General features: G+C 37.9%; 1 protein-coding gene across 3 annotated transcripts; it reads left to right on the top strand.

Annotated features, from left to right (window-relative positions):
- Window positions 1-50,357: 50,357 nt before the first annotated feature.
- On the top strand, window positions 50,358-115,180 carry LOC149239535 (cyclin-U4-1-like). 3 transcript variants are annotated; one of them, XM_089373452.1, is made up of 4 exons: window positions 50,358-50,791; window positions 50,903-51,051; window positions 113,402-113,852; window positions 114,146-115,180. In XM_089373452.1, the coding sequence occupies exons 3-4, from the start codon at window positions 113,446-113,448 to the stop codon at window positions 114,423-114,425; spliced, it is 687 nt and encodes a 228-aa protein (XP_089229578.1). In that variant the 5' UTR covers window positions 50,358-50,791; window positions 50,903-51,051; window positions 113,402-113,445; the 3' UTR covers window positions 114,426-115,180. The 3 variants fall into 3 exon arrangements, 1 of the variants encoding a protein (XP_089229578.1); XR_016246455.1 differs by lacking the exons at window positions 113,402-113,852; window positions 114,146-115,180 and adding an exon at window positions 113,021-113,119 and having other exon boundaries at window positions 50,360-50,791; XR_016246454.1 differs by lacking the exons at window positions 113,402-113,852; window positions 114,146-115,180 and adding an exon at window positions 113,257-113,392 and having other exon boundaries at window positions 50,369-50,791.
- Window positions 115,181-144,179: the final 28,999 nt, after the last annotated feature.

Below are 144,179 nucleotides of genomic sequence, written 5' to 3'. Positions count from 1 at the left end.
AATAATTCCATAATCTACACTAGCTTGTAGATACCTCAAAACATTCTTCGCTGCATTCCAATGGCTTTCAAGTGGCTTAGACATAAATTGGCTTAACACGTTGATTGCATAAGTCAAATCAGGTCTAGTGGTAGTTAGGTAGGTCAGACTCCCAGCTAGCTGTCTGTAAAGTGTTGCATCCGCCGCTTTTGAGCCATCCTCACACTGCAATTTGATATTCTACTGCAATGGTACGGGTGCAGACTTGCTCTGATCCATTCTAAACTTCTCTAACAGGCCTTTGACATACTTTGCTTGAGACAAAAATGTTTGACCTAAATCTCTCCAGATCTCAAGACCTAAATAGTATCTGAGTTCATCGAGATGCTTCATCTCAAACATCTGTGACCTCTGCTACTTGATTTCATCAATTAGATATATAATATCACCTATAATTGTCAAATCATCTACATATAATGAAATCATCACTACGCACCCTTTTTCATCTTTCATGGTGTAAAGATTAGGTTCATTCTTACTTCTATTATAGACAGATTGTAGAAAAAATGAATCAATTTTCTCATATCATGACTTGGGAGCTTGTTTTAGTCCATAAAGTGCTTTCTTCAACCTACAGACTAATTGTTCTTTTCCCTTCTGGACAAACCCTTCCGGTTGCTCTAAATAAACCTCTTCTTTCAGTTCTCCATTCAGAAATGCAGACTTTACATCTAGTTGGTGCATCATCCAATGTTTCTTAGTAGCTAAGGCGATTAACATTCTGATGGTGTTCGATTTAGCTATAGGGGTGAAGGTTTCCTCATAATCTATCCCTTCTTTTTGTGTATACCCCTTTGCAACCAACCTAGCTTTCAGTTTTTCTATAGTTCCATCTACATTGATTTTCGGTTTATATAACCATTTGCAACCTATGACTTGTTTTCCTCTAGGGAGTTCTACCAATTCCCAAGTGTTGTTTCTGATTATTGAATCATATTCCTGTTCCATGGCTATTTTCCATTCATTATTTTCATTTGCTTCTTTATAACTAGATGGTTCAAAAACATTCATCATACTAGTTATAAATGCATTTTCCCTATATCTTGCAGGCATTTGAGCTTTCCTACCTGATCTCCTGAGTGGTGGGGTGGTGGTTTCAAACCTTATTTCTTCCTGCTGCTACTGCTGTTGTTGCTATTGTTGTTCATCCTCTGCCTTTGTTTGCTGCTGACCCTAATTGTTCTCTGCTTCTTCTTCTTCAAAGTACGGGATGTCCCATCCATCATAGTGCTCATCAGTTTCTTCACTATCCTGCTCATGGAATTTAACATCTCTACTAACAAAGATCTTGTGAGTAGAGGGATTAAATAATCTGTATGCTTTATATGACGAACAATACCCTATAAAAGTGCATCTGATGGCTTTTGAGTCTAATTTCTTTCTATCTTCCTTTGGTATGTGGGAAAATGCTTTACATCCAAATATTCTTAAGTGTTTTACTGCAAGCTTATATCCATACAAAGCTTCAAAAGGAGTTTTAAACTCAAGACTTCTTGTAGGACTCCTATTTTTTAAATAAACCGCAGTACTCACTGCTTCAGCCCAAAAACCATTTGAAAGATTCTTACCTTTCAGCATACTTCTCGCACATTCCACCAGAGTTCTGTTCTTCCTTTCTGTTACTCCATTCTGCTATGGAGTATGGGGTACTGTAAACTGCTGCAAAATTCCATGATCTTTACAATATCTTATCAGCTCATCTTTCCTATATTCTCCCCCTTGATCAGAACAGAGAATTTTTATCTGTTTCCCTGTTTGTCTTTCAATCATATTTTTAAACTGCTTAAAGTATTTGAATGTATGAATCTTCTTACTTAAGAAATACACCCAAGAAAACTTCGTACAATCATCAATAAACAGTAGGAAATACACTGCACCTCCTAATGATTTTGTCTGCATGGGACCACAAAGGTCTGTGTGCACTAACTCCAGTATATCCCTCTATTTCTTTTCTACTCTAACAGGGAATTCTTCTCTATGAATTCTTCCTAAAGTAAAGGCATCACAATCATTATTTACTTGCTTTAGCATAGGAAGGTCTCTTACCATTTCTTTCCCCTGTAGTAACAGCAAATCATTGTAATTGATGTGGCCGAATCTCTGGTGCTAAAGCTCTTCTGTAGTCAGGCTTGTTGCTGTCAATGCTCGAACCGGTGCAGTTCTCACATCCAACTTGTACAATCCTCTTGTTTGGATTCCTGTAGCAATTGTCTTCATTCCATCTAGCAGATCCTTAATGTAGCAGTTAGATTTTAAAAATTCAACTTTCAAATCTTGATCTATAATCATTGATACATAAATCAAGTTCTTTGTTATGCCAGGCACATACATTACATTGTAAATTTGTTTAATATTACCATCAGGTAGAATGACAAAAACTTTCCCACATCCTTTGATTTGATGACTTCTGTCATCTCCTAGGTAAATCTGTGTGCCTTCGTTGATCTCTTTAAAATCCTCCAGCCAGTGCTTGTTCCCTATCATGTGTGTTGACGCTCCTGAATCTACATACCAAATGTCTGCATCAACATTTTCATCACGATCTGCCATGAACAATCTCAAATTCTGCACCTGATCACTGTTCGCGAGATGACCTGCATGTCTCTTTGACTTCTGTTGTTCTTCATGATACTTCTTTTTCCTACATTCCCTGGCAATATGACCCAATTTTCCGCAATAAAAACATTTAGTTTCAGAGTAGTTTTTATTCGGGTGCATACCTTGAGTCAGATTTGGTCGTTTATGTGAACTTGCTCCGTTTTGTTGTTGTGGACCTCCTTTCCCTTTGTAGAAGTTTTTCCTCGCCACCAATGCAAGATCGACACTCTAGGGCTTCAGAGTCGATCTCCTCTCTTCTTCCTGCATCAGTATACCTGTCAGCTCTTCAAAGTGTAGGATCTTCTCTCTGGCATTGATCCCAATGATGAACATCTGATAATCATCATTGACACCATTCATTGTAATGGTCACAAGATCTGTATCGTCCATTGTATGACCAATATCTGATAATTTGTTTTTCAGATCCTTGATCCTTGCTACAAATGAAGCAATCATTTCATTCTCCTCCATCTTCATGGATAGAATCTTACTCTTGAGAAACAAAAGATGATTTGAATTTATGATCTCGTACAATTCCTTCAGAATTCCCCAGATATCGTTAGCTGACTTACCTTCTATGATGTGTGGTATAATGCAGTCTTTCACTGACATCTTTAACATTTTCCTTGCTCTGCTTTCTCGTTTCTCCCAATCTGGGATCGATGTTGATCCGGCCACAGGCCTCGGCTCATCCCCATTCACAATCTTCCAAGCACTCTGTGATTCTAACAGAGTTTGCATCTTAAACTTCCAATTTGCATAATTGGAACCATCGAACTTGTTATGTTTGTTCATGCATGCTTCAAATATGTTGTTATTCATCTTGGTGATTTAGAAGAAAAAATTCGACAGGTAAAAGATGTTAAATTTACCCCAGATCTGTGATAGAGACACATCATTGTTGTTCGATCTCGCAACACAAGCGCAAATCACCATGGCTTCCTTCTCAGCCTCTAGACAAACTCCTATTGTCAGCTATAGCCTTGTTCTTAGCTTCCCCACTCAGTTTCTCTAACAGCTAAAACCTTGTTCTTGGCTCCCTTTGCAATTTCTTTGATTTACATGATCGTCGCTGATATTTGCCCAATATCCAAGACTAGTCATTGAAAGACGCCCAATTTCAGAGACCGTCGTAGTATTTCTTCAATATTCCCCGACCATCACGGCGGTACACCTGAAAAGTGTGACGATCGAAATAAAAAATTCTAGAAGTGTAAGAGTGATCGTTGCGGCTATACACTCAAAACCTGCGATGATTTAATAGTGATCGTCGCGGCTGTCCACTCAAAACCTACGACGATTTCGGTTCAAAGAACCACCCACCAGCCAGCGTACAGGTTCCTTAGCCCTAACACTCTGATACCATGACAAAAATGGCAATGTTTGTATTAAAAAATAAAACCCACTGGTCAACTGTACGAAAGAGAGTCTGAACCAGGAGAGTCTGGCTCTGCAGAATGCTCTACATTGTTCATCAACATTACACATTAAATAGAATACACGGTTTTAGGGAAGTTAGAACAACATCCTAAAAAATAGAAACTAATTCCTATCCTGAGGTTACGTGAACCAATTCTACCTATTCTAGGATATTCTCCATTATCTTCAACATTATTGAGTTGAATCTCATTTGTAAGCTAGTTGCATTTTAATAAGACTAGTTTATTGTTGAGAAATCGTGTTCAAATTTTAATGTGAGTTAATCATTCCTAAGCATGTTAGTGCCCCTCGATCCAAATAATTTCCTCGCCTTTTTATTTATTATCCTAAATTTCTATTTCGTTTCCACTAAATTTCAGTTGTGTGTGTTTAATTTTTATTATGAAATTCGTTTACACATTCTAACCTTCACATCAAGACACTTCACCCTTCACACTTTGTATCAATTTAGCTTTCCCTTACTTTTTTTATGCCTCCAATCGCCCATCTATTCACAATGCATTCATTCATTTAGCCTTCTTTCATGTATACAATGGTTTGCACTTTGTTTAATGTTAAATATATTTCTGTGATACACATAAGTTTTTTATTATATAATTTTCATAGATTATATATATTCCATAGTGTTATGTAATGTGTTCCGTTGCAAGAGCTCTATAAAAGATATAAATTTCATTGTGTTATTTCATTCATATATATTGTTAAAAGCGTTACATGCTTTTCATGTTGATGTATTAATATAGATCATTTTTAATTGTATCACCTCGTTATATTGATGGGATCATATATTATGACCTATTATATGTATTATTTTGTTATATTACTATTAAGTTATGCTTTTGTTATATTACTATTAAGTTATACTTTTGTATATATTGTTTTATTAATTGATATATTTTATTATTATATTATTATTGAATATAGAAACACAATACATTTATTTTTAATTATGTTTTGATGCATTTTTTTGAGAAATAATCTCTAAAGTGTGTGTTTTAATTTCCAATAGGTTAGATAGCACCTAGGGTTAGTTCAATTGATCCAGTACCCATCACATAAACATCTCATTATGAGAGGTCATGTTGTAGTGGCTACAACCACCCTCCAAAATTTTGCCTATGCTTCGATTTTGGAGCCTTCCTTCTAAACCACAACAACTCATCTTGCACTGATCCAGGTACTTGTGCTTCGACTGAGCCTTATTCTTTTCATATTGGCTTGTGTTTGCTCACTTAGCTCATTTCAAACCCACAAGTCGATCTCCTGACTTGGTCCCTTGATAGTTTCGAGCTTGCCTTAGAGAACTGCGCAATTCTTGAGGGAAATTGGCCTTGCTCTTGACAATTATGCAGTCCTGACTATGAGTGAGCCTTGAGCTTAGGAAATGCACAATACTAAATGGCAGCCAACCTTGAGTTGGAAAACTGTGTAGACAGGAGAGGCAACCCAAAGCTACTTAGCCCAGAAATTGCACAGAACCCAATGTGCTAAGAAACTGCACAGTGCATGAGCTAGAGAGTTGCCCAATCCTTCCCAGCACTGTGCAATTTTTTCGAGCAATGCATAGCAGTTTTCCCGAGAAAAAAAAAATAGGGATCTATTTTTAGTGACCCAAAGGAGGCACTTGCATTATTTTTAGAAATTGCTGCCAAGTGTCACTTTTTCATCGATTTTAGGCATACACATCATAAACCCTAATTCGGCCAAATCTATTTTATTGACACTGCCACAGCTCATTTTCACACTCGATCTTGGAGCTCTAGCATTCCCAAAGAGATCAAGAAACCTTTGATGCGATCATTGTTGCTTTTCCGAGTGAGTTTTTCTTTTCTCGTCTTTTGCCGCTTTTTCTGTCACTTTTTGTTGTTTAGCTTGTGAGAGTGATGTTTCACTTGTTTCTTTGAATGACTGCTGGCGTTTTACCTTGTTTTAACTTGTAGAAGTGTTGTTTCAAGTTTTAGATTGCCTTTACCAAGTGTCACATGAGTTACCATGTTTTTGCACCAATGGTCGTCATTGTGATGACTCTCTTCACATGCTTCGTTTTCCTTCAGTTTAATTGATTCCTGCACTTGTTTCACATGAATGCATCAAAAATTAGTTATATATGCACTCATCATCGCACCATCCTTCAGATCTTCTTGATTTTCACTCTCCCTTTGGGCAGATCTGGGTCCCCTTGCCCGGATCTCACACTTCACTGCATGTACTACATAATCTGGGAGCTCGAGGCCTCTGCCTTGGCTTATGGAATTGTGCAGATCCTGTCCTGGGCTGGCTCCAATTATGCATTGTGCAGTTCTAGGAGCCAACCTCCCAGCTTGGCTATTGAGACTGCGCAATGTGCAGTCTCTCCTGGCCTTTGCCCAAACTGAACTATGCATTGCGCAGTTCTAGTCATCAAGCTTCCTGACTGACTATTGGGACTGTGCAATGTGCAATTCCCACAGTTAGCTAGTGACCTCTGTCAGCCAGAATTGTGCAATCCTTCCCATCATGAACCTGGTTTGCTGCTTGATCTAGTCTTGAATTTGATTTGCTTTTTAATTGACATTTGCTTGCCATGAGTGTCCTCTTTGTCCACAGGTACAACAGTTGTTGAGCATCTCTCCAGAAGTTACAGTTAACATGGCATCCAAGAGAGTTGCATCAAAGGAAACTGCCGAGAGAAGTACTGGGGAAGAAGTTGAGCAGATATCAATTGATCTACCAGTTTATGCAGATACTCAGTTGTTCATTGAGAAGGGTACAACACTGACTTGGCAGCAAATCAAAGACACTTTTGTAGAGGAATTCAAGGCAGACTTAGAGGACCGATAGGTTTATCTTGGCATCTAGCGGTCAGGGTTATACAAGGTTGCATGCAAGTACCCCTCCTTCCCATGTGAGACATCATTAGCTTGATTTTCTCACACACGGATGAGCAGACTATGACATTGAGCAATGCCAACAGGATAGATCTTGCCACCTTCAGGGTAGAGAACTTTCAGTAGATGTATCACTTTCCCAAGCCGATGAAGCGCATGGACTCACTTTTCTATGCCACCCATAGCTATGTGAACACTATAGACATCGTCAAGCGCTGGGTGAAAGAGTCGTTGAAGTTTAGATAGACACCCACTCATGTTTACAAGACGAAGTCCCTCAGCAAGGCTTACCAGTTCTTGATCATATTTTCCTACAAAATCTATGGTCAAGAGAACACAGAAACCTTTCCTGAAGGGTGGTTAGTCTTACTGGACTAGTTGGTGAGTGATGGGAGGTCATTCAACTAGTCGGATTTGTTAGCTCATCAGTTGAAGCTCCATGTGACTAAGGCTTGGAATTTGCCCAAGAATGAGCAGGCAAGATTTTACATGTATGCATACTTACTGGATGCAATCTATGCCCAGCAGCAGTTCCTTGGCATGAGCTGGACATGGACCCCAAAAGAGGTTTTCGTCAACATCTATTGCAAGTTGCTTTTTTACTATAGCTATTGAGGAGTGACGGCAAGGCTAATTGACCATTTTATCATCCCGTTGTGCAAGCTTATCTTTGAGTAGGATCCACCTTGCATGTCCCAAGAAGAAATGGAGGCGATAATTAACATTGCATATTTATATGCCTCACCAGGTGGCACCTTCATCAGAGTGTTTGGAAGAGAAAAGCCTTCGCATGTTCTACCAAGGTATGCCATTGATAAGCTGATCATGCAAGAGGTTTCATATCACCTCGCTACAGGGTTATCAATAGGACCGCATAAGAAGAAGGAGGCATCATGGCTCGCTCTTCCTTTGCAAATCAAATTATACGAGATTAAGAGCTTGAAAGATGCAGATGTCAAAGCTAAGGACATAGTGAAGTTTGAGTTTGGCACGAAAGACTTTAATTTGTATGATCCCCACGGTATTTGCAAGGACCATTGTGCGAGGGTGTACTTTCCATGGATCCATGGGACATTTCACTGGCCAGAGGAGGACCCTTGGAGGTATTTCTATAATTCCCCTAGACTCAATGAGTCGGTCAGCTTAGCAGGAAATTGGAAAGCTGCTCTGTAGACAGCAACAGCCCCAGAAGCAACAAAAACAGCAGCAATATGCAACAATCCAGTGCAGGATAAGGGAAAGAGGAAGATTATTGAGAACCCAAAGGAAGACAAAAGCTACAAGATGAGGGAAAATCTTATCCTAGAGAAGGAAGCTTTGGCAACGAAGAAAAGAGGGAGCAATGAATGAAGAGAGAAGAGCCAAGGAAGAGAGAAAAGCAGAGGTTGCAGGAAGACAAACTAAAGCTACAGGAGACGAAGAAGAAGTTGAAGGAAGAACATGAGTTGAGGAGGAGAGAAAGAGAAGAGAAGCAGAAGAAGGAAGAAGATCAAAGGCAAGGAGCAATGATAGAGAAAACAACACCCATATAGGTTGATGAGTCAGAACAACCAGTAGTTGAGGAAGAGGGTGAATAGATGCGGGATCGTTCGCTAAGCATATTAAGCAACTGATCGAAGTGACAGACATGGAGTTGGAGCAAGAGCCACAGAATGAAGACACTGACATAATGTTGAGAGCACCATAGATCATCTCTCAGTCTTCACCACCCCTAGTGTCAGAACTAGCCCTAAGCGAGCAAGGAGAAGTTCTCCTTCATGATGATCCGGTCATGGATGTGTACAATCTATCATTTGACGAGTTGCAGAAGAAGATTGTACAAGCGTGGAGGAAGAACTTTCTGGATGATCACGCATCACCTGCATTCATCAAGTAAAGGGTGATAGTGTCAGACACTAGGAAGCATCCAATCACCCTTGCCGAAGCCAGCTTGGCCTATGCAGAAGCAACAAGATCAAATGTTAAGTACCTGACAACCAAGAATAAAAAATTGGGAAAGAACTTGCAGGCTTACAGTGAAGAAGCAAAACGACTTTGAGCATCAACACAAAATGTAGTTTCCGCATTGGGGAAGATCAAGACAATGATACTTTTTGAAGTATCAACACTTTTCATACCATGTGGAAGCTCTATAATGGATTTTTCACTGTGCATAAAGCAGTTGTCAGTGTACATGTGATCCGAATGGAAAATGGCATCAACCCATGGTATTCATCCACCCATGTTATTCATCCACCCATGTAATTTATCCATGGTATTGTAAGTGGCATCCGCCCATGGTATTGTAAGTGACATCCACCCATGGTATTCATTCACCCATGGAATTGACCCGTGGTATTGTAATTGAAAAATACTATAAGTAACAAGTTGCATTTTGTAAAAGGACAGTTGGTCCGCCACAATGTAGCTTTTACAGTTATTCTCCATTTCAATAAAAAGTTTCTTTGTGTTTTTATTTAATAGGTATTCTCCTCTTTTTCTTGCGGCATTTCAGCTTTTCAGATCTTGGGGTTTTCTCCCCCACCAAGATCCATTTCAATCTTTTAGATCTTGGGGGCCTCCCCCCAAGATTCGGATCAGTGGTGTCAGAGCAAGTTATGATTCCATGGGAGTCAGAGTTTGATGCATATTTCAGTTTCAATTTTTGAAGAAATATTCAACAAACTTCAGGCATGTGCTACATCCTCCACAGAGCATTTTCTTGGGTCAAGCGGGAAGAATTTTTCTTTTTTCATTTTTTTGTAGGATTTTTTTTGGGCGGCGAGTTTGCAAATCAGATCTGAAATATTTGGTGTAAATTTTATGAAAAAAATAGAAGATCTGGATTCCTTGTGAAAAAATACCAAAATTCAAAAAAAATGAGTCAAATCGGAGTTTGGATGTGGGAGATATAACTGATTTAAAACCAACTATTTTTTTTCAGAATTTTTGTGATGGCAGAAAAGTTGCAGCACGAATATGAGATTCTATACTGTCCAGATAAGGATTTCCAACACATGGGAAGATGCAAAATGGTCCTTCTACTTCCAAAAACAAGTTATAATAAATATTCTGAGTTATATTGACCGAGTTATGTCCATTTTAATTCTGGAGTAGCATTCAGAGCAGGTTCCCTTTGGAGACGTGCCCTCCCACCCCGCTTTAGTAGGCACCTACTTCAGATTCATCAGTTTTAGCATAGCAGCATTCAGCTTGGGTTCTTTGGAGATGTGCCCTCCCACCCCAGGTTATGTAGGCACCTACTATTTCATCAACAACTAACATCATGGTTATGGGTCAACCGCAAAAAATCCTTGTCATCGAAGACCATTTGCTAGGCTGCACATTGTTAGTATCACAGTTGGTCACAAGCATTACAAGGTATCTCTATCCTCGGATCTTCGATTGTGACGGTTATGGGTCATCCACAAACCCACACTTCATCGAAGTCCATTTGCTAGGCCGCACACTGTCAGTATCATAGTTGGTCACAAGCATTACAAGGTATCTCTATCCTTGGATCTTCGTTCATTGTGGTTATGGGTTAACCACATAAAATCCTTCTCTTCAATGGCTCTTCATATTCAACAAAGGCTTCATGGGAGGGAACTTCACGCAATGGGGACCATTGCTTCTTAAGGAGGGAGGAATGATCCAAATGGAAAATGGCATCAACCCATGGTATTCATCCACCCATGTTATCCATCCACCCATGTAATTTACCCATGGTATTGTAAGTGGCATCCACCCATGGTATTGTAAGTGACATCCACCCATGGTATTCATTCACCCATGGTATTTTCCCGTGGTATTGTGACATCCACCCATGGTATTCATTCACCCATGGAATTGACCCGTGGTATTGTAACTGAAAAATACTATAAGTAGCAAGTCTCATTTTGTAAAAGGACAGTTGGTCCGCCACAATGTAGCTTTTACAGTTATTCTCCATTTCAATAAAAAGTTTCTTTGTGTTTTTACTTACTAAGTGTTCTCCTATTTTTCTTCTGGCATTTCAGCTTTTCAGATCTTGGGGTTCTCTCCCCCAATATCCATTTCAATCTTTTAGGTCTTGGGGCCTCCCCCCAAGATCCGGATCAACATGGCTTACAGTAATGGAGAAAAGAGTTTTTTCAAACTCTCAAGAACATACATGTTGTCATCGCCCATGTATAAGAGTGGAAAATGCGATACAAAGGGACCTCGATTGACTTAGCAAAGAAGATGAAGCCACAGGCCGAGATGGAGAAAGTGAAGGTCTAAATGTTGATCCAGAGCTACGAGCAGCTCGCCCCATTCATCGGCAGCATACAGCCTCATATGCACGGTTGTATAATAGTTTGGATGTCATGGTGAGAATGCACATGATCCCATCAATTGGTTCCCTGACCGATGTTAAACCCAAGAACCAAGTCTGGTTGGATATCAATGAATACTTGGAGCAGTTGAGACGAGAGGTTGTCAGAGAAGACTTGGAGTTGAGCACACACAACATGCAGAAGTACATCGGTGGTCCTATCACGGTCGAGACCATGTTGCATATGCTTCAGAACGAGTTGGATACAGGTTCCAAGACCATATACTCAGATGCCATGGAGGAAAGAGTATGCTTTCAAAAATACACCATCAAACAGTTTGGGGACACCATCACACAGTACCAAGCTTGGCATCAATATGTGACCGAGAAGCACCAAGTGGAGGTTGTCGAGTTGGTCTTTCCCCAAACTTCGAAATCATAGTGTTTTGTCTTGTTAGGTTGTCTCTAGCCTATTTTGTCTTACATGGGTACATGTGGAAATGTAATATTATTTGTAAATTTGTTGTAAGTGAAATTCATAGTGTTATTAGTGGAATGTGAAAAGTCATCATGTTATGTAATGAGTTACTTGTAAAGAAGTTGAAGAGTCATGAGGGGGGTCAAAGAATCACAAAGGGGAATGTTAAGGGTCACCCCACCCCTTTTTTATAAATAGAACCTCATAACTCATAGAACAAGGCTTTTGGGAGCCAATATTTTGGCTAGGCTTAGGCTTAGAAAAGGTTTGGGAGTATTGTGAAGAGCCTTGGCCTCTCCATAGCGTAGAGTGAGTATACTTCTTTGGAGGAGCAGGTGTTCTTGACTGTAATGTTCCACTATTGGGGCTAGTGTTCATCAATGGTGTATGTATGTATGGAACTTTCACTTATAATAATAATATCATAGCGAACATGCTTTCATGTATATGTTATTAATGTAGTTGGATTATTCTGGCTGTGTTAGCAATGTATGTTGTTTAGCTTATGCATTTGCTTGTGAAATAATTTGTATGCAATTTTGCGAATCTTGTTGAATGTGTGTTATTGGATTAATTCATCACTTTAATTTGTGGACTATTTTACATTTTAGCTTGTGATTTCATTCCACTTGTGTGTTCCTTTCAAGCTGTGTACTATTACATACTTCTAAGGGGCACATTTCTTTTTCCCCTTTGTGTGTTAGAACCTTCATGCATCACACTTGACTGTCCGCAAGGTCATACACTTCCTCTTACCAAAAGTTATCATACTTACCTCTGCGCGCTACCGCGGTCAAGGCATTACACTACACCCACTGTTGGGACTCCTACTCCAAACATGAGGTCTAGTTGGGACTTCATATTGAGGAGATCCCCTGAATGTTGGTGGGTCCAACACCATCAAGAGGTCACAAGGTTATTTTTCCTCGATGCCCTCAGGGTTGGGCTTCAAAAAGAGCTGGCAGGATTGATCCCTTCAAGTGGATCTACACGAGACCATTTCCATGGATGGTAGCGGTCACTGATCTCCGAAATCCGTGAACCATATCCAAAAAACAAAAAAAAATGTCAGTAGATTAGAATATCCACTATATGAATATCAATGGAGAATCAAGACAACAATAATCTACTCTTGCAAAGTTACATGGACATCTTTCTACGAAAGGATATAACTCAAAGTTTTTATTGCATTAATTGTCCTATGACTGAGTGACGAATTCTATAGTGTTAATTCTTAGTAGTTGAATTTGGAAATTTGCATGATTTGTTATTAGTTTCCAACATTAGACTAGGATAGATTAAGGCTTTAATCCTGCATTTCATGTGCTTGCATCTCTAATTTTATGATCCCAATTTGATAATTTAATGTTGACAATTTAAGCATATGTTTTTCCCAGTAGACTAAAACAAATTGAAGCCCAAAAGTAGAAAATGGGGAATATTTGCTCACACCTATATAAAATGTACGATTACTTGAAATAATGGTTACAATAGTATATAGGTAGCATTGGGTTGTTGGTCGTTAGAGTTTTGTTGAAAGATTTTCTCAACAATATTCTCCTTGTTTAGAACCTATTGGATCACATGAGCACTATTTATGTGGCATGTATCTGGGCTTTGTAGTTGAAGAATATGAATTGTTTTGAGTGAATCTTTTCACCATGTTTGTCCATCAAATTTCTAATTTGGTATCAGAACCTATATGGGCTTGACTCCCTCAAGGGAGAGCCCATGGAGATGAAATATATTTAAAGATCAAATCCATATTTGTATATAGATTAGTTAGTGTGTGAGTGTTTGTTTTCTAGTTGTTACAATGTTAGAATTTAATATTGTTCTTGTTGGGCGTGATTGGAAGGATCAACCAGAGTGTAGCAGGCGTGAACACTTTGTGAGGATAAAGCATGGAGCTGTAACAAAGTCTTGAAAGCTCGCAAAAGTGATTTCCTTTTTCACAAGATAGAAAAGGACATGAAACTCATGCTATGTTTACAACAAGGGGGCACGCACAGTTAGAATTAGAGGCGTACCAGGCAGCTAAGGAATGAACGTTAACTAGGATTCATGACCATCTGCAACATTAATCTGTAGATCTATAGCTGCAGAGTATTAATTTGAGTTTTTTTCCCCAGAGACGTGGACTGGCGTGGAGCTACATATTGTTTAGGCCGAGGACAATCACAACCTCTGCAATCAATTCAACCTGCTACAATCAAGCCAACACTAGTGAAAATAACTTTTCCACTAGATCCAGACTATGCTGGCAACGAAAATAAAGAAGTGGCATACAATTCATGTCAAACTATTGGCAAGACAATTACCCAACTGATGTCAAGGAACTTTGGATTGAAGTGTTTCGAGACTATGGGAGAGAACGTCCTTGAATTTTCCAAAGGCCAAACACATGTTGTCATGCCACGGCTTAGCAGACCTGTCATATTTCGACAAGAAGCAAAATGTCTTTGGGTGGATAGGTTTCAAGGCGTTGATTTATGCTGAACTTTACGCAGTTGGCAACGAAGAGGACACAGAGGAGAAAGCAGTTCTCAATCAAGAGGAGGAGGCTCAATGGCTTACCGTGATTCGAGGAAATCCATCCTCTTTGTTCACCAAATGGTTCACAATTGTCCTCCAAATCTCATGTTACTCACCTTCATTCACTTACGAGGATGTTGAGCCGAGACGCAGAGAAAAAGGTTTTCCATCCAATTATCCAGCAGAATGTGATCCCAAGAATAATAGATGGACGCCATGTTAAAGTTGTGTTGACAGTTTTACTGAAATATTTTACACTACTACATCTAGGCATGGAGGGTCATCAATTTGTTGGATGTTTTGTGACCACAGAATTCTAGGCTTCAACGATTGTTTTATTTTAGAGATATAGTAGTGGTGATATAAATTGTGTGTTAAACTAATTCATGAATATAAGAATACAATTTTACTAGTGGTTCTTGATGTTCTTCGGTGCTAAGAGAATGCATCACTAGATTAATTGTGTGAATCTATTATGTGTCGATGCATCTTGTTGTGATTCAGGCTTCAAGAGTATCAAATACACATTATGTTATGAGATCCATGTGTGTAGAAAGGTCATCTGAATAATTGGTTTTGTGATACAGTCCAATATCGAGATTGTCCTTCGAGAGATCAAGAAGCGTCAATTATACAAAGTTCATCAAAGATGGTTAGAGGTGGTTATGTCTTAAATGAGTTGAATGGGAAGCTCGAAGATTATGGTGGTGAAAAGAGCATTGCCTAGGAGACTTCATAGTGGGGATAAGTGTTGAGGAAGACCAGTAAGACAAATGTGACATGTGAACTGTAATTTTTCATTTTTGTATTAATCTTTGTAATGTAAGCATTAAAGGGGGGGCTTGGAATAATGCTTACAATAGTATATAGGTAGGATTGGGTTGTTGGTTGTTGGATTTTTGTTGAGATATTTTCTCAACAATGTTCTCCTTGTTTAGAACATGTTGGATCTCGTGAACACTATTTATGTGGCATGTATCTGGGCTTTGTAGTTGAAGAATAAAAATTGTTTTAAGTGAATCTGTGCACCATGTCTATCCATCAAATTTCTAATTCTATTGCTCTATTGAAATTAAAGAAGAATATTCAAAGAAAGATTTTTAGCATTGGTACTTATCCAAATGATGTGAAAATTTCACATTAATTTCAAGTTGGGAAATCAATTATTAGTTTTAAAATAAAGTATAATAAAAAAGAAAAACTTTTTTGACAAGAATCAATATGAAAATGGGGATTTATTAATAATTGAGGATTATAAATCCATATCTCAAGTTGAAGTTACAACAATATATCTTTAAAAAAATGACATAATTCTAAGCTCAATATGGATGGAAGCACTAGAAACATTCATCTTAAACATTAAGAAAATTTTTTGATATTCTCTCATAAGAAGAAGAAGATAAAATTACAAGATGTTATAATGAAATCAGCTCATTAGTGCCTTCATTAGAAGACTATAAGGACGTATCAGAAATGATCCTTCAAGATAAGCAAAGCCCAACACAAAAGTTGCATAATCTCCATTACAGAATAAAAAATTTAATACAAAGAGTTATAGAAAACATGAAAACATAACAATAAACAAAACTACCATCTAAAAACCACAAGAAGGAAAATGATAAATTTGGTGCTTAAAAAGAAAAGAAAACGATATGGAAATCACACTATGTGTTCCAAGGAGAGGTAGATATCAATTAATTCATGATAGTTTTCAAATTATATGTATCATTATCACTAGAATAAATTTCTATCAAACTTCAATCTATATTTTTTTTTCCCGAAAAATAATAAGTTTATAAGTTAACATTTATTTGCTTTCACGAAAGCAATAGGAAATATTTATTAATTCATTTTAATACCCTACAATTACTTTCAAAGCAACCTACACATTTCAACTACATGAAGAGGGGTCGCATTAATAACAAAGTAAGAAATAGAGAAATTGTGATGGTTTAGACTCTACCCCATTACATTAATTGCCATTAAAAATACTCATAATTATATCACCATTGATAATATGAAGGGAATTTTGTGGAGTTATGGGGTCCTTCAACGTTATCAGGGTGGACATAATTATCCTAGGTCATGCAAGCACATTGGGTTGGACAAAATTATCATGGGTCTATTAAATTGAAGAAAGGAACAAAAATTAAGAGACAAAATGGTGGCCATCATCAACCGTTGTAACACATTTCAAGGGAAATGGTTCTTACAAAGGCGGTGAAAAAGTTTCTAGAGAAATCACGTTCAATCCATATTGGCCACAATGGCATTCAACAAATACACATTACAAATAACAATATTCTCAAATTCAAAGTATTATGGAACCACCCATTCATTCTATGTGACCATTCATTGTTTATATATATATATATATAGAGAGAGAGAGAGAGAGAGAGAGAGAGAGCTTATTATATCCACTAAGGACGTGATGTTTCTCTGCCCTTTATGCGTCCACTTATTACATAGAAAATTAAAGTTTTACAATCATGGTATCTTTTGGAAAGAGTATTCATGAAAACAAATTGAAACCCAAAGATGGAAAATAGGGAAGGTTCCCTCACATATATACAAAATGTACCACTACTCTATTGAAATTTAAGAAGAATGTTCAGTGATTTTTTTTTACCATTGGTATTTATCCAAGTGATGAGAAAATTCACATTAATGTCAAGTTGAGAAACCAATTTCATTTTCAAATAAAATATAATCAAAAAGAAAAATGCTTTTGACAAGAAGCAATAAGAAACTAAGGACTTACAATTTATAATTAATGATTATAAATTCATATCGCATGTTGATGTTACAATGTTCCATCTAAACAAAATTCACATAATTCTAAATTCGACATGAATGGAATCACCATATTCCTTCATCTTAAAAAAACAAACAAACAAACATTTTTTACATTCTCCCATAAGAAGAAGAAGCTAACATTGCAGGATGTCATAATGAAATCATGCTCATTAGTACTCTCATTAGAATACCTAAAGGATGTATTAGAAGTGATATTTCAAGATAGCGATTACAAACTTTGCATAATCTCCATAAAGAATTTGAAAGGTTGTCACTAAAAAACATGGAGAGATAATTTTCTCACCTTAAGAATCAAAATCAAAGCTTGATCACACAAATTAAGAAATTAAAAAGTGAAAAAAAGTCACAACAAGAAACATTGAAGCAACTTAGTGGTAAAGAATCACTTATCAATAAAGAAACAATAATCGGTCTCATTGAAATAAAGAAGTTATAAGAGGTAAAAATTAAGACCTTGGAGAAAAGAACTAATATGGATCCAATTGACATAAAAAATAAGGAAGATGCATATATTAAAAGTTGATCAATTAATAAATCACAAAAAAAGCATCAATAGATGAAGGTTCCAAAACTACGCCTGAGACACAAGGATATGTTGTAATCATCCTAATTATAAAATTCATGATGTTATTCAACCAACTAAAATAATATTAAATCATAATGACGAGCTACGAGAAGATTATATTATATCAAAGAGAAGTTTTAGTGTGGAATCTTATCTTTCCCCAAATCATAAAAGTCATTGCCACATAGTTATGCAAAAAAACTTGAATTAGGATGGTCTTACCCTTTCATAATAAGATAATCATGCTTACTACTTTGTAACTCATATTTTCATGTTGTCAATCATCACAACATCAAAAATAAAGAATCATGAGAAAGAATTGCAAGTAAGAGTAAATACATAAACTTGTTCATAAGATGATTTGAGGGTAAAGCATTTTTTAAGGTATATATAATGTAATGGACATAAATATATTAAGAAAAACATCTGATAATAATAGTGATAACAATTGAAGTGATATATATATATATATATATATATCTATATATATATATATATATATATATATCTATATATATATATATATACCCTTAGCTTGAGGATTGTACCCTTAAATTTCATAAATATCAAATACATTCACACCATAAACAACATGAGAATATAGGGAAGAATCCATTAGATATGGTAATTTCATCAAATACTCCTTATTGAATAAATAACTTCATAATATATGTTTGCTACAAGGATCAACATCCAAAATATTTCAATATAATAATACTCATGTGTATTTGTACTTTCTCAGGAGTATTTCTAGGGGTCTTTGGCAACTACCCATTATTATTATATTATTCCCTCTTAACTACCTAGTGGGCGTCTTTATTACCAATTAACAACCAAGTGAGCTTATTCCATGATTATGACAACATTACATTCATTATCCCCGTAGGTACTTCCCTAAGTAACTCATATTACCATCCCTATGTACATTACCTTCCACCCCACTTTGCATGCTTCATCTCATAAACATGGGAAGAAACCATATAATATGACTTGTTGAGTAATATAGCTAGCTAGTAACATGCACATGCATCCATCTGTATTAGTGAAATGTGGACTTTGGGTCAAACCATGGCCTTTCCTCCTTGAACTTGATTTAGGTTGCTCAATGGGTTCCATGTTGTTGTGCTACTATGATATATCCACATATTGTTTTTATTCCTCCATGTGCATCCATACTGATTGCTTTTTAGTGTCATTTTAATCCATAATAAGTTCACTAATCCATCACTCTTGACTTGATGGGTGTTTTTTTTCGAGTGGTGTGGGTGGTGACGTACAATCAATGACCTTAGCTACTAGCTCTTCTTTATTTAGCTCTTCAACATGTGGTAATTTGTCAAGTAATTTAACTCCTTAGCTTCTTCTTCCTTTTTATGCCCTTCTCTTCTTGGGGTTTTTCCTTCATGTGCTTATGTAGACACTTCTTTTGATTCAACCATAGTTATTGTTTCTTCTTTCTTTGACTCTTCAATATGTGGTTCTTTTGAGGTATTTATCTTCGTAATTGCTTCTTCCTTGTTATACCTTTCATGGGGCTTTTCTTTATGTGATTTTGTAATCTCTTCTTTTCATTCAACCCAAACTCTTCATATAATGTGTTTATAAGTATTCCAATTAGTTTCCTTGCAAGGAATTCTTCAAGTGTTTTGTTGCATCCTTATTTAGTAAGAGAAATATCCTACAATATAATTTACTTTTTCTTGTGCCAAAGCTTCAAAAATGTCTTTTGCACATCAATATTAATGGTACCAATTGTGTAACAACCCCAAGTTAAAAGTTCATGTAATAAAGTTAATAAAGGAAAAATAAGACCACGAGAAAGGGACATGTATTCCAAGCTAAATGTTGGGCAAACCATCCTAACAGGTGTTCATTTGGTTTATTATGGATAAGGGAAATTAGCAAAGGCAATGGATAAGGCTTTGAAAAGGCAAAAAGGTATTTTTGGCACATTATTTATGAAAATAATGGAAATTAGGAGAAAAGGAAGGTGAAAGGTCACAGGTTGCATGTAAGGAGGAAATTGAAGGAAAATAGAGGCATTAATGGTAAAGAGGATTATGAGGATCAGTTGGTAGCTTTTGTTAGCCTTTTGTCAGTTTAGTGTTAGAATTTGTCTTAGAGAAGAGAAAGCACCAAGAGGAGAAAGAAAGTAAGCAAGCAAGGACAGGAAAGGAAAGGAAAGCAAAGCAAAGAAGGACAAGGAAAGAAAAGGAAGGCAAGGATCAAGCAACTTCAACGGGAATACTTGCAGGTAATAGGTTGCATGTATGATTTCCTAGTTGGTTTTGACATGCATGGTATATGCATGTTCGTATTTGGTTCTTTTGATATCATTGGCATGGATTTTGTTGGGATTCAACAATGGATTTTACCTTATCCTTGCCATTTCTGGATAGCCATGGTGTGATGTGATTATTCTCGTTTTTGAGCTTTGAATTGTCGAATGGTTTTGGAATCTGGGGTGAGGTGGTCTTAGGAAAATTCCCAAGGGCCTAGGAATCCCTTGACCGGTAATGGCAGGATACATGGTAAAGCCTGGGGGTGGAGACAAGAAAATTCTCAAGGACGGTGAAGAAATTTTGAGGCATCCAAGCTGGGTTCGTTTTTGTGATCTCGACATTGGTTTAGGTGTGATAACGGTATGGAGAGGATGGAGGTGGTTTAACCTATGGATTCCCTGGTTGTCTTTGGATTGGTTTATCCCATGAGATCCCACATTCATGCTTGGAATATGGCACAAGGGTGATTGGATGAAGACATATTTGGCTCAGCTAATTTATGGTCGGGTAAAACATGGAGGTCCCAAACCCAATTCGTATTTGCCTATGTTTAATAAAAGTTAAGTTTCTCTTGCTTTTGGTAAGGAAATGTACTAGTTATGATGTGGATTTAATGGTTTTTCTGTTATGGTTATTTATTCGGTTGTATGTTGGTTATAAGCATGGTTATATGACAGCTCTTAGTCATGGATCTGTTCATGTTTTTACTTGTAATTGAATAAACAATGAATGCAAGAACTAATTAATGATATGAGAGCTAATGTGAGAAGGTAGAGACCCTTCTTGTTAAACCTCAGTTAATTTTTCAGTCCCTTATGTTCAGATTTGCATTCATGACCTGTAGGTTGCATATCTACCAAGTGTTTTACAAAATGTCAGTCTCAATTGGGGATGGTTAGGTCAAGTCCTAGTACCAGTTTTGGTTTGTAAGCATGATCTTCATGTCTTTTATGAGTTTTGGAAGTTTCATGGGTTTATGGGCATAGGCTTAGCCCCATCCCTGGAAAGTAGCCTTAATTCCTGCAATCACTAGCACAACACTGGCAGAAAAAGGCCACAGTCGCACTGATGTAGGCCTATGGGAGTGAATGGGAAACCACAGTCACATGGAGGCCTTGGAAAGGGAGCGACTGGGAACCCATAGTCACATGGAGGCCTTGGCAAGGGAGCGAATGAGGCTCAAGGTGAGGGAAAAAGTGAGTTGTCTCAGGGGTTGGACACCTGAAGGGGTTGGGTTACTCTTGGAGGTCCTGTGGCACTTGAGGGAAGTCAATAAGGTCTTTAGTTGTCGACTCCATCTCCTTAAGGTCACATAGGAAGTTGAGTCATATCATAGTGACCCTCAACTCATATTTACCCTGGGCAAGTCGGTGAAAGTGGGTAAATATGGGAGGAGGCGTTACAGGGTGGTATCAGAGTGGATTACGCTCTTTGGGTCATATATGATACCATAGGGTGGTATCAGAGCATGGTTCAACACTTGGACTGGATGGGTTGGATGCATGTTGTTATGCATGCATTGTCATGGTTAAGGTTGTTATGCATGAGTTCATTGCATGTAGTTTATTTCATAATGATGCCATTGTTATGTTATGAGGCTAACATTTTTCCAAGATAGAGTAGGAGATGTAAATCATCAGAGCAAGGTTGAAACACTAGACTTTGAGGTAAGTTCAGATCACCATACAAGTATTGTATGTTTGGCATGCAAGTATGTTGGTTAATGATTCTTATAAGCATTAGGGTCGTGTACATGTCCTTCAATCTATGGTTGTTGTGGTTACATGTATGACAGAAGTTAGTCAATCAGTGTGATCATATGTACCTTTCTAAATTAGTCATGAAGGATAGTAACTTGTTGTTATATACATTGTGGTCATACACATGGTGGTTATGGTCATTCTACTTAGGATCTTGATGTTATATGTATCATGCTAATTTAGATTGGCCTATGCAGATGGTTAGGGTTATGACATTCATGTATGAGTCGATATGCTTGTGATATTGTGTCATAATAATCTAGACTGATTGTGCATATGTGATTGTTATGCATGAATGACAATTGTTTATGAGTTTATGATGTGAACATGTTAGCTAGTTACTGTTATGGATATCATGACCTTAATTATGTTTGGGTTGATATGTTGTGAAGTTATATCGTGCTAATATAGATTGATTGTGCAGATAAGATAGCCTCCCTTGAGATACATTAAGGTATGAGTTTGCTTATGTCGTCTACTTGGTGCTTGAATGCTTGATTATGTCATCTATTTGGTGTTTGAGTGTTTGGTGTCTATTATGTCATCTATCTGTTTGTTGAATGTTTGACTAGTTGCATGATATGAGTTTGTATCTATAAGATTGCATGAAGGAATGATCTTGTTTGAGATGTTTGCACTAACACATATGTGTTGAGAACAACTGATATGTACTTGAGTGTAAGTAGGTGATAGTTGTAGAATTATGTATTATGATTGATGAATGTGAGTTGATTGTGGATTATGACATGGTTGTTAGACTTGGTAAAGGTTGATTTCAAATTAATAGATATGATGTCTTGATCTTTGGAACATGTGGCTGACATGTGTGTTTAGTTACAAGGCAACATGCTTGGCACAACAAGGTAAGATAACTAGTATATTGTTATATTTATTTATACACTGACAATTATGTGTTTATGGCAGTATGATACAAGGAATTACATGGCAAAGAGACTGCCATGAAATCTTGGAGAAGGCTCAAGTTGAGATTTCCTTTGGAAGTATTGGGAAGCCATGGGGATTGAGTCATGGTGTTTGTTTCTAGTCTTGTGCTTTTGGTATTTTGTGATTTGTTGTGCTTGATTGTGGTTTTGTTTATGTCTAGTGTATGGCCATACCACTTTGTTTGTGGTGTCGTATTGCTATTGGTTTTCATGGGTTTCTTCTTGGTTGCTTTTGGTTCTTTCCTTTTATGTTTTGAGGGTCTTGGGGATTGGTTGGGGAAAGAGGAAAGTTAGTGGAGTTGGGGGAGAGATGATTGAAGTCCAACAGGTAATATAAGACCCAGATGAAGCTCGATGCATGTATAAGGGTAGCTAAAGGAAAGAGTATGACAGTCGGTTGGATTGGTGGGGTCCATTGGGGTAAATGGACGGTGGTAGGAAAGTCATGAGAAAGGTAACAAGAAAAGTAAGGTAAATGGATTTGAGGCGTCAGATTCCTTGGTTATGTTGGGAAATGTTGTTCTCAATGTTGTGCATGTTGTGCACAGATAAAGGGAGTTCTCTTAACCTAGACCTTACGATATTGGGTAATTGTGTTGTGACTATGATTATGATTGATGTTTATAGATGTATATATGTTTGTATGTATGTCATTGACTAGCGGGGTCATTAGGATTGTTTCGTGTTAGTGTTCACATGTGTGTGTATATATATATATATATATATATATATATATATATATATATATATATGTATATGTATATGTATATGTATGTATGTATGTATGTAGTTGTATGACTGGGTCGTCAGGGATTATGATTTCTTATGCTAATGATTATATATATGTATGTATGTATGCCATTTTTTTGACAGGGTCATCAGAGATCATGATTGTTTTATGCTGAGGTTTATATGTGTATATATATGTATGTATGTCGTTGTTTGACAAGGTCATTAAGGATCATTAATGTGGAGGAATGATTGCTTATGTAGGTGAATGACATGAAGAGGTTCCTGGTTTATGAGGATCAAGTGGGAAGAGTAGCCCTGATAGATCTATGAGGTCAATATCATGTGGATGTGAATTGATATTATATGCTTGTATTATGCCTATGTTTATGTTATGTACAGGTAATGTTGAGGGACACATCAGCAGAATGAAAGCAGTTTGATCCACGGCATGCTCAAACAAGCATGGATAAGACACTAGAAGTAAAGTTGCATGTAAGAGACAACGTGGTCTTAGCATATGCAGTATTGTGTACATATGATGTTGTGTGCATGTTGCATATATAGTGTTGTGTGCATGATTGCATATGTGGTGCTGGGTACCAATGGTGCTAAGTACATGTCGTACATGCAGTGCTATGTACAGATGGTGCTATGTACATGTTGTGAATGTGGTGCTATGTACATTTGGTGCAGTGTACATGTTGTATATGTGGTGCTATGTACATATGGTGTAGTGTATAGGTTGTACATGCGGTGTTGTGTACATATGGTGCGGTGTGTATGATTGTACATGTGGTGTTGCGTGCATGTGGTGTTGTGTACATGTTGTGCAGATGGTGTTGTGTACATGTGGTGTTATGTACATGTTGTACAATTGGTGTTGTGTACACGTTGTGCAGGTGGTGCGGTGTACATGTGGTGTTGTGCACACATTGTGTAGGTGGTGTTGTGTACATGTGGTGTTGTGTACACATTGTGCAGGTGGCGCTGTGTACAGGTGGTATTGTGTACATGTTGTACATGTGGTATTGTTGTACACGTGGTATTGTGTATATGTTGTACATGTTGTGTGTGTGTATTTGGTATGGTGTTACAGGTATTGTTTAGTCGTTGTATCGAGGCATGTGTATTCGTGGTATGGTACAGTGTGTACGTATATGTGTTGTGTTGTACAATGGGTGTAGTTGTATGTGTCGTGTTGTACGCCAGGTGTAGGTGTATGTGTTGTGTTGTACACCGGGTGTAGGTGTATGTGTTGTACACTGTGATGGGACATACCAGTATGGTATTGTCCGACCCTTGTTTTTTTTTATTGAGGGTTGAGACAGTTTAGTCTCTGGATTCCCTTGTTGTTATTATTGAGGGTTGAGGCAGTTTAGTCTCTGAATGCCCTTATTGTTGCTATTGAGGGTTGAGGCGGTTTAGTCTCTAGATTTCCTTGTTGTTGATATTAAGGGAGGAGGCTATTTAGTGTTTGGATTCCCTTTTTTCTTAAAGAATAGGCATTGGGTGCTTGTCGGGTTTGGCAACCGATTCAGTGTGTGTACTAGAAAGGACAAAGAACAAAGGCAGAAGCAAAAGAATCATTTGAAATATAAGTATCAAAATTTTATTTAAGTTTTTAGTTATGCATGTGATCTATGGTTACATGTGATTAATGACTAAGATTTATGATGGTTTTGGGTTGAGCTAACCGGATGTGATATGTTTATACATGATGATTTGATCAAAGAGCTAGTTTGACTTGTTGTGACAAGAAGTAAACAGAATTGCAAGTGTACCTTATTAATGGGCCACCAATGAGGTATGATTTGAATTTATTTCAATTCCTTTTTGTCTAATGGAAATTATGTGCTTGGTACAAGAAAGCATGGAAAATTCTGGTTGGGTGGTTGGAAATGGTTGTGAGAATTAGTAGCAACAACAAAAGGAATTGGAACAAGCAACAACATGTTAGGAAAGCACTTTAGGAGAAGGACCATTGTGGGACACTAGCACCCAATAGTGTCCATTAATTTCCATGAGATACTATGTCCGGTATGATGGTTTTGAGGCAGGTATATGCCTTGGTTGTTGACCTTCCAATGTGAGGAAGCCTTGCCAAGAGATGGATCGTTTGAGATAGGGGATGTCGGGGAACTTGGAAGATGAGTGACTGTACGAAAGGGGATGACCAAATTTCCCGAGGGACTATGTAGTAGAGAAGGGAAGGCTGAGTAATGGATTTTTTTGGTCATTAGCATTGTCAGATGGAATCAGGTGCACATTTGGAGTGTTCCTTCGAACAATGAGTTGGTAATTGTTAACTGAGAGGACAAGTGTCGCAAAATTGTAGCACTAGACATTAGATGTAGTTTTGACTTTGGCAGTGGATTATGGAATTCCTTGGAAGGCGGCGAATCTTGGTACAACTTTGAGGGAGGAGGTGTGGCCCTCTGGACTTCCTTGTTGCGGATTCACGCATCGTATCCTTTTATTTGTTGGTTGAGAAAATGTGCATATGTGTAATATGTGTATATTATCGTAAATACTATATCAAGCTAGATTTATAAAACTCCATAGACAGTATGATTATTTGTTGGTTGAAGAAAATGTGCATAAGTATATGCGGTTGTTGTTGTAAATACCACAATCAGTTGTGTTATAAAGCTCCAATACACTATATGATTTTCATGTATTCAACAGGTTGTTCATTGTAAATACTGCAATGAGCTAGGTTATAAAGATCCGAAGGCAGTATGTTTTTTCTTTTCAACAGTTTTGTTGGGTATAGGTTGTGAAAATTCTTAGACTCGAAGGAACCCCTACTGCATCAAATCTCAATCTACTTCACCTACTTGATTTTTAAATTACATTAATCAAGTTATTCTTCTGAATACTGAAGCAAATTACTTCTGCAACCTACACTAAATATTCATCTCATGAAATAGAAAACAGAGCAAAGAACAAGATACATATGACACACTTATTTTTGGACACAATAGTCCCCGGAAAAACCCAATCCTTGAAAACCAGTGCAGCAATTATGAGGGTTTATTATTATGTAGGAGAAATATCTGAATACAACTCTAGGATGCTCATTTAGCAATCCTTTATAAAGAAAATACTGGCGGAAAATCTACGTGAGTTTTACCTCTCTTCAACCAGCAGAATTACCGTTGATCTGACACAAGACTGGCTAACCCTGACTATTTCTGCACTGGCTTTGCATCTGCCCTACGTCACCTTCTCTGCCCTCTGCGTTAGCTCTCCCATTTGTTCTAGTAGTTTCAGTTGTTCCGACAGTTCCGGATTCTGCGTGAAAGGTAGCTTTCCTGTGTCTACTCTCCCAGTTACTGCGCTACCTCTGTGTCATCTCTCTCATTTGTTCTAGTAGTTCCCGACAGTTCTTGACAGTTTCGGTTGTTCTAGCATTTCTGGATTCTGTGTGACAAACATCTTTTCTGCGTTAGCTCTCCTGGCTACTGTGCTAACTCTCTGTCAATATTCTCCAGAAAGTCCTTCTTCCAGATTCTCACTGCCCCTCAGTTACAAGATCTCCCCAATTGATTTCCCTCCTGAGAACTTATCACCTCATAAAATCGATTTCCTCAATCTCTCTGTGTGTGTTTCCAAATGAACCCCAAGCCTCCATTTTATACTTTTCATGTTGAGTCTTCAATGACTGAGATTAAGTCTCTAATCAACGACTAAGATTAAAACTTGACTTGATCTGCCTTCTAGATGATTCTCACCCATATTTTGATTAATACCCATTAATATTTTAATTTCCCTAATTTTAGACTTAGGAACTCCATTAAAAATATTAATTATTTTAATAAAATACAATCTGAGTGGAATTTCACCGAACAATTTTTGGGTTCTTTAGAACTCATGTGCCTTAACCTCTCCATCAATTTTCAAGGCTAGAGCACTTCCGATGCTACCAAAATATAACACTCCCTCTTAGAGAGGAAAGTGCTCTAGCAGTAATGTCCATCTGCATGCTGTTTGTTTCTAAAGAACTTCATTTCTGCACAGTTGCTGCCACCAACATTGTGCTATTGTTGCTACTATATTGCTGGCCATTACACTACCACTGCCACTGCTGCATATGTACTACAACTCCCTCTCAACCGTTGCATCTACTATACTGCTAGCACTGCCATTGCTAACACTGCATTTGTATAACAACTCAGCTTTTTGAGAGAAGAAACTAGAAAACATCCAAAATTAGCTGAACTTAACTGTGTTCAACATAATACAATGAATGTTGGAATCTGACTATTGTTGATTCTGACCCTCTGAATCTTCTGCACTGTTGCTGAGTCTTACAATGTGTCAACTGCATTGTTGCCAACCTTTCTCTGCGTTGATCAGTCTTTGGTTCCAAGCTATTGCATTTGTCCTCCAAACACTCCACTGCATCATCTGACACTAAGTCCATCTCGCTACTGCTGAATCTTAGACTCTCGTAGCAAGGAATTGATCCAAGAGGTGGACTCCTCAAGGATCATGCCCATATGTAGATCTTTCGAACTACATCTCTAAATATCCCCATCTCCCTCGTGGAGATGCTTGGACACTCATGGAAAACTCATCCTCATCAATCTTTTCTGTAGCAGCCTTAGGATCATGTTTCTCATCCTTATCCTTTTTCTTCAAAGGACATTGGGATGCATAGTGGCCCATATCGCCACAATTGAAACATTTCACCTTCAAAATGTCCTTCTTTTGCTTCGGCTTCTGCTATCCCTTCAATGCTAGAGTTGTGTTTTCCTCCTCTTCCTTGGTCTTTGTACCACTCCCACTGTTGCCACTTAGGTTGACCTTCACTGGGTCCCTCCTTAACTCCTCATGTTGAAGAGTTGCCCACATCTCCTCCCATGAAGGTATTTTTTCTCTACCCATTATGCTTTGGATGAAAACTTACCATTCATCCAAGACTCCATTCAGCGCTATCCTCACCATCGCGATTGTTTGAGTAGGTGAACCCACTATATAACATTGGTCTCTAGTGTCCTAAAGGCACTGAAGATAGAGGTTCACCCCTTCTCCTTTCTTCATCAAAGTCCGTTGCAACTTCTGCTCCAAATACATCTTCTGTTGTTTGGAAGAGCCTTCATACAGAGACGACAAGGCTTCCCACATCTCCTGGGTTGTATCCTTGCCCTGTAAGTGTGAGACCACATGATCTCGAACTCCATCGAGAATGAGCCTCTTTTCCTTCCCTTGCTCGGCCTTGTACTTCTTCTTTTGATTGTTTTCAACAGGAAAAACTACAACACTTTTGACGTAGGCCTCAAGATCATATTCCTCCAGAGCAACTAAGATTATGGTTTTCCATATGACATAGTTGGAGGCTTCTTCCAACTTGTCATAATCTCTGAACCCATGTGATGCCATCTCACCCAACTGTCGAATTTACTCCTCTAGTCACTCCTTAGCACAGTGACCCAACGAGTGAGAAATTTGAACTTTCTGGCGAAAGTTCTCTGAGGAGAAAATTCCCCTTCTACATGTCTTCAGTCTTTTCTAGTGAATTTCTGCCCTGGCAGAAACTGCACCCTTTAAGCACTTCGTTAAGGCTCTTCATCACTCCTTCTGTCTCTATAAACTCACGCACTGGAAATCGTACCTCTCTGTCGTCTCACTCAGAGAGAGATTTCCTTGGATCTGCTTCCCCACAAGGACTGCACAATCCTTTCAAGGGGATTTGAATTGCTACCAAGAGTAGCTTTCGACCTCACCTCTCAACACTTGATCTTCTCTTCCTGTTTCAAAATCAATGCTCTCATACCATGTGAAAATTCCTAGACTCGAAGGAACCCCTACTGCAGCAAATCTGAATCTACTTCACCTACTTGATTTTTAAATTACATTCATCAAGTTATTCTTCTGAATACTGAAGCAAATTACTTTTGCGGCCTACACTAAATATTTGATCTCATGAAATAGAAAACATAGCAAAGAACAAGATACATAGGATACACTTATTTTTTGACACAATAGTCCCCAGAAAAACCTAATGCGGGAAATTTGGCGCAACAGGTCTTACGGTTTGTTATTATGCAGGAGAAATATCTGAATACAACTCTAGGATGCTCATCTAGCAATCATTTGCATAGAAAATACTGATGAAAAATCTGAGTGAGTTTTACCTCACTTCACCCGACAAAATTCGGCTGATCCGACACAAGACTAGCTAACCCCGACTATTTCTGCGTTGGCTTTGCGTCAGCTCTCCCGGCTGTTCCGGTATTTATGGATTCTGTGTGACAGGAATATTTTATGTGTCATCTCTCCCGGCTACTGCGCTTCCTCTACGTCATCTCTCTTGGTTGTTCCGGCAGTTCCCGACAGTTTCGGTTGTTCCGACAGTTTTGGATTCTGCATGGCATGCAACTTTTCTATGTCAGCTCTCCCGACTACTGTGCTGCCTCTCTGTAAGCTCTCTCTGCCTCTATGTCAGTATTATCTAGAAATTCCTTCTTCCGAATTCTCACTGCCCCTTAGTTGCAAGATCTCCCCAATTGATTTCCCTCTCAAGAACTTCTCACCTCAAAAAATCGATTTCCTCAATTTCTTTGTGCGTGTTTCCAAATGAACCCCAAGCCTCCGTTTTATACTTTTCCTATTGAGTCTTCAATGACTGAGATTAAGTGTCTAATCAACGGCTAATATTAAAACATGACTTGATCCGCCTTCTAGATCATTCTCACCCATATTTTGATTAATACCCATTAATATTTTAATTTCCCTAAGTTTGGACTTAGGAACTCCATTAAAATTATTTATTATTTTAATAAAATATAATCCGAGTGGAATTTCACCGAACAGTTTTTGGGTTCTTTAGAACTCATGTGCCTTAACCTCTCCACCAATTTTCAAGGCTATATCACTTCTGATGCTACCAAAAACTAATATAGGTGTGGTTTAACACTAATGATGGTGTTCCCCTAAGCGGGAGGGGTCTAAAACAACCTGGGTTAAAATTTCATGTAATATAGTTAATAAAGGCAAAATAAGACCACAGGAAAGGGACACTTATTCCAAGATGAATGTTGGGCAAAACATCCTAGCAGGTCTTCATTTGGATTATTATGGCTAAGGGAAATTGGAAAAGGCAATGGCTAAGGCTTTGAAAAGGCAAAAAGGTATTTTTGACACATTATTTATGAAAATAATGGAAATTAGGAGAAAAGGAAGGGGAATGGTCACAGGTTTCATGTGAGGAGGAAATTGAAGGAAAATGGAGGAAAGTGAAGAAAATAGAGGCATCAATGATAAAGAGGATTATGAGGATCAGTTGGTAGCATTTGTCAGCGTTTTGTTAGTTAAGTGTTAGAATTTGTCTGAGAGAGGAGAAAGAAAGTAAACAAACAAGGAAAGGAAAGGAAAAGCGAGGAAAGGAAAGGAAAGCAAAGAAGGACAAGGAAAGAAAAGGAAGGCAAGGATCAAGCAGTTTTAGCGGGAATACTTGCATATAACAAGTTGCATGTATAATTTCCTAGCTAATTTTGACATGCATGGTATATGCATGTTGGTATTTGGTTCTTTTGTTGTCATTAGCATGGATTTTTTCGGCATTCGACAATGGATTTTAGCCTAGCCTTTCTATTTATGGATAGTTAGGGTGTGATGGGATTGTTCTCAGTTTTGAGCTTTGGATTGTCCGATGGTTTTGGAATCTGGGGTGAGGTAGTCTCATAAAATTTCCCAAAGGCCTAGGAATCCCTTCACCGGTAATGGCAGGATACACGATAAAGCCCGAGGGTGGAGACAAGAAAATTCCTCAAGGATGGTGAATAAATTATGAGGCATCCAAGCTCGGTTCAATTTTGTGATCTCGACACTGGTTTAGGTGTGATCATGATATAGAGAGAGTGGATGTGGTTTAACCTCTGGATTCCCTTGGTTGTCTTTGGATTGGTTTATCCCATGAGATCCCACATTCATACTTGGAATATGGCATGAGGGTGATTGGTTGAAGAGAGATTTGGCTCAGCCAATCTATGGTTAGGTGGAACGTGGAAGTCCCGAACCCAGTCGGTATTTTCCTATGTTTAATAAAAGCTAAGTTTATCTTGCTTTTGGTAATGAAATGTACTAGTTATTATGTGGCTTTAATGGTTGTTCTCTTATGGTTATTTATCTGGTTGTATGTTGGTTATAAGCATGGTTATATGATAGTTCTCAGTCATGGCTCTATTCATGTTTTTACTTGTAACTGAATAAATAATGAATGTAAGACCTAATTGATGATATGACAGATAATGTGAGAAGGTAGAGACCCTTCTTGTTAAACCTCAGTTAATTTTTCAGTCCCTTATGTTTAGACTTGCATTCATGACCTGTAGGTTGCATATCTACCAAGTGTTTGACAAAATGTCAGTCCCGGTTGGGGATGGTCAGGTCAAGTCCTGGTACCAGTTTTGGTTTGTAAGCATGGTATTCATGTATTTTATGAGTTTTGAAAGTTTCATGGATTTCTGGGCAGAGGCTTAGCCCCAACCCTAGAAAGTAGCCTTAATTCTCACAGTCACTCACACAAGACTGGCAGAAAAGGCCATAGTCGCACTGATGCAAGCCTATGAGAGCGACTGGGATCCCATAGTTGCATGGAGGCCTTGGCAAGGGAGCGATTGGGGCTCAAGGTCAGGGGAAAAGTGAGTTGTCTCAAGGGTTGGACACCTAGAGGGGTTGGGTTACTCCTGGAGGTCCTGTGGCACTTGAGGGAAGTTAGTAAGGTCTTTAGTTGTCGACTCCATCTCCTTAAGGTCATATAGGAGGTTGAGTCATATCATAGTGACCCTCAACTCATGTTTACCCTGGGCAAGCCAGTGAAAGTGGGTAAATGTGAGAGGAGGCATTACAAATTGTGCCCATCCAAGGATTTCTCAATATAATATGCACATCATGCATGTCTACAACATGAAAACCTGAATGTGACATATATTTTACCATAGTAATCTCCAAATCCTTAAAAGTTTGATTATTCTCACGCTCAACTTGTGTGCTTTGAATATGTTTTGAGAAAACTTGCAATCTTTTAGTCAACTTAACATTGATGAAATTAGTTTGCAACCATAATTTATAGAAACAATAACATTTTCCTATTGAATACATCCATGAACCTGTAATAGGAAGTTTGTTCATCAAAACAAATGCTTGATGCTCCTTTTATCCTTTTACTCAACATGAGACCACTTGTCTAAAATAAAATTTCATATTATTTATTTAAAAATGCCAAACTCTACAATGTATGTGCATCATCTATTAAATAAAGAAGGGGACAAATTTTCCAAATCTTTGTCGATGATGACTTCATCTCTTTTATGTATACTTCAATACTAGGACCATCTAAAATACACACTCCTTGTGAAAACATAAAAATAGAAATATGGTTTGAGAAATAAGTTACTTTTCAATAGAGTTTCTTTATGTGGCCAAGGTTGGAGGCGGCTAAAGTAAAACTATCATAACTTCTATGATATTTCTATGATTATGATTATAACCATAATTATAAAATGCCATGGCCACTTTATAACCATTAACACTAGTTCAACTAAAAATTAGGAACTCTATCAAAAGACATATGATAAGTATATCACAAGGTCATCACTAGAAAAATCCTAATTTCTTTTAAATCAGTCACAACTCCACTTCCTAACTCTGATTTGGATGTTTTTTTATTTTAATTTAATTTTATTTATTAAATCTAGTGGTTTTTTCATAGGAACTCAAATTTACAATTGATCCCTTCAAATTGTAGACAAAACGTTTCAAAACTAGATCTAAATGCTTCCATCGTCTTTTTCCCTTGAAAAATCTGTAAAAAGAAAGAAAATTATTTCATTCTTTAGCCTAAGAAAGAACTCTAGTACCACTTTGTAGTAAACCTTGATGGATTTAGGAGAGAATATAACCTTAACTTCATTAAAAAACTTTTAAACTTTAGAAATATAAAATGTGGTAAACTTTGATAGATATAGGAGATAATATAGTCATTAAATTAATAAATTAACCTTTAAACTTCAAAAATATCAAATGCATTCAGTTGTGGTTCTTCGTGGGCCTCCCTCCTTCCATCACAATTGTATTACCATAGATGCTCAAATCCCCTCTATAAATTATCACAGTTTGTTTCCACGCAATAATAGACACAAGAATGTAGAAAGAACCCTTAAGTAGAGTAACACCAACAAATATTCCTTATAGAAGGAATAAATCCACAAACTATGCTCGCTATAAGAATCAACATCCAACATATCTCAACACAATGATACTCGTGTATTGATACTTTCTCGTGAAAATTCTTAGGGGTCTATGCCAACTACCACGTATTATTATATTTTATCCTCTTAACAACATACTGGGCCTATTTATTATCCATTAATTTCTAAGTGGGCTTATTCCACGATCATAGTCATATTATATTCATCATCCCCTTACATACCTCCCTAAGTACTACATATTATCCTCTCTAAGTACATTCTATGGACATAAATATATAAATAAACATCTAATAAGACAAAATAATAATAACAACAACAACAACAATTGAAGTGACACATTTTAACTAAAGGACATCACCTAACTAAGGGACATGACCCATCAATGTTATTGCCTCGTCAACACATATAACTAACAATTGCCCCTAAAGGTGCAAAAATACACCGAAGGAATAGAAAATTTGGGAAGATCATCTTGAAAAACAAAATCATTAAATATGAAATCTCTTATTTTTTAGTAGAATAACGAGTTATTTGGATAGTTTCAAAGTGAAAGTTCCACCATGCTTCTATATTATGTATTTAAATGAGAGTCAAACCTAGGATGGCGGCAAGTAAAAATGGGTTACAAACCCTTTCTACTCGTGATATTTTCACTAGACGGAGGAGGAAGAAATTGAGACATTGGGATTTTGTGGGATGAACAATGTTTTCCTAACCCAACCACCTTCTGTATAATTACACCTATCAATCTTGGCTTAGGTGTGCTAAATAAATTATTAAAAACCTAACCCTTATTATTCATGAGGCCTTCGTACCACCTAAGTGATGGGCCCTATTTCCCATTTTATGATAATACAATACTTATATATAATTTATTTATTTGATTATATGAATATATTTTCACATAATTTTAAGGGTCATTTTAATTAATTATTAATACTATTATTAGATATTTGATTAAATTTATATATAAAAAGTTAATAAAAAATATTATTTATAAATATAAAAATGTGAAAAAACATTTATTTTATAAATTAAAATAAAAGTGAATTAATTTTAAATATAATGTGGTAGGCAAATATACAGTGAGATTCAATTTCCACGCATATAGTAGGCAAAGATTACACATTGTTTCAAAAAACCATGGCACAACCACCTATTGCTTCCCATGCTCTCCTCTGAGTCCAGTTGTTGCCAAGTAATGCCATGCAGGTTGGATGTAAACCCAGGTGGCAGCCATGCATACTGGTTGTTTGGAAACTATGCAAAAGGACATTTCATTTGTTATAACCACACTTCAATTAAATATCCCTGAAATCAACCATGGTAAACAACACATTAATTATGTATATGTTATGGAAAGTATCCACTTCTCGCGAAGATGGGAAGGGCATATTGAATACCATAGCATTAACTTTCAAGTCTAAGGTAGTTTCTGAAAATGAGAGGACGCTCGCATATGTCAATGAGAGTTGAAGCTTTTCGAACTTTGCGAAGGAATTCACCAACAAGTTTTTTTCTTCTTGAAATGGATTTGAATGATAACCTTTTTATTAGCCTCACTCGCCTCAACCTCAGAAGTCAGCCCTCTTGCAAAAAATTTCTCTAAGGTGAGGCAATTATTCATCTTAGAAGAGGAGTAAATGGGAGAATAGCAAATTTCTTTGCCCATGTCTTGATCATCGACATAGAGTTCTTTCTTGTTAATATATAGAACTGAATGCAGAGTCTTTTCTTGACGCTTTTCTTCGAGTGCGTTGATCCTATCTTGCAGCGATTGCACATACTTGGTGTATTCCCTGAGTATTGAGGTATTGTCCGTCTAGATTAATTCATCCAATGAGAACCTAATTTCCTAAAGAAACTAGGATAGCAAGTGATCCTTAAAAAATGATGAATAATGCAAAAAAAATTGTATTCCTTGAAAAAAATTGATGGTTAAAATGAGATTAATGTATTTTTTTTTTTTTTAATAATAGGATGAATATTTTGAGTCTATAAATTTACCTACGAAAAATATCATCAACCATGAGGGAGGTTCGAATGGCCTCAAGGAAGAAAGGTCTAACCATTGAAGAGGTAAGGGTTCATTTATTTCCTTTCAATTTATTGTGTGGGTCACTTGTTTGGTTTATCGGGATTATTACCCAATGTTTCATTCGTGCCATTGATTGCAGGGTTAGGCTCTTGCTAGAGGATCGAATGAGCCAAAGGAAGCAAAACGGCCTCTCAGGCTCGAAAAATCTGAAATAACCTTTCCTCCACTGCCAGCTCCTGTGAGGGCAAAAGATTCTACACTTACATAACCTTCATCGTAGCTGCCAATGCATATTATGTATTTGGCATCATTGGTTCCAGCGATGGCCAAAAAATAGACCTCGCTCACTGCCTCCTTCGCCTTCTTCGCTAATATAATGCACAAAACTGGAAGTATATAATCTGCTCATTAATTTATCTATTTTCTTAGGCATAATCCCCCCTTGAATCTATATGTTTGATATATCTCTCTCGTTTACTCATCCATGATTGACGTTAATATGAACTGATCATTTTCATTGTCAAGACTTTGTTACATTAATGAGATTATCCCCTCTTCAATTTACTATGATTCTTTGAACTTGTGTCCGTGTGAGAGTGGGAATATCTACCATAGGCGCGGGTCTCTTCAATTAAGATGGTACGCAATTTCACACAACTCTGCAGTTACTAATCACAACTCCTCATTTGGTCTCTAGATTTAGCAATTTTGACTAATGGCAGAATTAATTAAATATTGCCTGCCTGCCTATTGAATTGTTCCAGGAATTATAATTATGGAACGACGAGGTAGGACATTAGGTTCAACGGGATTAAAAACTCAGAGTTGGTGCCACAAGACGCAACCATCTCCTTCAAGACAATCGTAGGGTTCTGGATGGAGAACTTACACTCTAGCATAACCCCTAGGGAGGGCTTCACTGCCACAATCAGAGACAAAAAAATATGGAGCATTATCTCCACTCACTTGAGGAGCACGTTCTTGCAACCACAGAAAAATATTGCAAGGTTTCCAAAGAATTCAAGTCACAGGAACTTGCGCAATGAAATTCATGGCACGCACAACCTGAGCCGCGGGTGGTCCATGAAACGGACAATGGATATGACGCACAACCCGAGTCATAGGTGGTCCATGAGATAGACAATGGATATGAGTAAACATGGAAACCACTCGCCAAATAAATGTGAAACGACAACTGCGGGTGGTCCATGAGACGAACAATGGAGATGACGCACAACCCGAGCCATAGGTGATCCATGAGACAGGCGATGGAGATGACTAATCGTGGAATCGCTCGCCAAATAAATGTGAAACGAAAACTAAACATAAAATTATTGGCAACTTCACAAAACCATTTCCACGTGTCAATTTTTCACTCGATAAGAAGACAAAAATATAGCTTCGGGATTAGCTGGGATGAACAATGTTTGCCCAAACAACTCCATAAAGGGACACCTTAAGTGTAAATATATAGTCAAGTAGCATTTTATCAAACAATCCAATTATTTATTATATTTATTATTTAATTTTGTTATACTAAACCAGTCCATAATCAAGTCATCGTGGGATATTTGGTATAACTTTATTTTGAAGAATCCAATTTCAGTCTACTTTATGGGGTTGGAAAGAAGACACAAAAAGCTACATCAGGACATAGTTTCAAACCTTGGTAGGCTTAAATCATAGTGATATAATAGTTTCAAGATCAAGCTCCTAAAAGCGAGAAAAAAGTGTGTATTTTTTAAAATTTGCATAACTTTTGCTTGAAAAAGCAATTTGAAGTGATTCAAAGGGCATATTGAAGCATATATATCATTATTTGGCTCTAAAATTCCTTGAAACAAAAAAATGGATAAACCCAATAAGACAACATAAAGCTCTACTATGACACATGAAGAAGAGGAAGAAATACAACATGATATATCAAAATTATGAGACCAAGTGCGACAAATTTCTCTCTTGCAAAGAGTAACTAAAAATGAATTGGAAACAACGATTAATGTTAAGAAGTATGGTTTAAAAGGGGACATGGATGGTTTAGAAGTAATAATAAAAAAGGACATAGAAAGTTTGAAGGATGGTTTAAAAGAAAAAATGGAAGATTTGACAAAATTGCTGTAAGAAATGCTTCCTAATGGTGACAAGTTATTCCATGAAACTCATGATGAGAAAAAAATGAATGTGAATCATGATTTTAGAGACTCTAAATTTGGGTCGAAGACCAACCAAATTCCAAATATAGATATGAGGAAGTTTTATGACAAGGAACTGGTAACAAGGATACTACAAATGGAACAATTCATTAATCTACATGATGTGCAACACACACAAAAGGTACACATTTCATCTTTATATTTAGATCCCAATCAATTTATATGGTATTGATGGCTTTGTTATCGTAAAACACTAGTCACTTGGAAAAATTTTAAGGAGGAATTGATAGCACATTATGAGGATACAAAGAGAAATACTTTATTTAGCCAAATGATAAATCTCAAACAAAAGGGTTCAGTGGGGGAGCACATTGAGAACTCCAAAGATTGAATACCAAGGTAACTAATATTTGAGAGGAGCATCTAATTGATGTCTTCATAGGGAGTTTAAAGGATAACATCCAACATGAGGTTCGACTTTGGGAACCTAAGTCACTGGAGAATGCATTCAGGGTGACAAGAAAAGTTGAAAGAAAAATTATGGCAATAAGGAGGTATACCAACTATAAATATGGAAGTATTGTTGCTACTAGCTTCCCACAACCTACAAGGTTGATACCACAAAAAATAGAGGAAAAAAAAGAAAAAGGGCTTTTTTATAGTTGTGATAGCAAATACACTAAAGGTCATAAGTGTGTTGAGAAGTTTTTTTTTACATAGATTGTGAAGAGGAGGAAGAAGAGGAACAAGAAACATTAAAAGACGAAGATATACACCAGGGACCAACCCTTGGGGCTAAAAAAGAAGAAATGAATCTGAGGCATATCTTGTAATGCATTGGTGGGAGTTACCACTCCTCGAACTCTCAATATAGAAGGATATATCAAGAAGAAAAAGGTAATAGTGTTGATTGATTCAGGTTGTACTCATAATTTTATTCATTATAAGATGACCAAGGCTTTTAATTTCTTTCTATATCCAACACCAAAGTGTCGAGTGATGGTTGCAAGTGGAGGAACTATAAATTATTCAAGGAAGTTCCATAATATCATTGTAACCATGGGGGAATATGTATTGAGTACCCCAATGCTTTCCATTCCAATGGGTGGTGCAAATGTTGTATTAGGAGTCCAATGGTTACAACATTTGGGGATGATATGTTTTAATTTTCAAGAACTTTTGTTGAAATTTTTCTTGGAATGAAAGGAAATTGAATCAAGGGGTATTGCAAGGAAACCTGGGGAGATAATCAACTCTAATGGCATGACAAAACTTTTGAATAAGTAACAATAAGAGGTAATTACACAATTATGTTCACTAAATGTTCAAACATCTAAGTCTTCCATTTCTCTAGATCTCTAAAGAGTCTTGACAATCATTCCAAGGTATTTGAGACTCCTAAAGGTCTCCCACCTATTTGCGATCATGATCATGATATTCACATGATTCCAGAAAGTGTTCCTACAAACATTAGCCCTTACAGATATCCCTATGCCTAAAAGAGTGAAATTGAACGTATGGTTGCAAAAATGTTAGAGGTAGGTATAATTCAACCTAGCCAAAGTGTTTTCTCTTCTCTAGCAGTATTGGTGCACAAGAAGGATGGATCATGACGTATGTATCTGGATTATAGAGAGCTAAACAAACTCGCTCTTAAAGATAAGTTTTCAATTTCTATCATTGATGAGTTGTTGGATGAACTACATGTCACGAAGTTGGATCTTCATTTAGGATACCAACAAATTAGAATGAAGATAAGAGACATTCTAAAAACAACATTTAGAACTCCTGAAGGTCATTATGAATTTTTGGTCATGCCTTTTGGCCTTATTAATGCACCTTTCCACATTTCAAGGTTTGATGAATTCCACTTTCAAACCCTTCCTTAGAAATTACGTGTTAATATTTTTTGATCATATACTAGTGTATAACAAGTCTTAGAAAGATCATGTTCAACATGTTGACAGGGTGCTCAAACTATTGGAGGAGAAACAATTTTATGCAAAATCCTCCAAATGATTCTTTGGGGTACAAGAAGTGGAATATTTGGGTCATATTGTATCCCATGATGGTGTTAAGGCAGTCCCTAACAAAATTAAAGCCATCAAAGAATGGAAAATCCCCACAAACTTAAGGCATATTGAAGGATTTCTCGAGTTGACAAGGTATTCTCGCAAGTTTGTTAATAATTATAGGAAGATAGCAACATATCTAACAAAATTACTGAAGAAAGATGCATTTTTTTGGATTCCAGAAGAAATTAGGGCCTTTGAACATCTTAAAGAGGAAATGTGCCAAGCTCCAGTATTAGCAACACCGAACTTCACAAAAACCTTTATTGTGGAATGTGATGCCTCATGAAATGGCATTGGTGTTGTTGTAATGCAAGAAGGATGACCCATTGCTTTTGAAAGTCGTCCAATCAAGGGAAAGTATTTAAAGAAACCTATTTATGAGAAGGAAATGTTGGCAATACTACATGTACTGAATAAATGGAGCCCTTACATAATGGGAAGACACTTCGAGGTAAAACTAGATCATGATAGTCTTAAATACTTCTTGGAACAGAGATTAGCTTAATAAGAGTAGCAAAAATGGGTCACAAAGATGTTGGGTTATGAATTTGAAATCATCTACAAAAAAGGGAAGCAAAATGTTGTTGTAGATGCACTCTCAAGGAGGGATGAGGATGTGGAAGCATTGCTCTATGCCATTTCTATTATCCAACCTAATTGGATAAGTGAAGCAAGGAGGAATGAAAGCATGATGAAGAGGTATGGACACTCATTTAAAAGTTGTAACAAGATCCCAATGCATCAGATTCATTTCTTTGGAAAAATGATTCACTGTGGTACAAAGATCTCTTATATCTACATAAGAAATTCCAACTTAAACAAAAGGTTATTTTGGAATTGCACACCTCTCCTATAGAAGGGCACTTACAATTTAAAAAAAAATAGCACAGGGTCAAAAATAAATTTTTTGGGATAGAATTAAATCTGATAATCAGAAGTTTGTAGCAAAGTGTTTGGTTTGCCAACAAAATAAAGTTGAAACAATTAAGACCCCAGGTATTTTACAACCATTAGTCATTACAAGTTAGCATTGGGAAGGGGTCTCAATGGATTTTATCACAACTATACCCAAATCTGAAGGAAAGGGTGTCATCATGGTGGTAGTTGATAGACTTACCAAGTATGCACACTTTTGTGCACTATCTCATCCTTTCAAAGCCAGTACAATCATTATTGCATTTGTGGAAATAGTTCAAAAGCTACATGGAAACCCAAATATTATTGTAAGTGATTGAGATCCCCTTTTCGTTGGAAATTTTTGGAAAAAATTATTTTCTTGTCTTGGTACTTAATTAGCTCATAACTAACCTTATCATCCTCAATTCGATGGGAAATTGAGATAGTGAACACATGTTTGAAAGGATATCTTTGTTTCTTTGTATCTGATAAACAAACACGATGGATTAAGTGGTTACTCCCAACATAATGGTGGTATAACACTTCCTTCTACACCACAACAAAAATAACCCCATTTATGGCGCTTTATGGATATCATCCACTATCAATCACATCGTGTTTAAGAGACAATTCTAAGGTTCAAGTAGTGGAAGATCACATCGAGCATCAACAAGAAGTTCTCCAAATCTTAAAAGATAACTCGACTCTAGCGCAAAATTAAATGAAACAACAGGCAACTCAATATAGTAGTGAAAGAAGTTTTGATATCGACGATTGTGTATTTTTATGACTACAACCATAGAAACAAATGTCCTTTAAGAAAGTTAAGAAGGATAATAAATTATCGCTCAAGTACTATGGGTCTTACAAGGTTTCGCAAAACATTAGTACTATGGAATACAAATTGGTGTTGCCTGCATCTTCGCGAGCACACACAGTTTTCCATGTTTCATGCTTAAATAAGGTTATAGGTGACAAGCTTCCCATTCAAACTATATTTCCAAAACTTGACAAGGAAGGAAAAGTCATATTGGATACTGAAGCAATCACAGAAATAATAATTTGTCAGCTACATAATAGAACAATTTCAAAGTATCTCATTAAGTGGACGAACTTGCTAGTTGAAGACTCCACATGGGAGGATGAGTATTTTAGTCAAAAGCATCTATAACTATTGAAGCGTTGAGGACAACATTTTTTTGAAGGATAAGGGCGTGTTAGGTCCCTATAATACTAGTGTAGCCCCTATATTGTTATTGTTGTGCCCCATAGAAGCCCACTATCGTTATTGTTGTGTCCTTACATTATTATTGTTATGTAGGCCTTAATTATATTTTGACCCCTTAGACTCCTATATACCAAGGAGGTATTGTCATTTGAATCATCCAATAATTTTTCATTTATGTGATGTAAAAGGAGGTTACCCCCTCGAAGAGGTTTATTTTCAAGTCATTGATCTATCTTTTCTTATGTTTTTGTGATTTGGTTAAATAACACATTGGAGTGGCACAATAAGTATTACACTCTATTAAAACCAAGAAATCATCAATGATGGTCTTGAAGTTGGATCTTTCCAAGGCCTATGATAAAGAGAACTAATTATATGTGATGTTAGTGTTGTTTCCTAATAATCTCCATGTTCATATGTTGAATTATATTATGGGATGCTTATATTAATGTCACTTGTTGTATTAATTAATACTTTAACATCTAGTTTCTTCAAGACCTTCTAAATGACTAAGATAGGGCTATATATTATCCCCTTCAGTCTTTTGGTTATAGGTAGTTGAACTAGTAGGGAAATTGTGGAAGCAAAAGGGAAAGGGGACCATAAAGGAATCAAGTTAGGAAGATCTCTTTTCTAACCTTCTTGCATTTCATTGATGCTGCATTTTTGTTTAGTGAAGGCTCTTGGAGAAATGCAAATAAACTCAAGGAAACATTCAATTTATACATTATAGCATCTAGGATGAACGTTTTATATGCCAAATTCTTATGTTTCTTTTGATGGGGTGGGATATGGCTATGCAAGACTTCTTCAAAATTTTCCTTACCATCATATTGGTCTTCAAGTAGGGTTCAAGAATTTAGGTTTCTTTTTACAACTCAATGATTATGAGAAAATGACTGGAAATGGAAATAAAAAGGGTATAAATAGATTTATTAAAGGTGTAATAGATGGATTTCCTTGGGAGGGAGGATAACCCTAGTGAAATCTATTATGGAAGCAATTCTAGTATATTGGCACTCATTAGCCTATATCCCCATAAGAGTTATGGAAAAGGAAAGGAAGAAAAGATTTATTTTTTTATGAAATAGTAAAAGGAAAAAAGATGATATACCATTAGTCAAAGGACATGCTATAACTAAACCAAGGGATGCAGGGAATGTGGACTAAATAATATTCACCATTTTTTAAAGGCTTTGGTTGTTGAAATTTATGGAGACTCATATCAAAGGATGTTTTATGGAATCATGTCATCATTCAAAAATACATTGAACCTTGTATTGTTGAAGAGTTTATCACAAGACTCATCAAACTCATCTATAATGTGTCAGTAATATGAAAACATTTTATGTTATCCTTTCTGTTGATATAAAATTTAGTTGTTTAGAGGGGAAGTAATGAAGAAAAAGAGAAAACTTTACAATAGGGGTGGACCCATGGGTGGGGTGTCAATGTGCACAAATATTATTAGAAAACCTAATCACCTCGCTCAAAGTGACAAGAATTTATAATTGAGCCGAAGTTGCTTACCCAATACTCACAAATATTTGGCAGTAAGGTTGGAGAAGTGAAAATATTCTAGGTTTATAAGGAATGGAAGGTGATTGGTGGGGGGCTTATGTAGAAAACTTAAAGGTAAGTCATGTTAGAATTAGAGATGTAGAGGATGAATTAGTATGGTCTAAGAATCCAACATTTGGGGATTAGACTGCCAAATTAGGGTATAAAATAGTATCTATAAAGGAAAATCGAGGAGATGATTAATGGTTGTGAAATCCTTTATAGGAGATAAGAGTACCTTTCAAGATAAGGCTATTTGTGGACGGACATTATGAATATAGCTTAACTTGAGAGGGCATACAATGAAGAAATGAACAAGGCCCTAGCATATGCACCTTATGGAAAACAAAGATAGAAGCTTTAAACCAACTTTTAATATTATGTATGTATGCCCACAAGGTCTTGGTGGAGATGGATTTGATGATAGGAGTTAGGGGTGGTTGGCAAGGTGAGACTATTGCAAAAATATTTAAAAATCTGGCATCAGGAAAAAGAATTAAAAGTGTTCAAGATGGTCCCTTTGGTTGTGGCATGAATGTTGACACTTCTGAAGATAGGTTCATTCCCCCTTTTTAGTGTGCATCTCAAATAAGGAAAAATATTTAAAAATTCAAGGCCACTCCAAGGATTTATATCTCGAGATAGTTGATTCATGAGTCTATTGATAAGCAAGAAGCATTAGGGTACTTCAATGGTGCTAGTCAAGGTACAACAACTTTTTGTTGGGTGTAGGGGGTATATTTTTTCTTAACGATGCTCTTTCCATAAGGTTTAAAGTAGGAATAGAATGGGGTTCAAATAATTATGATGAAGATTTGGCCCTAAAGTTGTTATTGGAACTATCAAAAGAAAAAGGTGTGTCAAAACTTTAGTTCTTTGAATATTTCTCAATGATTATAAACAAGTTGAATGGGACATTTAAAATGCATGATTTTCATTCTAAGTCCTATATAACAACAAAACTTATTCATCTTATAAAGTTTTTGACGGATACCTATCTACTAAATTATGATCCACTTATCTACTAAATTATTATTGAGGATGATATACTATAAGCTCTTAAAACTTTCTAAGAGTTGAAATTATTGTTTTATTATTATTATTGTTTTTTTCTTTTCTTTTCAAAGATTTGTAAAGGATTTTTTTTTATCTAGTAAGGCGTAGATATTTTCTTACTAGTTTTTTTACTAAAACTTTCTTTAATAGGATAGAAACAATGGAAAAGAAAAGTGATTACAGGCCCCATTTTGTGTTGTTAAAAAAGATTGGATAATTGAGATCTTCTCAAATGCTATATGTAACTTTAACATAACTTGCATAGAAATTTTGAACAATTGAAAACTTCCTTTTTGGATTTTTTTTTTTTTTTATAATGGGAAAAGCTTAAAAGTGTAGTTCTACAATTTTGTCAAGAAGGCAATATAATTGAGAATGCAAATTTCCACAATTCATCATATTGAGATATAAGCTTTTGGATTATATTTTGTGTTATATTTTTTAAATGTTTTAAATATCTAATATATGATACACTTCAAAAGATTCTATACCAAGGTAATATAAGTTTATTTATTTATCTTTATTGGTTTTAATTATTTTGGCCTAATGAGTTCATTTTCCCCATCATTGGAGAGTTTACGATTAATGCATCAATTTTAGGAAAACAACAGGCGCTTCTTAGTAGAGTAATTAATGTTATATAGACTAGGATACATATTGTTCAATGATCCATAAACTGTCGTGGATATTCCACTGGACAGTTCGTCATAACAGATCTAATAATATTATATTAAAACTCTGAAAGTTCTACACCATTACAGTTTCTTAAACTTTAATATCTGTTAACTATAATTAGTGCATGCATGCGAATGGAAATTATGCAGAAAAGTAGAGAATGACAAAATAAGAACACACACACACACAAGACACAAGATATGCTCTTTGGGAAACCCTTTCAGGAGAAAACCCAACTAGAAGGTGAGGTCGCTTCATTCTCTTTCTCTGTCTGGAAATATGGCTGCAAGTACAAAGAAGTAATGCATGTGGCCCGTGGGCTACTACAGTGCACAGATCCTCTCTGTGTGCTCTACCTCCTATCTCTCTTGGCTATCTTTGCTTAGCTATGGAACAAAATGCTCTCGAAAGAATGAAATGCCTCTTCCTCCTAGTGGCCTGGTTATAACACAACTCAATAGCCTACTAGTGGTTAATTTTGACTACATCAACTCTTAACTAGAGTTATAATATAAAATCTTCTAGATTATTTTACATCACAAACACGTGACTATCCCCTTTTCCATGAATAATGGGGGCTGATGCGACATCCTCTCGAACTATAGGTGTGGAAATAGGGTCAACTTCTGAGTGGCATAACTTTTGCATACAAACTTTGATTGCCGTGCTTCTTGCGTCGTTGGAAAGGTCTCTGTGTGTAGAATAACATGAAAATGTGCTGGGATAAAGTGGAAAAATTTTACCAAAAAAAAACCATCGTTTGATGCCTGAAAACGCTCCCAGAAGGTTTCAGATCCCATTTCGCCAAACTAGGTCCCGTTGGTAAAAATGGTCTCTTGAGACAATTTATCCATTTTTCCACTCCAAATGCATCAAGATGGATGAAAAATAATATAATGATCCAATTAGGATCATTCAATACGAAGTACATTGATATTAGAGAGTATATTTTCCAACTTATACAACATTAATTGCTCTAGTATGAGTTGCATATTGTTAGTCTTAGACTCACAATATTAAGATTGGTATCCTTTAATCTAGGATTCATGGATGAGGTGTATCTATTATGCTAAATTCACTCATGTTTTACCCTTGAACCTAACCACTATACAAGTATAGATGCATAGTAACACAAACATCATTGAAGAGACTTAAACTTTCATGGAACAATCATATTACTCTACTTTCACCAACCCAACAAATGACCATGAACTAAATAATATAAATGCTCGAATAATCTTACCAAAGTAATCCATTATTCATCCTTTATCCCCATTGTTATACAAGTATAGGTGCACAAGTATAACCACATACATCATTGAGTGGACTTAAACTTTGGTGAAACAACAATAATACCCAACTTCACCAACCCAACAAGTGACTATGAACTAAAAAATGTAAGTGATTAAATTTCTATACCAAATTCATCCATAATTTTCCCTCGACTCTAATTGTTATACAAGTATAGGTGCACATCAAGCATGGGACAAAAACATCATTGAATAGATTTAGACTTTCGTGAAACAATTGTATTACCCAAGTTTCGCCAACACAACAAACAACTATTAACTAAACAATATAATTGTTTAAATATTTATTTATAAAAAAAATCAAGTGTCCATTTTCGACTTCATAAAATGAGGTATGCTTATGGCCCTGGAGGATGATCTAAAACTGCTTCCCCTTGTCTAAGGGCTTGTCTTTCTCAGACGTAAGGAAATAGGTTAATGACCCATGACCCAAAAACATATGGTAGGAGTGAAAGCTTGCCTCCTTATGCACTACCAATGGGTTATTCTAGTTGGTGTGCCTTTCCTTGAATAATAATGACAAGTTAGCTTACATTTATGGATAATAGCCAATGATCGCTATCCCCACTATTGATTTAACAACTAGGTTACAATAGGTTTTCTCACTGCTTAAGAGAGAAGGTGAGGTATGCTTAATTAAACCGAATTACCTTTTCTACCTTGGGAATACATACATTTTCTCCATCCAATACAATCATCCACATCCATTCGATAAACACCAATAGTTTAAATGATGGTACAGAGATGATGCTAATAATAATAATAATAATAATAATAATAATCTATTTTTAAGGTCACAACCAAGCCAAATACCAAATTAATTTATGAGACCCTCTTGTTTGTGGAACAAAGGACCTATCTTCACACAATGATTTGACCACTAAAATCTATGGATAGTGACCTACATCAATATATGTTTAATTTTGAAAACACTAATAATTTAAGTGATATTATAGATATAAATGATGATAATGACTTACACCAAATGATGATAGTGACTTACACCAATATATTTTTTATTTTAATCAATAATATTTTTATCCTTATTATATTTTAAGTTATTTTCATTAATAAATAATTAAATATTTAATAAGAAAATATATATATATATATATATATACATATATATATAATCTATTATTTTATTTATTTCCTTAAATGTAATTTACTATATAAAATATTATAAAATCCTTAATTAATTCCTCTAATTCACTATGTCCATGTTAGGGGAAACACAATACAGCTAATGATTATACTAATAATAATTAAAATCGACCTATGTCATATAAATAGGTGACCACGCCAAAAAACAATTCCACTATTTTCTTTTATGCCCCTATAAACCATCTAAAATTTAAAATGATTAAAAAACATTTTTAAAAAATAAATAAATAACTTAAACATAATCCCACACCACCATCTGGAATTATTGAGTTACAAGTTACTACCCTACCTTTATTGAAAAAAAACAAAAAGACCATCCATTTAACACTCTTGCATAATGTACACTACCCTCGAGAATCATTGAATCACGGCTTACAACTCCACTTCTATTAAAAAAAACAAAAAACAACACTTGCAAATTGTACATATTAGTTATACTTACAATCGAGCGGTGGATAGTATCATGCCATAAGAATATTCTTTAGGCATTTGCATTTGTAGCGTGGATCTATGATATTATAATTTCACCTAACTTTAATGATATTGTTAGATAGCGTGTGGGATGAAGGTGGTAGGGCCTACATTCATTTTTTAAAAGAGACAAAAAGAAAATCGATGCGTGAACAATGCACCATAGTTGCCCCTTGATATTACATAGGTTTAATGGTCCACATGGTTGTTGTACCAAGTACAGCTTAAAAGAGAATATCTATGGTCCACACATGGATTTGGATAAATCATTCCTTCCCCTTGTGTCCAATTTTGACATTATTACATTCATTCCATGTTACTTTTCCACATTGTATTTACAATTATTAATGTGTTAATGGTCACCCATATTTATCAATAGTGTTGTTTTGATTTGTTAATTCCTTTTTTTTTTTTTTTTAATGGATTTTAATGATATAAAAGTTTATGTATATCCCATCTTAATAATTTAAAGTTTAAGAAATTACATATAAATTAATATACTTTGTAAATTAGTGTAAAAGTATATTATATAATAAGAAATCAAAATATAAGAATACACAATTTTTTGAATTTTAGGTTTGAGATTTATCATAGATATAAAAACATTCATTTAAATATTCTCATAATTTTTACTTTCATTACAAAATTTAAAAGAAATGTTATCTTTTTCATTAAAGAATTGATTCAATTAAAAAAATTAAAATTATTTTATCTATAATATCTTATTTGACTCATTTATCATTTAGACATTTCATGAGTAACACATAAATATTGTAGATTTTCCAAAAAGCATGAGTACCAAATCTTATCTATGATCCATATCACACATTCTTCTTAAAGAGCATACATTATTACAAATAAATATTTTTATCAAATTTAAATGCTAAAAAAACTTTTTTTCTATACTTTTTTTAATATACATTTGGTTGAATGTAAAATTTTATTTCATATCGTTTTTCTCATAATTTCTCTTCAATGCACTTTTGATTCATATTTGCTAGTTTATAGTGCTAGATTCATTCACCAAAGCTCCCACCAACTTTTCATTGAGACATATCACCATATTCTTTTGAATCATTATATTTGCCAAATCTTCTTCTTAGAGATTAAGATTGAGACCCACTTTGTATTCCAATTCTCTCCCTATTATAAGATAAGAGGATGGTTCTTTTGTTTCTCCTTTATTGGTTCAATATAAACATCCATGAAGTTTATAAATATTTAACCCTCTTTGTGTGGGTGATGTTTTACCTCCATTCTTCCTATGGAAGATGTTTGACCTTTATTAATGATTTCACATAGCCCATTTCCTCACACTGACATGCACTAGGTTGATTGCTTTTTACTTCCAACCCTTTAATAATAACAGAGAAAACCTCCATAACCAACCTCTAAGCTCACATAATAATCCTATTAAAAATCATAAACCTAATAGCTACCATAGTCTCATACTCATCATATATTTCTTTGTAGTTTTGAATATTAAAAATACTTCTTCATAACTTATTTGTTATCCCTAATCTCATTACACTGATTCTCCCAATAATTTTTTTTCTTTTATACTTTTTAAATAAGTTAAAAAAATACTTACTTTTGTGCTAGTCACTCTCTAGCCTAATATGAAAGCCATGTTGTAATGTCGTGTTATGTAAACATTTTGATTCGGTCAAATTACATAAAAATAAAATAAAAGTTAAAAAAATAAAATTAATAATTAAAATAAACCTGAGGTAAAATAGTCAATTTATTGTTGGCAGTTTTTAAACTTCACAACTTATGGTTTTGCAAATGGTATTTTTATGTAAGAAGAAATATATATATATATATATTCTAATAGCCTATATCCATCTTAACTCTAAATGTATCAAGTGTTAAGAGGGATCAAAATTCTTTTCAAACTTTGAATCTACCAAATATTAAAAGGGATCAAATCTATTTTCAAACTCTGAATCTACCTCAATTTTTTGTTTCAAATTTAAAAAAAATTACCACTTAAATTTTTAACCTAAAATAAATCTTAGCGTTAACTTTTACTAATTAAAATTAAATTATAAGATGTGACATTTTGAAGTGGCTTTCAACATCCGTCTACCTTGACTCTCATTTCAACGCTCTTCTTGGAATTCTATCGCACAGAAAATTCATATCAAGTTCACTCGAGCACGTCGTTACATTCGCCCAAAGAGTGGAATAAATCTTAATTAGGAATGAAACCCCACCGTATAGATCGAGATATGCCAGTCAGGAAATACTCGGTAATAATAATTACATACAGAACAAGAAAAGTAAGGAATCGCTCACAAACAAAACGCTAATCGACGAGGACACTCTTGATTCATAAACAAAGCTGCTCCGCTGTTGTTGATGCACTCCCTGACGCGTTTTCGATTGTTTAAAGACACAAACATCGGGAATGGCGATTGACAGAGCTTTGACAATTAGTATAAGTGCGCCCCCACAAAAGTGCACCCAACTTTCCAGAGTGTACATTATCCATAATGAGATCTAGGTGCCCCTCTTCTGCTGTTGCAACAGCATTCGTCGTCCTTTTAATAATCTCTAAATCAGATGCTCCCGTGCTTGAATAGATTTGTTAAAAATTCTCGTTGCCTGTGTAGGTTTGATTTGATTTTTTACTGGGTTGCCTGTGTAGGTTTGATTTGATTTTTTACTGGGTATTGAAAAGCACGCTGAGATTGTTTGGCTGGGTGACTTGTGAGTGCAGTCAGAGTTTGTGGCGGGAGACTTGGAAGTGCAATGGCCCTCTGGACTCCCGTTTCACATGGCCGGTGGTGGGTTTGGAGGGAGTGAAGTGAAGTGGTGTGTTTCGAGTAGAAGTGAAGTGGATACCCGCCTAATTGCTTCCACCGGGCTGTAAGTATTTCAGTCATATTGAAAATAGATGGAATGAAATGTCAGGTGTGCGGTTTGCATATTTATATTTTCCGATACGACGGTCTGGAAATCAGATGGTCTTAACATATTACATGGTTTAGCCAGATTTGAAATGCTTAATGTAATACCACATTCAATCACAGAATAGTCTACAAAGAGTAAAATACCCCCCTTTTCTGTAGCCCTTAGTCTGAACCCCTTTGTGTTTGACATGGGTCAATCTTCATTTGCAGTTCTTACAATCCAGAAACAATGTGGGATAATGGGGACTAAGAGGGATCAAATGTAGTTAATTATAGTTGGTTCCATCTCGTTAAAATATCTTCATTTTAGGTCACCTTGAAATTAGTTTAGTTTTGGTTTGAACAAAAGGCGGATTAGTATTTCTTGCTGGGGCATCTTTTATAAATCTGTCATTTGTGTATTGGCTCCTGCCTTCGGAGGTGTTGTTAGCAATATTGGATCCTTTTAATCAGATTACCCTTGAGTGGGATGTATCAGTGGCATTGCATTTTGTTCACATTGGCATTCCTATTCTGCCCAAGAAGCTTTCATCCAAAACTAATTGAATCTATCATAAGATTACTGTGATTTCTTGTTTCTGACAACTGCCAGGCAACTGGTATATGGGATGGGGCGCAACATCCTTATCTTTTGAATCTTGATTCCGCAAGATAGTTTTTAGTTTAATGTATGGATATTTGATGTATCAGTCAGTGATTAATATCTTTTTTTAATGGAATGTAAATGTCGTTGTTTGGGTTTGCTGCCAAAATATTGGTGTATTTTAAATTTTAGGTGATTTTCAAATTTTCGAGTTATTCCAGTGTTTGTTTCCTAGTTTTCCAAGTCCCGAGTCATTCTAAAATACGAGATTAACAACCTTGCTCCTTGCTCCTAATCATAGCATAGGATGGGTTTCATGTAATAGGTGATTTCAACTCAGTTAAAGAATGACCTCATTGCAGTAAGTGTTTGCACTCATCAGCATTCTGCAAACTGTGTCAGTCCGGCTGTATGCTTTTAACCGTATCTCAGGCAGAGGTGATTACCATTGAAAAAGAGACAGAAGATGGAAATAGGTGTTTCTAGGCAATGACTATATATTTAAAGGGTTATTCAAGAGTTTTAAGCACTTTACCTCTTCCAGAATTTGAATGGAAATCAGAATCTTTGTCAACTTACTGGAAATAATGATGTTTCTAGATGAGTTAGGTATTTTTATTTTTGTTTTCTTTTGGAGATTTATTTATTCCTGGTCATCCTTTTCATCCTTTCAAGTTCAAGTCATGTGTTGGAGTAGTTGGGTGGCTTTGAATCTAACCAATTTGAGACTATTATTAAGTTTTTTGTCCAAATTATTCGAATATGGACTAAAGACCACAAGGGAAATGTAACTAAAGCCATATAACTGGCTAATTGTTGATTGAATTACAGAATAGGTGCTTTGGACATAAACGAAAGGTGAAGATAAGATAGGATAATTTTATTAATATCCAACAATTGACCACAAATGTAGATCATGGGACCCACTTGGATATCTGCACCCATATCACTAATTTGAATGACAAAACTATTGCAGGCTGGGTAGGGTAAGTGTACAAGTTCTAATGTAAGCAATTTTGAACCTTAACCATCTGTTCAAGATCAATGAGCTAAAAGCCATATTAAATCTGATTGAATACTTATTATTTGAATAATTATGCACATTGGATTTGAGAGTATGATTGATGTTTTCGATTGTCAAAATGAACATTGAATTTGAGAATAAAATTGATGTTTGTCTTATGCCAAAATATACGAACGGGATCGATGACTCTAGTATCTTCTTGATTTTCATAATACTATTGACTCATAGTCTAGTTGAATCTTATAGACCATAACAATTTTGCCATCCTAAGTGTAAGCATAGAGTTTTTCTCACATGATCTTCTTGGACTCATTCACTCTGTCTTAACTCCTAAGAAAAGGATTGAGAAGGCTTCCAGAGGACATATTCATGATCCTAAATCCTGGAAACATATGGCCATCAACCAAAGGTGGGACACCGTTTGCGGTTTTTTATCTAGAGGGGTGTTGGGTCACTGGGCCTCACTTGACAGCTATGAAGTTTCTATTGTCTTTGTGTTCGTCCTAGCAGGGGCGATCTGATCACTTTTGTGAGATTTGAACACTTGTGGGGGTGAACCAGCCACTTTTATGAAATTCAAATCCCTGTGGGCCCTGGGGCCAAAGGCAATACAACTGCTAATAAAGATACATTGGAACTATTGATCACTACTAATTGCCCGTCCAAGACAAGTCTCTCTAAAATGAAAAGTAACTTAATTATTATAAAGAGTGAGGGATTAATGTGTGATGTGTTTCAGTTTCTGCGTATAGATCAGACTAGGCAGTTTTGAGAGTAAGTTAAAGCTTTTCATTTCTAGCTGTTAGGGTTCCAATATGCCGCAGTAAACTGTTAGGATGAGCTGAAGATTGTAAGTTGTAACCACGCATTTCTGAAACCTTCCAGGAATTTGTGTACGGTAGCAGGGCTTCTATATGGGATAGGGAGTTTTCAGAAGGTTTCAGGTCTGTGATGCTCAAGATCTGTGTTTGAAAAAAGCATCGTGGACCTGTGTAGGTTGTTTTAAGTTTCTGATCTGTTTTGACTTTAGCCTATTGGCTTGTTCCAGGAGCCGTATGACTACCTTTAGTCTCTTAGATACAAAGATAGGTTGGAAGGATTTTCCAACTTTGTCTCTGAAAGTGTCCGGGTGCAAATGCTTTTGGAGTAGCATGAGTTTTGGCATCTTGTGAGGAGAATGTTATACTTCTATAGATGTTGCTTTGTTAGAAGAGGATAATAAAAGAAAGTCAAGGTGAAACAGTTCATCCTTGACTCAATGAAGGATCACCTAATCCCTTACATTGTTGGAAACAAGACTAGTAAGGAGATTTCTACTGCTGTAGTCAGTTTATATCAAAGTGAGAACACTAGTTGGAAGATGCTTCCAACGAATAACTTAATAATTTTAGTGCCACATGGATGAGAAAGACAAATACCATAACCAGTTATTTGATGAAGATTACTGAACTTTGTGGTCAACGTGCGGCAGTTGGAGAAGAGGTCAAGAGTGAACAATGAGTACTCATAGTCTTGTGTAGGTTTTCATCTTCTAGGCAAACTTTGTGATTGGGGTGTCTATGTCTGAGACAAGCTTCCCTGCTTTGAGAAGCTATGGTATGATTTTGTCCAGAAGGAGATTTGATTGAAGACAGTTGTAGGTATAGAGGAGGAAGAGTAGAATCTAGCCTTCATCTATAGGATGAAGAAGGAAGGTAGGAGAGGAAGACCTGGGAAAGGTCAGAAGAGCAAGGAGGAGGAGTCAGATTCATCAGACGGGGAAGAAGGACTTGATGAGCCACTATGCATGTCAGTGTCCTGAGCGGAAGAAAGCCAAGCAGCAGCAACAGGAGTTTGCAGCAATGTTGCACGAAGCAGGGGCAAAGTGGGTGCATTTTTGAGCAGTGAAGCATCAGAAGGGTCATTTTCCAAAACTGAAATTCTAGCAGATGTATGACATGTCGTATTATACCCCCTCTGCTAGATGCAATCATTGGAACCCTTTATTCTTCTTATCTGTTACAAACTTACAAAGCATTTGAGATAAGACTTCTGTAATGTCCCAAACTAGATCTCACAAAAGTCTTCACAGTTACCACTGAGGTATTTTTAACTAGCACTTTGCAAAAATGACATTACCAATGATTTTCTGCTAGCTATTAATGTAAGGACATTTTGTCAAACATATAGCATACAATTTAACATGAAACCCTCGTTTGACAGTAAGCACAAGCAACAAACTCAACCTTATTATATTAAATATGAATCTGATTATACATGGGAACCTGCTAAGACAATGGCACAAATGGCTGAAGATATAAATGGCAGACAATGACCTCTCCAATAAATTTGTTGATGCGGTTTCACTAGCCCTATAGTGTGGTTTTTGTAATTATGAAAAAATATAGATTCTATTCTGGATCTGAGCCCAATGAAAAACCTGGCTGGCTCCTCCTTCAAGACTAGATAGGGTGGAGTCTTTCACCACTGAAGACTAGTTATTTTAATGAACTAGGGTGGGTAATTGTTCCACTGAAGAAGATCATGATTTGGGTTATAAACCTTCAAGCAAGCTCCAAGAGCCAAAGTAAACAATCCATCAAATATCCAGACATGAATGGTTTTGAGCTCCCTTTTATAATCTATGGCCACCCCAATACCATGGCCAATACCATGGTTACCAATACCATGGGCAAGTAAATACATGATACTGTGACTTTATAAAGTTCCCCCTTGTTCCCCTGACTACATTTTAATCTAATCAAATCAATTGTTTCCGAAATGGGTACGATTGGAAATGTCAACCCTGAAAAATGGAAATGCCCCTCGAAACGTCATATATGTGTGTGTGTGTCTATATATATATTACAAATAAATTAGTAACACATTATCTTGCAAGAAAAGCAAGAACGAGACACAAAGATGACATTTTCGAAGGAAAAGTAAGTCTATACTAACTCCCATAGATGATTACATGATGCAAAAATCCAAAATTAGCCTTTATAGATGAGCCTATACATCGAAGGTTCCAAAATCAACCTTTATACAGGAGGCTGCATGTGCTAAAATTGAAATAAAACATGAACTAAAGAGAAATATGGACTACGTATTAGTAATAATAACAATTCTCATCCTCATCAACAAAAATATAACAAGATGCTTGTTCGACAGAAGAGGCAATTCTACTAGTACTTCCATTTCCACTTGCATCACCACTAATATCGAGAGCAACAAGAGAGAGCTCTAAGTGTATTTTTAAAACTGAGATTAGCTTTAGGAGTGAAATAAACTTTATAAAAAATGCTTAACTAAGCGTTTTGGGCCATAAAAGGGAACCGTGCCCTTCTTGGCCACTTGAGCAAGCCTAAAACTACCACTTAACTTGCTGAAACATTGTAGCTTTTGGCCGAAACGACCTCGAAACACCATTGGCCATACAGTACAGGTTTCAAAATTGCGAAACACCATACCAATACGACTGACGACGTTTTGGTGAAGTTTTGGTGTTTTAACATGTTTCTAGTACCAGTATGCTGCCCAGGAAGGTGTTTCATGCAACATAGCCCCCACTGCGCCCTTTGTTTGCCTTTCGGCTAGTGGTCTTGCCACCTGTGCCACACCTCAGTCTTGACTCATGTGTCCAACTGCCAACAACGGCCTAACAACCCTTGTTGTCGCTATCGTGCCTTACACATGTGGGCCATTTATCTCCTTAGCTTGACGCATGCCTGCCTCGACCCCTGCTTGTTTAGATCTGATTGTGACCTATCGACCACCTTTTGCAGTCTGCACACCTGTGTTTGAGCTGTGTCGACCTTGAACTTCTTGTTTTTGGTGGGTTGTTGGCTAGTTGGTACCAAGCACCACAACCGCCGATCTATTCCTTTTCTTTTCTTTAATTTCATTGTTGCACGTGGTCTGTTGGCCCCTTGATGTCTATGTATAGCTTTTTTCTTTTTTTTGATTGAGGCCTTAACGAACTTAGCCCATCGTATGACGTACGGCCTAAAAAAAGTTGCGCTTTGTACAATCGTGGCCAAACATGGCCTCGACAAACCCTGGATTGACCTGGCTTCTTGGGTGATTCAGAGATCAGTTTCATAGTTTCTAGCTTTGATACCATGTTAATTTTTCCTTGAACCTAACACTTGACAATTCATTAACCTGGCAGATTGTAGATCTACTTAATGGACGCATAGCTAAGTCTTTAACACAATTAGCTGAAGCAAAAATTACACATAACCAATCTCAATCACAATGACATAAATAGATTTTGCCCAATCAATAGTTCTTCATTAAAATTTTTAACTTACTTGGGTTCTAGTCTTAGATAATGGCCCAACTGAGAAAATTATCGATACAAAATGCTTTGGGTTTGATGCAATAGATTAGGCCCTAGATTTGTCCTTGATCTCCTTGGCTGATTTGGATCTCCAATGCTGCCCTTCTGCACTTCCTCAGACTCGACACACTAGAGTATCGCACTCTTCACTTGTGAAAATCCCTCTCAAAGGCCATTGCCACTGTATTGTGTGTTTTCTCCTCTCTTTATTCTTGCTTTTATAACTTTACGTTGAGGTAAATCCCTAACTCTAATCTCCTAAGTGATTTGATGACTGAGATTAGATCTCACCTCACTTGTGATCAATTGTTGGGATTAAAACATAATCACTAAATTTATTTACTTTACTTTTCCTAAGTTTCTTTAGGTCAATTAGCCAACATAACAATTTTGTGTTTTTCCTAAGTTAGGCTAATTTACATTAGCAACTTGCTCACACTTGACCAAGTGTTCTAAGGATATTTCATGCAACTTCTTGCATGCCTAAACACTTAATCTTGTTGAAAATATAGCGATGGAAGGTCTTCTGGCTTGTGCCTTAGCCAATGAAGACCACAAATTTGTATTTCTCTAGCATGAGTGTGAGTTCATGAGATAAACTTCAGTTACGATGAGTTGATTTGCATTTTACTAGAATGGTCATCAAGTTTTCATGCGTAGTGTTGGAGCTTCAGTTAAGTGGAGTCTTCTTCAGTTAGACTATAAGACAAGGTGGTAGTGCCAAGTTCAGTTAGAACAAGTTAAGACTTCAGTGTTGATTGGAAAGAGAACGAGTTAAAACTTCAGTGTTGATTGGAGAGAGAATGACTTGAGTTCTCAGTCAATCACAATTGAAGGAAACTCGAGGGAACTGCTAATCGAACTAGGCCTTTTTGCATGGTTCAAATTCTATCTATAAAGAGAAGGACAAAGGCATAATCGAGATCATTCTTTGTGTGTGTGTAGTGTGCATTCTTGAGGAGCAAGTGCGCATAGATTTAGGAGCCACAAGTGCGCTAGGAAATAGGGGCAATTGTGCGCTAGGAAATAGGAGCTTGCGTGCAAGGAAATATGGGCCAAGTGTGCAAGGATTGTGGAGTAGCGATCAAGGATTCTCAGGGTAGGTTGAGACTATTTCTTAGAGACAGATTGCTGGTTGCAGAAGTAGTGTGAATTGTAATAGATCCAATTGCTCAAGAACAATCAATAAAATACCACAACAAAGAAAACATGTTTTCCCTTTTGGGTTTCTTGGGTAAAACAAGCGTGTCAATTTTGTGTGCATGTGTTTTTATCTCTGGTGTTTTTCCGTTGCTTAATGATTCTTAAGAAATTCTGTATCTTGGTGAAAGTAAATTTGGTTTCAGTTTTCAGTAATTCATCTATGTAGTTGTAGAGTTTCAAGAAACTTAACAAAGCCTGTGCAGAAGTACTTTACCAAGCTATAAACAATGAACATCAACATAGCATTGCCATATCAATAAAATTATGGGCTGATAGCATAATGCCATGTGTGTAGGATGATTATAGAGGAATTTCTACTTTGTGTAATGGAGGGTAGAGTTAGAAAGGCACATGACGAGTTGAAAGAGTGCCACACCATCTTGATGATGTTAGTATTGATGACTTAAGAGCAGAGATTGATCAAACCTTGACATGTGGCATGGGTGACGTTAGCATAAGAGGATTGAGAAGATAGGTGGTAACTCCATAGAATCCTAGGAGGCAACAATGTGCATCTCATAGGGTAAGTCAAAGAGCTCTTTTCATTGAAAAGGATTCTAAGTATTTTTCTCTTTGATTTAGATGAAGTTTCATTAGAATTCAAATTATTTTGGGTCCACCAAGCCGTGGGGATTTTTTTGAAGCGAACAAAGTTCCTTCTTCAGATTAATTACTCCAGAAGACTTGGAATATAAAGATATCCATGAGGATACAAATACTATATATCAAATGTGTGAATAAGAATGATACAATGAGAGTGAGAGGGTTGCTTATCTAACAAGAGCACCACTCTCTTCAACAATGTTTGGCATTATCAAAGTCAAAGCAGTTGGTCTCTCATATTTAGGTACATGTCAAAGCATATGGTTTGAGCCTACACATGATTTTATCTATCATCTTTTTATGCACATGGATCCACTGGAAGTATTCCTATATTTGAAAGATATTTTCTTTCTTTCAATTAGAGTAGGATAGAAGAATAAAAGAAAAAAGGAAAAAGAGGAAAAGAAAATAAGAGAAAAAATAAAATCTCAAGTGAAAACCTCCTTTGAGGCGCCTGAGATTGGCTCATTGATTGAAAACCTCCTTGAGGCGGTCAGTGGGTTGGAAAGAAAAAAAAAGAGAAAAAGGGAAAAGATCATAGGTGAAAACCTCCTTTGAGGCAACTAGTAGGCCTAAGAAAAAAATGAAAAAAAATGAAAAGTTTTTTTTTGTTCCATGTATCTCTCTCTGATGAATGCAGGTGCTCTCTTCATGGAGAGCCATGTCCCATTTAGACATGACTCTTCAACCTAATTACTAATTAACTAATCATTATTTATGGTTATTATAATTTACATTATTTCTTATATATTTATTCATAACATTGCCTTCCTCCTCAAAAAGCTTTGTCCTCAAAGCTTGTCGATGAAAAAGGCTTGATCTTTTTTTCGGTTTCGAATGTCTTCTCGTCTCAGAAACATCAGCTTCGTCGATACAAGTTGATATGATCTTTTAAGTGATAAACAAAACTGTCGCACTGAGAAGGGATCGCGACTCATCCCTTTAACCCGGGGTCGAATTTGAAATGAATTTTATAATATTTCGTTGGCTGTAAGCCAGGCAGATCTCACCCCTTCTGTTTCACAGATTGTACAAAGCCTCCCATTGACCCGATGCTTGATTTAGTGGGACTTAATAATGTTTTGGGTTCGTGAAAAAAAAGGAGACTACCAGGCTTTGATGAAAAAACACTGCCCTTGCTACATGGCAATGCTTAAAGGTCCATGTGGTAAAATATCATTGGTTGCAATTACCAAGGGAAATCAGTGAAGTGACTAGTGTAGCATCATACATTCAGTACATTTAAAGTACCAATTTGAAAGGATTTGGTTGATTTGGTATTAGAGGCTACATTATTTATATTGAAAAGCCTAAAAGCTCTAGGCTTAGTCATTTTCATAAGTCTCTTAACTTTTCTGATCCTTGCTGCACTCTTGGAAGTTAGTACTTACTAAATCCTTGTGTGCTATTGTTGGATGCTTATTTGAAACACTATAAAGGGGGTTGTGAGTTACTGAATCACTGGAGAAAAAGTCCTTTGGTAGGGGTGCATTCTACCACCCAACGCTATGACATAGGAATCCTCAAATACTCTTATGTTGACCTTGCCTGGATGTTAGTTAAGCTCTGGTTGTAGGAAAATACCTCCAGATTCCTGACAATTTTCGTTTACATAATTCACAAATTGTAAATAAGAACCCAATTACCCTTGACTGGGGAACACTTATCTAAGAATGTTGTATACTAGAAGGACTTTGAACAGATGAACCACTTTGCAACAACCTACCTAGTAATTGTGATATACTTTTCGACTGACTATCCTGGAATCTCAAAGAAGAAGCAGGCAAATCATGAAGACCATCTAATCCCGTTTGGTACCCCACACTAAGAAAAGATAAAGGATTTAGAGACCTTTATATTGTACACTACAAATTTGTGCCTTCCGTTAAAATACTCCTCACTGGAAGGGATCCTGATAGGTTAACAGATGAAGCCAGAAAGGTCCTCAAAGGAAGAGCTGATTATTTTGTGGATTCTTCAAACACCTATATCAGATCTTATGGCTCACTTGTCCATCCATATAACCTAACTTGGTTTGTCTGTGACATATTTGTACTTGTAGAAGTAGCTAGATGGTTTGTACTTAGTCACCACAAAGCTTCTGAAAAAAAATTAGTGTACTCTATCTCCATACCATTTGGATTTAAAAGAATTAAATACATTAACCAACCATCTTAAAGCAGCTGAGAGCCTGTCGAAGAGAGAAAGTCTGTATCATTATGATCTCTTACCTCTCTTTTATCTGCTGTACATATAAAAATTTCTTCACTTACATTTGTTTTTAGATGGACAGGATAGAATGAAGAGAGACATTAATATCTCCATCACATCACTGAGTTTTCTAATTTGCCTGCTTTGTCACTATCCAGTGTCAGCACTTCATGGGAAAGACTATGGAAAAACAAAAATGCGATACCCAGATTTCACAGAGACAAAATCAGGATTTGAGAAAAAGATTTGTGTATCAGCAGTAAGAGGCCTTTGGCCTGCCCAGAGTGCACTACCAGTAATTTCCACATTCTATCCTTTTTCACCAAGGCTTGGAGCTCTTACTCCTTATCTTGAGTTGCCAATGGAAAACCTGGCCAAGTTACCCAGTTTGGATACAGCAATTGCAGGAGCGGCTGCAATACTATTTTCAAGGACTGTAAGTTGGCTAATGCCAATGCTTGGAAAGAATTTGGTGTTGATAACCTCACAAAGGAATCAGAAGTATGGAATGATTCTCTTAGAGCAAATGCAGTTAATTTCTGTCAAGAAAATGCCATGGTTGGGGATCCGGATAACCATACTTTGTTTGGACAGTCTCGAGCACCTTCTTGATGAATGACTTTAATCTCTAGGCTGCAGACATAGAGTACCCCACTGTGTTACAAATTATTTGTTTGCTGGTGGAGCTTTGGCTGTAAGATCTCATAACCCATTGCAATATTGTGGAGTTACTCACGTCCTGTGCCTCTGTCCAAATGAGTCCTTCATTACATTGCTTCGCATGAGCTCCACATAACGGTTTTTGATTACAGCGCACAAGAGCTGTCATCATTGTTGAGGAGTGCTGCGGGCAGCTTCTCCTGGCTTGATTTTCCACCATGCCCATATGACTCCTAGGAATGGATTTACGGTTGAGCCTGACTAGACGTTATGAGGGTTTGGCGGCTATAAAGAATTTGACCAGCCATTGCTTTATTTAATCAAGTAGCAGGACCTTTTTGATGAATGTTGGGTTATTATCTTGAGGGTTAATCCATCTTTAGTGGATGGGAATCCATTACTATAATTGTACATGTGGGTAAGCCACCCTTTATTTATTTTATGTCTATGCAATAAATTTTTAATTCTAGAAGATAGACTAGGTCTAAGAAGCTTCTTGGAAATTATTATATTGTAAAGGAAGTTCTTACCTCCTCTATATAAGCGAAGGACTTCCTCATTTGTAATCATGGTTGGATAGTGGGAGTATTCCTCTCTCGAGGGGCTCAATAAACATTTTCTTGTTGCCACTGGTCTTTTGGGTTTGTTATGTGATGCATGTATCGACTTAGAAGTCTTTCTTTTCTTGGTTCTATTTGCAGTGTTTTTTTAACGGTTAATTTGTGGGCAATTCAAGATCATCACAAGGCTTAGTGTGATAGATCCATTGAGGGACAACGATCACGTGGAAGGAGAGATCAGAGCATTAGACGTCATCTTTTCCTTTATTGGCATGAAGTAATAATCGAGCCTCTTTGCTAGGAAAACCCTAGAGGGGGTTCCCTTAGTAAATGCTTGGCTTATTTCATGCCATAGTTGATCCTTGGGCTGGGGGAAATCCCATTGAGGAATCCTCTCTAGTGGGTTCTTGGCTTTGCAGTTTACCCTAAATGGTCCGGAAATTACCCATCTCTCGAGATACTAATTTCTCCTCGCCGATCCATTGTTCTAGGAAATCAACCTAAGAAGGGTCATTCTTCTTGATATCCTCTCATCCTAACTGTTGTATCTTTTTAGACAGTTCTAGGCTGGAGAACTGTGCCAAAGCATCTAAGTAAGGGTTTTAATTGAGTTGGATGACCAATGCATTAAACCTTTAACACTTGTAAAATCCAAATATTTTTGAGAAGTTCGAAGGGCTAATTTTCGTTCATAACAGTATAAAATCTTAATTGATTTTGAAAGTGGAAAATGAGAAGATAGGTGATAATCAAACATTCATATTGAATACTTAATTAACTAAGTTGCACGAAACGGGGAAACGGAAACGAGTTTCCGAAACGGGAAGCGAAACGAAACGCGACCTCCCCAAATTTTGGAAACGGGGAAACGCGAATATATATAATAATATATATATATATATATATATATATATAAAATTATTTAAAAATTATTATTATATATATGTGCAATCATAAAGCATGAATGATACATTTACATTATATGATTATAATTTATTACATTTAAACATTAAGATTAAATTTACATCACATTTACTCATGAGTCATGAATGATCACATAATGAAAATAAAAATATAGGAAAATCCAAAATCAACCTTTATTTATATTAGTATATGAGGCTGCAAGTACAATAAAGACTATAAGGCTGCAAGAACTATAGAGACAAGTCACAAAAGACTAATCCTCATCATAACAATCCTCATCAAAAATAGAAGCAACACAATGCTCAACAGTGGATGGTAGTGTTGAAGAAGATGATGCACCAATTCCACTATCAGATTCGGCCTCAATATTCAGGGCAGCAAGAGAGAGATCCAAATCAGGATTTTCTGCATCCACATCCCATTCTTTAGAAGGACCACTGTTGTATTCTGGACCCCTACGAGATGCAAGGCGAAGGTTGGAGTGCACATAAACAAGATCCTCTGCTTTCTATGAGCCCAACCTATTGCGCTTCACAGAATGAATAAAACCATAAGTGCTCCAATTCCTTTCTGCTGATGAAGAGCTTGCCACTTGTGAAAGAATACGAATGGCAAGGTTTTGCAAATGTACACCATTTGCTCCATGACAAATCCACCACCTAACTGGATTCATGATGCTTCTCTCCTCCAAAGCTGATATATTTGCATAATCATCTATTCCTGCAGCAAAACTGGCAAATTCCTCCTTTACCTACCTATGTAGATGAGAAGGAAACATTCTCATAAGGGCTTTTTTCACCCTAGTAGCCACCTCTCTATCCTTATGGGGTGCCTTCCTCTTCCCATTGCTTTTAGCAATAAGCTCCTCATCATAAAATTTGGGGTTCAAAGCATGTGCTAAAGTGTGCAATGGTGTATTGAAATTGTTCCACCTATCAACAATGATTTTCTTGATCAAACCAGCAAAATGATCATCAACAAACAAAAGTTGTGGAGACTCCTGCGAAATGATTTCCATAGTTTTCTCAACCATGGAATCCATGCCATCATATACCTCTCCCAAGAAAGGTTGGTCAGTGTCAGCACTCCGGAGAAGCTCAAATGCAGGGGTTGTGAACTCTAGCAAGAAATCTACCTTGCTCCACCAATCCTCATCAAGGCACAATCTACGCACCATAGATCCCCGCTCTGAATCTGCTTGTCTCCACTCAATCCAAAGTTGACTCACCACCATAGAAACTAATGCATGCTTAACCTCAACAAGGCGGCGCAACATCACGAAGTTTGAGGCATATCTTGTCTCAACAACTTTTAACAACTCCAATTTGGAGCACTCTCGAAATATGGCCTGAGACTGGTGGTGGTTGGTGATGAATTTGATAATCTCCTTTGCTTCCCCTGTGAGTTCCTTTATCCAGGAAACTTTGTTGTCGATCTCCTCTAAGATCAGATTCAGATTATGGACAATGCAGGTGTCCAAAAGATGTGGTCATACCTCCCCTCAATAATTAAACCTGCAGCTTTGCAAACCGGTGCATTATCCGTGATAACTTGCACCACCTTGTTAGGCCCTATTTGTTCAATAGCTTTTATAATAACATCAGCAATGTATTGTGCATCTTTCACCTCTCCTAAGTAGTCTTCTGCCTTGATAAACATTGCTCCTTTGGGGGAAGTGGCAATGATATTTATCAATGGTCTACGCCTCATATCTGTCCAACCATCTGAGACTATGGTAACCCCAGAGCTACTCCAGGAAGAACGAATTGGAGCTAAATTGTCCTCCACAAGGCCCTTCTCATTTTTGAGAAGCTGGGTTCTGACTTTCTCATAGTTGGGCCCCTTGTACCCTTGAGGAGCTTTGTTAACTGCCCTTATCATATCTTGCCAGTAAGGAGAGCGAACAACATTGAATGGGATACCACATGCATAAATGCACCTAGCCACTCTGGAATCAGTTTCTTCTCTTGCTTGCACATTCACCAATCTAGCAATTCTGCTATCCTGAACTGAAGGGGATGCCCCTGGGCCTCTGGTATTTTTGGGTGCTGGTTGTTCATGTTGTTGAGTGTGACCAGCTCTCATCTTTCTTGCTTCAACTACAATCCTTGGCTCAATGTTAGATGGAGCTTGAGTAAGCTCATCATGCCTTCTCTTAGTACCATCCGCCTCATCTTGCTCTCTTTGATATGCCCTCCTTGCCAACGGATCTGGTGTTTTTGTGCAACCTGAAATCCCCTGTCCTCCTCCATGCAATAGATGCGCCTTCACTCTTGGGTAGGAGCCCTTGTACGTATTGTTGCAAAGATTGCATCGCCATTCCCATGAGCCACCACCTCCACATCTTTGAAGCTTCGTCACATGCCTCCAAAGAGGATAATATTCAGCCCTTGGGTTGGCCCTAGGGCTTGAACTTGCAGCGGCACTTTGGCTGGAAGCCATTGTTGCAAAAATAAATTAAAAAAACAAATCTGTAAATAATAAAAACGTTTTTCATATTTTTGGCTGTATAAACCCTAGAAAAATTAAAGAAATAGTAAGAAAAAAACTAAGAAATGAATGTGGCTTACCCAAATTAATTTTCTGTGGCTGAATCTACCTTAAAATGCCAGAAAAGAGGAGAAATATGGCTGTAGCTGAGCTAAATCTGCTGCAAAAATAAATTTAAAAAACAAATCTATCAATAAAAAACGTTTTTCATATTTTTGGCTGCCTAAACCCTAGAAAAATTGAAGAAATAGTAAGAAAAAACTAAAAAAATGAATGTGGCTTACCCAAATTAATTATCTGTGGCTGAGACTACCTCGAAATGCCAGAAAAGAGAAGAGAAATATGGTTGTAGCTGAGCCAAATCTGCTGCTATTGAAATCTCCTGCTGAAATCTCTTTCTCTTGCTGCTGAAATCTCTTTCTCCTGCTGCTGAAATCTACTTTGCTCACTGCTCAAAACACCCTAGCTGCAACAGCTGCCAGTCTCCAAGAGAAACGACTTGCTGAATAGTGTGATGAGAGAATGAGACAAACTGCTCTTTTATAACTTTAGAATAGGTTTCTAGAACATCCCGGAAACCTAAAAAAAATTTAAAAACAAATTAAAAAAAATTTAAAAAAACAACACATAAATTTGGGGAAACGTGGCTCGTACGGCCTCGAAACGCGTTTCCGGCCATACGGTACGCGTTTCCAGGTTTCGTTTCGTTTCCTGGGAGGAAACGACCCCTAGGGCCACGTTTCCTGCAACTTAGTTAATTAATCAAATACAGTTGATGCATGCAAAAGAATTTTACAGCCAAACAATATATATTCAAGAGATGATAGAAGGCAACAATTTAAAGATGCAGAGGAACTAATTTAAACAGACTGTTCAATTAGTTAATCTCCATAAAGATGATAACTTTGCAACAGGCTTTCAAGGAAGTTAATACTTAACTTAGCCTTACCCTAACTCCTATGTTACCTTGAATATATGATGAAAAACATAAATGAATAAACCAAAAAGACTCACATGAACACAAAAGCTGTTAAGAGTGAAGTCAGAATCCTTTGATTATCTTCAGAAAATTTTCAGAATAGTACAATAGTGTCACTGGATCATCACAAGGGTTCAACACTTCTTACTTCAAATTACAAAATACTTATAGTGTGTAATTCAAAAAATATCTAAATCTAATATATTTCTTTTACAAAATACAATATTATCCAAACTGATTTGGATTTTTACAAAAGTAGAACATAAAAATAGACTTTCTGAACCGATTTTGACTAAGAAACACACTATTTGAGGGTGCTGTTTGATGACTGCTACCTCAAATTGAATTCTGCGCTTTATGCTCTTGTTATCTTGTTTTCTGCTCCTTTCACTTTTTACAAAAGTAGAACATAAAAATAGACTTTCTGAACCGATTTTGACTAATCAACACACTATTTGAGGGTGCTGTTTGATGACTGCTGCCTCAAATTGAATTCTGTGCTTTATGCTCTTGTTATCTTGTTTTCTGCTCCTTTCACTGCAACTGGTTGCTGAAATCCTGCATTCTGCTCCCTTTTTCACTGCAACTGCTTCTGAGAAATTCACCTTTCCTATTCGATAAGCTCAAGGAATTTATCCCATTCCTCTTCATTAGGGCATGAAAACTTAATGACTTTTCTGTAAGTTTCATCCACTTCAATATATTTCTCAAATGTAGGTTTAGTTAGAAAGAGGTGAATTTCATGTTCAATGAATAAATCATCTTGCAGACCTTCTAAGAAAGCTTTACCACTGATCATTCCTTTCACCTTAGCAAATTTGGAATTATCCTTTGCTATCTTGTATAATCTCTCCTGGTAACTTTCTTGTGAAATTAGGTGATTATTCTGATCTGTCAAAGAAGGAAGACCTCTACTAAGCAAAATAGAGAATTTTTGTAAAATTGATCTATCCGAGCTTTCAGACTTTGGCACTTATTCTCCAACTGTAACATGAGATTTTTGTTTGTCAGAACTCTCCTGACCGTGAAGACTGTATCAGTTCTGTCCTTGATCCCTAACTCTTCCAGATCTTCTTTAGTTTTGGAATTCAAGAATTTTATAATCTTGGTAGCCTCTCCAGGCTTGTGCTCCAATTCTTCTTTGATTTGTGCTATGGCTTCATTTGCTTTATTGTGAAAAAGTTGAATTGATATCTACCCAGATTTTCTGATTGGCTTCTGTTAATTTTAGAGCAGTGGCTGACTCATTCATGTATTTTTCTAGCTGTTATTGTCAGCCTTTATTTTATTGTCTTTGGGCCTTCTCTAATTGAGCTCTTAGCTTCTCAATCTGCATGTCCTTTAATGATAGGTCTCCCATAGCCTTTAACAATTGTTGTGCTGGTTTCTCACTGGTAGACTTTGTTTTTGCCGTTGATATTGCCGGGCTATTGCCGCTACTGTAGATGTCCCTACTCTAGTGTTGATTTGAAGTTCTCTTTCCTTGATTAATTTCTCCATCACTGCCTACATTTTCTGAATCTGCACATTCTGTTCCACAATCATACGAAACATGTTTTCCTTTTCCTTTTCCAGCGGTCCCACTTCCGTGCTTGAGGGTGTTTAGTCGTTGGTAACTTCAGTTGTTTCCTTAGGTCTTGAATGTCTGCATTTCTTCTTTTTATTATTTCTTCAGCTGCTTTTACATCTTTAGGATTCAATCCTAACTTTATAACCAGATCTTCTAACCCCTTATCTTGGTATCTTTAGCTAGAGAAGACATCTTTTCTTAGCTTTAGTTGGGAGTGGATGTTGTTTAATGATGCCTGTAGTTTGGATGCTGCCATGACATAACTTGTTAATGATGTATAGATCATTTCTCTTGCTTTGGTTGTTGAAATCCTGCATTCTGCTTCCTTTTTCACTGCCATTGCTTCTGAGAAATTCACCTTTCCTATTCGATAAGCTCAAGGAATTTATCCCATTCCTCTTCATTGGGGCACAAAAACTTAATGACTTTTCTGTAAGTTTCATCCATTTCAATATATTTCTCAAATGTAGGTTTAGTTAGAAAGAGGTGAATTTCACGTTCAATGAATAAATCATCTTGCAGACCTTCTAAGAAAGCTTTACCACTGATCATTCCTTTCACCTTAGCAAATTTGGAATTATCCTTTGCTATCTTGTATAATCTCTCCTGGTAACTTTCTTGTGAAATTAGGTGATTATTCAGATCTGTCAAAGAAGGAAGACCTCTACTAAGCAAAATAGAGAATTTTTGTAAAATTTATTTATCTAAGCTTTCAGACTTTGGCACTTATTCTCCAACTGTAACATGAGATTTTTGTTTGTCAGAACTCTCCTGACTGTGAAGATTGTATCAGTTTTGTCCTTGATCCCTAACTCTTCCAGCTCTTCTTTAGTTTTGGAATTCAAGAATTTTATAATCCTGGTAGCCTCTCCAGGCTTGTGCTCCAATTCTTCTTTGATTTGTGTTATGGCTTCATTTGCTTTATTAACAAGCTGTTCTTGTTCAAATATAATTTCTATTGGAGTCCATAATTGTGAAAAATTTGAATTGATATCTACCTAGATTTTCTTCTTGGCTTCTGTTAATTTTAGAGCAGTGGCTGACTCATTCATGTATTTTTCTAACTGTTTAGTTAGTCTGAAGCTTTTTTGTACTTCAACAAGGTATGCATTGTCAGCCTTTATTTTATTGTCTTGGGCCTTCTCTAATTGAGCTCTTAGCTTCTCAATCTCCATGTCCTTTAATGATAGGTCTCCCATAGCCTTTAACAATTGTTGTGTTGGTTTCTCACTGGTAGAATTTGTTTTTGCTGTTGATATTGCTGTTGCTATAGATGTCCCTACTCTAGTGCTGATTTGAAGTTCTCTTTCCTTGATTAATTTCTCCATCTCTGCCTCCATTTTCTGGATCTGCACATTCTGTTCCACAATCATACGAAACATGTTTTCCTTTTCCTTTTCCAGCTGTCCCACTTCCGTGCTTGAGGGTGTTCAATCGTTGGTAACTTCAGTTGTTTCCTTAGTTCTTGAATGTCTGCATTTCTTCTTTTTTATTATTTCTTCAGCTGCTTTTACATCTTTAGGATCCAATCCTAACTTTATAACCAGATCTTCTAACCCCTTAATCTTGGTATCTTTAGCTAGAGAAGACATCTTTTCTTAGCTTTAGTTGGGAGTGGATGTTGTTTAATGATGCCTATAGTTTGGATGCTGGTATGGCAGAACTTGTTAATGATGTATAGATCATTTCTCCTGCTTGTTTGTGGAGATCAATTTGATCTGTAGGATGTATCTGTTTAGTATCAAAGTAAAATACAAAAGTTTTATAATCATCAACACGCTAGAGAAGACATCTTTTCTTAGCTTTAGTTGGGAGTGGATGTTGTTTAATGATGCCTGTAGTTTGGATGCTGCCATGATAGAACTTGTTGATGATGTATAGATCATTTCCCCTGCTTGTTTATGGAGATCAATTTGATCTGTAGAATGTATTTGTTTAGTATCAAAGTAAAATACAAAAGTTTTATAATCATCAACACTTCTAGGGATAGGGACTAAAAGTAAAATACAAAAGTTTTATAATCATCAACACTTCTAGGGATAGGGACCTTTGGTTCCAGAAATGCTAGCTGGAACTGTCCTTTTTCACTATCTAAGGCAAATAGCAACCTGGTCTGAGTTGTGGAAGATTTCTTCTAGAACTCTGCATATGTTGAAGTCTTCAATGCCTCATTTTTCTTTTTCATCTCTATGAATTTTGCAAAAATACTTTGTTGTCCTGAAGAAGAAGGAGAAGAAGGAGAATCTATGATGGTTTCTTCTATTTGTTGTAATGAGAATACAGGCTCTCCTGAAAGTGTGATTGTGGTAGGCTCTTCAGAAGTTTGGACTTCTGATGACTCTTCTTCAACATTGATGGACTTTCTTCTCTTAAACACTTTGAATGCCACTTTCTGGAACTCTGAACCTGCTAGGGATATGCTTTCTCTCAGCCTTTTCAATTCTTTTTCCTTCAACCTAGGAGTTTCCAATGTTGTCTGATTGGAAACTTGCTCTTCAACCTCCTGCAATGTGTTCTCTTCCCATTCCTCTAAGTTAGCATACTGTTCAATTTCAGGCTTTGCAATGTGCACATATGGTGCAGACTTCTGTTCAACTCTCATGGATGATATTACTCCCAATGGGTCATATGACCAACTGAAACTTAATTTAAATTTCATTTGTTTTAACAAATCATTAACCTCCTTTTCTGCAGCTTTGGTATTGACTATGAATGGGCCAACCTGTGCCTTCAGTTTAAAGTGAGCTTTCTGCTTCCTGGAAACAAAATGAGTATCATCCATATTCATCATTTATCTGATATATTCTAATGCAAAAATCCTCATGGGGAGGAAAATTGGTAGTTTGTAAGGTGGCAACTCACAACCATAGATTCTAATCTCTGAAAAGTTCTGGTATAGATACTAGTCTCCAACTTTAGACTGCTCACTTAGGTGTAGAATCCTTTTAATCTCTGTAGAAATCCTGGGAACTGCATCATTGCTTAACAAACAAATTGCCATATGCAAGAATTGGTTGACAAAGTCACTAAAAGAGAAATATTCAGAATTTTTCCTCACTAATGAGGTCCAATGAATTACTGACTGTGGCTTTCCTTCAACATCCAATCTCTGTAGAGGAAACTTGAACCTTTTTAATTGATGATACAAAAACAAATAAACCAAAATTGGCTAGTGCTTGAATGATCCTTCAACACTGAACTTTAGGAACTGATCATGAATTACATCTGACAAAAATTGATTGTAATTGAACATAATTGAGGGTTTCTTGCCGGATGAAAACACTGATAAGAACCCTAAGATAACCTCATCTACCCACTGATCATTTGGATATCCTAACAGACAAGAAACCATGGAAATTACCTGCCTAGACATCTCAGGAAACATTGCAGAGGGATAAGGTGGGTTTGTCCTAGGTAATTCAAAATTCTCTAGTAGGAATGACTCAAAAATATGAGCTCTCTGTGAGAAAGAAAGCTTCTGGTAAATCTCCATAAGGGCATCAATAGAAAAAGGGTGAAGGGAGTCCTAAGGTTTTAATTGCAAGGCTTGACAAATCGATTTAGAGGTTATGGAGAAAAGAGTCTCATTATTTTGAGCAACTATAGCTCTTTGACTTGGGAGGTATCGGGCTTCACACCAGGTGACAAACTCTGGGAAATGGTGTGTTTGAGGGAAACAAAATTGAGGAAGCAAGGATTCCCAGAAGGAGAATTCGTCGTTGGCGTCCTCATACTTTTGGAATGCCCAATTGTGAAGCTCATACAAATCGAATTCATAGTTGGTTTCAGTAATCTTGAAATGGGTATCAATGAGAGGTAATTCATCTAAATTAATCACAGGAGGTAGAAGGGGATTCTCTACAAATACTTTGGATTTTCCTTTATGGGTGGCCATTTTGGAAATAATCAAAATCACTGAGAACGATTGAGAATTTACTCGAGAGTGGTGGTGATTGATAGCTGTTGGTTGCTGGAATTTGCTCGGATCATGTTCTGAGAGCTCTGGTTGCAAGATGAAGGTAAAATAATTCGGTTTAACGAGGTAATGGCTTTATTATTTTGTTCATAACGGTTTTTTGCTGAATTAACCACTATAGGCGCAGAGGATTAAATGTTTTGAACGTTGGCGGGAGTAATTAATGCGACAACGGTTGCCTGGGTACTTTGGTGGGAGAGATGGCTGCGACTAGAAATGGCGGAAGGTTGGCAGAGGGTAGAAATGGTGGAAATAATAGCGGAGGAGGATAAGCAGTTTGCAGGGGGATAGTGGCAGTATATGGTTTTTAGTGAGGGAGATCGGAGAAACCGCTTGCAGACAACCCCCCCCCCCCCCCCCCTCCATTAACTGTTGGGACTATGGGGGGTCTCGCAACTCATTTGCCACCGTCGATCTAGGCGTGTGGCATCGTGACCGTTGGGAGCTGCGTATAGATTATGTCTTCGACGACAATCAAATCAGAAGGTTATTTTCAATATTTTATTTAAAAAAAATATAATTGCCGAATAAAAATAATACAATTAGCGACACTTAAATTTGCGCGCTTATTCCCAAATATAATAATATTTTTTTTCTCTTTTATTTTTGATTTTTTCTTTTTGATTTCTTTTCTTATTTTTATTTTTTCTATTTTCTTGCAATGAAAAGAAATTTGTAAAACAATTCTAAGGGTAAAAATAAGTTACAACACTAACATTCTCTTAACTCCATCGCCCTTGAATGTTGGCATTGGTCTTCACATTCCTCTGACACCCCTCCTTTTATCCATTAAAAACCCAATTCATTAATTGTGGTTACTCACTTGTTCTATATTGTCTATGCCCCACTGAGTTTTAGGGGAGCCCCCCTTAAAGTTGGAGGAGCGTTGACCTAAAGAGGCAAGGTAGGTCATCAAGGTGATAGTGGGTGATCTAGTAAGGTTCTGCTCAGATTGTATGATGTGGGTTGGAGCTTTCATCACTTTAACATATCATTTGAATGGCCACAACTAAGAAAAAAGAAATAACATTGATGATTGGGACATTGCTTAGATAAGAAAAGATAAGATAAGATAATTTTATTAATGTCCAAAGAGTGACCATAAATAGGTCAACGAGATTGAAGGATACGACCAATATGAGTACAATGTGGGAGTGCAAATGCAACTCTTAGAAAATGCCAAAGCTAAATCTAACATAAAATGAAGTAAAAAAATGATACAATAATAGGATAGCCTCATAAACATGTATAGAATTGGATCATGTAGAAGGCTAAGTGAATAAGTCCAGGGTTGGAGTGTGAAAATTTCATCTATCACAACTGGAAATTATTTTTCTAATTGTTAATTTATTTAACAATTTATCTGCTGTCTGCTACAATGAATATCAAATAATTCACACTATGATTTTCACAAATAAATTACGGAAGAAAATAGTGTTGGAAATTGAGAAAATCTAGCACACACACACATAAATTTTACACAGTTATTTTTGGACAAATGTCCCCGAAAAAACCCAATGTGGGAAAACCAGTGCAACAATGAGGGTTTTTATTATTATGCAACAATGAAATTCTGAGTACAATCTGGATGCTGAAAACTGGCAATCCACAACAAGAAAATTTGGCAAAGATATTCCCTAAGCAACCTTGACACTCGCGTTGCTTGCACTCGTGCTGCCTGCACTTGCGCATTCCTACACCAACGTGTTCTTGCACTTGCACGTTCCTGCACTGGGAATAACTCAGCCTCTTGCTGCTATCTCTCCGGATCTGGAAATTTCCTTTGGATCACTATCTCTGCCCCTCACTGACATTGCGTCCCTCTTTGGCTCAAACTCTATTGTTGTTAACTCGATTTGGACAAGGAATTGCTGCTCAAGTGTCTCATCTCCATCACCACATCAATTCCTTCTTATATCTACCTGGTGGGACTCCAATGACCAAGATTAAATTTTAATTGATGGCTCAGATAATTTCTGGATTGATCCGTGTGAGTTTCTAGAGAATTCTCGCCTTGACTTAATTAATTCTGATTAATTAACCAGTTTTCCTAAGTTTAGACTTAGGAAACATTAAAAAAATAGGTTAATAATCTAATTAAGCCATCTCTAGGTGGAATTTCCAGAAATGATTATGGGTTATGGAGATCTCATGTATTCTAGCCTCTCCACCAAGTTTCGTGACTAGAACACATCCGATGCTACAAAAACTAACACTCCCTCTTAGCGAGGATTGTGTTCTAGTGCTGCACATCCTGCCACAACACCCTGTCTCTGTACCATCTCCTGTCACGCTGCTGATGTCTGGCCATACTGCCCACCAACCACTACGCAACTCTGATGTTGCATCTGTGTTGTTGCTGACACTACCATACTGCTACCAACTCTGCATCTGCACTGCAACTCCCTCTCATCTGTTGCTGTTGCAACTGCAACTACTGCAACTGAGAAGCATCCGAAATACTGAATCAACTGTGTTCAGTATGATGCATTTGTCTCCTGAGTCCCGACTGCTACCAGCGTCTACACTGTCCATTGGGAATCTGCACTGTTCCTAACTCTGTACTAAGCCTCCTGCTCTGCTGTCAACACTGCACTATTCTCCTCAGTCCCTGATTACTACTAGTCTGCAACTGTCACTCCGGATCTGACTGCATCATTAACATTGATCCATCCAGCTACTGAACACTGTGGGCCCCTGTAGCAAGGTAATGATCCATGAGGAGGACACCTCAAGGATCCTGCCCAAACTCTGCGACTCTGAACTTTGATCTACTCATATTGTTGTTGCTATTGCTCTACTTCTATCTCTGCATTGTTGTTGCAACTACTGCAATAGTGAATTTGATCTCCCCAAATCTTAAAGCGTTAGCTTCCATAGGGATGGCCTCTCTGAAGTTAGACTCCCTCCGAGTCTCGATCTCCCAATGGGAAATCTATCGGCTCCCTCCTGGCAACTCGCATTGTCCTCATGTATTGGAAAATGGATTGTGTAGCTTTGCGCTGGGAATTTTCTAGTTGGAAATGCACCTGCATATTGCAATTGGGCAATTCGCACTCCTTGTGTCACTGTATCTAGTTCTGCAACTGTCTCTCGGGTACTAACTCCAACTAGATTTGCAACTGTCTAATGACAAATTGCGTTTGCTAACAATGAACCTGCTACTATGATACTGTGGGCTCATGTAGCAAAGGTGATGGTTCCGCAGCAACAATCTGAAATTGATCTCGCTGGTCTCCTTGTTGCAACTACGTTGGACCTTGCCCATCTGGCACACTAGAGTTTCATACTCCTCCTCTTGGATCTAGTGCCCAACTATCTCCTTTGAAGCCTAGTCCTTGGCTGGGACCCTTCGCTTTGCAACTCTCACTAGATAACTCATACTTCCTCCAACACTTATCATTGGTAATTGGAAGTCAATCTCCTACCCATATTTGCATTCTAGCTAGCTCGTGTGGCCTTTCTGCATAGCTGCAAAATCTTGCGAAACTCAAAAACTAGAGTCTGTTGTTGCAAATATCCCTCTTCCCTCTTGCTCAATTGCTGCTCTGCTCCTCACTCTCCCTTCTGGAATGCGTAGACCTGCTAGCTGCTACTGCCAATCTGCAATGGAAAATCGAACTTCTGAAACTCGAAGTTCCCTGAGAGAAATTTTCCCTCTGTTGTGTGTGCTTTTCTCTTCCACTCGACGATGACTCTGCAACTGCAACTTGTTGCAAAACCCTTTGCGTCCAACCAAGAAATTTGCTTAGCGAAAATATGAGCTGCTGCTGCTCACTCTGAATGCTGGAATCACTATCTTGGGCAAATCGACTTTTCTACCAACCTGCAACTGAAAATCAAACCCTTGCCCCAACAATTCGAACTGCCAAACTAGGTACTGCGTAGCCTCTAAGAATATTGGGTTGCTACTCCCTTTGAACAACGAAATTCCCTTTTCCACTTCTGAGCTTCCTAGTTGATCACTCACGCTTTGATACCATGTGAAAATTTCATCTATCATAGCAACTGGAAATTATTTTTCTAATTGTTAATTTATTTAACAATTTATTTGCTGCTTTCTACGACAAATATCAAATAATTCACACTCCGATTTTCACAAATAAACTGCTGAAGAAAATAGCGCTGGAAACAGAGAAAATCTAGCGCACATATACACACATAAATTTTACACAGTTATTTTTGGACAAATGTCCCTGAAAAAACCTATTGAAGAATGTAATTAGGTTCGATCTTCATAATTGTATAATGTAATTTATTTGTCAAAATAAATTTTAGTATTAATAAAAATGACTTATTAAAGCATGGATTTCATGCTTGGGTCATCATTTTTTAGATCAGAGCCTCCATTGTAGGCTTCTAGTTTTTATATTGAGTTAATAGAGTCATTGCCAATTTTATTAGACCCTTCTTGGGCTTTTCTATCATGAAAAAAGAATTATTTTTGAGTTAAATAGGTCATTTGACACCTCCACACCAAGTTGGCCCTATCCCGATGAAGTCAGCCTGCATTAGGGCAATTCGACCCACAAAAGAGGCTATATATAGAGAAGCAGTTCGATCCATTTGAATCACTCACTCAACAAGTTCGATACACTTGAAAGAGAGGCAAAAAAAGTGCGAAGTTGCTAGAGAAGGAAGAAGATTGCAGAAGACAAAATCGAAATTTTGGGCTATTTTTCTCTCACACGTGTGAAGTTACTAGGCTATTGCTAGGGCCGAAATTTTGAATTGTTGAAGTTTTGCTGTTGGGAAGGCTGAAATTCTGCTACTACAAGGTCGAAACTCTAGGCCGAAGCTGCTGCTGGAATACTATCACTTGGAGAAGAAGGAAGGGCTGACTTGGTGATTGGGGGAAGTCTGTGTCTAGGTCAAAGAGTCTTGGACTATCTCATCTTGTCTTTGAATCTACTGAAGGAAGAGTTCTGACTGGGTTTTCCCCTTATAGGGGTTTTGCCTTGGCTGTCCGCCTACATCTTGTGTCTCTTGTTCTTGTGATCTTCATATACACATAAATTGGTAATCGCTTTATGAAACATAATATAATAAAGAAGTAAAATAAGCCAACATAATTCACAAGTAATTATCAAGAAGAGAAATCAAACTCTAATTACTACTAGCATTGATTTCTCAACAAAACCCAATGTGGGAAAACTAGTACACCAGTGAGAGTTTTTATTATTATGTAGCTAAACCCAATGTGGGAAAACTAGTACACCAGTGAGAGTTTTTATTATTATGCAGCTAAACCCAATGTGGGAAAACTAGTACACCAGTGAGAGTTTTTATTATTATGCAGCTATGAAATTTTGAATACAATCTGGATGCAGAAAACTGGCAATCCACAACAAAATTTTTTGGCAAAGATATTCCCTAAGCAACCTGGCATTCGCGCTGCCTTTGCTCGCGCATTTCTACACTCGCATTCCTACACTCGTGCGTCCCTGCACTCGCATGTTCCTGCACTTGCCATTCCTCCACTTGCGCGTTCTTGCACTTGCGCATTCCTGTTCTCACGTTCATGCACTGGGAATAACTCAGCCTCTTGCTGCTGCCTCTTCAGATCTAGAAATATTCCTGTGGATCACTGTCCATTTTCCTCACTGGCACCGCGTCCCTCTTTGGCTCGAACTCTACCACTGTTAGCTCGATCTGTACAAGGAACTGCTGCTCAAGTGTCTCATCTCCATCACCACATCGATCCCTTCTTATATCTTCTTGTTGGGACTCCAACAACCAAGATTAAATCTTAATCAATGGCTCAGATCATTTCTGGATTGATTTGTGTGTATTTATAGAGAATTCTCACCTTGACTTAATTAATTCTGATTAATTAACCAGTTTAGAGTTAGGAAACATTAAAAAATAGGTTAATAATCTAATTAAGCCATCTCTAGGTGGAATTTCTAGAAACGATTTCTGGGTTATGGAGATCTCATGTATTCTAGTCTCTTCACCAAGTTTCGTGACTAGAACATATTTGATGGTACAAAAACTAACATGGAGGCCAATGATGTCAATAATACTTGAGTTTGATAGCCTACGACGATGGGGGTGACAATGATGCTAGCTCGCTATCAGAGTCCCCTAGATCCAATGAGGAGTTTAGATGTATGATCAAGGGGGATGTGTTGATTTTTTGTAGCATTGGGAGGTATTCCCACATGGCAAAGGGTCTCCAAGTCGGCCTAGAAAAATTAAAATAAAATTTATTTTTGGAGTGACATGTCGGTCCAACCAATGAAAGGGTGTGTCCCTTGGTTATTTTACCCCAATTTGGCAAGTATAAATAGAAGATGTGATACCTCATTTTTCACCACCAACAAAGAGCAAGTTTCTTCTCTCTCATTAGCATTCTTGGACAATTGCACGTGTGGAGAAAGAGTATCTGTTTGACTAAGTTTGAATGAAGTTGACGTAGTTGATCTGTTTGACCGTTGACTAGGCAAAAAGGGTTGACCGCAGTACGAATTTGACCAAGTTGATTGCAGGGCAGAGCTTGACAGGAGGTCAAAGTTTGATTGCTTGACCATCGTTGACTTATGTGTATTTTTGGCTTGTTTGACCAACATTGACTTGTTGCTAGTTGACTAGCTTTGTCTAGTATTTGGACTTGGATTATTGGCACAAATTTGTAGACAAATTGCTGATTTGTAAATATTGCTGAAGAATAATTTCTCCTAAAGAAAAGTTGCTTGGTTTTCTCCCAAGGTAAAATTATAGTCTCCATTGTGCGTGGTTGCCCTTTTGTGATCTTTATTGTTTCTGCTGTATTGATTGTTGAGATGTTCTGAAGTGTAATTATTCAATTATAGCAGTGGCATAAAAACTGGTTGAAAATCATTAAGAAGTAATTACCCGACAAAAAATTATATCTACTACACCCTTGGATAGAAAATTCAACATGGTATAAGAGCTTCGTTGAAAGATCAACCATTGAAGTCAGCCTAAGAGACAACATTCAACAACTTGATTGGTTTTGGAGCTCTTGTCAAAATGGCACCAAGTTTTAGATAGGTTGGATGGTGCCACCAATTTCAGATCTTTGAAGACCAAGATACTTCTGATCTTGGAAGAAAATGAGCTTCAAGATCATGTGGAGAAAGTTATTCTAGAACCATAGGGAGTTGAGGAGAAAGCCAAGTATAAGAAGGATGAAGCCAAAGCTAAGAGAATCTTGATAGATTCCATAAAGGATCACTTGATTTCTCATGTTGCTGGTTTGAAGACTGCCAAAGAAGTATATGATGCTTTAGTGGGATTGTACGAGAGTAGCAACACTAGCAGGAAACTAACCTTGAGGCATCAAATCCGTAGTGTCACAATGTCTAGATCAGATTTTGTTATTTCTTATGAGATTCTCTCACTTGAGAGATGAGCTTAGAGTCATTGGAGATTCTATTGATGATACAAAACATGTTACAGTGACTCATTGGATTCCCCTCCTCACGGGATCCATTTGTTCAAGGAATTTGCGCACGAGAAAATTTGCTCAAGTTTGATAAGCTATGGACTAATTGTGTCCAAGAGGAGGCCAAAATATTGTCTAAGAACAACTTGAATCCAAAGGATGAAGAAGCTCAAGCTCTTGTAGCTCATGCAAGGAAAGGAAAAGGAAAAAGAAATTTTGGGAAGTTTAATAAGAAGAATACAGGTAGAAGATCCCCTCAAGTTCCAAATCAACAGAAGATGGATATGTCAAAGATCAAGTGCTTCAATTTCCATATTTTGGACACTATTCATCCTGGTGCCCTAAGAGAAAAAGCAAGGGAAAGCAGCATGCATCAACAACCGATGTTGATGATGATAATGATGACCATCCACCTCAGAAAAAGACAAAGGAATTTTTCTTTCCTCTGCTCTTTTAGGTACCATTACCAATGATAGTGATGTTTGGCTAGTAGACAATGGTGCTTATAGGCAGATGACAGGTTTTCACGATTCTTCTATTGATTTGATGGAGGAGGATTTAGAGTGGTAGGTGGAAGTTGGAGATAATGTTGAGTATGCGGTGGAAGGAATTGGATCAACTTTGCTTTAGCGAGGGTCCAGAGATTTACTACACATGAGAGATGTATTGTTTGTAACAGGATTGAAGAAGAACTTGATCTCTATCTCAATATTGGAGGATAAAGGTTACAAAGTTACATTTGTAGATGGTCAGGTTCTTGTATGGCCTAATGGCTTGGGCATAGACTTAGGAGTAATTGGTGTTCAAGAGGGAGGACTGTAAATTATTAACATGACTAGCCCAAGCCGTGGCATATGACAGTATCAGCTCCTGTGAATCTCATATGGAGATTGATAATGAGGAGTAGGAGGCTCTGAAGGATGCAAGCACAGGTCCATCTATTCCAGATGTTCATCCTTCAGATATTAGGAGTTAGCAAAGCCAACAAAACTTGTGGATCTACCAAGAAATGTTGCTAGCACTTTGTAGGATGCAGAAGGGCATGCAACTCCCATAAGTACTTTAAGGGAGAGTAAACTACCATAGGGGTTCTCGGGCTATACAACATTGATGAGCAACATCATTGATTTTGAGCCTTTTAGTTATGAGGAGGCAACATGCCAACAAGTTTGGAAGGATGCCATGATGGAGGAGTATCAGTCCATCATGAAGAATGATGTGTGGGAGATAGTTCCGAGACCAGAGGGGAAGTCAATGGTGACTTCCAAGTGGATCTATAAGATCAAGCATGCAGCAGATGGCAACATCGAGAAGTACAAATTGAGGTTCGTGGCGAGATGGTTCTCCCAAAAAGAGGGAGTGGACTATGATGAGACATTTGCTCTAGTCGCCAAGTACACTTCTATTAGGACTATTGTTTCTCTTGCTTGTCTTATGGGTTGGAACTTGGAAGGTACATCAAATGGATGTAAGGACTGCGTTCCTCAATGGTGTAATTGAGGAGGAAGTGTACATAGAGCAACCTCAAGGCTTCAGGGCACATGGGAAGGAGTCCTATGTTTGTAGATTGAAGAAGGCTTTGTACGGACTCAAGCAAGTACCCAAGGCGTGGTATTCTAGAATTGATGGATACTTGATCAGCTTGGGCATCACCAAGAGTGTGGTAGATCTTGACCTTTACTTCATGGTTGTTGATGGTGATCCTTTGATCTTGGTGCTGTATGTGGATGATCTGTTCTTTACCGGGGTAGAGAGGCTCATCGTTGGGTGTAAGAGGGAGTTGGACTTAGAGTTCGAGATGAATGATCTTGGCTTGATGCACTATTTCTTGGGATTAGAGATGTGGCAAAAATTTGATGAGATCTTCCTCGGACAAGGGAAGTACACTGTTTAAATATTCGGTATGATGGACTTCAAGTCCATGGCTACACCTATGGTGACCAATTTGAAGAAGCTGAGTGATTCTGCTTCAGATTCAAATTTGGTGGATCCCACAATGTACAAGCAGTTGATTGGATCCTTGATGTACTTGGTTAACACCAGGCTTGATATTTGCTTTGCAGTGAACACCCTGAGCCAGTATATGGTTGAGTTGAGGCAGGTACATTGGGTTGCAATGAAGCATGTGTTGAGGTACAGTTGGATATGGTTTGAGATATGTCTCAGATGGTGAAGTAAGGCTGTAGGGATATACAAATTCAAATTGGGTTGGGAATGCAGAGGACAGAAAGAGCACCTTGGGGTGCTACTTCAACTTGGGATCAGCTATGATATCCTAGTTTAGCAGGAAGCAGACTTCTATTGCACTCAGTACAACAGAGGCAAAGTATATTGCAACTAGTGCTGCAAGTCAGGAAGCAATGTGGCTTTGGAAGCTACTTGCAGGGCTATTTGATTAGGAGCTTGAGATGACCTTGATATTTTGTGATAATCAAAGCTGTGTCAAGCTTTCAGAGAATCCAGTTTTCATGACAAGTCGAAGCATATTGAGATCAAATATCACTTCATCTGAGACATGGTGCAGAAGGGAGCAGTGAAGCTCCAATACATATCCATAGATGAGTAGATTGCAAACATTCTCACCAAGCCTCTGTCTAGAGCGAAGTTTGTATACTTTAGAGACAAGCTTGGCATGATGCAAAATGTCTCCCTCGTTGAGAGGGAGTGTTGATGTCTTTGCAGGATCGAGCAAACCATCTCTTGAGAAGCCATGTTGATTTGACCAGGGGAGATGGATACATTCACTTGAGTAGCCATGTTGATTTGGCTGGGCCATGTTGACTTAGCCAAGGGCGAATGGCCCAAGGGCAAACTGTCACCTGAGTAGCCATGCTGAGTTGATCAGGGGAGTTGGATTAGGATACATTTACTTGAGAAGCCATGCTAATTTGGCCAGGGGTAAATATCCTAGGTTACTCACATTGCCTGCTCCAAGATGGAGTGATCTATATCTATAGACGTGCATGTGAGAGGACACTACATCAACATAGCAAGCTCATGAACTTTTCTTGAGGAAGGAGAAATTTCAGTTAAGGGGAAATCTATTTACAACTAAGGAGAATACCTCCCTCACTAAGAGGAAATGTTGATTTTTTGTAGTATCGGGAGGTGTTCCTGCATGGCAAAAGGGGTCTCCAAGTTGGCCTAGAAAAATTAAAATAAAATTTATTTTTGGAGTGACATGTTGGCCTAGGAAGTCAAGATGACCCAACCAATGAAAGGGTATGTCCCTTGGTTATTTCACTCGAATTCGACGAGTATAAATAAATATGTGGTACCTCATTTTCACCACCAACGAAGAGCAATTTTCTTCTCTCTCATTAGCATTCTTGGACAACTGCATGTGTGGAGAAAAGAGTATCTGTTTGAAAGAGTTTGATTGAAGTTGACCGAGTTGATCTGTTTGACTGTTGACCAAGTCGAAGGGTTGACCGCAATACAGATTTGATTGAGTTGATTACAGGCTGAAGTTTGACTATTTGACCATCTTTGAATTGTTGCTATTTGACCAAGTTTGACTGGCATTTGAACTTGTATTATTGGCACAAATTTCCAGACAAATCGCTGATTGTAAACCTTGCTGAACAATAATTTCTCCTAAAGAAAAGTTACTGGATTTTCTCCCAAGGTTGAGTTTCCCATGGTAAAATATTGTCTCTATTGCGTATGGCTGTCCTTCTGTGACCTTTACTGTTTCCACTATATTTATTGGTGATATTTTCTGAAGTGTAATTATTCAATGATAGCAATGGCATACATATTGGTTGATAATCATTAGGAAGTAATTACTGGTGGAAAATTATATGTATAGCTCTCTTGCATAGAAAATTCAACAGGATGTAGGGGTGAGGGATACTCTTAACATCTAAGACCATAGGAAAGAAGCTTTGGATAAGTCTCTGGTTGCTTTGTTGAGGCTGGGTTGGAACCCATCTGGGTGGGGGGGGTGGGCTCTGTTCAGGAACCGTCTGGTACTAAACCCTCTAACGCGTTGGGTGTAAGTGAATTGATGTGCTGCTCGACACCTTCACAACGATCTCGAGGGTATCAATTGGACTCCCAATGGAGGGGGGCTGAGGAGAGACCTGAGGTCTCATTGCTCTACTATCTGAAATACCCTGGAACTCAACTTGTCGCTTGTTGCTCTGATCAACCGTATTGATGTGAAAGTATGACGTGATCATCCAAATCATCTCCGAGTGAGGCAGGGCATGTAGAATTTGAGATCTGTGTCTAAATATCTCCTTGTGAAGAGGGCTAGGCATCTTTGGTTAGGATATCTGAAGAAGGTAGAGAAGGATCATCTAGACTCTCTACATAGGCAATGATGTCGTCCTCTAATCTCATAATGTAGGGGGCATAAAAAAATGAGGTGTATCTTAGTCTCTGACTCTTGTAGGTGGCACAACTGGAAGACCCTATAGAATTGTGGTATATGGTGATTTGTCTTCGCTCGAAGTCGATGGAAACCAAATCAAAGCTTCCCATGTGGGATCTTGAGTGAGTGCATCCAATGCCTGGGAGTATTAAGGGGTGTAGACGATGAGGCCATCTTGCAGCTGCAAAAAATGATTTAGGTAGAAGGACCTCTTTGGTCCAAGGCTGACGAAGGGGGATGCCTAAGTGACTTGAATGTATAATCTGTAGATAGCTTCTCTGATGGCTTGATTTAGTTTCTATCGAGTCGATAAGAGATGTGTTGGTCCGTCAAGGGAGAAACTAAATGAAGGCGCTCTGGGGAGATGGTCATCGACCTGAAGGAGCCGGGATGCCTTTGTGAACAATCCATGAGCATGACTTGAGGGGTTATCCGAAGTGATGGCTTTCGAAGAGCAAAGTGCAAGTTAGGGGTATCTCTCTCCTGGTAGCAAAGTCTTTGTAATCCCAGACTCTATGGAGGAAAGAGACCAAGCAGAAAAGGACCTCAAGGTGAAATGGGTGGACCTCAAACTCTGCTTGAATAATGGGTTGTAGAACTATGCATTTGCAGCAGATGATATGACAAAGAAGTAGGGTTTGGACTCTCTCCATCGTGGTCCAATTTGATTGTAGTAAATTAGGTCCCCGAATTTGAAAACCATAGAGGACCGTGGGTCTGATAATGGCCTCCATGAGGTGGAGCTTGGACAAGATGTCTTGGAATTGTGGCTGGAAGAACTTTGCTTGATGAGGGCTAGGGAGTTGTAGCCTTTACTAAGCCGAGTTTGGAGTGCTTGCCACATACCAAATTTGGGCCCTGTGAATTGCACCCCAAGTAGGTGTAAGATGTGGTGATCTCAATTTCTGCCCTGCTGTAATAGAAGTGTAGGTCTGCAATAGAGTTCTTCGAGGCATTGAAGATCAAAACCTTGGTTTTACCCAAGTTGATCTTTAGTTGTCGAAGGTCACAGAAACTGGCCAATGCGTCAATCTATCTCTGTAATCCCTTAGGAGTAGAGGTCAACAAGACCAAGTCATCAATGAAGAGGAGCAAGGAGATCAAAACATGGTGTAGTAGGTAGCCATCACTCTCTGAGAAAAAGAAATAACATACCAACCCCTGAGCATGAAGAAGAGAGATCAAGATGATGACAACAACGATGATGATGATGAGAAGGAAGATTCTAGAGGGTTAAAAATCGACAGTTGAGGAGGAGGTTAGATTCCAATGTCTATCTGCTTAGTCAATTTTTAAGTTTACTCCAACCCCTTCTAGAAATCGAGCTTTCATGTACATCGCAAGATTGTCTTAAGATGTATTGTTTATTGGAATTTCATCCTTTACAAAATCTTCTATAACAACAGTACCAACACGTGTAGGCCCAAATGGCCAAGCTTTTGTTGCTGAGAGTGTGCCTACAAAGTTTGCAGTATATACTAACTCACCTGTTCAAGAAACTGCTTCAGGAAATCAGGCAAGAATTTTGTTGCCGCAAGGGAAAGTTTAGAATCTATTGCTAAGGCAATTATTGTGCATATTGAGACAATTCCATCCTCAATTCCCTCCTCGCTTTTAATGTTAGTCATTCATATAGAGGCAATGAGGGTAGAGATGGGGATGAGAATTCTAAAGAAAATAAGGAGAGAGAGCACGCAGTGGAGACCCTAGGTTTCATTATGAAAATGATGATTAGCACGACCAAAGTTTAACCAACCACAAGCCCTAGTCCCCTTGCAAAATCTTAAGTAAATGTCAATCCTTCAGATGCTCTAATATTTGAAGGGACCAATATTAAAGAGCCAGGACATGAGATTAGAGGATCGATGGTGGATACACTTAGAGAGGAAGTTAAACAAATGTTGGTTGTGCTTGTGCCACAAAAGGAATTTGGAATTAGAAATATACATAATTTGAAATATGGCAACGCAAGCATAAATATATTAATCCGGTCATCTAATCCAAAAGGTAGAGGCAAGTTGCAAATTGTTGTTATAGGCACAAAACAAATCGATGTGGTTCTTTTTGGTGTAATGTCCCCAATTGATTAGTTGCCACAGGAAGACGAAGTAGCCTATCCAACCTCGTAGGATATAGTCTTTGATAAAGGGGAAAACCCAATTATCCAATGTTTGGGGCAACATTGGGTAAATAATGGGGTAGCTGGGGCAAAAAATCCCAAATTGGGGGTTGCACATGAACCCCTCACATTTGATTAAGGAGGAGAAGCCCCCATGAAGAAATTTATAAATAAAGGAGAGTTGGAATTCATTTTATCGTCATCAAATTGCAATTGAATTGTCTTTGTTTTCTTGAGCCTGAGGCTCTGAAGGTTTTAAGACCCATTCTTCTTGAATACTTTCGGTGGAGGTGATCCCACCCGAGCTAATACCTCTGTCTAGTTTCAGTGGAGTTGATCCCACCATACCTAGACACCCTTTTTTCTCTGTTTCCTACATCTTACTATTTCTGGACAATTCTAGTTTGATTTAGCACATTGAGATGTGGTCCTTTGCATGATAATTTGTTTGGTCAAAACAACACAATGAAAGTTATTTTCTGTGGCATATAGATTTGAGCTGTTAAAGATTTAAATGTTTGAGGCTTCAATTCGTAGGGCCACATATCAGTCTGGCCACAAGGTTGTAGACCACTCTGGCCGTAGGGCTTGAGGAAAAATAGACCAAAGCAACTCAGGAAACTAAAATCCTTGTTTTATTGTTCTGGCATATCATATTGTCTTGGAGAAGCTCAATTTTGTTCTGGCTAAAGTAGAGAAGCTAACCTCTGTGATTTCGTATTGGTCGACGAGTTCTGTTTAGACAACGAAGAGTTTTGTTTGGTTAAGAAAAGTCTGAGTTGTAGTAAGACCCTCTGAGGCACCGAAGCCAAGCAAAAGGGCCTTTCCCAAACAAGGAGGTTGTTTTTGTGGTATATTTCCGTTGTACTAGTCGCTGGGCAACGTATCATCATATTTGTTGAAAATGTAATGAGTAAAGGTCTTCTGGTTTGTGCCTTAGCCAGTGAAGACCTCGAATTGTCCTTCTCCTAGTATGAGTGCGAGCTCATGAGTTAGACTTTAGTTAGGATGAGTTATTTCTGTTTAATGGAATAATCATCAAGTTATCATGCATAGAGTTGGAGCTTCAATTGAGTGGAGTCTTCATTAGTTTGACTACAGAACGAGGTGGTAGTTACAAGTTCAGTTAGAGCGAGTTAATCTTCAATATTGATTGAAGGAAGAACGAGTTAAGAACTCTAATGTTGATTGGAGAGAGAAAGAGTGTCATTCTTAGTTAACTCGTCAATTGGAACTTAAGTTCTAAAATAGAACTGGGCCTCCTTGCATGTTCGAATTGGGTCTATAAAGAGGAGTATGAAGGCACAAGAATTAATAAGTTTTGTGCACAAGGTTTGTGAGACAAGACAATTCACGAGTTTCTAAGTGTCTTTGTTTGTGGAGAGCACAGATCTTGTGTCCTGAAATAGGAGATTGCAAGTGCCCTAGAATTTAGGAGATTGACTGTGCAAAGGGTTGAGGAGTTGGTGTCCTAAGAAATAGGAGGCAGGAAGTGCGCAAGGAAATAGGATGAATTGTGCAAGGATCTAGGAGGCTTCTAGTGTGCAAAGATCAAGGAGAAGAGAGCAGGTTTTACAGAGCAAGTCAAGGAGGCAACAAAGGAACAGTTGCTTGATAGAGGGCCGAGGTCAAGCAGTGATCAAGGCAACCCGAGATCAATTGTATCAGCTAAGATTTGTGAGAAGAAGCATAACACTTTCTTAGAGAGACATATTGCTTTGTAATAGATCCAATTGCTCAAGAACAATCAATAAAATTCCACATCAAGGAAGTAGGTTTTCCTTGTTGGGTTTCCTAGGAAAACAAGTGTGTCAATTTGTGTGCATGTGGTTTTTTATCTTTGGTGTTTTATTCCACTGCATATGAATTGTTAAGAAACTTTTTATCTTGGTGAAAGTAAACTAGGTTTCAATTTTCAGTTATTCATCTAAGTAGTTGCAGAGTTTCATGGAAATTTAACATGTTATTAGACTAGAGATCAATATAAAGACCCACACCAAATTGACCAGCTAGTGGACAATGCAGATCAATCAGAAGGCTTGCGCTAGAGTTTGAAGAGTAGAGAAATTCTTTGGATAGTAGTATGGCATTTAGATTCCAAGGACTAAGGTCAGATCACAGTTTAGAACTTTTGCTCATTGGTGTTGGAAGATAATGGAGTGATCGAGTATATGAAGCAGGTAATAGCTCCACCTCAAGATGCCCAATAGTTGATCCAACATAACAAGAATGACACCAAGGCGAGGATGATCATTCTTGAGGGGATCAAAGACCATATTGTCCCTAATCTCCATGAGAAGAAGACAACATATGAGATGTTTAAAGCCATCTTAGATTTGTATCAGGGTTCTTGTGATGCTAATAAGATTGCTCTCAAGGAGAAGTTAAGAAGCATCCAAATGAGCAAAGGAGGGCCCATCATCACATATCTTTCAAAGTTCACTTAGGTTCGGGATGAGCTAGGTGTTGTGGGCATCACTGTAGCAGACAATGACCTTGTGAGTCTTGCGCTTCTGGGACTTCTTAAGTCTTGGGAGAATTTCTAGGATGCAGTAAGTGGCAGAGAGAATATTCCCAGTTGGGGAAGACTATGGAGTGACTATGTTCAAGAAGAGATTCGGAGAGGGATGAGAGCTGGGAGATCAACTCTGGAAGAGGACGAGGAGAAATTTGCCCTGGCAGGCAAAGGTAGCAAAGCCAAGGGCAAGAGGGGCCAAGGAGAGGCCAAGTCCAATTAGAAGGGCGGAGAAGAAGAAGGATCTGAGTAAGATTGAGTGCTTCCATTGCCTTGAGTTCAAATACTGTGCCACTAAGTGTCCTAATCGGAAGGAGTTTAGTAAGGATTATGTAGTTGTATCAGTTGAGGTAGATGCATTTTCTGCCCAGTTCGAGAAATATTTTTCATTGATAGCTTGCATGGAAAGCTCAGTAGACAATAGTGTATGGTATATTGATTCAGGAGCATCCTTCCACATGACCGGGAACAAGGAGTATTTTGGCCACTTGAAGGAGAAGGACACGCAGTTTCAGATTGAGGTAGGAGATGATGGCAAGAACCGAACTAGGGAAGTTGGTACCGTCAGTTTTGAGAGGGAGTCAGGTAGCTCTCTCCATCTTAGAGATGTCGTCTATGTTTTAGGCTTGAAGCAGAACCTTGTTTCAGTAGCTACCCTTGAACACAAGGGTTATGATGTCATCTTCAATAGAGGTAAGGCTTACCTCAAGCACTTAGCTTTTGGATGTAAGAAGCAGATAGGTGTGAGGAAGAAGAATTTGTACCTACTACAGGTTGAGACAAGCATAGCCTTGAGGAACAAGGCAGGAAGTACGTAGAGTAGAGACGTTAGGGTTGAGGAGAGCAGGGCTTTAAGGGAGTCTTTAGAGCAAGAGCAAGTTAGAGCTCCCAAGAAGGAGCCTCAACCAGTATCACAATTTGAGTCTCGACAAGTTGGCAAGTGGGCAGACCCGTAGGATGATGAGGAGAAGAGACCAGAACGAGTGGAGGCATTCACTCAGTTAGCGACTCTTTAGTACAGGGAGGAGGAGAGCAAAGTGGGCTGATCAGGAGTCCCAAGAGCGAGTTGAGACTCCTAGTTCTATGTTCAGGTAGAGTAAGCAACCATAGAGGTACACCAGGTATATGGCACTGATCACTGAGTTGATAGACTCGAAGCCATAGGGCAAATCAGTTGTAGGCTCAGATGGGGTGTACAAGGTGGATCATAGGAGCATGGTTGGAAGGAATAGGTCTTCAGACTAGATTCCATAGTAGAAAGCAAGGAAGTCTTCTAGTTCAGAGGGAGCAACTACAACAACGGATAATGTGGTGGTGTTGAAGACAGATCTAGGTGGACGAGGTTCTTCCAAAAGTACCTTCCTCGCTAAGAGGGAGTGTTGAAAATGTAGCGAGTAAAGGTCTTTTGGCTTGTGCCTTAGCTAGTGAAGACCTCGAATTTTCCTTCTCCTAGTATGAGTGTGAGCTCATGAGTTAGACTTCAGTTAGGATGAGTTATTTCCAGTTTACTGGAATAATCATCAAGTTAGCATGCGTAGAGTTGGAGCTTCAGTTAAGTGGAGTCTTCATTAGTTTGACTACAGAACGAGGTGGCAGTTACAAGTTTAGTTAGAGTGAGTTAGTCTTTAGTCTTGATTGAAGGAAGAACGAGTTAAGAACTCCATTGTTGATTGGAGAGAGAAAGAGTGTCACTCTCAGTTAACTGGGCCTCTTTGTATGTTCGAATGGGTCTATAAAGAGGAGGACGGAGGTATAGGAATTGATAAGTTTTGTGCACAATGTTTGTGAGACAAGACAATTCATGAGTTTGTGAGAGCCTTTGATTGTGGAGAGCGCAAAGTTTGTGTCCTAAGAAATAGGAGATCACAAGTGTGCTAGAATTTAGGAGATTGATTGTGCATAGGGTTGAGGAGTTGGTGTCCTAAGAAATAAGAGGCAGGGAGTGTACAAGGAAATAAGAGGAATTGCGCAAGGATTTAGGAGGCTGATAATGCGCAGAGATTAAGGAGAAGAGAGCAGGTTTTGTAGAGCAAGTCAAGGAGGCAGTAGAGGAACAATTGCATGCTAGAGGGTCGAGATCAAGCAATGATCAAGGCAAGCCAAGATCAATTGTGTCAGCTAATATTTGTGAGAAGCATAACGCCTTCTCAGAGAGACAAATTGCTTTGTAATAAATCCAATTGTTCAAGAACAATCAATAAAATTCCATATTAAGGAAGCATGTTTCCCTGTTGGGTTTCCTGAGAAAACAAGTGTGTCAATTTGTGTGCATGTGTTTTTTATCTTTGGTGTTTTTATTCCACTGCATATGAATTGTTAAGAAACTCTGTATCTAGGTGAAAGTAAACTAGGTTTTAGTTATTCATCCAAGTAGTTGCAGAGTTTCATGGAAATTTAACATGGTATTAGGGCAGAGATCAATGTAAAGACCAACACTAGATTGACCAGTTAGTGGATAACGTAGATCAAGCAGAAGTCTTGCGCTAGAGTTAGAAGAGCGCAACAGATATTTGGATAACAGTACGGTGATCCAAGGACTAAAATCAGATCATAATTTAGAGGGAGCCTCAAACTTCTGCTGATGGAAGGAGTAGATATCAGTGTTGTTGGAAGATAATGTAGTGCTCGAGTATGTGAAGCAAGTAACAACTCCACCTCAAGATGCCCAACAATTGATCCACCATAACAAGAATGACATCAAGTCGAGGAGGATCATTCTTGAGGGGATCAGAGACCATATTACCCCTCATCTCCATAAGAAGAATACAACATATGAGATGTTTAAAGCCATCTTAGATCTGTATAAGGAAGCTTGCTCTCAAGGAGAAGCTAAGAAGTATCCAGATGAGCAAAGGAGAGTCCATCATCACGTATCTTTTAAAGTTCACTTAGGTTCAGGATGAGCTAGGTGGTGTGGGTGTGACTGTAGCAGACAATGACCTTGTGAGTCTTGCTCTTCCGGGACTTCATAAGTCTTAGGAGAATTTCTAGGATGCAGTGAGTGGTAGAGAGAATATTCCTAGTTGAGAAAGACTATGGAGTGATTGCGTTCAAGAAAAGATCTCAAGAGGGACAAAAGATGAAAGATCGCTCTGGAAGAGGACGAAGAGAACTTTGCCCTGGCATGCAAAGGTAGCAAAGCTAGGGGCAAGAGGGGCCAAGGAGAGGTCAAGTCCAGTTAGAAGGGCGAGAAGAAGAAGAAGGATCTGAGCAAGATCGAGTGTTTCCATTGCCATGAGTTTAGACACAATGCCGCTAAGTGTCCTAATCGGAAGGAGTCTAGTCAGGATCATGTAGCTACATTAACTGAGGTAGCTGCGTTTTTTGCTCAGTTCGAGAAATATTTCTCATTGATAGCTTGCATGGCAAGTTCAATAGACAATAATGTATGGTATATTGATTTTGGAGCATCCTTCCACATGTGAAATTTTTATCTATTGCAGCAACTGGAAATTATTCTTCTAACTGAAAAATTAATTATGCAGTTTATTTGCTACGACAAACAACAAATAAAATCACAACTGCAATTTTCACCATAAAATACTGCAAAAAATAAAACACTGAAAATTGAGAAATTCTAGCACACACACATGAATTTTGACAGTTATCCCTGGAAAAACTCAATGTAGGAAAACTGGTGCAACAGATGAGGGTTTTATTATTATTCTTCAGCAACAATTCTGAGTACAATAATTTAGATGCCCAACTGGTAATCTAATCTGAGGAAAATATTGGCAAAATTATTGTGAATTTTCTCTCACCCCACAACTAATTTCTGCACTGAAATCACCTCCCTAGCCTCTGTGATGAGCCTCTTGCGTCATCCTCTGCACAGAGCTTACGCTGGCCCCGTGAGAATTTCGGCCTTCCTTCCTTTGCCTCCTCCGGCACTGGAAACCTTCCTCCTGAAATGCCGCTGCCCTCCTCTTCCACTTGCTACTCACCCTCTAGCTATATCTTCTCTACTGAGCTACTGTTACTAAGAAAGTCGAACTGCAATGGTGTATTCTCCATCACCACATCGACCTCCTCTTTTAATCCACTATTGGAGAACCAACAACCAAGATTAAAATATAATCAATGGCTAGGATCATTTCTGGATCAATCCATGTGATTTTCTAGATGATTCTCACCTTATCTCAATTAATATTGACTAATTAACCATATTCCCTAAGTTTAGACTTAGGAAATATTAAAAAAAATGGTTAATAATCTAATTGAGACACATCTAGGCAGAATTTCCAGAAACAATTTTTGGGTTTTGGAGATCTCATGTATTCTAGCTTCTCCACCAAATTTCGTGGCTAGAACACATCTAATGCTACAAAAACTAACACTCCCTCTTAGCAAGGAATGTGTTCTAGTGTTGCACTCCCTGTCACAACACCCTGTCTCTGCATCATCTCTTGTCACGTTGCTGATTTCTGGTTGCTGTTTCCCACCAACCACTGCGCAACTTTGATATATGTTGCATCGGTGCTGCTACTGACACTGCCATACTGCTGCCAACACTGCAACTACCTCTCATCTGTTGTTGGTGCAACTGTAACATCTACAACTGAGAATCATCCAAAGTAACCTGTCCTTGCTACTGAAACAAGTTCTCCACCATACCCATCTATTCCTTGAAATAGACGAACTTAGCTCTCCCTAGAGATTTCGTGAGTATATCTGCAACCTCCTCTTCTGTGGGAACATACTATAGCTGGATTGCTCCACGTTGTACACAATATCTGATGAAATGACACTGAATATCGACGTGCTTCGACTTGCCATGAAACATTGGATTTTCAGAGAGCTTTATGCAACTCTGATTATCATAGTTGACACTGGTTGCCTCCATCCTCTGCCTGAACAAGCTTACTAGCAGCTTTCGAAGCCATATAGCTTCGCACATAGCTGTGCTGGCTGCCATACACTTTGCTTCTGCAGAGCTCAGTGCTACTGACTTTTGCTTCTTGCTACACCAAGAAACCATCCCTGATCCAACACTGAAGCAATACTCGAAGGTACTTTTCCTTTCCACTGAATTTCCTGCCCAATTTGCATCTGTGTACCCACAAATTATGACGTCATACCCTCGAGTATATCTCAACCCATACTCCACTGTATTGCGAACATACCTTAGAATATGCGTCGCTATTGCCCAATGTACCCTCTTCGGCTCTACCATAAACTGACTCAGGGTATTGACTATGAAGTAGATATCTGGCCTAGTGTTGACCAAATACATGAGAGACACAATAAGTTGTCTATGCAAGGTGGGATCGACATCCTTGTCATCCGATGCATCTATCTTCTTTCCGTTGGTGATCATGGGCGTAGACATGGGTCTGCAATCCTGCATTCTGAACCTCTTCAGAATATCTATAGTGTATCTTCCTTTCCCAAGGAAGATCTCCCCATCCTTTTGCCATGCTTCCAATCGTAGGAAATAGTGCATCAACCCCAAATCCTTCATGTCAAACTCTGCTGCTAGGTTCCTCTTTCAGTCCTCTATGAGCCCAAATGATCTAGTCAAAAAGAGATCATCCACATACACAAATAGAATGAGTGGCTCACCCTCTACCATCAAATAGTAAAGGTTGGGATCTGCGTCACATTTGACGAATCCCATCTACTGCAAGTAACTGTAATCCTACCATATCATGCCTTGGAGAGTCAATCTATAATTGGTACAATCTGTTACTTCGAACTCGAATCTGTCTTACTGTTTTCTAGTTTGGGTGTTTGACATATACTTTCTTCCCTACGAAGTGAATATCATACCCCTTGTGCTGTAACTAGGATATTGAAATCAGGTTCATACCCAATCCTGGCACATGCAATACATCTGTAGCGCTGGTGCTTGCTCCTGACTCCCTCTAAAAATATATGGTACCTCTCCCTACTGGAGTACATTTTGTTCTGTTTCTCATAGTAATTTGGAAGTCCATCTGCTCCTTGCAGCTAGAGAAATAATCTCTAACCCTTGTCATGTGAGTTGATACTCCACTGTCTATATACCAAACACCTTGTGAAGCTGATCCTAATAAGCAAGCAAAATCGTCCTCCAATCTGGAAGACAAATCTGAAGTCTCTTGAATGTTACTTTTGTCCATGGTTATGCTGAAGAATTTACAGTGTGTTATTCTCTCTTCCACCCCAACGCTGGCTCTGCTCTAGCGGACTGCTACAAAAGCCACTGTGTCCGGCTAGAGATCTACTCAATGAAAATTCTAAGCTGCTCCCTCTGCCACTGGAATCAGTCGATCCGAAAAGATCAAATTTTTTTGCCCCACTTAGAAAAATCGAACCTCCACAAGTAACTCGACCTCTTGGCAGAATGACTGCGTTGCCTTTGGGAATTTTAGCCCACTGCCCACGCTCAGTAGAGAAATTCCTTATTTTCTCCTTTGAGCTTTCTAACTAATCAACTGCGCTCTGATACCATGTGAAATTTTTATCTATTGCAGCAATTGGAAATTATTCTTCTAACTGAAAAATTAATTATGTGGTTTATTTGTTACGACAAACAACGAATAAAATCACAACTGCAATTTTCACCATAAAAACACTGCAGAAAATAAAATATTGAAAACTGAAAAATTATAGCACATACACAAGAATTTTGACACAGTTATTTTTGGACAATTGTCCCCGGAAAAACCCAATGCGGGAAAACCGGTGCAACAGATGAGGGTTTTATTATTATTCTTCAACAACAATTTTGAGTACAATAATTTAGATGCCCAACTAGCAATCTAATCTGAGGAAAATATTGGAAAAATTATTGTGAGAATTTTCTCTCACCCCATAGCTAATTTCTGCCACCGAAATCACCTCCCTAGCCTCTATGCTGAGCCTCCTGCGTCATCCTCTGTGCAGAGCTTACGCTAGCCCTATGAGAATTTCGGCCTTCCTTCCTTTGCCTCTTCTGGGGACTGGAAACCTTCCTCCCGAAATGCTACTGCCCTCCTCTTCCACCTACTACTCACCCTCTGGCTCTATCTTCTATGCTGAACTACTGCTACTAAGAAAGTCGAACTGCCTGGGCAAGTGAGTATTTGTGCTAATATATTCTCCATCACCACATCAACCTCCTCTTATAATCTACTATTGGAGAACCAACGACCAAGATTAAAATATAATCGATGGCTATGATCATTTCTGGATTGATCCATGTGAGTTTCTAGATGATTCTCACCTTATCTCAATTAACACTGATTAATTAACCATATTTCCTAAGTTTAGACATAGGAAATATTAAAAAAACGGTTAATAATCTAATTGAGACACTTCTAGGCGGAATTTCCAGAAACGATTTCTAGGTTTTGGAGATCTCATCTATTCTAGCCTCTCCACCAAATTTCGTGGCTAGAACACATTCGATGCTACAAAAGCTAACACCACATGACTGAGAACAAGGAGTATTTCAGCCACCTGAAGGAGAAAGACACGCAGTTTCAGATTGAGCTACGAAATGATGGCAAGTACTCAATTAGGGGAGTTGGTACTGTTAGTTTTGAGAGGGAGTTAGGTAGCTCTCGCCATCTTAGAGATGTCCTCTATGTTCCAAGCTTGAAGCAGAACCGTGTTTCAATAGATACCCTTGAAGACAAGGATTATGATGTCATTTTCAACGAAGGTAAGGCTTACCTCAAACACTTAGCTTTTGGATGTTAGAAGCAGATAGGTGTGAGGAAGGAGAATTTGCGCTTGCTACAGGTTGAGACAGGCACATCCTTGAGCAAGAAGGCAACAACTGCACAGAGTAGAGACATGAGGGTTGAGGAGAATAGGGCTCTAAGGGAGTCCTTAGAGCAAGAGCCAGTTAGAACTCCCAAGAAGGAACCTAAACCAGTATCATAGTTTGAGTCTCGACAAGTTGGCAAGTGGGTCAACCAACATGATGATGAGGAGAAGAGACTAGAACGAGTGGAGGCAACCACTCAGTCACTAACTCCTTACGCAGGGAGGAGGAGAGCTCTATGTTCATACTCCTAGCTCTATGTTCAACAAAGTAAGCAGCCATAAGGTACATTGTGTATATGGAACTGATCACCGAGTTGATAGACTCAGAGCGAGAGGGCAAATCAATTGTAGGCTCAAATGGGGTGTACAAGGTGGATCATAGGAGCATGGTTGGAAGGAATAGGTCTTCAGACTAGATTCCACTGTAGGAAGCAAGGAAGTCTTCTAGTTCAGAGGGAGTAGCTACAACAACAGATAATCTGGTGGTGTTGAAGACAGATCTAGGTGGACGAGGTTCTTCTAGAAGTATCTTCCTTGCTAAGAGGGGGTGTTGAAAATACAACAAGTAAAGGTTTTCTGGCTTCTGCCTTAGTCAGTGAAGACCTTAAATTGTCCTTCTCCCAGTATGAGTGTGAGCTCATGAGTTAGACTTCAATTAGGATGAGTTATTTCCGGTTTACTGGAATAATCAAGTTAGCATGCATAGAGTTGGAGATTTAGTTTAGTGGAGTCTTCATCAGTTTAACTATAGAACGAGGTGGCAGTTACATGTTTAGTTAGAGCGAGTTAGTCTTTAGTCTTGATTGAAGGAAGAATGAGTTAAGAACTCCAGTGTTGATTGGAGAGAGAGAGTGTCACTCTCAGTTAACTTGTCAATCATAACTCAAGTTCTAAAATAGAATTGGGCCTCCTCGCATGTTCAAATTGGGTCTATAAAGAGGAGGACGAAGGCACAGGAATTAATAAGTTTTGTGCCCAATGTTTGTGACGCAAGACAATTCACGAGTTTGTGGGTCTTTGATTATGGGAGCGCAGTGCTTGTGTCCTAAGACATAGGAGATCACAAGTATGCTAGAATTTAGGAGATTAATTGTGCACAATGTTGAGGAGCTGGTGTCCTAAGAAATAGGAGGTAGGAAATCCACAAGGAAATGGGAGGAATTGTGCAAGGATTTAGGAGGCTATAGTGCACAAAGATCAAGGAGAAGAAAGCAGGTTTTGCATAGCAAGTCAAGGAGGCAACATAGTAATATTTGCGTATTAGAGGGTTTAGATCAAGCAGTGATCAAGGCAAATTGAGATTAATTATATCAACTGATATTTGTGAGAAGAAGCATAACACTTTCTTAGAGAGACAGATTGCTTTGTAATAGATCCAATTGCTCAATAACAAACAATAAAATTCCACATAAAGGAAGCAGGTTTTCCCTGTTGGGTTTCCTAGTGTCAATTTGTGTGCATGTGCTATTTATCTTTGGTGTTTTATTCCACTGCATATAAGTTGTTAAGAAACTCTTTATCTGTTGAATTTCCACAATCTTGGGTCTAGGATAGAATCTTAGAATCTCTGATGCTACCAAACCAAGAATCTCAACAAAGCTACTTTGCATAGCGAAACAATATAAAGAAGTAAATCACACATGCACAAGTATAGACAACTTTTTACAAATTTCAACCAAACTTTGTTATATTAATCAACATATAATACATGTTAAATTATGGTATGTTCTATGCTTAGAGCAGTTTACTTATTTTCTTCTTATTAGCTACTCATTAGCAATCACATATACATTAAGTAAAGTGCAGATAGAACATTAAACGATCGACAGAAAACAAGCCAAGACAAGAGACACAAGATGTGGCGGCTAGCCAGGGACAAACCCCAATGCGGGGAAACCCTTTGATCAAATTTTCTTTTATCTTCAATAGTTCAACAGAGAGAAATAGTACAAAATCAGAATTCTGTAATTTTATATCAGCAACAGCGAACCCTAAATCAACAAAGTCAAACTTAGTCAAACGAGATAAAATTGGCCTCCAATATACTTGGTCAATTTCCTGGTCAACTAGTCTTCGAACAACCTGAAGAATCAACCCTTAAACAACCCCAAATACACAGTCAAACTGTAGTTGATTCACGTCAACCTGCTGCCCCAAATTAGGGTAGTCAACACTGGTCAAATCTTAGGTCCCCTTGCCTCGATTTTCATGCCAAAAAAATGTGCCTTGCCTAGGAGAGGCAGCCACACCAAAACCACACTCTTCTAAGGTCAACACTGGTCAAAGAGACCTTCAGCAGCTTCTGAATCCTTCTTGCCCTATTGCGTCCTCCTTCCCATGTGTGAGCTGCTCCTTGTGTAACCCAAAGCTAAGGAGAGAGAGAGAAGAAATGAGTGAGATGAGATGATGAGAAAATGAATCAACCTCACTTGTATTTATATGATTCACTGGGCATGTGTGCCACACATTTAACTGTTGGCCGACCTTGACAATTTGTCAAGTAAATACAAATAAATTCATATCTCCATAAATACTTGTCGGAATCAGATGATCTTTAGATCAATCCTACACCTCTCGATAAGAGGAATCTAGGAAAAATATCAGCTGCCATAAATAAGATGACCCACATGGAGTTTGGCCCTAGTTGCCAATTTTAACACTCCCTCTCAACTAGGGAGAACTCCATCTGTTAATCCGTCTGACCGTCGGTACTGTCCCAGCCATCAAATGCACTGCCTTGCCCTGCTGGCTCTGCTCTACTCTGCTGAACTATGAAGAAGAAGAAATGATCGAGGATGTATCATACCATCCTCCACTGACCTAAAGTCAGTGTGAGAGTGTGTCATGCCACTTTCGCTGATCCTGGATCAGTATCATTGATCCCAGATCAATGGAGGTCATCCTAGCATAGGGAGTACAATAGATACAACGATGCGTCCATCGATAGTACTACTAATGGTCCCTAACCCCATTTCCCTACTCATTGATCAGATGAGAGGCACTTCCCATGAGTCCCAGACTACATGGGTAGGATGACTTGACAGGAGAACTAATCTTCCTATCCGCAGGAGAATGAATCATCTTGTCCAATAGTTGTCGCAGGAGAACTAATCATCCTGTCCATAGTTGCCACAAGAGAACTAATCATCCTGTCCACAGTCGCCACAGGAGAACTAATCATCCTGTCCTACAGTCGCCACGGGGTGTCACAGGGGAAGGTTGAACCTTTCACCCTGTACATAGTGCACCACCAGGGGATGGTGAGTTTCCCTATGGTCGCATGTCGCTCCAAGAAGTACCCCGCGCCCCCTGGAGCTCCCAAAGCTCAATATATGCATCATACACGACCCTCATAAGAGGCTCTCTCAATGACACCAAGTCATTCTTGGAAAGTTAGGAATTTGACCTTTCTCATGGGCTTCGTCAAAATGTCGGCGACTTGTTCATCTGTACTGATATGTTGGAGCCATATTGCTCCCCGCTATACCATATCCCGAATATAGTGGTACCTGATATCGATGTGCTTGGAGCGATCATGAAATATGAGATTCTCTGATAAATGAATCTCGCTCTGGTTGTCGCACAGGATCACGGTAGTATCCAATGTGAATCCAAACAACTCACTGAAGAGCTTCCGTAACCAGACCGCCTCACAAGAGGCCATACTAGCAGCAATGTACTCTGCCTCGACGGTGCTCAAAGCCACCGACTTCTACTTCCTGCTCATCCAGGATATCGAGGTAGATCCCAAGGAGAAACAACACCCGGAAGTGCTCTTTCGGTCCACCACACTGCCTGCCCAATCAACATCGGTATATCCAAGTAGTCTCACATCTCCGGCAGTGTATCTCAACCCATGAGTGATTGTGCCACGAAGATATCTCAATGGATTCTTGGCACTAATCCAATGTGTGGGGTGAGGCTCAACCATATGTTGACTCAACGTGTTGATTGCAAAGCATATATCCGGACGGGAGTTCACCAAGAGCATCAATGCTCCTACGAGTTGACGATACTCGGTAGCATTTTGTAAAACAGGTCCGACAACACCACTGCTTAACTTCTTGAAGTCAAGTTCCATCGGGGTAGTCACGGGCTTGCAGTCCACCATATTGAATCTCTCCAATATTTTCACCACATATTTTCCATGAGATAGGAAAATATCCCCTAGTTTTTGCCAGACTTCTAGTCCTAGGAAATAGTGCATCAGTCCTAGGTCTTTCATCTTGAACTTGGAAGCCAACTCCCTCTTACATTTGAGAATGAGAGGGTCTGCACTTGTTAGAAAGAGGTCGTCAACGTACAACACCAGTATGAGAGGTTTGTCATCTTCAACCTTAAAGTAAAGGTTAGGGTCGGCTTCACTCCTAGTGAATCCTAGCTTCATCAGGTAGTTATCGATCCTCTCATACCACGCTCGGGATGCCTGCTTTAGCCCATAGAGGGCTTTCTTCAACTTGCACACGTGAGATTCCCTATCATGAATCTCAAATCCTTCGGGTTGTTCCACATAGACTTCCTCTTTGATCGAACCATGCAAGAATGTGGTCTTGACATCCATCTGATGTAGGTTCCATCCTTGCGATGCAGCAAGGGCTATGATCGAGTGGATGGTGGTATATCAGGCAACAGGTGCAAATATCTCGTCATAGTCTATACCTTCCTTCTGAGAGAAGCCACGAGCGACAAAACGAGCCTTATACTTTTCAGCACTTCCATCCACTACATGCTTTATCTTGTAAAGCCATTTCGAAGTGACAATTGCTTTGTCCTGGGGTCTGGGGACCACATCCTAGACATAATTTTTCATGATGGGCTCATATTCCTCAGTCATAGCATCCTTCCATACTTGATGCTTGACAGCTTCTGCAAATGATGAAGGCTCATTTTGGATGATCGTGCTCATGATGGTCAAGTATCCTTGATACTTGGCCGGCTCCTTACTTTCCCAGAAAGTCCCTCTGGGTGCAATGTGTCCTTCAGCATCATCCAATGTCCCCCTAAGCCATGAAGGCCTCTTCCTAGAAGAGGAAGGCTCTTGAGGAGGGGGATTAATAGGATCCATAAGTTCTTCCACATCGGGCATCATCTCATCTTCCTTTTCCTTCGGTTCCTTGGTGTCAGCTTCTTTAGATCCCCTTTGGGTAGGAAGATTGTTAACTTTGCTAAGAGCCATATCTTCGTCAAAGGTGACATCATGGCTAATCTCGATTTCCCTTTGGCCAACCACATAGATTCTATAGCCCTTATTATTTTCGCTATAGCCCACGAAGATTCCTTTCTTTCCAGATGCACCCAATTTATTCCTTTTCTCCTTCGGCGCATGAAAATATCCAAAATTTTTAAAATGAGATACATCAGGTTTCTTACCAGTGAACATCTCTTCGGGAGTCTTGGAACCCAATGCTTGGTGAGGGCATTAGTTTTGCACATATACGGCGGTATTCGCAGCTTCAGCCCATAGAAACTTCAGAAGCCTTTGATCATGGAGCATAGCACAGAGAGCTTCCATAATCGTATGATTCTTCCTTTCTGCCACACCATTTTGCTCAGGAGTATATGGTGTTGTAGTCTCCCTCTTAATGTGAACCTCTTTGCAAAAGTCATGGAACTCATTGGATTCATACTCAGTCCCATTATCAGTCCTTAAGATCTTGATTTTCTTTTCGGTTTGATTCTTGATCAAGGCTTTGAAGTGACGAAACAAAGTGAACACTTCATCCTTCTTTTTCAAAAGTATATCAAAGTCTTGCGAGAATAGTCATCTGTAAAAGTGAGGTAATATAAATATCCTCCCAAGGAGTTCACAGGCATCATACCAGATATGTCTGAGTGAACCAACTACAATATATCAGAGGTCTTGCTTTGGCTTGAGGGAAATGGTCTCGTTTTGAGCTTCCCTTCGGCACATCCCAGACATACACCTTCTTGCTCTACTCGGAACTCGGGCATCCCTGTCACCATTTGTTTTGCATTACGTAGAGCTTTATAATGAAGGTGAGGAAACCTCCGATGCCATAGTTCAGACTGAAGTGATGTGTCACAAGACATGACACCTAGTAGACTTCCTCTGACCTGATATAATGAATTGACTCAAAACCCAAGAGTGAAAGCTTCTTTAAAATTATTTTTCCATACATGTACCTTGCTATCGATGAAGGTTACCTTATAGCCTTTGTCTTGCATTGCCGAAACAGACACCAAGTCCTTTTTGAGATCAGGTACATATATGACTTCTTGCAAATGAATTGTATTATCCTGATTCAATTGAAGAGTGACATTTCCTATGCCTTTCATGGGATATTTTGCATTGTCCCCAAGAACAATTTCTAGGTTGGTCTCCTTCTCTATCAGATTAGAGAGAGCTTCTTTGAAACTAGTGAAGTGCCTTGAGGCACCACTATCAATAAGCTAATTTCCCAGCGAGTCTAGGGGGGCAGTAGTAGAGAGGGCCGCTGGTAGGCAATATTCATCTTGCTTATTGTTAACAACGTTAGATTCATACCTAGAGTTTCTTGCCTTCTTGAAGGGTTGTCCTCTTCCTTGATTTCCAACATTTCTTTTACCTCTGCCATTCCTTTGATTGCCTTGAGTGTGATTTTGGTCATTGTCATGGTGTGAGTCCCTTTTATTAGGGCACTCCCTCACATAGTGGCCCATTTTGTTGCAATTGTAACATTGTCCTTTTCTTCCACCCTTCGATCCAGCCTTTCCTTTGGATTTAGCCCCAGAATTGTTTCTTCTTTTAGCATGAGAAGAAAAGGCAGAGGGATTGCCTTTAAGTGCAGGCATTTCTTGTTCTTCCATCCTTGTTTCTTCTTGAATACATCTAGCCATCAATTCCTCAAATCCTGGGATGACATTATTGTGAGGAGAGTAGTCCTGAATATATACCATTCAGGTGGCAGTGATAGTCATTTCCCTATCAGGAACTACTTTCCCGAAAGATAGGAGATCATTCTTGATCTCGATGATCCTTAATAAATATGCTTGCATACTCTCATCTTTGCCCTTCTTAATTTCCTTCAGCGTATTTCTAAGGAACAAAACTTGATTTTCATCATTAACTTTAAATAAGCTCACTAGTCTATTGTAGATTTCCTTGGAGGTGGTTAGCTCGGAAACATAGGCCACCAGGCGCTTGTCAATAGAGTCTCGGATGATCATCTTTGCTTTGACTTCTCCCTTGGTCCACTTGCTTTTGGCAGCAGCGGATGCATTTGATGGAGGTGCAACAATATTGCCTATCACATGGTCCAGAACTTCCTGATCTTCTAAAGTCAGATCGAGAGACATCTTTCATCCGTGATAGTCAGATTTCTCATGGAGCTTGTCTTCGGCGGGAAAGAGTGTTGAGGACCCCATGTAGTTCTTAGGATAGCCTTGCCAACCTTCAGTGATTGCTCTTGCTTGGGCTTTGTCTCCACCTCAGCTCTGATACCATGATAAATTATGGTATGTTCTATGCTTAGAGCAATTTACTTCTTTTCTTCTTATTAGCCACTGATTAGCAATCACATATACATTAAGTAAAGTGCAGATAGAACATTAAACGATTGACAGAAAACAAGCCAAGACAAGAGACACAAGATGTGGCAGCTAGCCAGGGACAAACCCCAATGCGGGGAAACCCTTTGATCAAATCTTCTTTTATCTTCAATAGTTCAGCAGAGAGAAATAGTGCAAAATTAGAATTCTGTAATTTTATATCAGCCGCAGCAAACCCTAAATCAGCAAAGTCAAACTTAGTCAAACGAGATGAAATTGACCTCCAATATACTTGGTCAATTTCCTCGTCAACTAGTTTTCGAACAACCTGAAGAATCAACAACCCCAAATACACAGTCAAACTGCTGCTGCAAACTAGGGCAGTCAACGCTGGTCAAACCTGAGGTTAGATTGCCTTGATTTTCGTGCCAAAAAATGCGGCCTGCCTAGGAGAGGCAACCACACCAAAACCGCACTCTTCTAAGGTCAACGCTTGGTCAATGCTGGTCAAAGAGACCTTCGACAGCTTCTGCGTCCTTCTTGCCCTACTGCGTCCTTCTTCTTCCCACGTGTGATCTGCTCCTTGTGTAACAGTGAACAATTGCGAGCTAGAGGGTTGAGATTAAGCAGTGCTCAAGGCAGGCCAAGATCAATTGTATCAATTGAGATTTGTGAGAAGAAGCATAATGCTTTCTTAGAGGGAAAGTGCTTTGTAATAGATCCAATTGGTCAAGAAAAATCAATAAAATACCACAACAAAGATATCGGGTTTTCCCTTTTGGGTTTTTTGGGTAAACAAGTGTGTCAATTTCTCAAATTGTGTGATTGTGTTTTTACCTCTAGTGTTTATTCCACTGCTTATAAGTTGTTAAGAAACTCTGTATCTTGGTGAAAGTAAACTTGGTTTGAGTTTTCAATTGCCTTGTTTTCAGTTATTCATCTAAGTAGTTGCAGAGTTTCATGGAAATTTAACATGGTATCAGAGTGGAGATTAGCATAGAGACTAGCACCAAATTGATCAGTTAGTGAAGAGCATAGATTAAGCAGAAGGCTTGTGCCAGAGTTTTGAAGAGCAGTATATTTGGATAGTCATATGGCGTTCCAAGGACTAGGGGTAGATCGCAGTTTAGAGGGAGCCTCGAACTATTGCTCATGGAAGAAGCAAATCACAGTTTAGAGGGAGCCTCGAACTATTGATCATGGAAGGAGCATATCTCAATAGTGTTGGAGGATAATGCGGTGCTAGAATTTGTGGTGAATCAAATAGTTCCACCTCAAGATGCCCAACAATTGATTCAATATAACAAGAATGACACCAAGGCGAGGAGGATCATTCTTGAGGGGGTCAAAGATCATATTATACCTCATCTCCATGGGAAGAAGACAACATATGAGATGTAGAAAGCTATCTTAGATTTGTATCAGGGTTCCAGTGATGTCAAAAAGCTTGCTTTGAAGGAGAAGCTAAGAAATATCTAGATGAGTAAAGGAGATCCCATCATCACGTATCTTTCAAGTTCACTCAGGTTCGGGATGAGCTAGGTGGAGTGGGCATGACTGTAGCAAACAATGACCTTGTGAGTCTTGTGCTTCTGGGACTTCATAAGTCTTGGGAGAATTTCCAAGATGCAGTAAGTGGCAGAGAGAATATTCCCAGTTGGGAAAGGCTATGGAGTGATTGCGTTCAAGAAGAAATCTGGAGAGGGACGAGAGCTAGGAGATCAACTCCGATAGAGGACGAGGAGAACTTTGCCTTGGCAGGCAAAGGTAGCAAAGCCAAGGGCAAGAAGGGCCAAGGAGAGGTCAAGTTCAGTTAGAAGGGCAAGAAGAAGAGGAAGGATCTGAGCAAGATCAAGTTCTTCCATTGCCATGAGTATGGACACTATGCCACTGAGTGTCCTAATTGGAAGGAGTCCGACAAGGATCATGTAGTTGCATCAACTGAGGTAGATGCTTTGTTTCCTTAGTTCGAGAAATATTTCTCTTTGATATCTTGCATGGCAATCTAAGTAGGCAACAACATATGGTATATTAATTATGGAGCATCCTTCCATATGACCGGGAACAAGGGATACTTCAGCCACCTGAAGGAGAAGGACACGCAGTTTCACATTGGGTAGGAGATGATGGCATGTACGCAACTGGTGGAGTTGGTACTGTCAATTTGAGAAGGAGTCAGGTAGCTCTCTCCATCTCAGAGATGTCTTCTATGTTCCGGGCCTGAAGAAGTATCTTGTTTCAGTGGCCACCCTAGAGGACAAGGGCTATGATGTCATCTTCAACAGAGGTAAGGCTTACCTCAAGCGCTTAACTTCTGGATGTAAGAAGCGAATAGATGTGAGGATGAAGAATATGTACCTACTACATGTTGAGTTAGGCACAACCTTGAGCAACATGACAGGAAGTGCACAAAGTAGAGACATGAGGGTTGAGGAGAGCAGAGCTTTGATGGAGTTCTTTGAGTGAGAGTAGGTTAGAACTCCAAAGAAGGAGCCTCAACTAGTATCACAGTTTGAGTTTTGGCAAGTTGGCAAGTGGGCCAACTAGCAAGATGATGAGGAGAAGGGACTAGGATGAGTGGAGGCAGTCACTCAGTGAGCGACTCCCAGCACAAGGAGTAGAGCCAAGTGGGCTAATCAGGAGGCCCCAGAATGAGTCGAGACTCCTAGTTCCATGTTCAGGTAGAGTAAGCAACCATAGAGGTACACCGAGTATACGGCACTGATGACTGAGTTGATAGACTCAAAGCCAAAGGGAAAATTGGTACCAGGATCAGATGGGGTGTACAAGGTGGATCATAGGAGTATGGTTGGAAGGAACATGTCTTTAGATCAGATTCTGCTGTAGGAAGTAGGCAAGTTTTCTAGTTCAGAGGGAGCAACTACAATAACGGATAACGTGGTGGTTTTGGAGCCAGATCTAGGTGGAGGAGGTTCTTCAAGAAGTACATTCCTCGTTAAGAGCGAGTGTTGAAAATGTCGCGAGTAAAGGTCTTTTGGCTTGTGCCTTAGCTAGTGAAGACCTCAATTTGTTTTTCTCTGAGTATGAGTGTGAGCTCATGAGTTAGACTTCAGTGAGGATGAGTTTATTTCCAATTTATTGGAATGATCATCAGGATAACTTGCGTAGAGTTGGAACTTCGGTTAAGTGGAGTCTTCATCAGTTTGAATATAAAATAAGGTGGTAGTTACGAGTTCAGTTAGATTGAGTTAGTCTTTAGTCTTAATTGAAGGGAGAATGAGTTAATACTCCAAGTGTTGATTGGAGAGAGAATCAGTTGTAGTTAACTTGTTAATTAGAACTCGAGTTTCTAAATTGAGCTAGGCCCTTTGCATGCTCGAATGGGGTCTATAAAGAGGAGGACAAAGGTATAGGAAACCACAAGTTTTGTACGAAAGGTTTATGAGACAAGACAGTTCACGGGTTTGTGAGATCATCTTTGATTGTGGAGAGCGCAAAATTGAGAGCTTGTGTCCTAAGAAATAGGAGATCACAAGTGCACAAGGATTTAGGAGATTGTGTGCAGTTTTGAGGAGCTTGTGTCCTAAGAAATAGAAGGCACAAGTGTGCAAGGAAATAAGAGGACTTGCACTAGGAAATAGGAGCCAGACTTGCGCTAGGAAATAAGGGATTTACACAAGGAACTAGGGCTGCCAAGTGCGCAAGAGAATAGGAGTAGGATCCTTGGATTAGCAAAGCATGTCAAGGTATTCAACAGGGGAACAATTGTGTGCTAGAGGGCTGAGATTGAGCAGTGATCAAGGCAGGTTGAGATCAATTGTATCAGTTGAGGTTTGTGAGAAGAAGCATAATGCTTTCTCAGAGACAAATTGTTTTGCAATAGATCTAGTTGCTCAAGAACAACCAATAAAATACCACAACAAAGATAGTGTGAAAAATCGGTGACCTGATTCCTACTTCAACAAACTGATGATATTTCTCCTATTTGTTAAACTACTTGAACAAATTACTTGCAGTTTTCTACACTGCAGCCTACACAAAATAAAATATTGCGGAAACTAAATACTGCACTGGAGAGAAATAAACACACACATATACATTGTTGTTTTTGGACAAATGTCCCCGGAAAAACCCAATGTGGGAAAACTGGTGCAACAGTTAAGGGTTTTATTTATTATGTAGTAGTAATCTAAGTACAAATCGTTAGATGCCCAAACTGGCAATCTGATACAGAGAAATACTGATGGACAAATGTCCCCGGAAAAACCCAATGTGGGAAAACTGGTGCAACAGTTGAGGGTTTTATTTATTATGCAGTAGTAATCTAAGTACAAATCGTTAGATGCCCAAACTGGCAATCTGATACAGAGAAATACTGACAAGGAGATAGTGAGAAAAATCTCACACTGTCACTGGCGATCCGAATCTGATCCAGGCTCTGGATGGCTAGCCCCACGCTGCCTTTGCGTCATCCTACGTAGTCTGTGTCACAGTGTCTGGGCTCTGCGTCACCTCCTCCTCTGATCTCCTACTGGCTGGAACTTCGATCCTCTGGCCCTCTGGTCTCACACCCCGACTTCTGGCTCTGGAATTCGACTTTCCCAGCTGAATCTCAGACTCCCTCTGAAGCTCTACGCTACCTCTGTGTGGCACTGCGCTGCCTCTCTGAACCTCTCTCTGTCTTCTCTGCCTTGCACTCCCCGGATCTGGAAAACTCTCCTCTGGTCTACTATCCCTGCCCCTCTCTCACTGCTTCGACTTTACTAAGTCACTTCCGGCAACTCACAACTGCTACTCAGGAAATCGACTTCCCAGCAAAATCGAACTGCACAAGTGTGTTCTCCAAGTGCCCATCGAACTCCTTATAATCTCTCGTTGGAGCACCAACGACCAAGATTAAAACATAATCAAGGGCTAAGATTAATTGGGAGTTGATCCTCGTCTTCTTCTAGAAGATTCACACCTGATTTAATTAATACCCTTTAATTAATCACATTTCTTAAGTTTAGACTTAGGAACTTAGGAATACATTAAAAATGATTAATTATTTTAATTAAACCATCTCTAGGTGGAATTTTCCCAAACGATTGCTGGGTCTTGGAGAATGCATGTGTCTTAGCCTCTCTGCAAAATCTCGAGGCTAGAGCACATCCGATGCTACATAATCAACAGATAGCAGGTTTTCCCTTTTGGGTTTCCTGGGTAAACAAATGTGTCAATTTGTGATTTTATCTCTGGTGTTTATTTCGCTGCTTATAAGTTGTTAAGAAACTCTGTATCTTGGTGAAAGTAAATTTGGTTTCTGTTTTCAGTTGCCTTGTTTTCAGTTATTCATCAAAGTAGTTGCAGAGTTTCATGAAAATTTAACAACTCTGAAGTATGCTCAAATACATCATTTTTCACTGAAGTTTTGGGTCGTTCCAATGTAGAAAATTCTGTTATGGCAATTCAAAAGTACAGAACTTTAGATGATGATAGGAAAACTATTGACAAGAGTAATGATCATAAACTAGATGTTTTTAATGAAAATTCATCGAGCAGAAGCAATTTTGTTCCATTGCTCTGTGCCAAGTAAGATACAAACTTGCAGAATCAAATTTTTGAGAAGCAGGTACCACCAACTGCGGACACTATTGACCGCCTGGAATCAGATACGATGGCTGCTATGGAATCATTTGAAATTGGGGATGTGGGGAGAAAGCTTGGCTTGGAAGAGGACGTTGGACCTGACATATGCATGATCATGAGAGATTGGGGAGCTCACCTCTTAGTGGAGTACTCCAAAAATATGTTTGCCTCCAAATTATTGTTCTCTTCCACGATGACAGGTACAAGGTAGAAGATGGGATCATTTTCTATGAAGACCAGATGTATTTTGTCCCTGAATCTACACTCAAGAAAAGGCTCTTTAGGACCACACATGACAAACCAGCTGAAGTTACATTGAATTCTCACCCTCCAATTAGGGACTGCACAAATATGGAGCAGACATTTAGCGGAAGCAGGTTAAGGACCAGTGACAAGGAAGAAAATCAGATTGCAGTAGCAAATTCCCCTGAAGTTCATGACAGTCTTATAAGAGAGGGGAACACAAGACATACTGGCTATAAGAAGCACAGTAAAAAGTATTGAAAAGGGTATGTGGCAACAAAGATGAATAGGGAAATTGCTAAGCTCAACCTGCAAAATATTTCTATTTTATGAAAGAGCCACTGTTTACAGAATTTGGTAGCAAAAGCTGCTGATTTTCCAGGAGGGTCTCATGCCCTTAAATTATGTGCCAAATTCTGCTATGGAATTATTATTGCACCCCATGTTTACACTGTTGCTGCAAAACATCTTGGGATGACTGAAGTTACAAAAAGGGGAAATCCGGTCCGAAAAAGAGAGGTGATTTTCAGTTGGAAAGATACCATGATTATATTGCAGGCTGCCAAGGCATTCTTTCTAGGGACAGGTAACTGCAAGGCTGCAGGAAGATGTATTGTAATTGGACCCTCACAGGTTGATAGGCCTCCCTTTTGCATAAGGAAGCAGTTACTAAATGACCAACCATACATGGAAGACAACACTTTAGAAGGTGGAAAAGGGCCATCTTCAAATAAGTAGGGACAGCAGCAATACATGGACAGTTTCTGGAAAGTATTTTTAAGCTTATTAGCACCAGAAAAGGGATCAACCTCCTACAACTTCCTGCTAAAATTGTTGAAGGCTGCTACTAGGCTGAGTAGGATTTTAATTTTGTTGTTGGATACCACATTCATTGAGCAGTGAATCCAGCGCTTCCAAACGAAGTCCATGTTTCAAAACTCTCAAAAATAATGACAGATTTGCCTAATATCCAAAAGTGGCTTTCAAAAAATCAGTTCTAGCGTTGTTGGTCACCCTAGAGTTTCTGTTAGTATGCGACTAGCTAGACTTTTGGTGTCTATTGTATTGCCTCTATCTATGACAAAACCAGTCAAACACTTCCTTCTGTTATCTAAAACAACTACTGAGTCCTGACAGACTGTTTAACCACATATTTGTTCCCAGAGTTATATCTAAAGCTTCTGCATATGGCTATAAATGTCCCGAAAAGAAATTCACTGTCCAAGTGAATGGTTGACCTCGATCTTTGCTAGAATGTACTTTCATAATCCTTGTATCTGTTGAAATGAGCTCGACAGATGGGAGTGTTGACAGCATCACCTAAAACTAAACTGCTTAGTCATGTTTTCTAGACAATAAATTAGTTAAGGTTGCTGCTTGAGCCAAGGGCCTGCTTGCCTTTTCTCCACGCAGTGCTCTCATTGGCTTTGAGCTCTGTCATTGCCATTTGAATGGCTGACACATATAATTCCTCCAATTTCGCGAATTTGTAGTGCATTGCGACAAGCTTAGTCCTAGTTTCATGCTGAAGACGGTCCAATTTCATTTGGAGTAAATCTAACTTGGCATTGATTAATGCCTGGAAGGATTTCTGGGTTTTCATTTCTGCCTCAGCCCTCTGATTGAAGGCGCACAGGAGGCCAGCCATGGCATCAGTAATTTTCTGCAGAAATACATTGACGTCCACTTGCACAGAATCAAGGGAAGAGGTGCCAAAATTCTCCATGGGTTAACCACTGCTCAGTAGCGCTTGACCCTCAGATGCACAGAATACAACACTCACACTGCACCTTCCTTGACCTGATGAAATTGGCATGGCTACTTGCATTTCAATTTAAAGGCTAAGGGAAGCTTGAACTCGGGCCTGGCATTCCCTCAACTAATGAACATTCTCTTTGAGACAATTAAATGAGGAATTATATCACTAGAACCCAACATGCTGTGAATTCCTTGCTGAATGTGTGGACTGATACGGAGTAAGGAGAATTAACCACTGTCCTGTGCGATATGAATGGAAACTGAACACGAATAACCTTGAAATTTTAAAGGCCCGACTTGTAAGATGATTCGATGAGCAATCCAAACACCTACACAGTGAAATAATTAAAATTCCATGCCATCTGTGTAGGTAGGAGGAGGGGCAAGTAAATGAAAACCATAGTTGGACGGAGAACTGGAAGTTTAATCAACCACTGGTGATGCCAAAAATTGCTTTCTCCATAGTTCCTTATGCCTGAGTGGCCGTTGAGGCCCTTCATTATTTTATTAATGACTATTAAAGGTCATGGCAAATAGTTATTTGAATAAATTCGGTTATTCAACTCCAGCGTCCCTTGATCCAAATTTGTACCTTCGTTGGCAAATGAATTTGTTGACGAATTCAAATGATGGAGAACATGAAAGAGTTCTATCTTGTCAAACTTCTGAAGCTGGATGGAGAAAGATGGTTATTTTGGGATCCTTTCGACTTTCAGACTTGCCCAATTACAATTTGAGAATTCCAAAGACCATTAGATTTGAAATTTTCTTTTCTATCACAAGGTCCAATCTTTTCCAAAGAGCTAAGAACTCATCTTGATGGTTGGTAGCAGAGCCCAACCCCCAAGCGTATTGAATCTCAATTTTTTCATCGGGTCTAAGGATCACCCTTCCTGCTCCTGCCACCCCTAATACTACATAAATTAATAAAGTTTAAACGATTAAAAATAAAATTAATGGTCAAGAATATAATAAATTATTGAAATTAATAAATGGTCAAAAATATAAAATTATTTTGAGAATATAACAATTCTTGAGTAGGAAAATTTAATACGGGCAGTCTTGCATGCTTAATGTTCTCTATGTTGAAACTTGAATCCAACAACTGAACTGTTCTTAATTAGCACATTTCAAAAGCGAATAATTTGTTTGATCACAAGTTGCAGTGAGGAAAAGCAGTTGAGATTGTGAACATAGTATTGAGGGTAAATTTTATTTTATTTTGATACCTGTATAAAATTCAAATGATGAGGAGGCAAGTCAATCTGTATCAATAAATAGAACATTTTATCTAAGCAAGTCAATCTTTCCCTTTAAAAATTGGCCTGCGTGCCCTCTAGATTCTTATCATTAATTTTTTGATTCTTAGCTAGACGTCAGGCAAACTTATACATTTATAACCTGTTCTCATCTAGTTTGCACACAAGTGGGAGGCACACATATCTGGGCGCACAAAGAAACCTATTTTTGATAACATCTCATGATGAGATCAGATGTGTAGAGAATTCAATAATCCGGCTCATTTAACTGCACTTGTTGTTTTAAATGGTCCATATGTTTTGATTTTCCTGACTGCACGCATGTAGGAGACAGCCTTAAATTGTGCTAGCTGGTAATGAAGCTTATCCTGGATTTCATCAAGGATTCATATCACTTCAGTGATGAATTTTAAACACATGTAATGCAGTGTTTGCTTGAGGGGACTTCTGTAAACTTTTAACTTGTTTCTCCTAGAGTCTTACCTTTCATGCTTGGCCTCGTAAAGTTAACTTCTATTACTAGAACTGTCCACTGATTTGAATTAAATTTGGATATGTTACAGAGAATGCTTGGATAAGGTCTGGTGGTAGTTATTGGTTGCTTTTATTACAAGTGCCTAAAAAGTATCAGGTAAATTAATATGGTAAGCTTGCTGCTTTGTAGTTATATATAATGACAGTTGTATCATTTTTTTTCTTACTGTGAAGGTGTGGCATGGAATACAGGGTTCTTGAACGTGCATATTATTTACATGGATTCTTCAGTTCACATGGTTGAGGAAGGTTCCAATGCAGATTTATATTCAGCACTGGACCTGAGTGAGTCTGAAGTAGGATTCTGTGAAAGTCCCCGTGTGTTGTCTATTTTGGCCTCTCTTCTAGATAGAGTTGTACAAAGAAATGAAAAGTTACTGGAGGCTACTAAGAAGCAAGAAAAAATAACAGTTTTTCATGGCCTCCGAGCACCCAACTTAAGCATTCGAAGTTACATTGATAGAATTTTCAAGTACTCAAACTGCAGCCCATCATGCTTTACTCTTGCTTATGTGTACATTGATAGATTCATCCATCAACAACCAGAGGTTCCTATCACCTCCTTGAATGTTCACCGTCTTTTGGTCACAAGTGTAATGGTTGCAGCAAAGTTTGTTGATGATGCGTAAGTGTGGGTTTCAACTCAATGTTGTTTGGGATGTCATCACGAATAATTTATTGCCTTTTGTTGCATTGAATGCTTGCAATTATTTCAACTTTTTAACATTTACTTTGTAGAATCTTATATCTTATTTACATTTCATTTCCTTTTACTATTTAATTTATCAATGTATGTAATTTACTCAATTTTCCACCCTTCAACGAAAGTGAAAAAATGATCTTTGTTATGAAATAAATTATCCGTTCTATTTTGTTCTTGCTGCTTCTTGATATCATTTTTTTCTGTTGAACCTGCAGATTCTTTAACAATGCTTATTATGCAAAAGTTGGGGGTGTAAGCACGTTGGAAATGAATAGATTGGAACTTGAATTTTTATTTAATCTGGACTTCAAATTGCAAGTAACAGTCAGTACATTTGAAAGCTATTGCTTGAAGTTAGAGAAAGAAGTTGCTGTTGGTGGTGGCTACCAAATCGAGCGACCTCTCCAGTTTGTTTGTGGTCGCAATGGCTTAAATAATAAAGAGGAAACAAAAGGACAATCAGTGGTGCCAAGGTTCACCTATGGTGCTGTATAAGGAGCAGCTTTCTTGTAGTCAAGAATATCAGTGTTGGTTGAGGAGAAGCTGCCCTTGAGGAACTATTCTGATAACTTGCTACAAGGCTGTTTGTTTATTTCATCCAGCAGTTTAATCTTGACTGACCTTCCATGAATATGGGGTGAGGTAGCTTGCTTAGGCACTAAACTAAAATAGTATGAGTTTGAGCCTGGCATCTTTAGATCATGTCGGAGCATCATGTTCACAAGAGTCATGATTTTGTGTCTAAGTGTAGAAAAATCATGACTTGTGAGTGCAGAAATAATGCTTAAATCATGTCAGAATTCTAGGCTGTTCTCGTATCAGCAGCTTTTCTCAGTCGGATGCATTGATTTGTGGCTTGATTATGACTTGTTTTTAACTAAACCAGATCATCTTTAGTTTGCAGGTTTTGGGTACCATCAAGAAGTAATAAAAACCTCTACCTCAGAAGGCATGTTTGCAAGTAAATCAATATGAACTATGGGTTTAGTGAGGAAGAAGTTCTGGAGCTTCTTGTTTAGATGCTTGTGGGCAAATATTTTGTGCCCCTTTTGTATATCAATGTGAAAAATCAGCTCTACCGTTCATGTTGGTGGAAGGATCTTAAAGAATCTTTATGTTTTCAGGTACGATGTGGTACTATGGATTTGTAAGGAAATCAATCATATGCTATGTAGCATAGTTTGTCACCATAAAACTGTTTTAGTTTAGTTTCACATCATAATATCTAATCTTTATATTTTATTTTTTCATGTTGTAAGGTGGTTTGAACTTCTCCAGCTATCTTTGCTTCTGCTATTGCATGGTTTTTTTTTTGTGTGTGTGTATGCCATAGGTCACTCTGTCAAATATTTAGCTTGCCTTTCAAATCTCCAATTAGTAAGTAAAACAACGTTTTTGTCTGACAATGTTTTGTGTTTTGATTACACATTGTTTTGCAGTTTGAGCTTTTATTCAAAGGAATCGAGTCCTTATATTTGTTTAAACTTTCAACGCACTGAGAAAATGTTGCTGTTTTGGTCCAGAGTTGGTGGTTAAATTGCATATTTGTTCCATTCTACGATGTGTTTATTTCAATCTTATAATAACCACAATTTTTTTGAGGAGCATCATCATACTAATGGAATCACTGTTAGACAGCAGAAGACATTTTGTACAGTAAGAGTGTAGTTTTCAACCAGTGAGAATCAGTAGGGGGATTTTAAGTTGTTCATTGTTTCCGTGAATTGGTTTCCAAAAAAGTTGTGCATGTGCATCAATGCGTGTTCAATGTTTTTTGTGGCATGTCTGTGCGTGTGTGCACATGGATCATGTGTCAAAAACCATGCATTGTGATTGGGTGTGTGACGATTGTGCAGTCACTCTCACATTAACATGTGTACAGAACAGTTCTTGGAATTTGAATAGACAACTATATAATTCACTATGCAAATTCTTATGCTCTCTTGGTCTTCTGTATTCTGTGTCTGCAAGCTTCCACAATGACCCATTCCTTAAACATTTTCAAACATTGACAACTGAGTGCAAATTTACACCTTTCATATTCACATCTAGAAGCTTCTGCTTCTTCAAGCTTTAACAATGGCACGTTCATCAAACATCCACAAATTGACACCTTAAAATTTTGTGTTTGCCTTGAAAGATTTCATGTCTTCGTCGACAAGCTTCTGCAAATGCATTTGTAAACACACCAATACTTGATATAGTCGTAGCTTGTCTTTGCAGGTTAGTTGCAATTAGCAATCTACAAGATTTCCTTGTAGAACTTGCAAATTTCTTGTTTGTGCAATTCAGAATCCTTGGTCCATGAGTAGTTTGTTATTTGCCAGAACAAAGACTAAAGCAGTTCCGTGCAGTTGCCTCTGGCTTCTAAATAGGAGATAGAAGAAGAGAGAGAAAAGCAGCCAATGATGCAATCCTCTTGTTGTAGAATCCATAAGCCACTCCTTTCAAAACCTGCAAGCCTTTAGTTACAGAACCTGCAAATTTGTCTTGTGGAACCATGAACTATAACATACTTGCCCACAACTTTACAAACACTTAGATTGCACTATTTACAACATTCCCACTTAGTATAAATTTACATTAAATTAAATAGCATCAAATTCCGTCTGAATCCATCCTCTCAATATTGGAACTCAATTTTGATAAGGTTTTTCGTTAATGCATGGTTTCACATAATTGGAATTCTGAAATCTGCTTTCTTATTCAATGAATTGTTTTTGCATAAAAGCTAGGATTTTTTTGTCACACTATACAACTGACTTGCATCCAAAAATAGTGGGTTTTGTTTGATTTATAGCAACATCTTCAAGAGGTCTCCTCAACCTCAACATTTCCTTTTGTCACGTAACAGGCTTTTACATACTCAGCTTTGTTCCCAAAGAGATACGGCTGTTTGTTGACCCATTAGATGATTCTATTAGCCAATTTGAAATGGCATCTCATTGTCAATATTTGTTCATCTACATCTCTTCCTAATTTGCATCACATCAATCAACAAGTTTCATTGCATCTTGCAAACTCTAATTAAATGCGTGGAATGGGGCTAAGGCCTGAATACTGATGTGTTCCCTTAGAGCCAATAAGGTTGCAGACTTCACAGTGCCAAGGAGCATCGAAACAATAATGATTGTGAAGGTAGAACAATAGCTGATTTGCATTCACTTTCAATGTACCTAAGATATCAGTTTATTGATGGAGGTGAGAATCAACTCATCAATCCTTTACCAAATCTCCTCGCCAAAAGCTCAGCAAAATCTTCATTGGACAACAACTGTATCCAACCTTAGTTACCTCACAAATTGGCCAAAAATCTTCACAGCAGATGCACACAAATTTCACAATCCAAAATTGAACTCTTGGAGAGCCTCAACCTGTTTATATAGACTGCACAGTGAAATTGAATAATTTATTATCCAAACAACCTTGTACCTGTTTAAAGGCCTCATTAACTGCCAACATTAATCTAAACTACGAGCACCATTCTTCATTATAGCCTTTACAACTAACATTTTGCATTAATAGCATTATCTTAAATAACAACACCATCTTTATTTGAAGCCTTCATAACAAACATTGTGGGCTAACAGCTGTAACCTAACTAACAACATCATTCTTATTGGAAGCCTAACATTGTCATTGGACTCCTGATTGCCTCACCAGTTAAAGCTGCTACTGGACCTGTTGACTAATCATATCACTAGCAATTGGACCTGTTGACTAATCACATCACTAGCAATTGAACCTGTTAGACTAATCATCTCACTATCAATAAAATAAGTTATGCAATTCCCCCCTTCTTCAAAAGCTTTATCTTGAAGCTTCAGCAACAAATGGGTTGTGAATGAGTATCTTCTCATTTTTGCAAGGAGCTTCATTTTTAGGGAGTCACTTCCATTTTATGAAGTGTTTCTCTGACTACATTGTTGCAAAACTTTTTTTTTCTTTCATCAATGGTGGTTGGTTCATAGAGAAGTGAGCCAACTTTATATGAAGGTGGCAACTTGGAAGTAGTAACATTGATATCTCTTATTGACATCTTCAACTTCAAGGTGTGAAAGGCGTTGGCAGCGTTAGCTACCTCTGGGAATTCTAACTTATATGCCACTTGTTCTACCCTTTGTAATATCTAGTAGGGCCCATAACATCGTGGTTTAAACTTCCGTATAACATCGTGTCTTGAATATACCTTGTTTATAAGGATGTAATGGGACATAATGTTGAAAAATGTGTAACTAGGTTTGGTCTTCATAAGTATGAAATGTATTCTTGTAAATAATAAAATGAAAATAAATTATTATTGGAGCACCCATTGAGTGCTTCTAGGGTTTGTCCTAGGTTAAGAGTCATTGTCATATATTGAAGACCCTATGGGCACATTTTATCTTGTAAAGAAAAAAATATTTTGTCTTTAAAGTGTCGAAATACCTCCAAGATCAAGTTGGTCTAAGGAGCTTTCAAGTTGGCTTACTTGAAGAGCCATTTCTACCTTTGGAAGAGCCTATGTATAGAGAGGAACTCGTCCTCCATTAGACACTCACTCATCTCATTCTATGCGAAGAAGTCGAAGTGCTTGGGCTAGTTCTCTGTCTTGTGTGAAAGTCGAAGTTAGGGTTTCTGCGCTGGGACCATCTCTGGTTCGATCTTGAAGGAAAGAGAGAAGGAAAGGCAAGCGAAGGTCACTCAGGGCATCTCATTAGCCCTAAGTCTCAAGGAAAGGCAATCAAAGGGAAGAGAAGGCTATACGAGGGAGTTCGAAGTCTCAAGAGTAGCAACAATAGTTGCAGCAATTGCCGAGAGACAAAATTTCGGATCTACAGTGGGAGGTCGAAGTCATTGCAGTAGGAGGTTGAGTTGATCTTGATTTTGGAGGGTGTTTGTCTGAGTCACCAGGTCATAGTATTCGTCAGTTGAAGAATCTATAAGAAGAGAAGAGATTTTAGGGTTTTCCCCTCAAGAGGGGGGGCTTTGGCCCTAGCTTGTAACGTATACACTGTGTCACTGTTCTTGTTGTTTTGGTAGTTGTTTGATGTATCTCACACTGTAATAATAAGGAACAAAGCTAATAAGGAAAAAGGTAACACAAATAGTTATAAAGTTAAAGAGAATTAACATATTCACTGCCCTATTGAATTATCAACATGGTATCAGAGCTAAGGTTATCTAAGGGCATCATGTAGATCTCCTCTACTGTGAAGAAGTTCATCAAGAAAATTGCAAGCCATCTCAAGCAAGGTATTAAGGAAGCATGGAATTTCTTCTCGGCTCTCTCTGACACATTTCAAGATGAATACATTTGGGTAATTGACAGTGGTGCATCAAGGCACATGACTGGCCATTCCAATCGATTGAAGACCTTATCAAAAGGAAAATCCACCTATTCAGTGGAACTTGGAGATAACAAGATCTATCCCATGAAAGGTATTGGATCAACCTCCATAAAGCTGGAAGACGGAAGCAACATTCACCTCAACAACATTCTATTTGTTCCAGGTCTGCACAAGAATTTACTTTCTATTCTAAGTCTAGAAGCTAAGGGTGATAGAATAACCATTGATGGAAAGGTCGTTGTTTGGGGCAAAGCCTCAAGTATAGATCAAGCCAAAGTTATTGGCATTCGAGAAGGAACACTCTACAAACTGATTTCTCCTATGGGCCAAGCCCTAGTTCACATTGAAATTAGCCCATGTGAACTTTTGCATCGAAGATTTGGTCATCTAAATTTCAAAATCCTTCCAACTCAGTTCCATAGTAGATAGAATTCCTAATATGAAGGAGGATCATGAAGGTGTCTGTAAGGGATGTGCATTGGGTAAGAATACCAAGAGACCATTTGGAAGTAATGCTTCATGGTCAAAAGAAATCTTGGATCTCATTCACTCTGATGTATGTGGTCCTATGACTCTTAAATCACTTGGAGGTCATCTATATTATGTCACATTTATAGATGATCATTCAAGAAAGACCTAGTTTTTCTTGATGAAACCCAAGGACAAAGTATTTACAAAATTTCAAGAATTCAACGCTGAAGTGGAGAACCCTACAGAAAGAAGAATCAAGATACTAAGATTTGATAATGGAGGAGAATATACATCCAAAGAGATTATATCATTCTGTAAGGAGTCTCGAATTAAGAGGGAGCTGATAGTCCCATATAATCCCGAGCAAAATGGAGTTGCAGAAAGAAAGAATATATCCATTGAAGAAAGTGTAAACGTAGTGTTACACGATCAAGATCTACCGAAGTTTTTGTGGGGAGAATCCACGAAGACAACTGTATACATTCAGAATCGAAGTCCCCACAGATCTCTAGAAAACAAAACTCCGGAAGAAGTGTTCACTAGAAAGAAGCCATTTGTAGATCATCTCTGGATCTTTGGGTGTCTTGTGTATATCCATATACCAAAGGACACAATAAAGAAGCTAGATCCTTCCGGCATGAAGGGAACATTTGTTGGGTATAACAACTCATCAAAAGCTTATAGCATCTGCATGAAAGATGGACATCACATAGAAGTCAGTTGTGGTGTCATATTTGATGAAAGCATAACATTCAAGAAATCAAAGGAACTTTCCATAGACTCTGATGATGAAGAACTTCTGATATTTGAGGAAGAAGTTGACCAAGGGAAAGAAGAATCACACCATGAAGAAGAAGGTCCCTGTGAACCTGTTCAACCTGTGGTCATCCCTGAAACAAGGAAAATACCTAATTGGTTGAAATCTACACTACTTGATGTAGAAGGTCATGGAGTAGCGACAGACTCATTTAGAGAAAGCAAGAAACCCAAGAGATATTTTGGATATGCTGCATACATGACAAAACTGATAGAAGTAGAACCATCCTCCTTTGAAGAGGCTGTAAATAATCGAGAATGGAAGGATGCCATGAATGAAGAGTATCAATCTATAATGAAGAATGGAGTCTGGGAGATCATACCTAGGCCCAAAGACAAATCTGTGGTTACTTCCAAGTGGATCTATAAGATCAAACATGCAGTTGATGGAAGTATAGATAAGTATAAAGCAAGATTTGTGGCTAGAGGCTTCTCTCAACTTGAAGGCATCGACTATGAAGAGACATTTGCTCCAACAACAAGATATACAACGATTCGATCATTAGTCTCTCTGGCAGCATCGATGGGATGGAACATCCACCAAATGGATGTCAAGACTGCGTTTCTGAATGGCATAATAGATGAAGTCTACATAGAGCAACCCTTGGGATTCGAAGTTAAAGATAGAAAGGCATATGTTTGCAGATTGAAGAAAGCATTATATGGCCTCAAGCAAGCACCAAGGGCATGGTATGCTAGAATGGATGCATACCTTCAAAGAATAGGCTTCACAAAAAGCTTTGTTGATTCAAACCTTTACATTAAGGTTGTAGATGGTGAACCTGTAATCATTCTTCTGTATGTAGATGATCTTCTCTTGAGAGGTGTAGAAGGTTGAATTGAAGAACGCAAGAAGCAACTATGCATTACTATTTGGGACTAGAAGTCTAGCAAGGACCTAATGAAGTTCTTTTGGGTCAAGGAAAGTACATGATCAAGATACTGAAAAGGTTTGACATGATGGATTGCAAACCTATGACTACTCCGATGATCACAAACTTGAAGAGACTAAGGGGTTCTGAATCTAACCCTGTGGATCCTTCCAAGTATAGGAAACAAATTGGCTAATTGATGTACTTGGTGAATACTCAACCATACATATGCTTTGTAGTGAATATTCTTAGTCAATTCCAATTGCAACCGAAGCAAGATCATTGGGTAGCAGCAAAACATATTCCGAGATATCTACAAGAAACCATCCAATGCTATCTAAAGTATGATAGAAGGAATGATGCCCAATTAATTGGATATATAGATTCCGATTAGGGACGTAGTGAGCAAGATGGAAGGAACACTACCGGAGGATGCTTTAGTTTGGGATCCTCCATGGTCTTATGGATGAACAGAACGCAAGGCCCAGTCGCTTTGAGTAGTGCTGAAGTTGAATATGTTGCAGCCTGTGAAGTAAGCAGAGAAGCAGTATGGTTGAGGAAGCTGCTATTCGATCTGTTTGAAGGATTGATGAACCCTACAATGATACTTTGTGATAACACCAGTTGTATACGTTTGTCTGAAGATCCAATGTTTCATGGAAAGACAAAGCATATAAACAACAAGTAGCACTATATGTGAGAGCTAGTACAAAATGTGATGCAGCGACAATACATCTCCACTAGTGAGTAGGTAGCTGACATATTGAAAAAATCACTTCCAAACAAGAAGCTTGTATATTTGAGGGACAAGCTTGATTTGGTTGATGTATCCTCCCTAATTGAGAGGGAGAGATAGACACTACATTCTTGTCTTCACTTGGGAAGAAAGAATGGAGGATTGGGTAACCATTTGACATTCAATACTCTTTGAGAATGTGGTAGGGCATTCAAGACAAGAGTAGTCGTGGACCGATATTTTTTGAGGACTAGCTATCCAAGATAAGAATAGTCCAAAGGAAAGTCATACTCTGAACACCCGGGTGGAGTATGTACCTTGAGATACAATGATTATGGTGTCTATGAATCATTGGTCTCCAACATTGTGCTTTGATCATGTGGATAAAGCTGTTAGTCAAGGCCTTGCTATGTGACAATGTTGGTTGATATGATGCTAGATAGATGGGTTACCAATCTGACTCTTTTTATGAGATCTCTTCAGATTGAAAATGACCATGTACCTCTTATGAATACCTCCCTAGTTAAGAGGGATTGTTAAAAAATGTGTAACTAGGTTCGGTCTTCATAAGTGTGAAATGTACTCTTGTAAATAATAAAATGAAAATAAATTATTATTAGAGCATGGGTTTCATGCTCAAGTTCTTTTATTTTATAGGTCAAGCACCCATTGAGTGCTTCTAGGGTTTGTTCTAGGTTAAAGAGTCATTGTCATATATTGAAGACCCTATGGGCACATTGTATCTTGTAAAGAAAAAATTATTTTGTCTTTAAAGTGTCGAAATACCTCCAAGATCAAGTCGGCCTAAGGAGCTGTCAAGTCAGCCTACATGAAGAGCCACGTCTACCCTTGGAAAAGCCTATATATAGAGAGGAACTTGTCCTCCATTAGACACACTCACTCATCTCATTCTATGCAAAGAAGAGGAAGAAGAAAGGTCGAAGAAAAAGGTACGAAGAGGAAGTCGAAAAAGTCGAAGTGCTTGGGCTAGTTCTCTCCCTCTTGTGAAAGTCAAAGTTAGGGTTTCTGCGTTGGGATTATCTCTGGTTTGATCTTGAAGGAAATAGAGAAGGAAAGGAAAACAAAGGTCAGTTAGGGCATCTCTTTAGCCCTAAGTCTCAAGGGAAGGAAAGCGAAGGGAAGAGAAGGCTATACAAGGGAGTTCAAAGTCTCAAGTAGCAACATCAGTTGCCAGGAGACAAAATTTCGGATCTACAGTGGGAGGTCGAAGTCATTGCAGCAGGAGGCCAAGTTGATCTTGATCTTGGAGGGTATTTGTATGAGTCACTAGGTCATGGTATTCGTCAATTGAAGAATCTATAAGAAAAGAAGAGATTTAAGGGTTTTCCCCTTAAGAGGCGGGGGTTTTGACCCTGGCTTGCAGCCTCTATACTGTGTCACTGTTCTTGTTGTTTTGGTAGCCGTTTGATGCATCTTACACTGTAATAATAAGGAAAAAAGATAATAAGGAAAAAGGTAACACAAACAATTATCAAGTTAAAGAGAATTAACATATTTACTACCCTATTGAATTCTCAACACATAGAACACGTCATCCACTGAAAATTCTTTGTGATCTCTTCTTGTTATCAGATATTTCATGCTATCCTTGCTGCTTGTAAATGCTTCTTCAGTTGAACCATAACATGCCCATGATCTTCTGATGATCATTCAGGGTACATGACATTCATATTTTTTCCAAGTAATCATTAGTGGAACTTCATACCCATACAAAGCTTGAAAATGGGATGTTCCTATGGATACCGAAAATGTTTACTATGCCAAAATTCAGCTACGTGAAGACAACTTACCCATATGCTTAAAGATACGCTAGTACAAATGGGGCCAAAATCTGTCTGACGGCTATTAGGCGGATATGTGACTTATTGGCGTCGGCTATTCGACACATTGATGCTTATCAAATCGTCGCTGGAATTCTGTCAGATAGTCGGCAATTTAGTAACCGTCAGATATTTGACAGTACAAATGTCAATTTTAGGACACATAAAAACGCTGAAATGGTCATTAAAAAATCGACATTTAGAAGTCAATTTTGTGATGCTAAAAATCGACGGATATTCGACAGACCCAACATCAAATATCCCACAGGTCTTGCGCTAGCCCACAGTCGGATATTCGACACATAGGTCGTTTTGTTCGATGGAAAAGACTGAGGTTTAGGCATCGAGTAATTAATGATATGGGTAAATTGTGTGACAAGAGTGCTATTACTCCGACAAGAGTGATGAGAGTTCTATTCGACGAGAGTGTTAAACCACTGATGCTTCTATCTGTCAATTCAGGTGTCAATTATCCAACGAGTACTTTGATTGATAACCGTTGAATATTCGATAGCTGACCTTTGCCGTTGAATATTCAACGAAGTTTGCGTTTAAAAAAAATATAATACAGTCTTGACATCGATTATTTATATGGAAGAAACTATATGTTAACCACTTTAAAGATTTTGGTTCATGGGCATGGATTCCCTTTAATAGGAGGAAGGCCATCAATCCTCAACGTAGAAAGTGTATATTTGTTGGATATCTAGATGGAGTTAAGATACACCAATTATTAGACTCTTCATGAAATACTTTTTTCATCCTTAGAAGTGGCAAATTTGAATAAGGTCCTTACAATAACTTCCATTGTACCCTACTTCATCCTCTATTCGACTACTTGCGATGAATATTAGTGATATTTCATCATATCACAATTTGATCAAATTTTGGATCGTAATATTTTAAATAGCAGAAATAAATTGTAGATAGATAGCAAAGGCCTTAAAGGGTATAACAAACAATTTAGGTAGTTGGTGATCTAGTAGTTAATCCTACCAATCCATAGAGACCCAAATTGTAGTTTGTGGAGCCCCTATAAGTTATAGCCATCATGGATATTTAATGTGATATCCATTTTTATTTTATTTTTGGATCAAAACTTCAAACCTATGTAGAGGTTCAGGGGAACCCCTCTTGTGAAGCAACTACGAGAGAGGAGTACAACTACTTAATGGAGATCAACACTTGGGAATTGGCACCTCTTCCTACAGATAGGTCTGCCATGACTAATATGGGATTTTTGTCATTGTTTCTTTGTTTGGAGATCATCCAATATGATTATAGGATCAATTTGATTCATTCCATAAATGCTAGTGACATTTTTGACATATTTTAGATGATTAGTTGCAAGGAGGTTCCCACTTTTCTTTTGAGAGTTAATCTAGAGGATGACAGTGCTACAACATTAGTGTACTCTACCAGATATCAATAGTTGATTAGGAGTATTTTATACCTTACACATTCTATAATAATCATCTCCTACGTAGTTGGAGCACTTTCTGGATACATGCATGAGCAATATGAGCTAAACTAGAAAGAAGCTAAGACGATTCTTAGACATGTGACTACAAGTTATGGTTTACACTATGCAGTAGGGTCTTCCTTGGATATTGTTGGTTACATAGATTCATGTTAGGATAGTGATAGAACATATTGCAAATCCACATTAAGATATGTTCTCTACCTTGGTTTCAATCCCATGTGTTGGTCAAGCAAGAAGCATACAACTACTGCTCTTTCATTAGTAGAGGAAGACTATAGGGGTGTAATGAACATTTTTATTCAAGCCATTGCTTCTAAGACATTTTGGTAGATATTAGTGTACAAGTTCAACTTCCTATAGTGATATGATGCGTTAACCAAAATACACTCAATTTTTATAGAGATCGAGTTTAGAGACAATGGACCAAGCACATTAAGGTTCACATGCACTACATCAGAGAGAAGATGAATAAATGAGTAATTGATATGAAGTATTTCCATTCTTTTGAGTATTATATAGACATATTCACCAATATTTTCATGCAACAAAGATTCACATATTTGTGGGAGCTCTTAGGAGTGAAGGACACAGGTTCTTAGTAGTTGAACTTTTTGATAGAAGCACTCTTATTTTGAGTGGGGGGGTTATTCCCAATAAATTTTTCCTCTTTACCTAACATTATATTTGATTTATGTTGTATATTGGTACCTAATATGGTTGAAAATTTCCAAGAGTCATTAACTAGGATACTCCTCAATTGTGCTTAAAGGGGGGTCGTTGGCATCATTTCGACTACCATCAAGCTCATCAAATTTGGTCGTGCAATTGCAAATTATTTTGGTCTTCTATTACAGGGTATATCTACAAGTGTTAAGAAGCTTAAGAAGGTTATATTAGCTGCAGTTTGGTTCTCCTCAAGGGTTTGTTGATACAATGACTTGGATTGCTTATATATCTGTTTGTGTTGATACTCTGGCCAAGAATTGCAGAGAGCTTCACTCTCCCTTTTGTGATCACTTCTGAAGTTGACTGAGTACATTTTCTAGGTAGTTAGTTGGTTATTACAGTGGTGACTTCAACCCTCCTTGATAGTGACTTCAGGAATTCAATTCGGCCCTCTTATTCAGACTATTCTTGGTGGACAAAAGTGACATCTCAGCCAACAAATATGAAGTCGGCCTAGAGAGGCCTAGTCAAGCCCTTGGAATACTATATAAAGAGGAAGACTTCGACCTCCTAGAAGAGCCTGCCACAAAGAATGCAATATCACAATATATATATACTACATGATCATTGTGAGATGGTCACAAACCTTAGAGAGTGAACCTTAGAAATAGAGCTACAAAGTGTGAGCCTCAAATCATAAGTGCGAACCATACTATTCAGGAAATGAGAGCAAGAAGCAGAAATAAGTGCGAACCATACTGTAAATGTGAACTATGACTAATCATAGATAAACACTACACCAATAATGGAAATTAGAGAATAAACACTTCAATAAAACTTTGAGTTGATCAAGAGGTCCCTGTGAGATTGTATTTTATGATTGAGTCAACATGGATCAAACAAAGCCATAAATGACTTCACATAGATAAGTTGATTCATTCAAGTGAAATGAATTCAAGTCTTGGACATCGAATGATCATAAATGTTTGAATACCATGTCAAATGCAACACATAAAGGTACTAGAAATGCAACATATAAACTAACCTTATATTTAATTATTAGGTTATTTTACCATTAGCATGGGAATATTTCTCTAACTGGTGGGGTTATACGCTTTTACTCTCTTTCCTATCAACATCAAGGGACTAACTAATGACCTGGTTTTGTGTAAACTCTAATAGGCTCTATGTCTATAGTTATCCATAGCTTTTCCCCTGCATTTCCCCTAGGAGCATGTGCTTATTCCAGATACTTATTTTGAGTTCATTGCTCCACATTTCATTCATGGTACCCCAAGGGTGGTTCTGGTCAATCCAATAAGAATTCATTCATGCAAAGAAATTACACATGATAGCATTCTAAAACATATGTGGTCATCATCTAAATCTCTATATTGCATTACAACTTTCCAAGCTTTTGCTTTATCTTTAAGTTCATTATGAATTTTTTCTACAACATTGATTACAAGATTAATAAAGAAATCTTTTGGAACCTCTCCATAAGTAAGCAATGTGATCAAACGTATTGAAAGGGATATTTTGCTCTATTTATAGCTCATTCCATAGATTTCCAAGGAGTTGATACTTAGGTAACAAACATAGTTTTCATCTCTTTCAACTTTTATCATCGACTCTCGAAAATGGATCACTTTACATGGAAATCTTCTGTTAACAAGAAATATTCCTTTGACTGCATAGCCATTATAGAAAAGACAACATTGAATGAGCAAGGGGCATACCTCTGAAATCTAATTTTCTAAATATTTGCCTTCAAATAAAATTTTTGGGCATTATGAAGCCAATTTTTTTTTGGAGTCAAAGTCAAAGTCATTTTTGTAAGAGACCCTTCTTGGGCGCCTTAAGGTCAAGAAAGGAGAAATGTTTGTGTCTAAATATATCCTCCACCAAATCAATTCCTTCTCCCAAAAGAATTACCATGCAACCTTCAAAGCTGGCCTTCAAACAGAAGATAATCAAGTTGTCCTTCATGACAAGCCTACAAGTTGCCTTCAAGTCAAATTTTTCATGTCGGCTCAAATGTCCAGTGACCAATAAGTATAAATAACCTACTATTTCACCATTTGAAGGAGAGAAGTGAAGCATTCGCTCAAGAAGTAAGAGAAACTATTACATGACCGAGAAATGGAGAGGAAACCAAGAATCTTAGAAGACTGTCATGAAGAGGACGCTGAAAATGTGAATTGCAAAAACAATTACAAGGAGGCCAAGGTTCCTTGTTGTAGAGATGATTACAGAAGGGGCCGAGACTATTGGAGAAGGAAGGTCGATATTTCTGAAGTACGAGGGCCGAGACTATTACAGGAGGGTCAAAATTTTGAAATTGAAATAGAAGGAGCCAAGGACCATGATTGCAGAGACAATTGCAGGAGGAACTAGTCTAGTGGTTGGAGTAAGTCTATTTCTTTAGTCAAATGGTAAAGTGTGTCTCAACTTGATTTAATCTACTAGAGAAAGAATTGATTGGGTTTTCTCCTTCATAGGGGTTTTTCCCTGGTTGTGTGCCTACATCTTGTGTTCTTGTCTCTGTGATCTTCATGTTGGCATTTATTTGATGAAAGGAACACTAACATAATCAAAATATAATTTCACAAGTAAATGTCAAGATAAGAGAAATAAAATTGAAGATTCTAACTCACATAATGCCTTAAATTTTTCAATAAAGGAGAGGTATTGGACCTCATTTGAGTCACACAAGTAATTGAGTCTCTTCAAGAAGTCTCTTTCACTCAAATACAAACACAATTACCAAAGAAAGACAAATACCACATGAATTTTTTTCATGAAAAAGTTTGTTATTTTTATAAAACTTTATGTAACTCCCACTCGACCAAGACATACAACACAAATTTCAAACAAATTTATTGTCTCACCTAAACCCTTACCATTTTGAGCTATTTGCGTCAGATAGTTGTTCCACTTCAACATCCGAATTGAAACTAGTTGTCCTTCACATATTCATGAGACCAATGAGGTGAACTTAGATTAAATTTGACCAAATATTAAATTTAATTGCATGAATAAATAGTAATTAAAAATACTTGTGTGCATGAATACCTAAATGATATCCTCTTGGTTTCGAGAATAAATTGTTGGAGTAGTTTAGTCTTGGAGCAAAAGTCCATCCACTCGACGAAGAGTAGCGAAGTAAACACTGACTTTGTTGTTTCTCTGTTGGATTGAGGGTGTTTTGCTCCAAGACTATCTAAATGCTAAGTTATTCTCCACTGAATAGGGCTAACCATGTGAAGGTGGAATTTCTCATGCCCCCTCCCCCTTACATCACTCTCAATTCCCCAGTATCGAATCTATCTACTATATAGGAAATAGTTGAAAGTAAGACATTAAGATACATAAAAAATATTTAATCTCGATAAAATTTATCATAAAAATATGTTTATATAATATGAAACAATGTTATGTACATAGAAAGACATAATAATTATTCATTAACATATAACATTCATTCGTTAATCATAGACAAAATATTTCATCTCATTTTTTATTTTTTATCATAAAAAATATGTTTACATAATATGAAACAACATCATGTACATAAAGAGACATATAACAATTATTAATCAACATACAACATTCATTCATCCATTCATTAATTAATCATAGACACACAATATTTCATCTCAAATTTTTTTATCATAAAAAATATGTTTTCGTAATATGGTACGTGATGTTTCTAATGATATAACTATTACAATCAATTCTTTTCTTTTTTCTTTATTTTTGATGGCCTGGTTGACACTGTTGAAATGACTTCTATATTTTCTACTATATTGATTGTAACTAATGTATATATTGGTTGCATTTTCTAATCTACATTAGCCTAACAACATTATAACATATATTAGTTGTCAATTCACAACAATTTGATGATGACAATTTAAGTACACGAGTATAGTGTCCATGACGGGATGTATAACTTATTCTCTGCACATTTCCCATCAATGACTATAACCTTGAATGGGTTGGCACTGGTCTCTCATCACCATCTCAAAATGACTCGGCAAATGAAAATTTACCATGTCTGTCATCATCACTTCACGTTGCCTCATAGATGACCCCTTCTACATATTATATGCATGAATATTTGGCATACCATCCCCTCTACCTAACCTATGATTGATTGTGAGAACATGTGAAAAAAGTACAATTTATAAGTAGGGGATCTTGTGAACAAAGATTCACCAATTGTCCTTTATTCACTTGATGTCACAATCTGTTAAACACACACATGGCAACAACATAATCTGAAAGATAAAACATGAGAATATATTTTTATTAACAAATGATATACATTTATAGTACATGTTCTGACCGTTGGGTTCCACATCCCAAGGTCTCTTGCACTCCTTTAGTCTATTTGGCTTCCACACTAACCCATTGAGGATTAGGTGTCCAACATTCCCCCTTTTAATCCGAAGGGTTATGTATGAGTCCAAGAAGATAGCTATAATACAAAATGTGAAAAAATGCATGGCAGCACTAGGCTGAATGTGCTATATGAAATGTTGGTATAAAGGGCGGTGGTTTAAGGATGACCACCAACACTAGAACGCTTAGTGCAGTTTCCGGAACTCTTCCAAAACTGGCAAGAAGCTGAAGTCTTCTGCTAGAGGAAGTGCTCCTATTGTTTTGAAGAGGCAAACCTTCAACCATGAAAGGGAGGTCTCACCCCGCTTAAAAGGGAGAACTTCAACCTGAAAAGGGAAGTCTCAACCTGTGATGGTTTAAGGATGACCAACAACTCTGGAATGTTTAATACAATTCCCGGAACTCTTCCAAAGCTGGCAAGAAGCTGAAGTCTTTTGCTAGAGGAAGTGTCCCCAATTTTGTTCCTGGAATTCTTTCGAAACTGGCAAAAAGTTGAAGTCTTCTGCTAGAGGAAGTGTCTCAGATTACCAACTCAAGGCATGCTCAGGGGCATCTTTGTTTGTGGCTACAACTCTGCAACTGGTGTGACAGGTTGTGGCTCAGGCTCGCTTGATGTGGCTTTGAAGCTTGTAGATGACCATCATTTCCCCCTTTGTCAGATATAAGGTGAGATGACGGAGAAAACTCAATTGCAAGACTGTTCAATACTCTTGAACAAGTTCTGAAATGTGACTGAAATATCTTCTTGGCTGTTGATGCTCATTGCCAAGAAGCGATCCATCCAAGATTAATCGTTGTTCTTGCAGGTGGTTTGTTTTTGAAGCATCTGTTTGAGGAATGACTGGTTTTATGACAGTGCTTACCTGGATGAAGATCAAAACAGTGATCTTTCAGATGGCCAACTCGGTCACAGTGTTGGAATTTCACAATTTGTTGTGGTTGTTGTGGAAGAGAACCAAAATCTGAAACAACTGAAGGTGAACTGTCATGAAGAGCAGGTGAAGATGAGCCGTTGCGAAGAAATCCAGAACTTTGAAACTGAATGGGCTTTGAGTAGTCTGGAATATGAAAGGACAAGTCCTTCTCATATCCGAGACCAGTTCTGTGCTTGTTGTGGACAAGTTGTTCCCAAGGTCTGATAATGGGCTTGGAAAGTGCAAACTGAACTTCTGCATCTGCATGTACAACTGCTGCTTTATGGGAGTCTGTTTCAATCTAAACAGAAACAGGTTCAAAATGACTCATTTGTTTTAATTCTTCTTGCTGTAGCTGAGATTCGAGTTGCAAAAAATCAATTTTCTCTTGTGCATTTTGTAGACAAATTCTAATGTCAGCCAGAGAGGATTTGCTGATTTTTACTATGTCATTAGTAGTAGGCTGTATCAAAATTTTCAAAAAATCTAATACTTCATAAGCTTTCCCCATTTTCTCCAGTTCAAGAGTGCCAATAAAAATGCAGAATAATGACAACAATTTTAAGCACTTGAATTCTCTAGAAAGAAATATGTAGACACTTGCAGCAGGGTCGATATAAAACAATCTTGTCCCCTTTGAAATAATTCCCTTCCTCAATTTAATGGCTTCATATTTCGAGTATTTGAAAGAAATTGAAAGCACTTCAAGTTAGCACATGCTGGAATTTATACATGTGTTTGTCCTTTACTGTATTGCAATGCCGAAAACAACAAGCAAAACACTCATAAATCTGAATTGTTGTTGCAAACAAATAGCAAACAATCTGGTGCATATAACACTGATATCACCCCAAAAATTAAAGCAACCTTCTCATTAGAACCTGTTGAGAAAAACAAATTTGTTTGTTGCACATAAATTTATGCCCAAACTGCACAACAGGAACAAGTAAATTGAACAAGCAACAACTTTTAATTGAATTGGATCTTTCAAATACCCCTTCACTTTCTCGGCATGTGGAAAATAATAGTCAAGTTCTATAGCGATTGCTAATACATTCTTGTAACCATTGATGATAGCATGTGGAACAACGGCAATTGTGGGATTACAGATCGCCAGAGAAAGAGTTGTACATAATCTCATAAACTGCAAATTTCTCGATGTGGTGTGCCAAAGATGGTCTTCTAGAACTATTAGAACACACGCATATGCCCAGTAGTTAATTCATGCATCATATGATACTCAGTCTTCAAAATACAAATACCAAATATAGCCCAAAACAACCAACGCACAGTATATGGAGCCATGCCAAAATGACCAATGAATAATATATCAATTCACATGGAAATAACCTGAATAGTGCCAAAACTAACTCGCATATATCACCAAGTTGCATTCTCGGCATATCTTCAATGTTCTATCATGAATGGTTCAATGCACCTTCTTCACCAATACACAGTCATGCCCGAGCGTCTTCAACACACATCATTCTAGCACCACTTTTTTTGTTTTTTGAAATGGGAACTCAATGCATACCATATATTAAATATGTATCACTGCTGGTCATATATACCATAGCATTTTATCATGACCTTCAAAAATATTCAGCTCGAAATTAAATTCACCAACGGATCATCTAGTTCAGGGAGCACGGTCTTCCACCAAAAGCATAGCAACGTTTATGGGAACAGAAATATCAAATGCTGCCTGACTAATGGTATTTTACCACCGCCCAACAAATGATGGCAATGATTTACACATTCAAAACAAGAGACTGATGCGATGGAAAAATAGCAGATCAAATGAATAATTGCTGCTTAAACATACAACAAAATTACAAGCAGCATTTGAATAGGCATGATACAATAAACTAAATTAGCCATGCAATTTCCTCCAGAAATGGGCTGAATATTTGGATTTGGAGGCAATAAATAGTTTGTGACTAGTTACAGTATCCTTCAATCTTCTGCAAAAGGCATCTATATGCATGTTCTCTGTATTAGCACACATGCAATATGCATTTGCTCCAGCTGGCGGAGGCCGTCAAAGAGGGAGTTACAGAAGCAGGCATGTTGGGCTTCCGTTTCAACACTGTGGGTGTGAGTGATGCCATCTCCATGGGCACCAGAGGCATGAGCTACAGCTTGCAGTCTAGAGACCTCATTGCTGATAGCATTGAGACCGTCATGGGCGCACAGTGGTACGATGCCAATATCTCCCTACCTGGTTGTGACAAAAATATGCCTGGTACCCTTATGGCAATGGGACGCCTCAGTCGACCTAGCATTATGGTTTATGGTGGGACCATTAAGCCTGGGCATTTCCAAGGTCACACCTATGACATAATATCAGCCTTTCAGTGCTATGGGGAATATGTCAATGGGTCAATCACTGATGAGCAGCGGATGGATGTGGTGCGCAATTCTTGTCCTGGTGCAGGAGCATGTGGTGGCATGTATACAACCAATACCATGGCAAGTGCAATTGAGACCATGGGCATGAAAATTCCTTACAGTTCTTCAACACCAGCACTCCAGCAACTATGGAGGATGGGGGTCCGAGTTGCAAGCTGAACAAATACAGACAATATCCGCACACAACCAGAGAGTTAGTTGCTCCAGCGCTCGAATCTCATAGCGAAATCAGGATATCATTCAACAGAATTCAGGAATATGAAGGAGCAGTGTAAAGGTCGGCGCGTAGAGAGGAAATTGCTCATTATTTTATTCCAATCGGTGCGTTTTTTCTGAAACAAATCTCTGCTCATACTCAGAGCCGCCCGTCTCGAAAACACGCTCAGGTAAATGTAACGTTTTTGCATGAAGGACACTGTAGAAGGCAGGCTATAATAAGGTGCAATGACAAGTGAATGATTAATAGCTGTCATGATTAGACAGAGTCACTGACAGTAACGTCCACGACCATTCATTTCTCGCTGGCTTTCCCAAACTTTACGCTGAACTAGTGCTCACAATAATCTCAACGCATATATAAATATGACCCTCATATAAAATGAAATTTAATGCAGGAGTAACGCTACAACTTCGCATATAAAGCTTGAACTTCAATTAATGCACAGAGAAATAACGTATATACCAAGATTTAGTGGGGCAGAGAGCCCAATTTAGGTCCTGCGTTCTAACAGTTGCAGATTTCAGAGAGTCTAGATAACACTGAGGTTTAGAAACAAACTCACAGAAAATGACCACAAAAATTAGTGGTTCAAATTGGAGCAGGACCAACAATCAATCGCTCTGATTCCATGTTAAACACACACATGGCAACAACATAATCTGAAAGATAAAACATGAGAATATATTTTTATTAACAAATGATATACATTTATAGTACATGTTCTGACCATTGGGTTCCACATCCCAAGGTCTCTTGGACTCTTTTAGTCTATTTGGCTTCCACACTAACCCATTGAGGATTAGGTGTCCAACACAATCAATCATAGGATAGGTAGAGGGGATGGCCTTCCATAAATTCATGCATATAATCTGTAGAAAGGGTCATTCATGAGATAGTGTGAAGTGATGATGATATAAATTGTAAATTTTCATCTGTTGGGTCATTTTGAGATGATGAGATAGACCAATGCTAGCCCATTTAAGGTTATAATCATTGACGAGAAATTTGGAGACGACAATTCATACGTTCCATCATGGACATAACACACATATGTACTTAAATTGTCATCATAATCACAAATTATTGTGATTAGGCATTGAAGCAGGAGTAACTAGCACCTAAATTAGGAGTGTGGTAGTGTATGGTGGAGTGGGATAGGTATACAAATTAGTAGATGGTTGACTTACTATGGGCATAGATTGTGTAAAGGCTTAGTTTAACACATGAACTGATTATAGGTTCTTGGTGTTCATAGTGAAGTTAATTGGCTTATACCACAAATTTATCAAATATATGGTATTCTATACCCTCCTTGTATCACAAAAAATATGTTTATGTAATATGAAACAAAATTGTTCTAATTTTTTGCAATGGAAAAATCACAATTTTTTATTAAGATAGTCTAAAGTTACATGTGCACATGTCATGAGGCATTCAACCTCTCAATAAAAAATGTGGTACTCAAAAAACTACACTCTAAATAAACAAGTCTAGTATTTTTTATCAACTTTCTTTCTCTTTTTTAATATGTAATTAACCAAGATGGTTTGATCTTGGCTCCCTTTAGTTGTTGTGGTCTCTAGTCTATTATGTCTTGTTGCTGACCTAGTCCTACGACTATGTTGCTGCAAGTGGGGCCGAGCATCAATTGCAATAAGAAAGAAATGTTAAATTTATATTTATATTTATTATTATTACAAATGTTTTATTAATAAAAAATGTAGTATAGTGTTCTTTACCTGCTTTGGTAATGGAGGGAAGCAAAATACTTTTAGATGTGGCCATATGTTCCTCCTCTTCTTTGGCCACATCTTGTACATGCTTTGGTGTAGAAACAAGAAATGTTATAATTAATACACCATTTTCATTTAAATATTTTTAATTGCATTCCATACTACAATTTTTTTATAACACATGAAATACCTCTAGTACTGAGCTGAACATTAGTCTCAAGTTTAGGCACTCCACCATCAGTAGGCTCATGTATTGTATTTATATTGTTTGCTTGCTTTTTACAATCAAGCACATTAATTTATGGACACAAATAATAACCAATAGATTATACAAGTAATGATTTATAAATGTTATGCGTTGCTTTTATTTGCTTGCATGTTATGTTAGGTGGTGGAAGACTGTGAAGACGCCAAGCTTGTCCAAGGTTCAACCATGGCTTGATAGCCTTACTTGAAAGCAAGATCCCGTAAAATCAGTAATATTTTACCTATCTTGATCAAGCAAGTTTTACATGAACTTGAATCAACATGTTTGATCCGATATAGCACTAGTGCGTAGGGAAAGAACTCAATATTGTTTGGAAGAACAAGGAGAACAAGATCGAGTCAAGATTATACAGAGATGATACAGATCAAATTGTTCTTCTTGCACCAAGGAGAAGACCCTATGCAACCGTTAACTACTTTATAGAAATAAAGTGGTATTCCTCGATGGGAGCCTCTTTGAATTGTGTCACTTGAAATTTTGCATTAGAACATGAACTTTTTTTCTTCTACGATATTAAACTAAAATTGTTAATAATTTATAATTGGATGCAAATTATTTTTTTATATACTTACAACTTTTGTGGCTAGTTTTGAATAACCACTCAGGTCAAGATGTTGATGCCCATGTTTGGCTATTATAGCTTGTGTGGCTTTGGAAGTATCTGGGAGCCTATATTTAAAACATTGAAAAACTTAATTAGATGTTGCAATGATGATAAAGCATCATAATTACATTATTAAAAGTGCCTCATACCTTCTTGGTCTGGGTGGAGTCTTCCTTGATTTTCGAAGTGCCTTCTCATGTGCATCTTCCATGAGTGCTCTCCACTCCATCTCTAGAATCGATGGAGGGTGCTCATGTAACCTGACCCTTTCCAATTGAGACCTATACTGGTCCCACAAATATTTTAAATGTAGGTCTGCCTTTGAGGTAACTCCAGATTTGTTGAAGGTACCGTCACTGAACATGCGAACCATCTTGTTAATAAGTTCCTCTTTTAACTTGGAACTTTGGGATTTCTAGTTTGTGCGAATGGTTGGCCCAAATATTTCCAAGGTTATGTCATACAAACACCTATAAAATACATCATTTCCTACAAAATGATATTATCATTAGTTTAAAATAATCACAGATTATACGTTAATTTCATTTAGGTTGTACTTAATATTTAAAAACTTCTTAAATACCTAGAAGTTTCTCTATTTTCATAGGGACATTGTCATCATCTACCAAAAACGTGATCGATAGTGATCCTGTGCTAGTAACACGGGAAGATCTAGGAAAGATCATTTCAAATTGTGCAATTGTATCATGCTCTGCATCCACAACATCATGTGTAGATCCTGACGTACATTGTTTAGGGGGTGCAGATCCTGCTGTGGGTGGTTGAGCGGTTGTACTAGTCTCAATGACTAGTGACTCACTCACATGTGGAGCATCGACGCTCCTACCAATGCTGACCCAACCCATAGTCGTAGCATGAGGATTGTTCTTTGCTAAAAACTCCTTTAAAATAAATAGTTTTTTTATAAAGGATGGGATAACTAAATCATAAACAAATTATTGGGATAATTAAAGGAGTTACTCACCCCATATAGAAGAACTTGTTGCAACAAGGTTTTGATTCCACCTTTTATCTCATTTGTCTGAGGCTCAATTAAAACTACATAATTAAGTTTTTTGTTTGCTTTGATTTTAAGCTTCCTTATTGCTTGGATTGGATCAATAGACATAAAAATTGCATCATCAGTAACCTATTCCTCAGGAGCATCTATGGACTGCTTTAAGGATGGCTCCTTCCCCTTATCACCCTATTTATCAAATAAGTGTAATTTGCAATTCATCCATAATTAATCATCATTATATTAATAAGAAAACCACTATAGACGTCTAAATTTATATAGAAACTTCACGTAGTAAATGACAATCATAACTTACAATAGACATTACTTACAAGTTGGGCAAAATTTAATATATACCAACCCCATAATAGCAATATTTGTATTTATTCTATTAAAATTGTAATCAACGGGCAACTCTTCTTGCACAACTATTGATTTAATGGCAGATACAAATATACGATTTCCTTCACGTCCCTCAAATATGGAATTGGTTTTCTTATTTATGATGACAAGCCGTGTACTATTTATAAACCTTGCAATATTCCCTGTTGCTTTTGGCATTCCATCAATATACATAGTTGCGTCTTTATTTTCATCATTGTCTTTTAGTTGTATATAATTTGTGGCCACTCCATATCTTCGAATGCTTTTGGTATATTGGACTAACTGTACCCAATCATTGTAGTTGTAATAGGGCCTGACATACTCCACAAATTCAGTTAATACTCCGTCACATACCTTTATGCCATCCATGGAAAATATCCTCAAACCATGTAATGACGATGGGGAAATGTGGTATATCCTATCATTGACAGAAAAATCAGTGTTTATTTCAGGAAGATTATTGGGTGCCCATTGTTTCACTAGATGTTTGCACCTCAAGGGAACCTTGATGTCATCTATGCTCTCATTATCATAAGAACATGACCCCACTTTAGTGAGAAAAATTTCCATACATCTATGGATTTTTCTTTTAATATTTTCACCTCTAGTTGATCTTCCCCTGCTAGATGACGTAGTAGATATTTGGTCAATTTCTTCTATATTACTAGAACTTCCCTTACTCGATGAAGATAGATCTAACAAATACCTTTTTGGTTGAACGTCCTATAACACTCCATCAAATGAGAGAAACTGTTAGCAAGTATCATAAGGGATGTTGAGAAACATCTTGATGAAACCACAAGAACATTATATTAGTACAAGTGAGTTATAAGGAATTTCTTTGTGTTTAAAATATTCAAGTAATATTTAAAAACTTGAGAACTTGAGAACCTATTCATCCTAACCAATGAACTCACTCGATAACTTGAGAACTCAACATAATTTGATAGCATTTAATCTTCCATTACAAAAAATTACCCACATACTTCAATATGTTGAAGAATGTAACTAGTTTCGATCTTCATAATTGTCATTTGACTCATGTCATGATGTAATTCTTATGTATCTATCAAAAGAAGAAAGAAAATGATTTTTGTAAAGCATGGGTTTCATGCTCAAGTCACTTTGTCATTAGGTCAAGCATCCATTGAATGCTCCTAGGGTTTGTCATGAGTCAAGAGTCCTTGTCATATTGTAAAAGACCCTTTCAGGAATTTGTATCAAGGAAAGAAAAAATATTTTGAAATTAGAAATGTCTAGAAGGCTCCCAAGACCAAGTCGGCTAGCCAAGGAAAAGTTGGCCTAGAGAGGGATAATGGAGCCTCTTGGAAAGGATATATAAATATGGATCTTTGACCTATTGAGAGACACATCAAGATTTCAAAAGTTTGTAATTTGTCTTCTAATGTTCACACATGCGAATACCCTAGGACTTCATAGTTTCCTTAGGTCCGAAATTATAGGATGTGTTGCAAGTTTCCTTGGTGAACACAAAGGGCTAGAAGAGCCATCATCTTGAAGAGATCTGGTTTCTTTGCCCTTGGAGATATTGTTTCATTGCACTTGGAGTATTGGACAATCTCATCATGAAACATATATCATGAACCATGGTTCTATTGTTGTCATTGTGTATCAAATGAAAATGTGTCCCAAACTGTGCGAGAAACTCAAAATGGCAACATAATTGGTGTTGCTCCTATGACTTAGTTGAATCAACATGCTCCTATCTATTGGGATATGTAACTAGTTTCAGTCTTCATAATTGTTATTTGTCTCATGTCATGATGTACTTATTATATATTGATCAAAAGAAGAAATAAAATTGTAATTTTTTTTTTTGTTTTTGTTTTGTTTTGTTTTTTTTTTAAATCATGGGTTTCATGCTTGGGTATTTGGTTAATATTTCAAGCATCCATTGCATTCCTATAGGATTGTATTGAGTCAAAATGTCATTGGAATTATGTAAAGACCCATTTGGGCACTTATATCAAAAAAATAAAATCATTTTATATTTTGGAAAAATGTTTATAGTGCTCCCAAGAACAGGTCAACTAGCTAGCTTAAGTTGGCCTCCCATTGGGCTTAAAGAGTCCTTGGAAAGCTATATAAAGTAGAAATTCGAACTCATTTGAGATACATCACACATGCACTTCATTTAAGAGCAAGTATGGGATAAGAAGAAATGTGAAGCACAAAAGAAGGAGAGACGAGTTTAGTTTAGGAGTAATTTTCCCTAGAAGGTATTGAAGGTTTGTAACATGCAAAGCTCCTATTGAAATTTGTAACTAGTATTGGTTCTCATAATTGTATTTGTCTCATGACATGATGTATCTCTTATGTACTTATCAAAAGAAAAAGAAAATTATTGTAAAATAAAATTATTTACTAAAGCATGGGTTTCATGCTCAAAGTTTTTTGTTCCTAGGTCTAAGCACCCATTGAGTACTCTAGGGTTTTTGTCTTGAGTCAAATTTTATGTCATGATGTAATAAATCTGATTGGGCTCTTGTATCAAGAAATAAAATATTATTTTGATGTTTATAAAATTCTGGAAAGACCCCATGACCAAGTCGGCTATCCATGATAAACTCGACCTAGATAGGCCCACTCTAGCCCTTGTGAAGACTATAAATAAGATGACTTCAACCTCCTCTAGTGACAAACATCTTGGCATTTGATATGTGATAGAAAAGCAGTGTGAGGAGGCTAGAAGACAAGAAATCACCCTAGTGAAGAAAAGAAGAATCTCAACAAAAGAAAGAAGTATGATCTCCTACTATCATTAGCACACTCGTGCGAGTTTATGTGATTCTTGGGTTACTGCAGGTTCGAGTTTGTGGAAGCCGAAGTTGCAAACTTGATTGATGAAGCGTAAATTTAGAGAAGCTACATTCTTGGTAAGGTCAAACTTGTTGACTCGTTAGAGATCTTGTTTTTGTTCAAGGAAGATTGTTTGGTGGCTAGCTTGGTCTTGGGAAGTCTTTGTCTGGCTTGTTTGGTGGTTGGCTTGGTCTTGGGAAGTCTTTGTATGGATTTTTTGGTGGCATTATTTTTATGACTACTTGGTATAGAAATTCAAGCATTATTAAATTTTGTTTTTCCAAAATTAAATGCTCCTTTTACAAACATTCAAGCATTGTAAAATTAACCTGTTGTTTATGTGCAACCTAACAAAGCGTAAGATGATATTCAAGTATAACCCATCAATTTTTATAACCATCACATAGCAAGTAACTTCTATCTCAGACACAAATTTTTAGATTGAAACTCTAGAATATGACTTGGTCAAAGACATGAAGAGAACTATAGCTAATATTCTTTGTATGAACCATCAAAACTTACTTAACAGAAAGGGCAAAAAAATCATTTAAATCCTTAGAAGCTAGCACAACTAATATTCATATAGGAATACTAAAACTAATTCATCCAAAAACGAAGCTTACATTGACATAACATTGATAAGAGACAAGTCCGCTTCACATACTCCTCCCTTTAACCTCCACACGTGCTCTATTAAAGAACATTGTCGTCATTGTAAGTTGTTTTATAATTTGGTTGAATTACAGTTTTGAGGATTTTTTCTAGGTTATGGAAAAAGAACATTGTTAGGGTTTGAAGTAAGCTTTGTTGAAGAAGTAACTAGTGTTGGTCTTCATAATTATAATGATGTCATGACTAGATTTAATTATTGTACTTGTCAAAAGAAAGAAAAGAAAATATTTATTTTTAAAAAGAAAATTATATTATTATGAAATGGGTTTCTTTCCCATTGGTTATTTGTCCTAGGTTAAAGCACCCATTGAGTGCTCTAGGGTTGTGAAGAAGATTCAAAGTCAAGGTCATGATGTAAAGTCCCTTAAAGGACTCATGTATCAAAGAAAGGAAATATATTTTATGTAAAAATATTGGTTTAGAATCTACCAAAAGGAAAAGTTGGCCTAGAAGAGACCTAATTTATCCCTAAAGAAGCCTATTTATTTCAATGGTTCTCAAAACACATTGTAACTAACAATTTTTAAACTCCACACAAATTTTCATAAACTGGAACTTTATTTCAATGGCTCTCAAAACACACTGTAACTAACAATTTCTAAACTCCACACAAATTTTCATTATAAAGAGAAACAAGCCTCTTAGGACAAACAAATAAGTAGCAAGCAAGTTAAAAATCAAGAACCAATTCTTAGCATCTATGTTGATCAAAATTATCATATTTACACGAACTGAAGTATGTCAAAATTTAATCTAATGCAGAACCAAATTTGACATCATACCACAATTAAAAATAATAATATTTTTAGATCAATATGTTTCCTTCATGAAATCCTCTAGCAAGGCTTAAAATCTCCTTTTCACTACAAATAAAGCCCTAGGTCAATGCAGTACTACCACTAGTAATAATGTACACTGTAACTATCAATCGCCATTGGAAGTATGATGTGTTTCATGAACAAATGTTATAGAACTGTACAAATATACAATAGAAAATGACAAATTCCCTCTGCCCCCCCGACTTATGATACAAGTGATTCCTATGTACAATCAGTTGTTCAAGTAAGTAGGACATGCTAGTCCTAGCACCACCCCTAACTAAGTTTTGCGAGGGTTTCAAATAACAGAGGTACAATACAAAACCAGGGTAGGGAAGTCGGGCCACTAGAATCATCAATGACAAGTGACTCTTCAACGTTTCAAAGACCTTGAAGAAAATACAATGTCAGACTATTGTTGATGTCTATGGGTGGGACTCTACCACACTTTTTTTTCTTCTAGAAAACTCTAGGCCTCCTCGCAGTACTATCTATTATAGCATAGTATGGATCAAAGTTATTTATTCGAGGTGAAAGAGGTGCTTTCCATAGGTTTCAGTTAGGGATAGGTAAAGGTTAAAAACGCTGCTGCTATATCATATTATACCTTGAGCGTAGCATAAATTTATATTCTGTGTTTGAAATTAGTAAAAAGTTTCAATTTTCTGCCGTGGTAGATTGTAAAACTAACATACGAAATAATGACATAACATAATAATCTTGTGGGGTTGGAGTAGTCGACACTTACTGAAGACATTTCGTCCTCTTTCTCTAATCTTCCTCAGTCCCTCGAGTTGGATTTCCCTTAGGTCCTGTCATGATGGTAGAGGCTCTTCCTCTTGGAACTCAGAGGTGGGTGGAAGCTCTTCCTCTTGGAACTTAGAGGTGGGCGGAATCTCTTCCTCTTGCAGCTCTGAGGTGGTTTGAGGTAGGTGAGCGGAGATGGTAGAGGTCAACTTCCTCTTGAAACTCAGAGGTGGGCAGAAGTGAACTTCAGTTAGGGCAACGACAAAAGCTTTCCTCTTGCAGCTCAGAGGTGGGCGAAGGCGGGCTCAGGATAGGGCAACGACGGAGGATTTCCTCTTGCAACTCGGAGGTGGGCAGAGGCAGGCTTGATCTAGGGAAATGACAAAGGCTTTTCTCTTACATCTTGAAGGTGAGCAGAGGCGGGCTCAGGCTAGGGAAATGGTGAAGGTGAGATTTCATCTTGCATCTTGATGGTGGGCGGAGGCAAACTTTCCTCTTGCAACTCAGTGGTGAGTGGAGGTGGGTTCGGGATAGGGCGATGAAAAAGGATTTCCTATTGCAGCTCAGAGGTGGGTGGAGGCAGACTCGGGATAGGTTAATAGGGGTTTGATATTTTTTTTAATATTTATGTTATATATATGGATATTATGTTGTGTTTCATTGTTTTTTTTTCAACTTGTTTTTTGTTTTGTTTTCTCATTTATTTTAATTTTTAATTTTAATTTTTTTTTATAAAAAATTAAATTTAATGTAATATTAACCTTTTCATATTATAATATATCATGATACATTAAACTGTAGATATGTATGGAGGGAATAACAAAGACATAGAGGTAGAGAGATAGAAGGAGTGACAAGGGAGAGATGGAGATGAAGTGAAGGAGAGGGGGGAGAAGGAATTAAGAGATAGATAAGGAGAGAAGTGAGAGAGGGAGATAAGGGTAAGAGGGAGGGAGACATAAATATGGATTGGGGGGAGAGGGAGAGAGAGAAGGAGAGGGAGGGAGATAGTGATAG

This window comes from Pinus tabuliformis, chromosome 8, assembly GCF_031772625.1.
Source record: "Pinus tabuliformis cultivar Carrire ecotype Pingquan chromosome 8, CPIR1, whole genome shotgun sequence".
NCBI lineage: Eukaryota > Viridiplantae > Streptophyta > Pinopsida > Pinales > Pinaceae > Pinus > Pinus tabuliformis.
The sequence above is the reverse complement of the archived record's forward strand: the minus strand, read 5'-3'. Positions and strand labels throughout refer to the sequence as shown.

Coding starts and splice junctions, on each gene's coding strand:
- LOC149239535 (XM_089373452.1), top strand. CDS start 113,446: ATGGATTCTTCAGTTCACATGGTTGAGGAAGGTTCCAATGCAGATTTA. Junction 113,853..114,145: donor GCAAAGTTTGTTGATGATGC/GTAAGTGTGGGT, acceptor TTGAACCTGCAG/ATTCTTTAACAATGCTTATT.